Below are 123,405 nucleotides of genomic sequence, written 5' to 3' on the forward strand. Positions count from 1 at the left end.
CTGCAGCTTTCCCATAGGAGAAAAATGCCATTTAAGCACCAGCCTGCAACAACTGATCAGATCTCCAGCTACTCTGCAGCAGTTGAGATATCTGTGGGGTGGCTCTAATTGCTAAAGGAGCAAATAAAAACTCCTTTATTACTTTCACCATTCAGCCTATTACAGCTCCGTGCAATGTGTTATGAAATTACTGCTGGTAACAGAAAAGCCAGCACATTAGTGACTGAGTCATTTAATAATCTTCCCTCTTGACAAGTAGTTGGCAGCCTGACAAGGAGAAGAAAGAAAGATTGCAGAAGAAAATTGTGCACATGCGAAGTAAAAAGTAAACTCTTCTTTTGAGATTTAAACATGAAAGCAGCAGCAGAGGAGCTGCCGGGCAAGGGCAAGCCATTTGAGTCAGGTCCTGGGTCTAATTAACCAAGTGGTAGGGCATAGTCAGTCACAGCGTTTGTACACGTGGTGGTCATTAACTGAATCTGGTGACTGGTTAAATGAACACATTTGGGTTAGGGAAATACAGCAATCAACTGCTGTACATTTTAAGCAATTGCTGTATGAACAGCAGAGCCCCGGGAGTTGCAGAGCAATGACCCGTAACCTCACCTCTGATGGGGAGGTTGGAGCTGCTTTGCAGTTTAAATATGCAACAGCATATCAATGAGAGTTTCTGTTCCTTGCTCTTAGAAGACCAGTGGTGAAGAAAAACAATTTGTCCTGCAGTTCAACTTCAGCTTAAACTGTAACCCTGGAGGCACAGCTTTGTCTGATGTCCCTGCTTCACTCCTGCGCGCTTCCTTTACGCTTGTCCCAGGATGAGCACTGAGACGGTTTGTAGCGCAGACTGGGGCAGCACATTGGTTAAACAAGGACCGCCAGAAATGCTGCCGAGAAGAGCAAAGATCTCCTAAGGTTACAGCATGGCATCCTTTGCCTTGTATGCGTGAGCCCACGGCTTTATCCTGCTCAGTGTGCTTTGTGCCCTGGCAGCATTTAATAACTGGGTGACACTCAGCCTGGGCATTCAGCGGGGGGCACTACGAAAAGCTTTTTCGGACCTCCTCATCCCTACCTGCTGCTCTACAGCCCCTTCTTGCTATCCCACTGGTGCAGGGACTGGGGCAGGCAGTCACCGTCCGAGGCTGTGCAGGCAGCAGCTCCTGGCAGCAGTCAGTGCTTCCACCTTCCCCGTGCCCAGGATCTCGATGCGCCTGCATCCCAACACCAAACATCACTGCTTCCAAGGTGCATGGGCAAGCTAGAGCTGCTGTAAAGCAGAGCATGTCCCAGGACAACAGCTTGGAGAAAGGTTTGGGATGACACATCAGCATCCACAACACTCAAGACTGCAGGTTGTTGCAGGAGGAAGGATGCAGACTGTGAGGAGAGAGGAACAGAGCGTGAAGATGCAGCAAGAGATAACCTATAGCAAGCTGTCGGTAACCATGCCACTTCACGTGCACCCGGCAGAGGGGTCGTAGCCTTTGAATGGGCAACGGGGTGCTGCCCCTGCTTACTGCACTGCTCCCTGAACCTGTTGGGATGCGACCATCTGGGGTGCCTTGTCCCCAGGGTCTGCCCCATGGGCCCAGCCTGTCCAGATCACTCGCTACAAGGGATGCATGCCCACGTCCTGTGCCCAGACATGGTGACTTTGCTAAGGGACTTGCAAGCTCTCCAGACAGAGTCAGGGTAGAGCCCCTTCTCCCACTGCTCCCAGTTCAACTGCCCTAATCTCATCCCTTTTCCTAAGCTTGCTCAGTTGTGGGGCAAGGACTTGTGTCTATCTTGTCTTGAAGTGCCAGTCATCCTCCAGCCTGGTCTCTGTTGGCCATGGAAGAGGTGGTACACCTCCTGGAAATTTTGGCACACCTGGGGTACCTGAAGCTGCCACTTCTGCTGGATTTTTTGTTCCTGGCTCATGGACTAGGGACTCTTCTTTGGTCATATGAACCAAACTTTGTCAGCTTTGATGCCACATCTCCCCAGTTGCTGCATTTTTCCAGGCATTGCTTCTATAACTCTTCCAAAAATTCAGCAATTTTTCTGCTCCCTGCCACCGGGGGGGTCAAAGCTTTTGCCCAGCAGCTGTGTGATATACAACTGTGCGTTACACACCTTTGACAACCAGCCACCTTTCAGCCTCTCAGATGGACTGTGCATTATTGTTCTTCTGCAGTGGCTCCAGCTGAATAAAGAGCTCGTTTTCTTGGTTAGGAGCATAAGAAAAATGGAAAGTCACATTAAAGACCCACCTCTGCCAGGAAACCGCTCCCTGAAGCAGGCAGTGGAAGAACCACAGTGCAAGGCCCGTGCAGTGGTGGCAGCAGTACCTGTGGCCCTGCCAGGGGCTGCACACTCACTCCTTTGGCTGTTGCACACTCACTCCTTCAGCTGTTGCATCAGTCCCCAGAGCACACCAGCATGTGGCTATGACCTTGCAGGAGTGTGTCATGGTCCCCATCTGGCAGGCGCAGCCTCTCTGCAGGCCAGCACTGCAGCTCTCATCATTTCCTTGTATTCCAGGTGGATACACTTTCCCAGGTGGAGAAAGGGACTTTGTGGGGAAACATTTTCACTTTTTCCATCCTGGTGTGCCGGTGGCCCTCACCTGCAGCCCACCGTTTCTCCCCAGTATGCTCACCTCCCTGTTTGCATCCCTCCAGAGACCCATCTCTCTTCTCCTCTGGGCACCCTCTCACCCTCTCCATACTCCCTGCTCCTAGGTCATGACTTGACACAAGCCATACTAAAAAACACTGAGCTGATGCACAGCAACCAGGCTTTGGTGGCCCTGGGCATCCCAACGCAGTGGGCCACCCCTGCTCTCCTGGGGCCCTGTTTTATGGTCCAGCTGGGCTAGCTGGTGATCAGCTCACACCAGAGTGAGTTTGTTGCAGCCCCTGAGACGCTGCCTGGTACCCCCACAGCAGAAACAACAGAGCTTTCACTGCACTCTTCCCACAGCCTCCCTTCCTAATGTGGGTCTCCCTCTCAAAAACCACAATGGGAGGAAAGGGCTCTAAGAAGAGAAGGTGCCTTGCACTGTGTCCACTTTAAATGGATGTGTTGTGTGCACACCAGATAATTTCTTTGGCTCTACCCCAAATGGAGAGTTTCACTGTGACTTTTGACAATCTTTCAGCAAGGTCTCAAAGTCCAATGAAGCAGCCGTCTGAAAAGCCATGGGTAGTTGAGCTCCAAGGCCAGAGACTGCTTTTCAGGCTCATGTTCCTGGTCCTTGGTACATAGCTGCTTTGAATGAGCAAACTCCACAGAAAAGATGAAATTTGAGGATCTCTTGCTGGAAATTGGGGGCTTTGGCAGATTCCAGATTTTGATTCTGTTTATCCTCTGCCTCCCAAGAATCAACCTTCCCATGCATTTCCTGCTACACAATTTTCTTGCTGCTACCCCTTCTCATCACTGTGCGATTCCACACCAAGAGGCATTTGTGAACCTCACTGTGGAGGAAGTTCTGCTCATCAGCATGCCCCGGGAGCCAGACGGCACTTTCAGGTCCTGTGAGATGTTCTCACAGCCTCAGTTTCACCTGCTGCTCAACTCTTCTCTGCAACCAGAAAACAACTCCATCATCCAGCACTGCCAGCACGGATGGGTCTATGACCACTCGCAGTTCACCTCCACCATTGCCACCCAGGTAACCCCTGATCTGTGATACAGCTGAAAATGAAATTAGCTCAGTGCTTTGAGAAGCAGGTGGAGAGGTGCTCACTGGGTGCACAGAATCAGAGGGGAACCTTCACATTTTAACTGGTGGAAATGACTTGTTTAGAGAAGATTTCCTGGAATGGGGAAGCTCTCTGAAGCTCAGAGTTAGAAGCCAAGATTATTTTTGATGATGATGATGATGATGATGATGATGAGCATCTTGCTCTAGATTGATAGTTAGAAGCTAACATATTTTGTTATAAGCATCTTAATTTCTCCAGGTGATTGAGAGATTGGGGGTCAGGAGGGAGACACGCATACAGGATTCTCTCTGCTCAGGCCACATGGCATTTGCACGGCATTACACCCTGTCAGGATTTCATATGAGCCCAAGACTCGCTTGCTTGATTTTCCAAACACTTTGTAACTTCTATTCCCTTGGCCGCCTCTCCTCACTGATCTCTGGCTTCCCCCTCTTCTCCCCAAGATGGTGCTGCCTCTCTTGTCTTACCACCAGTGTCCCTGGCTGTCAAGGCCAACGTGGTCTCCAAGGGCCTCCCACTGAGATGCAGCATGCTGCCCAACCATGACCTTGAGCCTGCCCAAGGTCCCTGCCCATCAAATATTAACCACCCACCATCTGAAATGCTTTGCTCAGGTGACAGGGATACCTCTGGGTGTTAATGCTTTACCTGCAGGCTGTAATGTTCCTTCCTTGAAAAGTGGCCCAAATCACAGGAGGTCTTAGGGAAGGGAACAGTTTGGTCAGATGAAAGGGGCATGGTTGGCTTGGCAATGGTAGTGCTGTCCCAGTGAGCCAAGTCTTAACCTAGAGCTGGTGCCTCCTCCCCACCACCCAACCACTCGGGGTTTTGCAGGGACGGAGGTGAGGGTCAGGTGCACACCAGGTCTGTACCTGATTTCTGCACTGTTTCAGGGAGAAAGGTGCAAATCACCTCCGGTGGGAAAAGGCAGGGGAGGTCTCTGCGGCTCCGACGCTGAGCATTGAGCCTCGTCACGCTGCACCCACAATGCAGTCACCTTGGGACATGTTCCAGGGGCCAGGGCTCTCCCTGGACTCCTTTGCTCTTGCAGCAAGAAAGGTTTCTTAAGGTCTGGCTGGCTTTGTCAGAGAGGCTGCGAGGTTGGGTTGATGACTAAATTAGGTTTTAAATATAGAACATAAACTCTGCAGCTTGGCCACAGCACTCTGTAATGATTAGCGACATTTGCACCTCCAAGAAAGCAAAATTATGTTCATTAACTCAATTAGGAAGAATGTCTAGACCAACTTCTCAGTGAGAAATCAGTAAGTTAGCATCAGGAGCAAGTATTTGGTCTGACTCCCCCTCTGCCCACATCCTCTCTGCATGGACAACTTCAAACTTCATGGTCACAGCAACAGCAACTGGATACCAACACGACATTCCCTAATGAAGGCTGAGGCATGTCCTACAGCTCTCTGCAGTGTGGCACCCTGCGAATGCCCACCTCACCAGGGCAGTCCCAGGAGCATGATGCACGCACCTGGGCAGGCTGAGACCAGCTATCGCAGCCATCAGGAGAGGAAAGAGGGGAACTCTCCATGATGAGTGGTACCCAGAAAAGCTTTCTGGTGCTCACCAAGTGCCCACAGAGAGGCTGTCACACAGGGGATAGATAACTGGGAGGCCTCTGAGTTTTGCAAGATGCAGCTTTGCATTTTTCAGGACTCCAGCGCTGTCCTACGAGCAGTTTAGTGCAGGATTCTCCCCCTCAGTCAGATTCAGATGATATAAATTGAAAAACACAATGGCTGACCACCGGCGGGAAGGGGTGTGAAAAGGAAACACTGAACTGGGCACCAAGTGTCATTTTGGCCCTGTGTTTCAGTGGGACCTCGTGTGCGAGCAGCGCGGACTGAACCAGGTGACTGCAACCTTCTTCTTCATTGGCGTTACGATGGGGGCCGTGGTATTCGGATACCTTTCAGACAGGTTTGACCCCTTTCAGGCTGTTCCCCCAGGGCTTCAGTTTCATGATGAGAACTTGACAAACCTGTGACCTGCAAAAGGCAATCAGAGGGGCAGAGAAAGGAGAAAACACAATCGTAAAGGGAGAATCCAGCCTCTCACATGAAAATTGCATTAAAGTCGTACTGGGAAGCAATGCAGGGGCTAAATGCTCTGTGGATCAGCCATCAGTTAGCAGCCCACCAGAGAAGCAGCTCTGGCTTTGCGTTAGGAGTAAGATGCAAGTTATATGGAAATTTGTTAAAGACAGCCAAGTGAGGGGCTCATAACAAATGCATGCCATAGCAGGAAAAAAAAAAAGAGCCTCCATAAAGCAAAAACTGACTGTCATTACTAGAGAAGCAAGGTAAAGGAGGTTCATATAAGCAGGGAGGCATTCCTCCAGGAAGAGCTGAGGCAGTGAGGAAAACAGGAACAAATCTGCTCTCTCTGGTTAAATGTTACAATGTGACAATGTAAAACTGAAAAAAAAATTGAATAGTAACCTAGAAAGGGCATCAATAAGAAATTAAATATTTTTGTAAACAGCAGAACCAGGAAACCTACCAGGGAATACATAGTGCAGGCATGGAATCAGGGAGTGCTATTCACTGTATGCTGTTCATTATTTAATGTCTGAGATTCCTGTGCAGGAAACTGCTTCGTGATGTCCTTCCTCTGGGAGCAAATGTGCATTAGTGTACGGCAGGCTACAAAATCACCGCAGAGCAGAGGGGAACCAGCTTCACAGTACAAAGCACACAGAGACTTAGTGCTGAAGTGGGGAATTTTTACATCCATATCTTTGCATATGAGTATATCGGTATGCTTTGACAAGGACCCAAGACACCTGGCTGATCTTCAAACTGTGTGTCTTGGCTTTGTACCTAAACCAGTTTTATAGTACAGTTGGAGGGAAAGAAATTCAGAATCAGGAAAAGAAGCAGAACAAAATAAAGCAGAGGAGAAGGTCTCTGCTAGAGAAAAATGAAGAATAATTTGCTTTTCAAATGGATTGTGAGGGGGAAGAGCCAGTAGAAGATCAAGGTGTAAAAGGCGCATTTGGAAATAAAAAGGCTGTAGTGTGGGACATAAAGGAGTTTACGCTCACCGTGAGAGAACGTGTAGGGGCAGGTGTTGGAGCTGGAGCTTTGAGATAAGCTGGTAGAAGGCATGGAGAAATACACCAGGTGAATGCCAGTAAACTGCCAGGAGCAGGCAGTGGGCATCCTAGAGCCCTGCAGGACCTTTGGGATGAAAAAACCTGGGACACTCGGCATTGTGTGACTTCCAGAGCTGGGAAGGTATCATGTGTCAAACCAGTTTTAAACTAGTTTCCAAGAAAGATCTCAGGAACTACATGCCAGGCAGCCTGACATCTATCTGTACCAGGCAAATTAGTAGAAACTGTTCTGAAAGATTGAGTCAGTGCCCACATGGGTGGACATGACAGACTAGTGAAGAATCAGCAAGGTTTTTGCAAAAGATTCACACCTTACAAACGTACTAGATTTCTTTGAATGCACTAACAGGTATGTGAAAAGGGAAGATACCATCTATATGGATTTCAAGAAGTTTACCAAAGGCTCCTAAAGAAACTGAGCTGCCCTAGGATAAAAAGGAACATCTCTGCATGACTAAATAAATAATTGATTAAAAGCCAGGAAGGAGAAGGGAGACCTAAGTGTTCATTTGTGACAATGGAGGGAGACCTGTGCTTGGATTTGTGTGCTTTTCAGCACATTTATCAATTACCTGGAAAAGGAGTGGGGAGGTGATGCTGAGTGACCAGGCTGGTGGAGATGAGACCTGAGTGTGGAGAACTACAGAAGGAGCTTAAAGAATTTGTGACTGGATGGGAGCATCAGAGGACAAAATTTCAGGGCAGATTTATCTAAAATAAAGACAGAAACAATTCTAACTTCTCATTTAAAATTGAGGCCTCTGAGCTGACCATAGCTGCTGAGCAGCAAGACTTTGTGGTTATCACAGACAGTTCAAGGCAAACATCCACTCAGCAATGAGTAGTGGCTAGGCAAGCAAATGGAAGATTAAGAATCATTAGGAAAGGAATATAAAATTAAAGAGAATATCACTGTGCAGTAACATGTAAATGCATGGTGGCCCCACATCTTGAAGACTGTGTGAAGTTTTGATTTCCCTCCACCCTCCTTCCCCATCTCAAAAGGATGCAGAAGAAACAGAGAAAATTCAGAGAAGCCAAGAAAAAAGACCAGGTTATGGCTTGACTTCAAACTGTCCAGACCAGGACCCTTGAGTCTGCTGAAGTGGCAGCTAAGGAGAGTTTGACATCCGGCTGTGCCTTCATGGGCAGCCTGGAGCAGAGCTGGCCGTGCGCTGCCCTCCTGAGCTCCCTGGCCATGGGGCCACCAGTCACCTCCGGAAAGGCTTGCAGCCCCGCTAATCGCAGCGGGGGCAGCGCACCCACTACGTTTGCAGTAAATCGTGCAGATCTGTTAAACCTCAGATGTCGTGCCCCCCAATCTCCCCTAAAGACCCCTTAAAAGCTGACGTCCTGTTAGCAACCTTCCTTTTCTCTAACGGGGGAGAGGTCCCACTTCTCTGTGCTAGCAGCAATGCAGAGATTTCATCTCTAGTGCTCCAGGGTGAAAACCATCTGGTCCTGGCATTTTGCTACAGTTCAGGTTCGGTTTGTCCTAAGCCTCTACAGACATTTGGATTTGCAAACATCTCCACTGACAAATTTTACCCTGGTAAATCCTCCAACAACATTCACTGTGAACATATATATGAAAAAACCCCAAACCCAACATATATATATATATAGTTTCTGTTATTGTCTGCTCTTTTTCAAACACTCCTTTTGTACCTTGTCCTTGTGCTGAATTGGCTGTGCGATGCTTTGGCAGGCTTCCAGTCTGAGATATTTATGAAAATGGCTTTTTTATTAATTTTTATGCTAGTGCAGTTTGGTGCTTTTATTATATTTTCCACATTTAATCTTTCAGAGGTTGTGCTTTCCTACCTCTTCCTTTGAAGACAATTTTAACAGCATTATTTCTAGCAACCCTCCTGTAGCCCGCAATTCAATCCTGCCAGCTTGCCTCTGGTTTCCCTAGCAGGTGGCATGCATTTGCTGAGAGAGTCTAGTAATGGGTCCATAAATAGCTGCCTTGCACCCTGCAGGGAATCTTATGGGTTTAGATCCTTCTTACTGTATTTTCAAGAAAAATCTTCCTTTAAAAAATTGTATCTTCTTTCTCAGGCAGTTACGCTATTAGAAACCGGATCCAGCTCTGGTGTGTTTCTCAGTGTTTGCTGCTCCGACCCAGGGGCATTATGATGACTTTTGCAAACTGGCTCTGCTTAAATTTCAAAGCAGATCCAGCAAACTGCCTGGGCCCAAGCCACAAGTTGTTTTTTCTCCAGTAGATTCATTAACTAACTACTTCATGAAGTCATTTATGATAATTTTTAAGAATGTTATTGTGGCACTATGTCCCGGCACATCACTTTTTTTCCCCTGGAGCAATTGTTCTTTCCACCATACTTCTCAGGTGGCCACTAAGAGAGCCCTAATGCCAGAATCAGACCAGTCCCTATGGACTGAATGTTACCTGTTGACAGGGTTATTTTACTACTCCAGTTTGAACCTAAGCTTTCATCACATGCAGTGCTGATGTTTGTCAGAAGACTGAGGCCTTGTGCTCCATTTTGAGTTTTAGATTTTCATAGGTTCTGTGGAAATACACACACACACATTTCTCTCTTTGTGTGTATACATGTGCATCTGTGTGTACATGATTTTCTGTATTTCTCCACACTCTCCACACTGGACCCTCCACCAAGGGTAAGATGGTCCTACAACTTCCAAAACCTTCGGGGAACGACCTCCTAGCAGATTCCTATTAGACCCCTTAGGACATTAGGGCTATTTGCACATGTGGGCTGACAATTGGATTCCTTTCATTTTCTTTTGGGATCTTTGTTTTCCTTCCAAGGATCGGGGTGAAAGTGTCATGATTCTCCTCCTCGAGAGCGGTGGCAGTGGCTGGTCCTGAGTGAGCCACGGGAGGAGGACATGTTGAGCCATGCAGCATGGGATTTCAAGCTGACGTCACTGCTTTCGATGACGGTGTTGAACAGGGGAGACTGATATATTGTTTGATCAGCGCTGCTCTTTCCATTGGAGAGCCTCGTGCCCGATGCCCATGGCGCAGGCTGGCCCTCTGCATGGGATTGCACCCTGTGGCACCGGCTGTAGCCAGAGCTGTTTCCTCCTCCCTGGGGTGTTGCATCTGGCAATCTTTGCAAAGCTGGAAATATTTTCATTTTCCTTCTCGAGTCTCTGCTTTGCCCCATTTCAAACCCTACTCCTGGGACAGGAGCCTGTGCTCACGGCAGGTTTGGACGGAAAGCCATGCTCCTGCTGTCGCTGGTGTGCTCTGTCATATTTGGGATGCTGAGCACTGCCTCCGTCTCCTACAGCATGCTGGCTATCACGCGGACCCTCACCGGGGTGGCCCTGAGCGGCACCTCCCTTATTACATTGCCTTTGGGTAAGTACGTGGGGGTTTGTGGGCGCCCGGTTGTACAGGGGGACTTCGGACAGGCAGCGGGTAGGTAGGGACTTGTCTACCAGAGAAGAGCTAGCAGGAACAGGAATTTGGAAATCATTATGTGTGCAATTTCACTACAGGCAGCCAAAAGAACATCCCTTTTGGGAGGATCCAAGAATTATAATTTTCTGTTAGTCTAATTAATGCTTTAACAGCCTGCTCAAAATATAACAACCACCTATTAGCGCCTCTGTTGCACCATTAGCACCTGCAATCCGTGCTACCCACTTCCTGCTAAGGATCATCAGTAGTTCAATAAAAGCCATAGACCAAAGTATCTGCCCCTTTCCTCTGATACCGAGTTCTCACCTTCAAAAACACTGTTAACACAATTCATCAGCCTTGTCCTGTGCTCAGCAGGAGGAGGACACCGTATCATTCATGGGGTGTTTCTACCTCCCCAGTCTTGAGTTTGCTCACAGTTTTCCTACGTTCCCAATCTGTATTTTTAGAAAGAGTGGGGGAAGTAACCACAAAAAAAGTCATACAGAGCTAGGCAAAACTGAAGCTGAAGAATTTAGGTAATTATACAATAAAACCAAGCTCCAAACTTCAGGGTACGCAACAGAGCGCTCAATAGTAGATACAGTTGAGACATACTAGACAAGACTCATTGTACTCAAGAGAAAGTTAAAGGTGCAGAAAAAATTTCCAGGATTTTTGCAGATACAGCCAAAATCAAGCTAAAATGGCTTCAATATTGGAAAAGTCCACACAAGACCTGACAAATCCCAAGGCCTGCTATGTTTATTTTTATTGTTATAAAGGTTGATACCTGTAAGGCAAAGTAGAGCTTGGGAGGGACATTTCTGATTGTTAGTGGTTATAGCAAGATGTCCAGATCTTTGGGGAAAAAATGGCTTTTAGTTCACACACATAAACAAGGAGACCACCATCTATTCTGGCTTTACATGTGCATTAGTATCTGCCTCAGGTAGATTCCACAGGAATGCAACCCATCTTAATACATTTCTTTCATCTGGAATAATGAGTGGGCAGAGAAACAGGAAACTGTGCAGGCAAGATGGTTGGGGAAAAAATTATCTGTTTGATGAAGACCATTTGAATGCTATTGAATGGGATAAAAAAAATACCACCTAAGGTGGTTTTAGCACTGTTTCTTACTATATGTCCAGTATTTCTTCTTTTTTAAGGCTTTATTTTAGTTGCTTACAGCTTTGCAAGATGTTAAGCATTGTGGATGAACATTTTAAATGTGCCAGATGTCGGCGAAACAGTGGAACTGTCCTGGAGGAGAAGACCAGGAGAGTCTGTTAACTGCCCTTGCTAAAAACCCCTGCAGACCCCTTCCTGGAGAAGTCCTGTGTGCCCCAGCTGAACGCTGCTCCCCTCTTGCAGGGATGGAGTGGGTGGACATACAGCACCGCACCTTCTCCGGGATCCTGAGTAGCATCTTCTGGAGCATCGGGAACATGCTGCTGGCCATGGTAGCATACTTGGTGCGGGAATGGCACTGGCTATTAGTAGCCGTAACAGGACCTTGTCTTCTGAGCGCTGCCTGCCTGTGGTGAGTGCCGGATGGCCGGTGGGGACGGGGGCGGGATGTGATTTGCCTCCTCTGCTCTGTGAGCATGGCAAATGTTGGAATGCTGATCCTAGGGTTGGGTCCAGCAAACTAGAGAGGGGCAGGACTCGTCTGTGTCCTGCACTTGGACTGCCCAGGCGTGGCACCTCTTGAAAACCGGAGTGGCCTGGGTTTCATCTCTCCTCATCTCTGGCAAGGTCAAGGTCGCACCATGGCTTTGGGGACCAGGAGGAGGCAGGACTGGGGCTGAGGCCAGGCATTTGGGGGACAGGTTGCAGCCCAGTGGAGGAGGACTTGGTGGTAAAAGCACTGTCGGACGTGGCTCTGAGCAAGCAAAGAGATCCCAATAAAGGGAGGCAGGGCCAGGCCAGATCCCTGGTAGACTCAAGATAAATAATTTATCTGTCCCCACCTCACTGGGGAGGACACCTCTGGTACCAATTTTTCCATATGAGCCAATGACACCAGCAGGCTAGGTCAGGTGAATTTATCTCTGCACTTCCCATGGCCTTTCTCAGCTGTGTAACCATCCTGATGGGTCAAACACACCTGCTTCCTGTGGGCTATTTCCCTCCTGTAGCCTTATTTAAGAAATACCTGACATCTCTTAATCCTTAAAATGGGAGTTGGTTCATTTAATCAAAGAAACTAGTTTTCCTCCTCCTTTTTTCATGTAGTAACACAGACTAGAACACAGGGCTGATTCACTGATACTGTGACTGTAATGTGAAGTGTATTGGATCAATTTATTCGATGCTCTAGAGCAGTTCTTTAAATAAGCAGCTCCATTTCCTGGCTGGACAAAAGTCCTGTGTTGAAATAAGCCAGCAGGTATTCCCACAACTGCCCCACTGAAAACATTCAGAAATGGGGTTCTGGGTCTCCTCCACCTTAGAGCAGTTGTTTAGTTCCTCTTGGACATTGGTGTGGTGCTGGACCACACTGCAGGAATCACAGACATGTCTCTCGGGGGGATGGGGAGCTCCAGCTGGAAACCATGCAGAATAAGCTCTGTTAGACACACAGGCCCCAAAATTATATGCATAACCACTCAGCAGAAAGAGCGATCTCAAATGCTAAAGTGCCTTTCAGCTGCCATCAAAGAGGCTTCTAGAGACTATGGTTTGCTTGCTTACTATGTCTGGCTGTCAGCATGAAGCAGTAGATTAAATAGCTGCACAGATCTACCAGAAAAATCTCAAATAATACATATGAAAAATGGGATATAAACTGATGCTGTTGTTAATCAATGGCTCGAAAAAGATGTATGGTTTTGCTGGTGATAAGGGTTTTCTGGCAAAAAGTAACATCTGATATTTCACTGATCAAGTCCAACACAACTAAAATATGTGTTCTGCTGACTTTTTTAGTTTGAGTTGGTTTGCTCTTTCTCTAGGACAACCAGCCATAAAAAAAAATTGAGTCCTGGGAAGTGCTGAAATTCACAGATACATTTGGACCCACCCTTTTCATGATAGTTGATTTTCTTTTTCTTCTTATGTTAATGCCTTTTATGGAGATTAGTTCTCCAACAAATTATACTGTAGTCTGATCAAAATTCAAGCACCCAAGAGGTCAGTGATTGTTGGATAATTAAAAGTCCCTGAAGTATGGAATCAAAATCTAATTTAGCACACTCTGTAGATATTGTTGATACAATATCAGAACTCAGTTGAGACAACCAAAAGACATGATATTTTACTCTGGAGATGGTGGCAATGAGTGCAAAATGCTATCTTTCGCTCTTCATATTTCCCAAGGTGCACTGAGTTATAAGCTTCTGGGAAAGAGTTGAAAACTTTCCAGAAGACTAGTTCTGCAAATGTTTTTGCTCTACACATCCTTTTCAGCTACTGCTTCAATAGTGACAACAGTTGTTCATTAGTTTTTTTGTAACCTGATTTAGGGCATATTAATCACCAACAGCTTACAGGGAACTGGTCTAGGACCGCTCCAATGGGAGACTCCAGAGAGAGAGAGAGATTTTTGACAACTGTGTGACCTCACACCCACGTACTTCTTCAAGGTTGTAAGTCTTCCCACTGACTGCACAGGATGCTCAGCTGAAAGTCTCCATGAGAACAGCAGATTCTGTTTTCCACCTCTCTCAGGGGACAGATTTGGGTAGCGGGAGGTAGGTGTTGGCTGCTCTAGCAGGATGTAGCCACTGTGGGGTGTTTCCAACATCTTCTTGGCCCTGACCGCTATGCGGACCCACAAAACACCATGTACCCTCCAGGCCAGATGGGCTGCAGGGTGGCCTGGGAAGCTCCAGGCCAAAGAGGGTCACGTAGCCACGAATTGCAACCAGATGCAAGATTGGAGAGAAGGCCAAGAAGAGGGACTTGCAGATGCTAGTTTATGATGAGTGCTGGATCTTTTTCTGGAACAGACAGAAAAATAAAAGTCACAGGACTCCCACCCTACACAGGTCTGCTAAGCAGACCTCTCATAGTTGCTAATTGCTGTACAGCAGTACAGCATTCCTTGTCACTCAATGACTAGCACAGATACTTCACTGGGGGCCGCTGCTGCAATGAATTAGACCCCAGTTGACTGTCTTGTTCAGGAGGCTTTGATTATTGCGAAAAACAAATAATTTTAGCAATTAACAAAGCAAGTGTAGAGCCCACTATATCCTTTCTACATAGTAATCTTTTATATCCCACAATTTCAAAGTCTAAAAAGTCCCAAAAAGCATGAATCTGTAAATATAAACTCTCTGGGGACGATTTTAATTGATAAGAGTTTGAAACTTCATCCAGCTCAGAAAATTCAAGCTTTGATCAAAGATCACATGATAAAAATTTTGGCCAGACATACTTGAATTAGCAGACTGTAGTCCTTTAAGGGTAGAACAGCATCTATGTGTAACAAGGGTGTCCCATTACTCTTGTTCTCATGCACCACAGTTGCTATTTTTAGCTGAGGTTGAAGTCTCATAGAGAAGACCCCCCCCACTTCGGTCATGGCCGTGTGTGGGGTGGTAAACATGGAGCCAGCAGGAACACTGTCTTCTCTCCTCGCATCAGGTGGGTCCCAGAGTCTGCCTGGTGGCTCATAGCCAATGGCAAAGTGAAACAAGCTCACAGGCATCTGCTTAGATGTGCCAGAATGAACGGAAGGAAAGACTCTGCTGTCTCACCAGAGGTGAGAAACTGAAGATCCAGACACATGTTCTTCCTCTCCCGTTTTCTTTCTCTCTCTCTATTTTACTTCTATTTGATACCTGAAGCAATGCTCAGCCTGCAGTGTGATCTGTGGGGCACTGTGGTCCACAGGGCGCCGAGCTCCATTTTGGTCTGGAAAACAGCTACATCCACTCCTAAAGATGAAGCAGCAGCTCAGCTCCCATAAGGTCAGAAATTCCCTTCATTAGGTGGAGTCTTTCCATTCATTATTGCCACGACAAGAAGCCTCAATGCACTGGACGTGGGACTAAATACACAGCGAGAGAGAAGCACAGCCTGAAAAAATAAGGCAGAGGCATCCCTCCCATAACAGAGAGGAGAGAGTGCAGGTGCCTGAACTATTTGTGCAGCTTAGGGTTTGCCGCCTTGGTTGCCATAGTGTTTGCCAAGTGTTGGTACAGTGCTAGCAGAAAGCAGACGCACATTAATAGCATGTAGTTAGCATATTTTCTCTCATACTGCACTTGAGATACTGCATATAGTGTTATCCAAAAATGTAAAGGCTAGTCCACCTCAGGCTGCGTTTGGCCTACATGTGAAACTGGAATATTGTCAGCCATAGTGCCCCAGCAGTGAATGTGGGTCTAAAGGACATTTGGCATCACCAACTTTTTCCCCTGGCTCTGCTCTCAAGTCAGTCATGGCTCTGCCAGCAGTTTTAAAGGAATGTGGCAAGGGTGAGGCATTGGGCAAAGTAGGCACGTACCCACTGGTTTGAATCCATTTTTGCTTGACCCCAGAGCTGTAAAGGACGGAGTGAAGATGCTCAGCTACATGACTAAACAAATAAAGGGGAAGGAGAACCTTAAAAAACAGGCACCTATTTTCAACTCCAAAGCTCAAGGTATGAGGCTGATCTGGAGATCTTCACCTTGTGCTGAGTTCTCTCTTAAAAAATGTATTTTTGCATTCAGATTCACAAATGTTGAGACCTTGGTCCATGATGCTTACTTCAGGACACACTGGTGACTCCAGGGGATGGTGATAAGCTCAAGTGATGTCCCAGCTCTAAGGAGGACTCAAGGGCCAGGCAGAAGCTGGTCTCCCCTTTGGAGAGACGCCAGAGCATAGTCAGTGCTCACGACAACCCTCACAGCCAGGCTTGGATGGCTGCACGTCTGTCACTTCTGACTAATTTGGTCCGCATGATTTGCCTCGACCTTCTCAAGAGCAACAAAGCTCATCTGTGAAATCCAGTGGGTACGGAAGTTTGTGGTTCATTAAACATCAATCTTTCCTTTAATGTCCTTTCCTCTCCTTTAATGATAGGAAACCCCTGCCTTCTCTGTGTGCATCCAGTGCTCCTGCATCCACACTGCTGTCTTATCCTGGCCAGCATGCCATTTTTAAAAAGCAGTTTCTTAATATCCATTGAAGAGGTGATTAGCCCTTTTGGTTTACAATAGAAACATGTTGTTTAATCATGTGAGAAATTATGAATTTACTGGTTGTGGCAGACAGGAGTTGAGCATCACTCTTCCTTGCCTTTAATCAAGCCAGTAGCTCTGATTAAATACATAAAAATAACAAGTTATAACCTCTTTCATTCATCCTTGGCTGATGACTGTATTTCAGAGTGCAATGTTTCACCAGGGAGGGCATGGGCTTGCACCCTCACTCCTAGGGTTAGGAAATGTAGTTCCCCCCGATCACGGCCTGGCACCATGTCACACCCTACCATGACCAGTGGACCATGAAAAAAGAAAGGCTTTTACAGTTGTGACACCTTGCTGGATTCATGAGGTTTATAGGGACATATTCGCTTTTTCTTGTCTCTATCCAAACACACAGGCAACACAGAACTGCCTAGTTCTAGTTTGCCTAATTGACTTGACCGTGCATCAATGTGTTTTGATGGCTTATTAAGGTAACAACTGATTTTCCTTAGTTCAGAAGACTGAACTTTGAAAAACGTACAGTCTCTGGATAATTGCACAGCACGTTAGTGACGTACTCACAGGTTTGATAGCATTGTCCTATAGAACTGATTAAGGAATTTCCCAGTGTGAAATTCTTTTTTCAGTATGAAAAGCTTTGTCACTCATCCAAAAACTGCAAAGAATAGTATGCAATTAAAAATAAAATTTTACCTCTTCCCTAGTGAAACATGCTGTTACTTGTAGCTATCCTCTTCCCTTTCCTAATGCTTTCTTTCATTTTATACAATTCTTTTAACCAGAGATCTCTCTGGGCTGGGATTTCTCTCTTATTATTTATTTCCGCAAGTGCCCAGCATCCATAACTGTTCAGCACCCTCTTAATTGTAGGTGACGCTGTAGGTCTGCAGATTCCCTCACCCTCCTCCCTCCCCAGCCATCACTGAATTATGTGCTTTTTAAGTTTCTTGGGGTTCTTGTTGCTCAGGCTCTGATGGTTGTCCTTCCACATGCCAAAAAATCTGGCTAACAATACATACTGGAACATGTTTTCCATGTTAATGTCTTATGTTACCCATTTTAATAGCAAATCATGCAACAGAGAGCACAGACTGCCATCAGGGTAACTTGAATCTAGTATGGAAATTCTTAGCATTGCAGAAATAGTCTGTGATCAGTGCTGTGATTCATCCTATGCATTTGGATTAAAAGACTCAAAATTTGTCTGTGAAAAAGGTTAAAAAAGGGGGGGAGGGATGGGTAAAAGTTTTGAAAAAGGACTTACTTGCCACACTGCAGTATTAACAAAAGTTACCAAATCCAGAGATGGGTGTACAGAAATAAAAGAAAAACATGGGTTCAGCAAACCACTAGGTAAAGTGGGAAAGGATCATTGAGGTGCTAAACAGACAGACACCCTGTCTGGTTCAGAAAGTCCCTGAATGGCTGGAGGTGGTAACACTTCTAGGGGAATATCTCTACACGCTTGCCCGGCTCTTCTGTAGGCTCCAGTGCAGGATGCTGTTGGAGACAAGGCACTGGAGAAGATGATCCTTTGGTCCAAGATCCTGCAGGCCCTCTTCATCCATCTAAGTTGTAGGTTGCCTATGCGGCTCTGTGGCAGGGATTAAGTATTTATGCAAAATCTTTGGCCGAGGCTTTGCTCTCTCTGAAGAGGATATTGATTTGAGAATACATGTAACTAGTTCACTAGATTCTCTCCTCAAGGTTTCCTGTGATTCATAACCTAATCAATTTTAACTGTCTGACCCTGCATTTGCCAATGATTTTTGGACATGGTGAAGCAAGGCTGTCCTGAGAGGAATTCATCTCCCAGCGTTAGGTGTCCACATCATCACTGTCTGCAGTCTCCTTTACAATCTAATGAATAGCTGATGGAGGCTAGCATGCAATTCTTCTGATCAAATGCGGTTGTTTGCTCTAGGATACAATGACTCCATCACCTCCACCGGAGATCTCCATTAACTACACAGTGAGCCTATGGCAACTAGCTTAGGTATAGCTGCATTGCAGACCTCTTGCATCTCAGCCAGTGAGCAGAACTTACCAACTCTCCTGGTACTTACCCCTCAATCAATTGCTACAAGACTTTGTGAATAAGCACTCTCTTCTTCCTTATGGGCAGGGCTCACTTCTCAGTGCCTGACTTTGTTATATATTCCGTATTTATATAAACTGATGTATAAATAATCACACTGCATACGAACGAGAATAAAGCACGCAGCTCACTCTTAGCTCCTGTCTGGGACCTGACACAACGGCAGGCAACCACGTGGGGAAGACGTGGAACTGGCCCACGCTGCTGTTGCTAACACCGTGACCTGCCATTTATCTGCAACCCTTTCTGGCACATGGGCTATGTAGGTATGAGGGAAGATGGGGCCATGGGAAGAAAAAGAAAAATGTAGGCAATCTACAAAGTTGTAGGAAGACGTGCCTCTGACAACATACGCCCAGAGAGTTGTTCTGCAATGGAATTGTATGGAAAATCCAAGGTGGAGCTGGAGCTGGGAAGGGCAAAAACCCCAGCCTGTCTAGAGTTTCACATCTGGATCCTAAAATAGCAGCTGAGCTATTTCCTTCTTTTCACCTCTCCCAGGCCCTCAGAAGGATGGCAACAGACAAAAAGCCAGGAGAGAGTTACTCCTACATCAGCTTGTTCAGGACACCAGTCCTACAGAAGATCTCTCTGTGTTCTGGGGCTGTGTGGTAAGCAGTGCCACTTCACACTGGGGACTTGTCCTGCAGTTCCCCAGCTGGATTTCCCTAATCCCCATCTCCACACACTCCATGCAGGTTTGGTGTCGCCTTCTCTTACTACGGCATGAGCATGAACCTAACTGGCTTTGGGCTCAACATGTATCTCTCACAGTTTGTCTTTGGCATCATTGAGATTCCAGCCAAGATGATCGTGTATGTGCTGGTGAATCAAATTGGATGACGGCAGAGCCAGGCGTGGGCACTCATCCTGACCGGGCTATGCATAGGAGCCAATGTCATCATTCCCAAGTGTGAGACGCTCTTCTGCTATGTGCAGTACTTGCTAAAGGGGAGGTTTGCATTCTGTGCAGTGCTAGAGAAGGAGAACCTTCCATAGACCTTGTCCACAAGCAATTCTGTATAGAAATGTCCTCCACTTAAAGGGCACCTGTGGGACAAGGTTGCTAATGTGGATAGCCCTAATACCTGGTGGCAACAGATGGTGTCTGGTCACTGCGAAGTAGGTAGTAAGGGTCCAGTGACGGCAAGGTGGAGTGCCTATCTTTAGTATAGACATTGTCCAATGGGAAATGTCATGGCCTATCCTTTCATCAGGTCATCTCCTACTTGGGCTAATAGTTACCAAACTTACTGATCCAGACTTTGGAGACAGCAGCTCCATGGCTGCGAAGCTCCGTATTTTGTCCGTAGGATCACTGAACCTTCTTCCTTCTTGTACATGAGGCCACAAGAAGCTTCTTCCTAGAGGTTGCTCTTTGACCATTGTCATAAATGTCTTTTCTTTCCTCCTAGCCTTCACCTCCTTGCGCTCTGTAGTGGCCATTATGGGCAAAGGTTTCTCAGAAGCTGCATTCACTACCGTCTTCTTGTACACCTCTGAGCTGTACCCCACCGTACTGAGGTAAGAGATGCCACTCACCTGAGTGCACAGCCAGAGTCTCAGTGGGATGTCGCCCTTGGGTCTTTGACATCGGCACTGTAGGACCGATGCCTTGCCTCCAGAAGCAGCAGGTTCTAGGGATTGCATATAGTCACAAGAAAAGGGGAGAAAGCCACCCTTTTTTTTACCTGGGTTATGTGTAGTTAGGTTGTGTTGACAGGGAGATGTATCGAAAGGTGAGTAGTATTCTGTATGGGAAGATTTTCGAACTCCATAAGGCATCTGAGCTTAGTAAAGTCTTAGTTCCCTGTGATAATCTGCCAATAACTGTTAAAAGACCCCGAAAACAATCATTTGAAATACCAAATTTTATAAGGGACACATACTTCCACATGTTTGACAGCGTTCTGGACATTAGATGATATTAAAGCAGGGATTAACTAGCCTTTCAGGAGGAAAAAGAGAGCTTATTTGAAATATCTGGGTAATGGTGACATAAAACCAGATTTAGCATCAGCATAGTTTGGGATACAGCTGAGAATGGTGGAGGGAATCACCTCACTGGTTTCTTTGTGAAAACCCTCATGGATCCCAGCAGGCCACGTGGCTTACTTCCCCTCTGCCGCTCCCTGCCCAGAGCACCCTTCTCTGCCGCTTGGTCCTTTAACCTTCCCTGCTCTGTTGCATGCGGGGAATGACGCATATCTAAACTGAAGTGGGCACACTGATCTGCTGCTTGTCTCCTCAGATCAGTTTTTATTTTCACGTGCTCAAAGACATTGACAGGTAAAAAAAACGTTGGTTCCTTCTGCAGTACTTATTCTGCATATGCGGAAGCAGGTCCTGGGATCCTTGTTGTCAGTGTGAAATGCCACCCATCCCCTGAAAATTAATAAGTGGAATAGGTCCCAGGTCTTATTTCAGGTCTCCTCTCCAAATTCTCCTGGGTTTATAGCTACAGCAGGACCAGAGGTGCTCACGGGTATCTCTAGTGCATGCCACTTGCCTAGAAGTACCAGGGAGAAGGAGGGACTTGGGCTTGCTGTCAGCAGATCGGAGGAGGACTTACTGGGGATTGGTAGAAAACACACTCAGGGTTTTAGACATTTAAAGTGGAAACAGCTTTAGAATAAATACTTTTAGTGTGGAACTGCGGCTTCTTTCTCATAATAGACATAAACCCATCTCTCACAGCAGCTACGATTACTCTAAGGGAAATATTATCATTGTAGGAAGATACAAAGAAAGGAAAAAATGAAACCAACCCAGAAAAAAAAAAACAGCAGAGGAAAAACCCGGGGGGAAAAAAGCCTCAGCGCTTACAGAAAAATAGGGGGAAGGGGCAGAGGGTCTGCACTTTTTCCCAAGGTCTGATATGAAAGAAGTACCCATCTCCTTCTCGTGGTGGTATGCACCACCACGGTGCCCTACCTTTCCAGGCAGAATGGGATGGGGTACACCTCCTTCGTGGCACGCCTCGGCGGGGCTTTGGCCCCACTTGTGTTTCTGCTGGATGAGGTGTGGAGGTGTCTGCCCGAGGTGACGTACTGTGGTGTGGCAGGGTGCTGCGGCTCGGTGGCCTTTCTGCTCCCGGAGACCCTCAACGTGCGCCTGCCCGAGGGCATCGAGGACATCGAGAAGGCACAGTGAGTCAGCGCCATCCTGCCGGGCACATGGACCTGCTGAGAGGCGGGGAACGTCCCTCTCTGCCGCCTGGACTTCCCCATCTGTGGGCAGCAGCGGGATGAAGGGAGAGCCGGGTGGGGACCAGGGCTGTCAGGCTTCCTGCTCTCTGTCCATCAGCCCCAAGGTGCCTCCTTTTCTCACAGGGTGAAAGGGCCACCACAAATCAGCGCTCCCGAGGGCATGCCGCTACAGTCTCTGCTGAAGTGAGGGACTCCGTGGGACAGCCATGACACAGGACTGCAAAACCGAGCCGTGTTCTGACCTGTCAATAAAAGAGCCTTTACTGTCCACCTAGTCTCTGTCTGCAGGGAAGTGGGGCTGAGGACACGGGAGGAAGGAGGTGGATCACGAAACCAGCTGGAGGGAGCTCTAACCCACTCTGTAGTGTGGCCAGGAGCAGAGGTCTAACAGAGCGTGGAAATAAGCTCTTCCAGTCTTTAGCCCTGTTGGACCAGCAGCAGCCTTCCAGAAACTACAATCCATTGGTTTACACACCACAAGGAACGCAACGCGGCAATAAAAAATACTGAGCGTGAATCGTACAAAACCAAATAATCTGAAATAAATCTAACTGGATGATGGATAAACCGTAAACTGTAGCTACCAGTATTTTGTGAATTTAAAAACAGTCTGGACAGTCTAGTGTGCATGCAATAAGTATCCTTTAAGCTAAAAAAAAAAAAAACCCAAACAACCCAAACCCACCTTGCTACAGGAACTTTTGCATGGAATATTGAATAATTCATTATTGGACTTCATTCTGCTTACTGGTGTAACACATTGACCTTAAATTTACAGAATGCCTTTGCCTCCTGCACTTACTTCTGCAAAAAACAGAGATGAGCCACCAAATCATCCATAAATTTGGAACCTTGATACACAGTACTTCCCACGATTGGGAAGAGGGAATGGCCTCTGAGTCCCAGGCAGACCGTGCTTCCCTGGGCTGTGAGGTGTTTGAAGCTATCCTGGGAGGGTAAAAACGCAGGATGCGGCTGGACGGATGGAGAGACCGATGCAATCCCAGGTCGGAGAGCGCCTCCTATAGAAATAAGCTGCCTGGCAAAATTTCGTCACATCACCTTTTTGCTTTAAGGCAACAAAAGGAAAGCAAACTCCTCAGAACCACCCCAAGGCTGAGACACTTTTGTGTATTATTTCTGTCTTAAAGATTGGGTCAAATAACCCGCCAAATCCCTGGGAAAAGAGCATCTCCCAGTGCGCTGCCTTGGGTTCATCAGTGGCAGACCAGAGCCAATGATCAGCTAGCTGCAACATGCTAACGTTAATAACAGAGCATAATGTACCTTCAGAAGTGCCATGTGCAGAGCACTTGTTTGGGCGCCTTTTCAGGGTGTTCCCCTACCCACGGCACATACGTGGTGGAGATACCCCAAGGTGCTTGTGTCAAAGAGTAGAAATTAATAGAAATTTCTTGGTTTGGACAAGCTTGGTATCTCTCACTAGTTCACATTTAGTCATTGCAGGAGTTTTCACATCTTCTCTATATGCCTGCAAGTATAATAAGTTGTATTTGCAATGCTGTCATCAGTTTCTGACCTGGGAGTACAGCCTCACCATATTTTGGCTATCCTGCTGGCTGCCACTGAAGAGCTAGAAAGGACGTTTTTCCTTTGCCGTCAGAGGAGCCTGAGCGAGCTAACGCTGCAGCGCTTTCTGCTGAGCCATCCAGAACAGGGGGCAAGACAAGCTGTGAAATTCACTTTGTCACAACCTGGCAAGCACCAGTCCAGGAAAACTTTCAAAAAAGGAAGTAAAATTTCACTCCAGAGCAGCAGAAAGGTGAGATTTAATGTCCTGATTTCTTCCCCATCTCTTTAGTCTTGTCACAAGGACAACGGATGGGGGTCTCAAATTAATGGGCTTGAGGGCTGCCAGTTTCCATTCCCACTCTGCCCACACAGGAGCGTACCCACAGGCTTTTCCTCACAGACTAAAAATTACCATGTCTCACTTCTACATGGTGAGGTTAAGACAATATTGCTTTAAAACCCTTTTCTTTTTTTGTGGGGAGGTATTTTAAGCTCTGATTGCTCCTGTTTTGTCTTCAGGAAAAAACTTTTAGCTTCAAAAAGACTAACTTCAGTATCCCAAGTTTCATCCCAGTAACAGATAGAAAACCAAATAGTGCCCCATTTTAACAACTTCCACTTTGGCATTCTGTCAAAGTTGATAAAAAAATATTTATTTTCATTTATTTTTCATTTGAATGTTATCATCCATTTGGCCTATAGTTAAGTGTTCTGTATTTTCCTTAGACTATTAATAAAATTGGTGTTTTATTATACCAGCTTAGAAATACTCCATAATTCTTCCAAGGTGAAAAAGCAATTCATTAAAAACTTTTTGGAAAAGCATTTTATTAAAAACATTTTGAAAAATTTAGCAGGAGAAAATGACATAGCCAATTTTTAAATTAAATTTTTTCTGTGCATGAATCACACACCACCTTGTGCTGTCAAAGAAGAAAAGGCAGTAACATCAGAGTGCAGGTCATGACCGGTCTACCACACGTCTGAGTTTCCTTCAGCAAAATGTTCTTGGTTTGTTGGAAATACATTGTTATTTATAGCAACCAACTTGAGTATTCAATGCTGATATCATTTCTCATACAGCGTCTGTAGGAAAAACAGGACATTACACAACTCAAGAACTCAGTCTTCATTACTGATAGGTTTGTTAAGACAAATTTGATGGCATGGGGGGTTGGGGTGGATCTGATGTCCAGGTTCTGTATTTGAGATGTCTTTGGTCTGCTGCTAACTTGCTTACGAAGAGGACAGAAGTGACGGTCACAAACAAAAAGACCTTTTCACAAACAGAAAAACCAAACTAGGTAACAATGCATGAGAAGAATGTATCTTTAGGAAAACTAAAAGACACCAAGAAGAACATAGTTTGAAGAGGTGAATAGGTTCAGAAGAGGAGAAGGCCTGTTGGCTCCCCAGTCCCTGTGTCGCGTAGCTGGAGGCACTGCATCGCCCCCGGACAAGGACAACCCAGGTCCGAGGGGGCAGAGCGGAGGAGGCAACCGGGCCCTTTCCTCCCTTGCAGCCCTTCAGCACCGCTTTACCGCTCTGGTTTATCAACATCCTCCTTGAACTGGACGCAGGACCTAGACGCAGTCTGGCGAGCTCCGAGCTGGGGGAACAGCCCCTGCCACCTCCCCCGGCCGCGCCCATTCGCAGGACCCTCTCCCCGCTGCGAGGGCTCGGGGCTGTGCCCGCCGGGCCCCCAGGGCCTTCCTGGCAGGGCCCCTCCAGCTCCAGCCTCCGCCACTGCTGACTTCCCCCTTCACCCTGCATTTCAGGGCGTTCCTGTCGTCTCCAGCCTGCCTGGGTCCCGCCGCATGGCTGCCTGCCCTCGGCACGCTGCCCGACCGCCCCAGGCCTCAGGGGCCCGTGCCTGCGCGGGTGTGCAAGGCCAGGGCCTGGCCAGGCCAGAGCGGGCGTCGGCCCGGGCCCGTGCCTCCGCTGGCGACCCCAAGGCCGGAGTCCCGCCAGCACCGCAAGGCTGCGGGGCCCACAACGACACCGACCCCCGCCCGTGCCCGCGGCCGGTGCCAGCAGCGGGAGCGGGGCTGCAGCCTCGGGGCGTGTGCGCAGGGGCACCGGCACCCAGCGGCTGCTGCCGGGGGGGGGGGGGGGGGGGGGGGGGGGCTGTGCGGGCGGCGCACCCCCACGGGGGGGGCAGCGAGGGGAGCGGGGTGGGCGGCGGCGCCGCTTGTGCAGAGCCTGTACGGGACCGCGCGGCCCGTCCTGCCCGCCTGACCGCAACCAGTGGCCGGAGGCAGAGCGGGGAGCAGCGGGGACGGGGCGGGGCGGGGCGGGGCAGCCGCTCCCCGCCGGCCGCGGCCTCGCCTGGAGACGTGGGAAGGCGCAGTAACCCCGCCCGCCTGGCAGCCCCATGATGTCACTGCCTTGCGAGCACGGGGGGGAGGAGGGCGGTTCTGCTTCCGGGTCAGCCCCCCCCCCCCCCCCCCGGCCCGGGCAGGCTCGGCGGGCGGTGCGCGGGGGCGGCGGCCCCGGCCATGAGGAGCCGGGCCGGACGCCGGTGGCCGCGCAGGGCCCTGCCTGGGCTGCGGCGGGGCCCCATGGGCCTGGGGTAACCCTCGGGCCGCCGGGGGTAGGGTGGCGCGTCCCCCCTCCCCGCCGCCATGTACACCTTCGTGGTGCGGGACGAGGGCAGCAGCGTGTACGCCGAGGTGAGCCGGCTGCTGCTGGCCAGCGGGCAGTGGCGGCGCCTCCGGAGGGACAACCCCCGCTTCAACCTGATGCTGGGCGAGAGGAACCGGCTCCCCTTCGGCAGGCTGGGTAAGGGTCTCCCCCCACCGGCAGCAGGGCCGGACGCCGCCCACCCCCGTACACCTCCCGGGTCCCGGGCCGCGGCTGTGCCCTTCCCGCCTCGGTGAGCCTACCGCGCCCCCCGCCGCAGGGTGGGGTCCCCGCGGCTCGTCGCAGCCTCCCGTCACCCCTGCGGACACGGGGGCTGCGGCAGGGCGTGCCCGTCAGAGTCCCCGGCGGTTTGGGGAGGGAGGGACGGGACACCTGCCGCCGGCAGCCACAGCTGACCGTGTGCTGGGCTCCCTGCCGCAGGCACCCGGCGGCCGCCCCGGCCTGCCTCGCCCGGAACAAAGGGTGGGGGCCGGGGGGCTCCGTGCAGCTGCTTCCCTGCCCCCGGCAGGGCTCTCTGCAGAAACCGGCCTGGCGACAGGCTGTCCCTGCCGGGGCTGCTGCCGCCAGCCAGGGCTCAAAGGACCCCCCTCCCAAGCTCCCAGAGGGTGGTTTCACTGGTGCACCCCCTCCCCCAAAACACCTAGCCTGGGGACTCCCCTCTTACTGTCACAGACCCTCAGGGTCCCAGCAGCCCCCACCTCCCGGCATGCCTGCCTTGTCCTGCAGCAACGTTTTCACCATTGCAGGGGCCTTCAGTCACTCAGCGTGGGTTTGTGGGGAACGTGGCGGTGCCGGTGGCTTCCCCTGCCCGGTGCAGGGCGGGGACGTTGTGGTGCTGAGCTTATGTGTTATGGGGGTGTCTCTGCAGTTTGGGACAGTTGGGGGAGCAGGTCTGAGCCAGGCACGCCCAAGCACTCGCTCCAGAGCCCATGCTGGTGGGGATGTGCCTCTGCAGGGGCTTGGTGGGAGCGACAGCACGTCTGCTCCCTGCTTGGAGCAGGGTGAGGGTTATTCCAGAGGCTCTGTGTGTGTGTGCGTAGGGCCAGGCCACCCTCCCACCACCACCACTTTTTCTCTGCTGTCTGACTGCCTCTGTCACGCTGCCAGTGCGCAGGGCCCCAGGAGCTTCCCTGTGCAGGCTTGTCCCCTGCCTGGCATGCATCCTGCCTGTCCCGTGGCAGACAGGGCTGTCAGCACAGCCACCCCAGCCCTCCACCCCGCCGGATCGGGAAGACCCCAAGAGCAGGGAGGGAGAGTGCCATGCACGGCCTGCGAGTGGGGAGAGCCAAGCAGGTATTGGCAGCGTTGTGGGGCACGGCGAGGAGTAGAGATGCACCGTCATTGCCCACGGCTGAGGGTGAACTGACAGGAGCTGCAAGGCTGGTGGGTCTTTGTGCACAGTGCCAGCTGCTGTGCTGCTTCTGTCAGCAGGCCTGTCAGCAGGTTTGGGATGAGGACACTGCAAAGCCCAGCAGAGCAGTGTGTTTCACTCCTGTGGTCCCCCATGTCTGCGTCTGACGGTTGGCAGGACCCTCCTGGCCTCCCTCCCTGCCTGCCCTTGGCCCTGGTTTCTTCCTTCCTGGGGCAGTTGTGCAGCACTGCTTGTGGCTGCAGAAACGTCAGAGCAGGAGGAGCCCCTCACCCCAGCAGCTCTGGGGCAGGACAGCTTTTGCAGCCCCTTTCTCACAGTTGAGACCCAGCACTGACTGCTCTTTCAAATTTGCAAGTCACCAGCTCCAGCACCTCTTCCCTCGTCTCTACGTTCGTGTTTGAGTGGAAAGTTTCCATCACATGGCGATGCCATCTGGTCACCTCCCAGCCTTGGGGTGCCTGCAGCAGGCAGGGAAGCACTGAGAGAGGCTTAAGCAGTGAGGATGCTCATGCGTGCTGTAGCCAGGCACAGCAAGCAGACCTGGGCTTTAATGTGGCCAGCAGGCAGGGCCTGTGAGCATCGGGCTTCGTTGCAGAACGAGCGTGGCTCCTTGATGTGAGTGGGCCTGCACAGCACGTTCAGCCATGGTGGGCGTGTGACCACCTCTTACTAACCCCTTCCATCCTCAAAAAGGGCCCTGGGGTGATGGAGGGGCTTCAGTGAGCCCTTCAGCATGTGTTGCCATGGGATGCCCGAAAATTCAAACCATTTCTCACAGCCAAGACACATCTATGACCTGTGGAGAGGGACTGTGCTTTGGCACTGGCTTCTTTAATCCATCCTCCTGTAGCAGGAGCTGGTTGCCTGAAATCAGTAGATTCAGACCAAAAATAACATGGTTATTTTGGTACATCTTCCAAAAAGCTGTATCTTCTCTGGTATGTCTTCCTAAAGCTCTCCTCCTGAGCAACTGTTGCATCAAAACTGGCTTATTTTGGTTTTCCTAAAGGCTCCACTCAGTGGAAGCAGATGTTAATTCAGGGAACCATAGAGATTTGTGTTACTTGAGATAGATCATTTGATGTGGGAGAGGGGTAGAAGTGGGGACTCCCAGCATGTACCACTGCTCCTGTCCAGCTGCAGGGACTTCTGTTGCTCTCACCGATACCCCAGTTCTTGGGGGATCATTCCCTTAAGCTGTAAGTGTCTGTGTCTAATGGAAAAGCAGTTTGTGCTAAGGGAAGGGAAAAGAGGAAGAGGCTGCAGAGGCCTCATGGAGCAGAGGATGCTGGACCACGCCCTGCTGACCGTGGGAGGATCGCCAGTTTGCTCCGTGCCCTGGCAGCTTTTTAACACCGCTAAATGCATGGTGCAGACCTCACGTGCTTGAGAACCCATTCCCCTTCCCGCCTTGTGGTCCCTCCTTGCTGACCGCCAGACTCCACATCACAGCCCGCTGTTCCATGGAGATGCTCAGGAAACCAATGAGGATGTGCCTCCCAGCAGGTCAGAGTAATCCAACAGCTGTGGTTTCAAAGCAGGTTTCAGCCGCTTTGGTCCTTCTCCTTTCACCAGCCTCATTCCTCTGTCACTGGTGACAGGGTGGACTGACCACTGTGGGGCAGAGCCCACCCAGAGTGGTGGGATCTTCCTTCTGGAGCTTGATTCCTCCACAAATCAAGCAAAATCAATAAACTGGAAACAGAAGGAAATTTGACATTTTTAACTAATTTCTTTTAGTCAATTAGTGCCTGGCAGTGCTGGCTACGCATTAAAGTGCCTGAAGTTACAGATCTTTTCTGGAAGATGATTTTCAGCTATCTTGTATTTAAAGATTTGTGAATAAAGTAGTGACCCAGGTCAGGGCCATGACTTTGGAGTTGAAATAGATATTTACTCTCTGTGATCTCACAGAGAGTGAATATCTCACCTGGCCTTTAAGGTACTGTTTGCTCCAGGCCTTTTTCCCCAGACAGAAACCAAGGAGGATAACTAAAATTCTGAATCCTTTTTCAGGGTCTAAATCACTCCCTGAAGCTTTTTTTTTTTTTTTTTTTGAAAGAGAAGGTGAAGATGGAAGCAACTGCTGTGCTTGGGGGATCCCCCTGGTCCTAGGTCATTTCAAACCAGAGCAGTTTTCCATCGTGTCTTCCCTATCAGTGCTCTTGTCAGTTGTTGTTGCCAGTGCCCCAGGTATTATTGCCTCAGGTATCACTCACCTCTTGCGCATCCATGATCGGCCGCACTGGTGGTGCAGGAGAGACTGCTTGGTGTCACCCAGATTTGCGTTACCCTTTGGACAACTGCTGCCATCCTGTCCCCCCACAGAGAGCTTCCAGCTGAGCACAAGTGTTCCTGTAGCATGAGAAGGTGAAGGAAGGCAGGCTGTGGTGTGAAGTCCAGTAGTGGTAAGGAGGTACCCATCTATTTGACACTCTTTTTGGCACTTGGGAGGCCACAGCTGGATACTGGGACCTGTTTGGGGCTTTCCAGTACAAGAAAGGCATAGGCCCCTGCTGGAGTCACTCCAGGGTGTCATCAGGATAGTTAGGGGGACGCAGGATGGCAGTCATGCGTCGGGACAAGGACTTGTAGAAGCAGTAGGATCTTCATCCTTAGAGCTACTCAGACTTTGACCGAACAAGAGGTTGGAGCAGAGACCCCCAGCGATCCGAGAGGGCTTGCTGCACGCTGCTAGAGGGAAGCAAGACTCCAAATCTCTTAACGTTTTCCCGTGTGATACCACGTCCGACAGGGAATCCCACTGTATGTGGCAAAGAAACAAGGCCCTTTCCTGAGCTGTGATCTTTGTATCATGGTGCGCTTCCCTGCATCCTCCTGATGCGTTCGAGTAACTGAAATATTGGCTTTTAAAATCTGCCGCCAGCAAGTGGAGAACATTTTTGGGTGGTGCTGCCAGTTCCTGGTGTGAATTAGGAAATTATTATTTTCCTTTGGAAAATGGAAGTGTCAGATTCAAAACAGACTTGGGTGAATGCATGGGTTTTCATAACTAAAAGAGAGAAACCAACCATAGGAGCCAGTACCAGCCTAAAGCCTGTTTCTGTGATGCAGGGCAAGGAAATGGCCTCCTTTCTCTTCTCTACTGCACAGGTGCTTTGCACCAAGCAGATGTTTTTCCTTCATTAATCGAGAAGTCTGTCTGACCTCTTTGTTTCCCCTTTTTAGGCCATGAACCTGGACTTGTGCAGCTGGTGAATTACTACAGGGGAGCAGACAAGCTGTGCCGCAAAGCGTCTCTGGTGAAGTAAGAAATTCACTGAAATGTTACGTGGGATTGGCAGAAATTTTTCTTCTAACCGTGTTGGAGTGTTGAATCTGTTCAGAAGGTGTTTCCCAGAACAGCTGCCCTGGGAGTGTCCTAGCTTGTGCTGTCTTCAGACTCCTATGCTGGTCTCTGGAGCTATCTGTGTGCACAAAGACCTCTTTGTAACTGCAGGGGAAATGCTGTTTCCACTGAATTGCATCTACTTGAAACCATAGAGTGTATTGAATCAGATTAGAGCCAAATCAAAAGGGAAAAAAAAACCCAACAAACATATCTGGTCTTTTTCCTTGTAGACATTTAATTAAAACCTACTCCTTTTATTCTCTGTTTCATACAGAGATGAGACACTAATATGCCTTTAACTAATCAGATTTGTTGGTCAAACAAATGCTTGGAGACATCTCCAGGAAGAGCTCTGGGAGTTATTTCTGCATGACCAGCCATGCTAGGGTCTCCTGAGGAAATGCGGATGAGCTTTCATTGTAGATAACCCTCGTCCCTGTGCAAACTCTGCGGCCATTTGGGCATCTTCGTGTCAGAGCTCTTGGTCTCCTTCAAGCATTAGATTCCACGTTAGTGCCTGTGCTGCCTCTCGCTGATGCAGTCCTGCAGACTCTGTGTGCTGATCCAAGGAGGCCTCTCCTTCCCCTTGCTTGCTTTACAGCAGTGATGGTGTTTTGTCAGGAACTAGCAGAGTAGTTTTTAAACAAGTGCTCATGGCGCTCCCCAGCTGGCTTTCTCTGTGGCCCATGGTCTAGAGGTGGTGCTGACACCTGTCTGTGTCTCCTGAAGCTTCACTGACCTTTCTAACTGTGGGGTCAACTGTGCATCTAGCTGCTTGTGGACCCAGGGCACCGCAAAGGACGTTCCTCAGGGCTCCCTGGGTATCGCTGACTGACGCCTCAACAGAGAGGCACAAATGCACAGAGAGGGTCAGCAAGTCATGAGCTCTTGGCCATGAGCAAAGCACAGAGCGAGTGTTCAGATAGGCAGGCAGCTCCCTTGACTCTGAAAGAAAACAGTCCTGGTCACTGCTAACAGGAGTTTGCAGGTATCTCTAGATGTTACTGGTAGGAGGGATGTGCCAAAGAGATTGCAGACTGTGTGGTGCAAGGGGACCCTAGGCACCTTGGGACATGAAACATGCAGCTGTGTCCTTGCTTTCAGTGGGTTCCCAGTGGTCTTTGCCCGCAACTGGGACACCCAATCAGATCTCTGTGGTGATGAGATCAAGAACAAAGCACCAGCACAGAGAGCATCACTACTCTGGCTTCCCTTTTGCCTGTCGTGATCATAGCACCCTTCCTGCCCCATTCCGTGTTAGCAAAGGCACCTCTTCAGTTTCCTTGCGCAGAGATGATGCGAGGAATGCACTGCAAGCTCTAGTTATGTGGAAAATCTCTACTGATTGTTTCACGGTATCCATAGTATCTACAAAATGTTTAATAAAAGCGTGCAGGTCTGGTTCAAAGAGCAGTGCTTGGCTGCAAGTTGGGGTTGCCATGATATCTTTTGGAAAACTCTAATTTCAAGGGTCTAAGGAAAACATAACAATTTAGCACAGACTATCTGTTAGCTGCTGTTCATCACCAAGTGAAAGAGCCCAGTTAATGATGATTTTTACTTATTAAATTTTGTCCATGTAGGTGGGGGCACTCTGGAGGTTAACAGCCTGTCTCTCTTCACCCAGGCTAATCAAGACAAGCCCTGAACTATCGGAGTCCTGCACATGGTTCCCCGAGTCGTATGTGATTTACCCAACAAACTTGAAGACCCCTGTGGCTCCAGCACAGAATGGAATTCGCCATCTCATAAACAACACACGGACAGATGAGCGGGAAGTCTTCTTGGCAGCTTACAACAGGCGGCGGGAAGGCAAAGAAGGCAATGTGTGGATCGCCAAGTCCTCAGCTGGTGCCAAAGGTTCATTCCCCAGCAAAATGATCCACCTTCTCGTTTTTCCTTACTCTTTCCTTGATCAGTGGAGTCCCAGGGTTTGGCTGAGCCTGACTCATATCTAGCCTGTCTATGCAGGGTTTCACCTACCAACTCCATGCCAATCAAGCCAGCACAGGCTCTCCTGTGTCTGCTTGGTGGCATGGGGCTCCTGACAGGCACTGTAGCATGCACATGCTACCTAGGACGTGGATGGCAGTGAAAGGACCTCCACTTTTCTACACATGCGCCTCAAAATACAGGAAAGCTTGCTGCAGGGAGAAGACAGCAGGGACCAGCAGGCAAGGGGAATGTGGAGAGCAGGAGATAACAGGGAGCAGAACAGAATATGGGGAGGAGAGCAGCTTTCAAGGGCCAGAAGCCTGGCTCTCTATCCTGCAGCTAAGCCTGGTTTCACCTGGGCAGAAATAGCGCTGCTTGTCTTTAAGCCGAACCCAGACGCCTGGTGCCAGTGGCCTCCCCGTGATCACACTGGGAGCCTGGCTGAGCAGCCACAAGCTCAGTGCATCGAAATTACACCCAAGCCTCAGGGGATGGTACCAGAGCACAGACAAGCAGTGCAATGTCTCTGTGTCCCTGTAATTTGAATAAGGCAGGAGATACCTAAGTGATAACGTGTCCTTCCTTGTTCCAGGGTTGTTGCATCGCTCACTCTACAGAAATAGTGAGCTATTAGATGAGATAGATAGCTGGACATAGCTATAGATGTAATGCTGTGGTAACTACATGTCGTCTGTCAGTTACAGCAGTGTCACGGACATGTTATCAGAATGGCTTTGCGAAAGCTTAACTTGCCATGTGTGCAGGCCCAGGCAGCAGAGCCCAGCGTGAGGAGGGGCCTGGCCTTTTCAAAGGGAACAAGCCCACATGTATTACTCATATTTGCAGAGCCACTTTTGATGCAGTCTTACAAAAATCACCCAAGAATGCAAAAGCCAGAGGTGGCTGCAGGGAAGCTGCATGATAAAACTGTCCTTCATGCTGGCTTCCTTCACTGCTCTGCTTTCTTGGCTGTGTTGCCAAGAAGCATCAGAAGAGTATGCTTATTTTCATCAGAGAGGAAGGGGAGATGAATCCCTTCGTTATGCCAGGGAGGGAATGTGTTTCTGTGTAGTGTAACTGGCAAAGAATCAATCCGGGCGATTGAAAAGGCCATTGCTGTGGTTTGCTGCAGGGTGGGGAGGTTTAAACTCTCCACGTGCTTTATTCAAGTGTGATCCCATCTTTTCGGCATTAAAGCAGAGTAACCTTTCGTGTTCATCAGCGTGCTGCAGAACTCAAGCTGGGAATTAAAGTGGAAAGCAGAGCCTCATGTTAATCTTCTAGAGGGAAGTTTAAAATGTCTGGGGATTACTTCTGGTGAAAAAGCAAGCTTGTCGACATTAATTGCCAAGGCACATCCAGCTCAGTCACAGCACCTTACTCGGGACAGGTCTAGTGGAAGCTTGGTTGGTCCATCAGTAAAAGGAAAATTAAAGCTTTAGGATACTCTGACTTAAAAGTTGAGAGATTTCTCAACTGTGGCTAGAGGTTGTGATGTCTTCCTTGAGAAGGGACAGCTGCCCCACATAAGCTGCTTTGCTGCCTCACTGGGTTGCTGACTAGGTGCGCAGTTAAGCTAACCCTCCCCCCTTGATTCACCGTCTGTGCAGTGCAGAACGGGTGCCTGCCGATCTTCCCGCCACAGCAGCTTTGCTGGCGTACAAAGATGATGTTTCCCTCCTTCCCCCAGTGCGCAGCCTGTGGTCGTACCAATGCAAGCTTCTGCCCGGCTCTGCTGTGATCAGGGGTCTAAAAATCTTGCCCCCTGCATAAAACAAGGGTGAGAAAAATAGTTTGATGAAAGGATTTCCTTTTGGTAGAGGACACTAGGACGGGTAGGGGTCAGTAGGGCCGGGAATGCAAAGCACGGAGCAGTGAAAGTACCCGCAGGGCTGTGTCGACAGCGACCTTCAGAAGTCACAGCTAGGAGCATTTTCCATGGGATGATCCTGTCAAACCCCGCCTGTGCTCCAAACTGGTGTTCTCTCCTGATGCCCCTTGAAGAGCGTTTGTTTCTTTTTCACTTGCTATTTCCTCCAAAGCACTCAGCACAAAATTAAGACTTAAGTTGTCAGCTTTAGTCCAAAAAGTTAACTAAATGCCTGAAGACTGGAAATAGTGCCAGGGAAGCGTTAGATAATTTTACCTGAGCTGGTTTATCCCTCATGTGGCACTGTGCCATCCCTTTATCAAATCCCAGAGGGGATGTGTTCTCTCTTCATTGCTCTGCAACAGTGGTTTCCTATCTGGACTCTTGCAAGAAATGAACAGTGACAGCTTCAGCCAAAATGTGGCAGTATTTAAACAGCACATCTAACCTTTTTAATGAAGAGCTTCCACAGCAGGGGAAAACACTGAGTACATGGATGAACATTTTGAAATAGGTCTTTTCCTAATTCAGCAATGACTTTAACAGTAACTTAAATGAACTCAGCAAGCAAGGCAGCACTGTGTGCGTGTGCGACTGCCTCTGGCTGCCAGAGAAGCCAGGCAGGGAGAGAAAGTCTGAGTCTAGGATAAACCACAAACATCCCTCCCCAAAGAAAATTAAAAGAAAAAAAGGAAAATCTCATAAATTAACTGCCAAAGGCCCTGTTCTTCAAACTGCTGAAAAACAGGGGAAAATGAAAAAAAAATTCCACAAGTGCTGAATATATGCACCAGCATTCCCCACACCTGTGCCAAGCCCAGCTGAAAAAAAAAAATACTGGAAAAGGAAAGAAACCCCCCCCCCCAACCAAGCAGCTGCTTCGCTGCTTGCTAAAGTCCCTGTCTGCTGCGCATCCACTCGCACCTACCCCCCCAGCAGGCCATGCCATCTCGGCAGGGAGATCTCGCCGCAGATTCTCTGCCTGACACTGAGGAAACATGACATCACTTGGGCACCAACCAGCCCCTGGGCCATGGGTTCTTGCATGTCTCATGGCTTTTTGGCCAAATGATCCATGGTCCACTTGGGCCCTGGAAAAGCTCCAGGGTCCTCTGCCTAATTTTATCTTTGTCTTTCTGTGCCAGGGGAAGGGATCATGATTTCTTCAGAGGCTGCAGAGCTCCTGGACTTCATCGATGAGCAGGGACAAGTGCATGTGATTCAGAAATACCTGGAGAAGCCTCTGCTTTTAGAGCCAGGGCATCGCAAGTTTGACATCAGGTAACCTTTTCTGCTTTTGTACTAGTACTGGTTCTCATTTTCATGCTGTTTCTTTTTAAGTCACTGAGACTAGAGTTTGTTCTCTCGCCCCCCAGGAGCTGGGTTCTCGTGGATCATCAATATAATATCTACCTCTACAGAGAGGGTGTCCTGCGGACCTCTTCCGAACCATATAACAGTGCTAATTTCCAGGACAAAACCTGCCACTTGACCAATCACTGCATTCAGAAGGAATATTCCAAAAACTACGGGCGGTATGAGGAAGGGAACGAAATGTTCTTCGAGGAGTTCAACCAGTATTTGATGGATGCCCTGAACACAACGCTTGAGAACAGCATCTTACTGCAAATCAAACACATAATAAGGTATCTGGCTGCCTGTTGCATGGGGGAGCATAACTCTTCAGTGACAGGGAACGTGTATGGACACAGCTGGGGAAGTAGACAGACTGACAAGGGAATGCTTTCAATTGCATAAATTTAAGATAAAGCCATAAACACCTCAATGTCTTTGCTCAATGAAAAGAGACCTCCCTAGGTGCTGTTCTCTCAAAGGTACGTGTCAAGGTGGCTGCATTTTGCCAGCTGTGGCTGCAGAAGGATGGAGTGAGGTCACTTGGTAAGGGAAGAGGGTAGGTCGGAATACAGGATTGGGAGAGGTTGAGGTTAAAATTAAGGTTTGAGGTGTCAGAGGGGAAGTGAATCCGAACTCAAGTCTGTAGGATCTCACTGCTTCTCCTACAATCAGCAGCACATCTCATTGGCATAGGTCATCTTACTTGGTCCACACAGAGCCGGCTACCTTCTGGGCACAGAAAGTGCCTGGAGAAAGAGCTCCGAGATCAGGGTGCCACAGAGGATCCAGGTCTTGACAAAGTGATCCTTCATGACGGAATTTACTTTGCAAGTACTCCATTGGTGTTAGGCGAGAAAGACATGACACGATCTTTGAGAGACTCAGAGGCAAATGAGCTCTCGATGGCAGTTCCTTGGGGACCCGATGCAGCCTGCTGTGGCTCTGCCTTCTGCTCCTGGCTCTGATCGCACATCATGTGTTTCAGCATGCCTAAGCCAGTCGTGAGGGTTGATGCTGCTCTCCAGCTCTTTGGGAGTGAAGTCAGGGATGTCCCTGGATGTGTTCTGATGGTTGCATGATCTCATTCGCAGAGACCTGGTTACTGTGACATGTGTTGGGTAGAGCTTGTAATTCAAGGCAGTGCCAGGGCAGCAGGGGACCCCTCCACTTAACTGTGCTATGCACATGCCCTCAGAAGCTGCAGTGCGACAGATGTGTCTGCAGTGCTTTTAATCTTGGGTTGCTGGTTTTCCCTTCACAGAAGCTGCCTTATGTGTATAGAGCCTGCAATCAGCACGAAGCATCTGCACTACCAGAGCTTCCAGCTCTTCGGCTTTGACTTCATGGTGGATGAGGAGCTGAAGGTCTGGCTGATAGAAGTCAACGGGGCCCCGGCGTGTGCCCAGTGAGTAATCGGTTTCTGTAATACCCTTGCAACGCCACCATTCGCACGCCTCACCCAAAACATGCCTATGTCCCAGCACCAAGTGCAAAAAGGGGAAAGAAAGGGAATGGCAGGGGGATTTTCCAGGCTAACCCATGCAAGTGCCAGTTGATTTAAGTTCGTTGCTCCTGTCTCTGTGTTTGGTATCCCCCAGCTTCTTTCCCATGTGAGATGGGGCACTAACATCAGTTTTTGGATATAACTTGGGTCGTTTTTATTGACACTGTTGGGTTGAAGTTATGTTGCAGAATCAACGCTTTGGGGGTCAGGTCGTTTCTCAGTCTCTCCTGTGGAGACACTGGTGGCTGGTCTTCACCTGAACACATGATAAATAAGTAGCATTAAGGGCAGCAGCTGGAACTGAGTGACAGAATTTGCAGGCAGCAGGATCTCAGAGCACACTGTGGATGCTGCAGACATTGGATCAAAGGCTCCACCAGCCACAGGGAGGCTGGGACAGACAAACAGCCGTGCCCATGAGCATCTCTGCATCGGCACAGCGGGAGGTGCTGTATTATGTGATTGGCGCAGCCACGGCAGACAAGAAATCTTTGCTAAATGGGCATCTGTATCATATACAAGCCCAGCAAAACAGCACGCTGTACATCACTACATTAGACTTTGATTAGATTAGATGTAGATTAAATTAGATGTAGATTAAATTAGATTAGATAATCACTAACAGTAGACAAAAAATACAGGTCAAGCCTACCAGACAGCCTGTTCAGCAGCCTTTTCAGGGCTTGGGGAGCTTTCTGTGTCCAGAAAAAAAACAACAAAACAGTCATCTACACAGACCTGCGCTGTTCACCACATGTACCACAATGCAATAATGCCTTGCGCCTCCTTGCGTTGCTGTATGGGTAGAATTTGGCTGTTGCTGGGTGGATTTGGGATGCAGCAATGCCCTGTTTGCTTTGTGCCTCTATGGGCACCTGAAAGCCATTGAAAGCAGCTGAGGTAGGCTTTGGCTATTTGTGGCTTCTCCTCTTCAGGGTTATTCTAGCTTACAGCACCCATATCACACAGATCCCATTTAAGAGACAAAAAATTGCTGCTGAAAGCAGTAGCATTCCCAGGAGCTGAAAACGCATCTTACTGTCATGTAGTCCCAAAGGCACAGAGTGAGAGACATTGTTAATCCTGGTAAAGACAGCTTTGGTACTAAAAATGCCCCAGATGTCAGCATGTTCGGGGAGGTTGCGCGTGTATTTCCTTCAGCAGAAAGCGAAGCTATTGTTAACCCATTTCTCAAAGACCTTGTCTCTCTTCTCCCTAACGCTGCTCTGTGTGAGCTGTGCCATGGTGAAACACATCCCACGCTTCCAGAGGGTCCTGGCGAAGTCTCTGTGCCTGGTCATGAGCTGATGTGCACAGCTGCACCCCAGTGCAGCGTTTCATCACACTGTGAATGCATCGGGGCAGTCCCTGTGGGGCGCATCCCCACACAAATGGGGTCTGGTGTGATAATCACGCTCCCTGAGCGGGAAGGCCGGTACAGGGGGTGTTCGGCTGTTGCCTGCTCCCATGCTCCTTGCAGTGACTCAAGTCTGGGCCTGAGGCTGTCAGACTCTGCTCAGGAGCCTGTTCTGACAGTAAACTTAGATAATGGCTCTTGTGGTCCCATCTGCCAGAGAGCAATATTGGGAATCGGAGCGCCTCTCCTATGAAGACAGGCTGAGAGAGTTGGGGTTGTTCAGCCTGCAGAAAGAAGGCTCCAGGGAGACCTTGTAGCAGCCTTCCAGTACCTGAAGGGGCCTACAGGAAAGATGGTGAGGGACTGTTCATCAGGAAGTGTAGTGACAGGACAAGGGGTAATGGGTTTAAGCTGAAGGAGGGTCGATTTAGATTAGATGTTAGGGAGAAATTCTTTACTGTGAGGGTGGTGAGGCACTGGAACAGGTTGTCCAGAGAAGTTGTGGAGGCCCCATCCCTGGAAGTGTTCAAGGCCAGGTTGGATGGGGCTTTGGGCAACGTGGTCTAGTGGAGGGTGTCCCTGCCCATGGCAGGGGGGTTGGAACTAGATGATCTTTGAGGTCCCTTCCAACCCAAACCATTCTGTGATTCTATGGTTTTGTGATTCTGTGAGTGGGAGCACTGTTGAAAAAGACAGCGGTTGCTTGGGTAGACAGGGAGGAGATGGAAGAGATGCTACCCTCCTCCCATTTGCCACCCTGGAGCTACCTGTAGTGGGAGCAGGATCTTGTAGATCCTGATGGGAAAATGCATGTCTATGTAAAAATCGGTCAGGGGCCTGCTGCTTTGTCTTGCCTGGGCATCTGATTCTCGCTCTCTCTCGTCTCTTAGGAAGCTGTATGCAGAGCTCTGCCAAGGAATTGTGGATGTAGCCATCTCTAGTGTTTTCCCCCTCAACGACACTGGGCAGAAGACGAACCAGTCATCATCAATCTTTATCAAGCTGTGACGGCGACAGAAATGCCTCTGCTGTGCACAGGGAAGGAGTGCACCCATCGGGTCAGCACAGTTCGATGGCTTATCTCAGTATCATGCCAAAAAGTGATAGAGACAGGCTGCTGCTTTTCTGGGAAATCATGGGAGAAAACAACAAAACAGGCATCTACACAGAGCTGCGATGAGCCAGAGCTGCTCACATAACTCTGCCTGCATTCACCAAAATCCACTTTAGAAACAGCTCGTGTGACTTTGATACCTGAAACAAATCTCTCTGGGAGAACAACAGAATAACCTTAAAATGAAACCCCAACAGGGATACTATAGTACTGTATTAGCTCCTCCTTTTCTATAGAGATAACATTGGGTTTTTTAAGGGAATTGAATGAAGAGAATGATGATCTTCTGGGACGTCATGGCTGGGAAGTTCTCCTCCCACTGTGTTTCTTCTTTCCTCACCTACTGTGTCATTAGTGCCTTAGCTCAGCTCCAAATAGGTGACTCCTTTCCTTTGTTCCTGCTCTGTTACGCAGAAAGGAGCAAGCTCTCTTGCATCGCAGGATGCTGGAAACCAGGAACAACAAGAATTCAGTTTCCTTCGGTCATTTTCCAAGCTGGTTGGCCGAACACCCAGGCAACAGCTGGCAAAAGGGTGCTGAACTGTAGGTGGTGAATTAACCCAAGAAAGGAAGGCAATTTTGTTTATTTATAGCTATCCCTTTTCCTAATGAGATTTGAATTGGTGTCCATCCCACTCTGATGCAGTTGGATTCTGTTTAAAAGAGGTAGAGAGACCCCCTTGGGGCTCTCCAGCAGGCTGTATGATTTCTAACATCACTTTTGTGCTAAGAGGGTTTCAGATAGCAGAAACCCGATCTCCTCAGTTTCTTCTGAGATGCTGCAGTGAATTTAGGCTCTTCTCTCAGCTTTCACCTTCTTCATGCCTTTGTGGCGTGAATCTGAAACCGTTCAACCCAAATAATTTTTACCCTGTTTGATCCAGCCAATTTTATTCTCCTCCATTTGACAAATACTGCAGTTTTCTGCCCTGTACACAATCCACAGCTCGGTCTCAGCTGGGGGGGGGGGGGGGGTGGAAAGTGGATGAGGTTTTGTAGACCAGGAGAGAGATTCCTCGTGTGTAGGTTTGCCACACAGCTGGGAAGGCAGGTGTTTGGTGGGGAGGGGAGATTAAATTCCTTAAGGTCCCCGAATTTCAGAGCTAACATCTACTTTGAGTATAACCTAAATCCCTGGTGTGTTGCCCGCCCTGGGAAGTGTTTCTGTGTTGTCAGTGTGAGCCTAGCACATCCCTCCTAAGCTAGAGCTCTTTGCAGAGCGCAGCAGCACTTGTGACAGCAGCGGGCTTTGTGGGGGGTGTTCGGGGCTGTGTTCTGCTGCCTCTGGCATGGAGAGATGTTGGCACCAAGACAAACTGGTTCCTGTTACTCAAAACAAACAAGCAAGAAGAGGTTGTGGAGGTTACAAGCCTGTGGCTACCTGTGTGTAATGGGAAGTGAGTCAAGCAGTGGGATTTCTGCCTCCCTCAGAAGATCCTGGCACTTTGGCATATTCATCTCTGCTCGTGCTCGAGATTTCAGAGGTCCTCGCACCAGCAGACGATCCCGGCACCTTTCTGTAGGCAGGACCACAGTGCCCGGGCCTCCTTAGAGTGATGCGTTTTGATCATGCTGCCACAGGATGGACGTTCATTGCAATGTGCTATGAGTCTGCAAGCGGCACCATTTCACGTGGGGCCACTCGGATCCAGTGCTTGACAGAACCCCGTGGAAGTAGGGCAGAGAGGCACATCCCAAAGATTTGTGCGGGTACCTCTGAAGTTGTCAGCGCCCCAAAACGCGGCGTGGATCCACATCCTCAGGGTTGCGGTGGACGCAGGGTACGGTGGTGCACGCTGAGAAGTGACAGGGAGCACGAGCTGTGTGAAAATGGGGCTGTGGCTTTGTTCCCCTGCACTGCAAGTGCTGGTGGGTGGCTTTGCTTCCAGCGAGACCCTGCTTGGCAGGTCTGCTCTCTGTTTTTGGGCCTCGTGGGTTTTCAGGAGAGGGACAGCAAATGCATCGGTTTGTGAGACGGGAAGCTGGGTGACAAGCCGGGAGAGGGTATGGGGGAAGGACAGGTTGGGATTTTAACCTTACGATAGTGCATAGGGGTCAAAATTTTACTGCAGGCCAGGTAAAGCGCAGGTTGTAACGGTTGTTACTCAACTTGCAATGTTGACCACATCTGTATTGGTATTTTCACATGTTGGCTCATGTAAGCTTAGAAATTACACCTTTTTGCCCAGCAAAGGGAAATCTAACAGCAATCGCTTTGGTCCAGGATGCGCCTGAGGTGGCAGAGGAGATGTCAGGCTCTTGCAAGCTCTAGGGCAGACAAGAGCAGAGCATGAAGCGAGAAGAGAAAATTTTCCCCATTGTAACAAAATGAGAAATGCTTGTTTTCTGGGGTGCTAGACCCATCCTTCTTTTCCCCTCAAAAGGGAAATGAAAAACGAAATCGCTCCCTTACTGCACAGCAATGTGAGGTTCCTGTCGACGCAGTGGGATAAGGGCAAGGAGGCCGCAGGCAAAAGCAGCGGCCCCCCTGCAGCAGCAGGTCCTGCCAAGAGGACCACTGACCCAGGAGCCCTGCCTAACTCCTGCCTCTTACCCCTTTTTCACCCTAGATTGATTTGTCGCATGTCAGCAGCTGCTGTTTTTCCTGCTCAGCTGAAAGTGGGGCTTTGACTTCATGGTGGAGCCGTGACCGCGGGTGCTGCGGCTATTCGTACTCTGCCTTTTCAGCTGGGCTTTGGGGAGAGAGTGATGCAGGGAGCTGTGAGCATTGGCTTGTTTGCTGAATTTTTCCTAAATAAGCAGCAGCCTCTGGAGTGAAACAGCAGGTATGGCGTGTATTTACCGCCTGCTCCCACAGTGCTCCCCAAGGTAAAGCCCAGGACGTAGATGATGAAGGACAGAGACCTAAGGTCTTGCCCAAAATATTAGCTCCGAGGTGGAGTAGAGGACGCACGTGTGACTGAGGCCTGAGCATTGCAGCCGTGTGTGCACCTTGCAGGCGATGCTCACAAGCCCTTGTGAGACTTTCGTTCGCTTCTTTTTTTTTTTAGGAATGCACAACAATAAATGTTTTCTAGCTTATTTCAGCTAAAAGGTCAACAGAAAAAGTCATACTCTCTCCCAAGCTTTCACAAAGGATAGTGCTGTGTTTCCAGAAGGAACCAACCATATTGCAGAACGTCTCTACTCCTAGTTGTATCCCTCCATGAAGGATTCTAGGCCCAGGCGCTCGGGCTGTGTTCTCCAGCAGGGTCCGGTCCCGCTGGGCTCTGGGTTTCAGGTAACTCATGTACTTGTCTCATGCCAGTCCAGTCGTGATCACTGTGCGACAGCTACTGTGCAGCCCACGGAAAACATCGGAGAAGTCTAAGAAAGGCTCAAAGCCACTTCATCGAGGAGGCCCGGCTTCCTAGCCCTGCTGTGACCAGCGCCCCTCGGGACTGCTCGCATGTCCCTGCTCCCACCAGTTCTTCCTCTCCACCTGCAGCTCTCCCCCAGGAGAGCAGTGCTGAGTTGCACGTAGGTCTGTTAGCCGCGTCTCGTTGCTGGTGTCTGCTGCGGCAGCCCTCGGAAAACCCTGGCGTTGAGAGGGCAGTGGGGCATATCCAGCGCGGCCGGGCTTCGGTCGTGTCCCCGGCTGCTCTCACGTCAGCATGTGCGTGTGGGCCGGCAGGCACCTGAGCTCCCCATCTTTGGTGACTCCATCCATCTCCCCGAAACCATCATTAAAACATGCCAACCCCCAGCCGGTGGTGTTTCCTTGGGCAGTGGGGCCCCGGGGTGCCAGCGCTTCCAGGAAACTGTCCTGTGGGTGCCTGTGGTCAGTGCCCCCCCACTTGCCAGGCGGGACCCCAGCAGCTGGCCCAGCCCTTTGGCAGAGGGTTCTTCACCTTGGGGTGACAAATGGCAGGAGGGGCGCTGGGCTGTCCCGCACTGGTGGGAGCTGAACGGCGGGGGGAGGGTCTTTGGGGGTACAGGAGTGTGGAGGTGGCAGGGAGCGATGTGGGGTGCGGGGTGGCAAAGCTTCCCCACCACTGCAGCTGGGACCCTGGGACGGATGGGGCAGGGGGCACTGGGGGACATGGGTGCAGATGGCTGGGGACACGGTGCTGGGAGTACCGGCGGGGGGAGCACAGCGATGGGGGACGTGGGTGGGTGTGGTTGTGGGGCACAGGGTGGGGACAGGGTCGGGGGAACGTGGCTGTGGGGGGCAGCGATGGGGGAACACGGGTGGGTGTGGCTGTGGGGCACATGGTAGGGGGCCGGAACGGGGGGACGCGGGGGGGGGGGGGGTGGTGGCTGTGGGGCACAGGGTGGGGTTGGGGGGCGCGGGGGGGGGGGGTGGCGGCTGTGGGGCAGAAGCGCGTGAGCTGCCCCGAGACGCAGGGAAGCGGCGCGCGGGCGGCGGATGGATGGCCGTGCGCCGCCGCGCTCCTCGCACGCGGCGGTGGGTGCCGCAGCGCCCCCCGGCGGCGCCCTGGCGGCGAGCCCTGCACGCGGTCCGGCGCCGCGTGCCCCCGCCCTCGCCGTTTCCCGTGAGGCGGCGCGAGGCGGCGGCGCGGGACCGGCATGGCGGGGCGCGGAGGGGACCCCCACCGGCTGCGGCCGCCGCGGCGCAGCGGGGCCCGGCGCGACCTGACCGGCGCCCACATCGAGTCCTTCAACTACGCCGTCAGCGAGGGCGTCTACCGCGCCGTGCAGGTCTGGGGGGGGGCGCGGGCGGGGGGCGCCGGGCCGGGCCGGGCCGGGCCCTCCCGGCGCGCTTCATCCGGTGCCGTTGCAGGATCTGTCCCCGCTGGAGTTCGCGCTGAAGGACAACCGGGTGCTGCTGGTGGTGGCCGGGGTGTCCATCGCCCCCCCCGCCGTGCCGGCGGGGACGGTCTGCCAGGAGAGGAGGGTGTTCCCCGCCGAGTGCCGCGGCCTGCGCAGCACCTACCGCGGCAGGATCGCCGTAAGTGTCCGGTTGCCGCCGCCCGGTGGGGTCCTGCCCGCCGGACACGCGTGTCCTGCTCACGCGGGGTACCCCCACGCCGCCGCTGTGGCGGGGAGCAAAGCCGGCCGAGCCCTTCACGCGTTTCCGTGTGCTTTGCTTTAGTTCGAGTCCCCTTCCCGGTGTCACCTGCCGCGGGGGGGTGTGGGGTGTTCTGAGAGCTCTGTCCCGCGTGGAGTCTCGGGGGTTGCTGAAGTATGAGCTCACGGCGCAAACGTCACTTAAACCGAGCTCGTGGCAGGCCCGGTCTCGCCGCCCGCCCTGGCAGCGGTGCCCTGGGCTGTGGGCTCAGCCGGCCGGCTCGGAGCCCCGCCGGAGGACAGCCGTGACAGCCCCCGCGCCTCGGGAGCCCGGAGTTACAAATCCCTCTTGTTCGCGTCCCGTGTTCGTCGTCTCTCTGAATCGCTCCGACGCTTGCCTGGAGGAGAGCCGTCCTCAGCAAATGTTTTCCTTTGCGCTGTGACAGGATTGCACAGCTCTGGCTGGTTTTTATTAAACTGTGTAATTGTGCCTGAGCTGGACGTTTGCACGAGGCACCTGGTGCGAGGGAATGCTTACTTGCAACTTCAGCTTTTGCTTTTTTTTTTTTTTTTTTCTTTTTCCAAAGCATTACAACCAACAGTGATAAAAGTGACTGTAAGTGCAGTATCTTAACGTGAAAGTGGGGCAGTCGCAGATTGTTCCCAGTGACTTTCAGATTTTCCTGAGCTAGCGATGCTTTTATTCTTCATACCCAAATTATTTCCCGTCTTTTTTCCAATGGTTGGTTGTTTAATTATTTTTCTGAACCCATATAAATGTTTGGAACGGTTGGAACAAAAATATTTTGCTGTGTCTTGTGTGAGAAGGTATTGCCTTGTGCTTGGATGGCTGGGTTGGTCTCTCCTGCTCCCAGCCCTGGCATAGCGGGAAGCAGTGTGTAATCATTCCCTGTTTCCACCCTGCTGCCCTTAATTAACCGCGTCCCCCTCCCTTGGATTCTCCGTGCGGTTCTCGCTTCCCCAAGGTGAGACGTGAGCCCCGCTCTGCTGAGCAGCTGCTCCCGCAGGAGTCGGCTTTACACCTTTAGTCCTGGCCTAAGCTGGAGACCAGAACTGCGCAGAGGTCTCAGTGCTGCACTGTGGATTTAGAGGGGTGTAGGAACATGTCCCTTCTCTTACCTAGTAATTCCTGAGACTCAATTTACTCTTTTAACTGTTTCCAGGTGTTGAACTAGGTGTTTTTGTATTGCAGTGCTGGTGTTTCTTTCCTCTTTTAAAGCCTGTCATTCTGCATATAAAGTCAGAACTGTTTGCTCCCGTGGAGCGTTTTGTCACCTTGTTTCTTACAGTGGAGGGGTCCTTCTGCAGACCCACTGCCAGATCTTGTTACTGTAAATAAATCGTTTTCTTTCACACACGTTTTTCTGTCTCGCTTTTCAGATTGCTCAGTTCAGATTGTTAAGTGAAGATTAAGTTGTTAAGTAAATCAGTTCAGATTAAGTGAACAAGTCTTATGAAAGGTCTCTGCAGGCTTGTAGGGTGGATGTCCTTCCATTAAGCAGTTTCTGGTTTCTTCTACTTTTTCTTTTAATTGTTTGTTAACTTCTGGGGTTTCCTTTCACATCCTGTGGCTGCCTTTTTATTTAGGCTGCTTTGTCGAAGGGTCTGAAAGGCCAAGACTGCATCAGCTTTGTTCGCTCTACTAGCTGCTGCTTTACCCTGTTCTAGGCTTGTGTGATTTTCTGCCCTAAACCCACGTTGACTTGTTTTCCACGGAGTAATCTTCATGCACGTATCTAATGGTTCTGCTTTTTATGTTCGTTATTACCATTTCACAGCGATAGAACTTTGTTGAACAGATGGTGGTTATATTAAGTGTATAGTTAATCTAGCAGGAAAGATTTAAAAGGGCAACTTAATTTGCTCACTGTTTGCCTTGTGTCGTTGCAGGCTGACATCAGCTGGTCAGTGAATGGCATGCCACAAGGGACTATTAAACAGCCCCTGGGGTATATTCCAATCATGGTGAAGTCCAAGTTGTGCAACCTCTATAATCTTTCTCCACAAGAGCTCATGCAGCACCATGAGGAGGAAGAGGTAACGGGGATTTTGTGGATCAGGATAATTTGCATTTTGCCTGAGCAGTATCTCAGGCCACCTTCTCTTTACAGAACTTGAGCGTTTATATTTTATTTCAAGTTTGGCTTGTTATTTTCTCTGAATGTTCCATACAGCATTTTGAAAAATATGCAATCACAGCTGTCCTTGAATACAGGGATCTGTTCGGTGCCAATACCTACAGTTCCAGTATATGACTTCTGAACTGCTAACCAGCTGCTGAGGCCACGTAGCTGTGAGCGGGCCTCTGAGGAGACAAAGATTTGGAGAACGGGCATTGAAAGCGACATTTTCATTCTCCGTTGTCTTCTGCAGCTTTTTCTTCATCTTCCCAGTAGCATGTCAGCTGTGGGGAATTTAATACAGAATTATTTAGTGCCGTATTTTGCGCTCACAGAAAGAGTGAGCAAACTGTGAAAGAAAATCTACAATGACGTACTCCTGCTGCCCCTCTAGCATGCCACTTGTACCTTCGTTCATAGCATTATTTGCTACCAATAAGCTTTTTGTGTAATGGCATACTGTTTGAGGTTCTGTATATTTATCAGTGTTAAGCTTGTATGTGACCAGACAGAGGTTTTCTGTACTGAAGATCCCTCTAGTTTATAAACTCAAAATGAGAACTTCAGACTGTTTATTAAAAAAAAAATAGTTAATGTCAGCTCTTTCAAACCATTCAGTTGACCACACAGGTTTTTGGCTTTTTGCCTTTTTTTTTCTTTTTTCCTTTAAATTGTAGAACCCTTTCCTTGCACCGTATGCTACGTTTAGACTTAATAGTTGATGGCAAGGAGTGCAGCCTTTCCAAATGCAGGGCTGAAGCATACGTCTTGCAGTGTGTTTCATAGGTAAAACATCAAATGTTTGTTAATGTATAATACAGACGTTTTTGTCTTCTCTTTACACTGCTGGATTATGAATTTCAAAGCACATCAAAATTCTTCTTCTTCTGCCAGGAAATGGGAGGCTACTTTATAATCAATGGCTTAGAAAAAGTTATTAGGATGCTGATCATGCCTAGGCGAAATTTCCCACTTGCAATGACCAGACACAAATGGAAAAACAGAGGCCCTGGTTTCACAGAGTACGGTAAGCTGAACAGGTTTCCTGCAGCATTCTGCTTGTGACTACTTGAGGACAAACAGGAGTGACCATCTGTAGCTGATGTTTGGTGCAGCTCTTGTATAATATTTGTATTTTTTACTATGTATGAAAATACAGGGTGAGCACCACTGCAAGGGTAGAAGCAGTAGGCAGGTGCTGGTTTTGTTGAGGCCGTCAGAGCCACCCAAGCGAGCAAGGAGAGCTTATTCCTCGAGTACCTGTAACCTGTCGTTACGTGGAGGGTGTAACTAAAACCCTACCTTCGGTAGAAGGCAATGTAAACGCTGGACTTGTTTCATTTAATTTGTTTATCCATACTTGGAGATGGCAGATTTAATTTGCACAGAGCAGATTAACTAGATTCTGTCCCATACCTTTGTTGTGTATACTCAGTAAAACAAGTTTAAAACTTTATTAAACCGGAAATGTTACAGTTTTACAGGTGTTAGCAGCTGCAGGACCATGGTGCTTGAGCGCACACACTCCCAATTCCACGTTAATTAATTTTGAGGCACTGCAGATTTAAATGGTCCCATTTGGTTTAGTTTTCTTTGTCCTGCAGTGGATAGCATGGGACAGGACCAGGAAACACTGCTTCAGCGGTACCACCTGAACACAGAGATGCGAGAACTTGACCCAGAGTGCAATTAGGAAGAGTACCTGTGCGTTACTGTATCTCGGAACCTAAGGCTACAGACAGAATAGTGGAGGCTTGGGGCTTTCCTTTTCTTAAAAACCGTATGCATCTTCCAAGCCTCTGAGCAAGCATGCCGGCTGTCCTGAGACATTCGCCCGCTAAGAACTGAATTGAGCTGATGTATTTATTTGAAATGATACTTATTTAAGACTGATGCTGAAACTAGTGGTCTGCCCTGTGTTCTCAGCCATGAAGCACCAAAGTTTCTCTCCCGAGTCGTCTTGCGCCCGCTCGGATGCGTCGCAGCAATGCAGCCAGTTTGTTTTGTACGACTCACGTTGGCCTTTGCTTGTGTTGGGTTTTGCAGGAGTAGTGATGCACTGCGTTAAGGATGAGCACACTGCAATCAACATGAATCTTCACTACTTGGAAAATGGTTGTGTCATGGTGAATTTCATTTTTCAGAAAGAGTTGTTCTTCCTTCCCTTGGGATTTGCGCTGAAGGTAAACAACTAATGCTTACGCTTTTATTTAAGTAATGAGAAGCAGCTAATTCCATGTTAAGTATTTTCCATCATCCTTCCTATATTGGCCAAAGAACTATAGTCCAAGAAGAGCCTATGCCTGTAATGCAACACTGGGCTGCAGCAGAGGAAGTGTGTGCAGGATTGAGAGAGGAAAGTTACACAAGAGTTTCACGGCTTTTTGCTAACGAATGCCCTGGGTGAATAGCTCTTGGAGTGTGTAGGAGTTTGCCACCTAATGTGAAAGATCTCAGGAATCTTTGAAGACAGAGTGACAACTGAGCGTTCAGTCAGTGAACAACATTAACCATTAAAGTCAGGTTGTCCCATCTAAAAGTAAACCAGTGAACTGGCTTTTCTCTTTTTTTAAGGAGAAAAATAAAATGCTGCTTGTGATTGGAACTGGAAGCGATGAAGATCTGGAAGGAGCTATTTGAGCACATTTCATGGCTGTAAACTGTTCTTTGGAGAGCAGGCCAAAGTTTTACTTGAGACAAGACTTTTAAAATTCTCCTCCAAAAGCATGCTTTCTCTAGTAGCAGAGCCAGAGTACTTCAGCTGCATATTTTAACTGCAGCAGCTAAGTGTTAGAGGAAATCAGAGACCTGTGGTACTACGTGATGGAAGCGTCATGTAAATTGGCCTCAGTGAATTTGTATCTTCTTCTTTCAACCTGCTGTATTCACGTCACTGTTGCATAGTGCATTTCACTTTTCCTTCAATGCTTTGCCTCAGTTTTTGTTTCAACAAAGTAGTTACCAAAAGTAGCTGATTCCTTTGCATATTAAAACAACAAGTAATTGTACTGACTTTCTGGTAGCTCATGAGATCTCAGGATAAGCAGGTATTGTTGTCTTAAGTTCGAATTCTTCCATAAGCAGTGTCTCTCTGTGGGTTTGCATCCCCCATGCATCAATCCAGTTCGGTTCTGCACTGGTTTCCCACAGCCCGTCCAGGTCCCTCTGGGCAAACTGCTGCTACTGCGGCCCCGCTGCGCTTCTGTTCTGGCTCTAATTCTGGTTTCTTCTTACTGTATGATCATCCTGCTGCTTTCCTCTGTTGGACAAGAGGCAGCACGTGCTCTGGCTGCTTCCAAAGTGTATATATCATGATTACTGAGCAGCAGAACTGAGCTTACATTGCCCCCTCTCGTGAAGAAATCTGCCTTGGTGTCTTTTTCATGCAGCCTTCAATTTTTCCTGAAGTTTTTGAAGCCTATTTAAATGTCATGTGCCTTAAAGATGAGGCACATTTGTTGATAAATACAGAAGTTTTTGGTAGACAACATATTTGCTTAACCTTGAGGTAATGAAACAGCTAGGAAACCATTATAACATCAACAACTAGGAACGGGACTTGAGTATGAGCTTTAGTATATGAAGTGCTGAGACTAAAGTTAATTCATTCTAACAGCCTTCATCTAAAGTAAATTGCCTTTTGATTTGCATGAGAATGAGTAGCAGCTTGAGACAATGGTGAATTAAATTCATGTTTGTAAGTGAGCTCATTCTGTAAAGGTATTAGTAAATCTTACCTAAACAAGAGAAGCCTGTTAGTTTAGATGGTTCAAGTTTGTTTTGGTTTTTTCCAAGGGTCTCACTGGATTGGGGGAGTTCTTGTGACCATCATCGGGGAACAACTGTCCTCTGCATTACTTTCTTAGCACCTCAACCCCACTTTATTTTTCAGTTTGTGCAGTGGAAGGGTGTTTCCAGAGGACTGGAAACCTAAATCAGTGGGGTGCCCTAGTTCTTTTGCTGTGTTTTACGGATAGATGTTGCTGTGACTGTTTTTTTTCTGATCTGATACACTTCTGTCTTTCAGGCACTAGTTGATTTCCCAGACTACCAGATTTTTGAAGAGTTGGTCAAAGGAAAGGAAGGTGACACCTTTTATGTGAACTGCGTTACTGAGATGATGAGGGCGGTAGTGGATGCAGGCTGTTTTACACAGCAAAACGTCCTCGAATACCTGGGAAAGAGCTTCAGAGTAAAACTTAACCTTCCTGAGTGGTACAGCAATGAACAGGCTGCAGACTTCATTTTGAAGTATGTACATATGCATGCAGGAGTGTGTGGTTCAGTGTAGTTGTATTGAAATGATAGGCAGATATAAGAGTACTCTGCCATGTTACATCACGCTTTGTTATGGTTTTCACATGCATTTATAAAATGATAGCCAGTGGTCAGTTTTTTGTGGGACTCCAGGGTATTATGATAATCCGTACTTGTGGTGTTCAGAAATATGTATTTCGATAGATTGACACAAGTATCCCCAAAAAGGTTTCAGGAGAGGGTATCTGTTGTTATTTAGATGCGATTTTTCTGATGTATTTGATGAAAAACAGAAAGACTAAGGTAAGAAAGAGAAGGTTAAAGCTAGGTCTGTAATTGCCCAAGGCTCTATTTGTTGAACAAAAATACTGCAATTTGTGGTGCTTTATCAGTTTCACACAGTCATTTGCAACTATGATAAGAATTACATTTTTCTTTTTAAATGGTAGAAATTAGGTGCTTTAAAGTCTTGCTTATTTCATGGAAAAAGTCAGAAAGGAATGGAAGAGCTGGATTTGAGACTGTCAGCATGACAGGCATTCAAGTAAATAATATCTTTTTCTGGTAAAGTAGGTGTTTGCCCTTTGAGAGGCCTTTTTTTAGCACATGAAAAGGCTTATTTGGGATGCCCGGTCCTTGAGTACTTGTAAATAGGGGGTGGTCAGGTGGGTGGCTGGGACACAAAGGCAGTCTGCAGCCCCTCAGAGGGGCACTTATAAGTCCATAGACCAGCTGGAAGCACAGAACTTTGTACTGAGAAATGTGAGTAGGTAATTGCAGGAAAGTTGGAATTACTCTGATTTTTCTTATTTCTCAATATTCTGGTGCATGGTTCATTGTTCTGGTTTGGTTTTTCCCTCCTCTGATACATTCTGTGCACCTTATTTGCCTCAGCTGAGGAGATAGAAGAGGAGGAATAGTAAAACAATAATTGGGATTCTACCCTGTATATGGGAGAGCTGGAACAGTAACCTCTCTGGGCAGAACCTGCAGAGGGCAATGTTGAGCAGAAGTGAAAAGCTGAAAAAAATCCTTCAGTGCTCAAGTATCTTGGGCACTACTAGTTTCCAGCTCGGATTTGGGGTGGGGTGTATGTAAGTGGATATGTGCATGTATATGGTTGGAGTCATAGCTGCCATAAAATAACACGCAAACCTTAGCAGTTGACTGGTCTTAACTCAAATAACTGTTTCCATAAACTGTAGGCTGTCATGGTTTAACCTTGACGGCAGCTAACGCAACCACACAGCCGTTCGCTCGCTTCCCCCTGCCAGGGGGGTGGGGGAGAGAATCAAAAAGGAGAAAGTAAGACTTGTGGGTTGAGATAAAGACAGTTTAATAGGACAGGGAAGGAATAATGATGATGATAAAAGAACATACAAAACAAGTGACGAACAGCACAATTTCTCACCACCTGAAGGTGATACTCAGCTAGTTCCTGAGCTGCCCCCACCTCCCAGCCCACCCTCAGTTATATACAGAACATGACATCATATGGTATGGAATATCCCTTTGGCCAGTTTGGGTCAGCTGTCCGGCTGTGTCCCTACCCAACTTATTGTGTACCCCCAGCCTACTTGCTAGTGGGGCAGTGTGAGAAGCTGAAAAGTCCTTGACTGCTTGGCAACAACTAAAAACATCAGTGTGTTATCAACGTTATTCTCATCCTAAATCCAAAACACAGCACTAACCAGCTGCTAGGGAGAAAATTAACTCTATCCCTGCCAAAACCAGGACACATAAGGACATCTAGCGTGGGAGTGTGTACAATCAATCTTTCTCAAGGTTCACCTTCATTTAATCAGCCAAGTATATCCTTCACAAAAGTAGGCCCTTAAAAAGACAAACTGGTCATTTTTCAGCTCAGTCTCTGAGGTGGTTTTTTTACTATTATTTCTTGGAATTTTCATACAGTACTAAGGGCAACTGGAAAAGCTTGTGCCTTCTTAGGCTTTTTAGCCAAAAAAAAAAAAAAAAAGGTGTCCAACTATTTAGGAAAAACTTGAAGAACATCTAGCATGAAGAGATGGTGTTAGCTGTGCTCCTCCTTTCTCTTCCTCCAGCAAGTGTATCTGCATACACCTGACAAATAGAACCGAAAAGTTCTACCTGCTCTGCATGATGACTCGGAAGCTGTATGCTTTTGCCAAAGGGGAGTGCATGGAGGATAACCCGGACAGTCTGATGAATCACGAAGTGCTTACCCCAGGACAGCTTTTCCTTATGTTCTTAAAGGTAAGGCCTGAAGGGGTTTTGAATCGCCATACTTCTGTTGTTTCAATTGATAGAGGAGTGGTGAAGATCTGCCTTGTGGTGGTTTCACATGGCAAATGTGCAAGAAAATAACTGCTTCCCTCCCCCTTCCCCATGAATGTGATGATTTATGATGATGTCATTGCTCTCCCATCTTTAAATACTCTTACAGATCAGGAAGTTGATAGCATGCTTCTGACTTCGGCAGTTAATTTATTGCTGGTGATGTAAAATTGCAGTTTCCTAATCTATTCCAGTTCAATATGAATTCAGCTTATTTCTAGGGATTCCTCATTTTAGGATGCCAGGAGGAAAGTATTCCTGTTCTTGACTATCCCATGAAATCATTGTGTAATAGTAGTTCCCATCCCCAAGTAAAGATCCTTCCCTGAGTTACTGGATAACTCTTTTTTTTTAAACCTTTCTTTTCCATTTTAGCCAAAATTTTCTTTAGTATTGTTTTTTTAGAAAGACTACTAAAACCTAAACCTCTCTACTACTTGAATGGTTTCATTGAGTTTAGAAATAAAATAACAAGTGAGCTCTGTGAGGCATTTTAGTGCTACACTGCCACCAGGAACCAGAAGATGTTGCTTTCCTGCCTGGCTGTGTCAGATCAGCAGGGGAGTAAGTTAACAGCCCCTTTTTTGAATGCAAAGATCCTAAATAGGCAAGAGTATAGACACAGTGCAGCTTTATACAGTGGATTTTTCCTAAGAGTCCAAGGCGTTGTTGGGTATGTTATGTCCTTTTCCCTGTTTTTATGTAGTATCTAAGATCACAGCAGTGATAAAATTACAGTTAAAATGAAAATCCAGTCCACTATCTCAGATTATCTCAGCAACATTTAAATACTGTGTGTCCATGGCCTTCAAGTGTTGGTCTCTAAACTTACTTTGTAATGTGATTTTATTTCGTCACTGTATTTAGCAGAGGGATTATTCTTGTGGTCAGAATATAGGCACAATCTGCTTTGGGTTTTGTTTGTCCTTTATGAAATTCTGTTATTGTATGTCATTTGCCAGACTCATCACTGGTTTGGGTGGAAGTGATTACTAAGCTGTCAGATGGGTGTTTTCCTTGCAGGTCTGTGTTGGCGTGGTACCATCAGCGTTTTGATAAAATGAAGTCAGTGTGGGAAATATGGCTGGAAAACTGTCAGTTCACTAAAAGTTGTCCATCCTCCTGATCTCAGAGGATTCCTGTAGCACATGCAACTGATGGGAAGTTCTAATTTGAGCCTCTATTCTCCTGTTTTAAATTTAAATCTCTCACTTTTAAACCATAGGAGAGGCTTGAAAGCTGGTTGCAATCCGTTAAGTTTGTTTTGGAGAAAAGAACAGAAAAAGCAGATATCAACATAAATGCAGACAGCTTGGTGAAGGCATTCAGCCTGGCAACGGACTTTACCAAGCCGTTTGAATATCTTCTTGCGACTGGTAACCTGCGATCCAAAACCGGTAAATAAATCTTCATGTTTAAGAAGCCTTTTTTTTCCCTGCTAAACAGAATGAGAAACGACATAAAACAGAGCTGTTAACTGAAAACAACTGCTTGTGTGCAGACATTGTACACTGTAGCTGAATTAATGCACATGGTTTGAGGAAGGGGACAGTTGAGGAACAAGGCAAGATTTCTCCTCAAGCATAGACTTTATGCATGGTATAAAACAGGTTAGTTATTAGAGCAAAGCCCAGATACCCAGATAAATAGCGGAAACTAAATTTAGCGTTGTCTAGAAGAGCAACCGTATTTTGATTTGTTTTCCAAAAGATTATTTCTTCTTATTTGCAGTGTAAGACAGAGAGGGGGCATTTGTTTATCAGGACTGCCCCATGTGAGCTTAAATGATGAGAAACTGCCTTGCTAACATATTTAATTCAAATTTACCTGGTGCTTCACTGCAGTGTCTAGTGTGATGATACTGTAATGGAATGCCCACTAGAAAATGAAACGAGTTTGGAAAGCCAAAGAATTTCAGTAAAAAGTACCAGCTGCAAATCCTCAAGTCATTTCACTGGGAATGACTTTCACATGTTTCCAAAAGGAGTTGGATTTTAAGCAATAGCTTGGAATTTAAAAGTTTCTAGGCCTCTTACATGTTACTGAGTTGCCTGTGCGCAGGCAACAGTACATGTGCCTTCTGGTGTTGGGATCCCATGTGAGCATCTTTAGGGCTTGTCAGTGAAAAATATGAAACTGCCTTGTAACTTCATACTTTATTTGTTAAAGCTGGATCACGTCCTGACATAAATGTCAATTTTGTTCCCAAGGCCTGGGCATGTTGCAGGACAGCGGTCTGTGTGTGGTGGGAGACAAGCTGAATTTCATCCGTTACCTGTCCCACTTCCGCTGCATACACAGAGGGGCAGCATTTTCCCAGATGAGAACTACAACCGTCCGCAAGCTCCTGCCCGAGTCCTGGGGGTTCCTGTGCCCTGTGGACACCCCAGATGGAGAACCCTGTGGTCTGATGAACCACATGACAGTTCTGTGTGAAATAGTGACGGAGATGGTGCCTGTGACCGACATCCCGCCTTTGTTATGTTCCCTAGGTATGTTTTATTGGCTTGATCATTTAATGGAGCAGCCTTCCTTTTTTACCCTTCTGCCCTGCAAACCCATATCTGGGAAAGGCTCTCCAGATGCCATCACTGTACATTGTTAACTTGAGAAGGTGAAATCAAGGTAAACCTGTACTTACTGTGCTTCTGCTCAGTGGTAAGTAGCACATTGCTTACCCAGGCACGTCGACCTTTTGGAGAGTGTAAAGTCCAATGTAAATGTCTCTTAGCTGTGTGCTGTAAAGATACTTGCTTAAGCACAAGGAATTGCACAGCACAAGCTCTGAGAGATTGGACCTGGCAGTGATCGTCTAATGCTGCTGGTGACTTGAGTTAAACTGCAGCTCACTTGCGATTACCACAATAACAGCAGTCCCTATTTCAATCAGAAGAACAGGGAGAGGAACACCATTCTTAGTTGTGCACATTCTATATGTTCCATTAAGTAACCCACAGCTTTTCCCTGTATGTCTGAATTTTTTGATGTCTCAGAAAGCTTTTCGGTGTGGATTGAGGCTTCCTGCAGAAGTAACGTCTCTGTTTTGTTTGCTTTTTTGGCTGTTCTGTCTACCAACCCCCTCTTCTCACAGGTGTCACCCCCATCAATGCGACCCCAAGCAAGCCTTACGCGGAGTGTTACAGAGTTGTGTTGGACGGCTCTGTGGTGGGCTGGGTAGAGTGGGAGCTGGCTCCTGAGATTGCAGAAACCCTCCGCCGTTTCAAGGTTGGCTTGTTTAAAATGTTTCTTAGCTAAACATCCTCAATATGCAGTGGTCAAAAATAGGCATGTTTGGAACTTTTTTTTTAAATTTCCATTTAATTTGTTTTAATCTGAACAAATAAGTTCTCTTTGGCTGTACGTTGGTATTGGAGTGGGGTTTTTTGTTTTCATTGTTTATATGTGTATACGTGGTCTGTTAGTTTATGAAGACGTCATTTCTAGCAGAACTTTTTTTCTTGAAAAAGGTAGGATAGAGATATTCTGTCCTTTTTCTTGGTGGAGATTTTTCTAAAAGTAATTTTTAAATCTTTTCTCCACCATTTTATATTAGCAGCTACCCCTGTGGTTGGCATTTTCATTGTGTAGCCTGTTGGATGCAGCTCAACTAAACCATTCTTGGTTCGTGTTTCTAAATCGGTATTTCTTTGCACCAACAGATAACGCAAGAGAAAAGATTTCCTGCACGGGCAGAAGTGGTCCTTATCCCAATGACAGGAAAACCCAGTCTGTATCCTGGGTTGTTCATTTTTACTACCCCTTGCCGGATGGTGCGGCCTGTCAGAAACCTGTTCTATGGAAGGAATGAATGGATTGGTACTCTGGAACAGGTGGGGTTTGCATATTTCCTGTATAAAGTGCTGGCTCTTACAGAGGTACCCGGCTCAAAACCAATATTTTGGAAAATATTTGCAAAAGGAGCTGAGGATGGGACATAGGGAGCTTGTGTTGAAGAGCTAGAATAGGTAGTAAAAGGGTTTTCTCACCTCCTGCTAATTGATTTTGGGTAAATGTCTCGGACGGACCGTAAGGATCTTTTTGAGATACTGAAATCTGCTCTCGGTGTTACCTTAGTGAAGCTTTTGAGGTGAAGGATTGCTATCTTGTGTGTACTGTCTCATCTTGTGTTACATCATGTTCTCCAAATTGCCAGACAAGCAGTGGATTAAGGAGGACGTGTTACTGCAGTTGTGTATTTCCAGACTTGCTTTCCTTGCAGTTGGTCTGTGATTGTGATGGGTGGTTCAACAGCTGTCTTGGTATGTTTTCTTGCCTGCTACTACACTAAGGTGCAGACAACAACCACAGCTAAAACTGAAATGGCTAGAAAGGCATTGGAGGCAGCTTTGCTTTGCTTCCTTCCCTTTGCAAGAAGGACACAAATGAGCATTGTCCAATTTGGTACTTGCAGATCTTCATGAACGTGGCCTCGCTGGAGTCCGAGGTGGTGCCCGGAGTGACGACTCACCAGGAGCTCTTCCCTCACAGCATTCTGAGCGTGGTGGCCAACCTCATCCCCTTCTCCGACCACAACCAAAGTCCACGAAACATGTACCAGTGCCAGATGGGTAAGTGCTGTAGGACCTAATGCTGTGAGTCCCTGGGCGGGGGGAGGGGGGGGAATCTCTTGCATGTCTATTCCAGTTTGTCTTCCTGTATTCCCAAATAACAGCTCTTCCCAGCCGTTGTTTCAACATTGAAGTTGATTAACGGCCTTTATTATTTTTTTTTCATGGCAAAGCAAATGAAGCTAAGTTTATCAAGTTATCATCCTGGCTGCCTTCCAGTGGGCAGTTCTAGGTTTTTGCACTCGTTGCCTTCCTTACGCCTTTACTAAGTTTTGTATTTGATGTTGTTGATCATATAGACAAGTTGAAGGGCACAGCACCAGCTGTTTGGTGGTGGGTAATGTCCGACAACTGTGCTGCCAACAGTCCTCTCATCCTCGCAGCCGGCAGAGGTTAACCTCAGTCGTTGGCGTGAGGTTTCCCCGCCACCTGTTTTCAGTGAGCGACTGCTGCCTCCGCACTGCAGCTGTTGAGAGGATGCTTGCGAGGCGTCTGCTGCACGAAAGTAATGCAGCTCCGTGGCAACAGGATGGGTTTTTTTTCTGACAACTATTTGACAGAGATTTAAATTGATTGATTTGGTTGTCTGAAAGAAGTTGGGATAGGGTACGTAGTGGGGTTTCAGTCAGCCGAGGTGCAAGTGATGTGCAAAAAGCTTATTTTTAAAATAGAGAAGGCTAAGAGAAAGTGTGTGGATAGGGACTTCAAGAGAGCAGGTCTCATTACCTTGATAGCATCTCTAGCATATTGCATTTCTGACAATACTATCAGAAAGACATCTTTAAAATGCTACCACTTTTTCGTACTTTTCTGAAAGTACCAATGTGACTATGTTCAAAACTTGTTTTCCTTGCCAATATATTTATACTGCAGAAGCAAATGCTTTTTGGCCTGGAAATATGTAAGGCATGCCTCACTATGGGAAACTGTGGGAAGAGGAGGGGAAAAAAAACCCCAAACAAACAAAAAAGCCCAAAAAACCCAACCAAACAAAACCAGAAACCAGCACGCCAACCTTATTGGAGATTTTGAAATTGCAGAATTGACACAAAATTACAAATAGTCCTTATGAAATGCTATGACAAGAATCGAGTGTTGTGGTTTGCAGAAACTTTTATAGCTGGACTTAGGGCCATTATTAAATTCCAAGGGGTTTAAGATTGATAATCCCTCTAAACTGTCAGTATTTCCAGCTTTCTTCTTAAGACACATGGAGGATGAAACATAGATTAACTCTGAAATGATCCTGAATAAATCCAACTTTCATTCTAGGAAAGCAAACCATGGGGTTTCCAGTTTATAACTACAAGGACCGCTCGGATAACAAGCTGTACCACCTCCACACTCCCCAGAGCCCTCTGGTGCGGCCCAGCATGTATGACTATTATGGTATAGACAGCTATCCGATCGGCACCAATTCAATTGTGGCTGTCATCTCCTACAGCGGCTATGACATGGAAGATGCAATGGTAAGCCACCAAGAGGAGAAATCTTGCTGGCCTGTAGAAGAATTGGATGTGGGGGACTGGGAAGAAGGGTGGTACCTAGCTGAGAAGAGCCTTTTTTCTGCTTCTGCTAGTCCACAGCCACTGTTAGGGCAGATATAGGAGCATGGCGGTTAAGCGTTGTTACTGCAGGTAATGCTGGAGGTACTGAACGCAGAGCAAAGCTCCCTTGTGCAAGGCAGTGAGCTTCCAGCATTGAAAAATACTGAGGTTACAGAAGGTTTGGGCCTTTTGGAACAGTGACTTTGTTTAGGAAGGCAATGTTAGAAAGGAGTGGAAATGCTTTCGTTGTTGAAGTTACTAGCAAGTCTTTAACAGGCCTTTGTTTCTTCTTCTTAGATTGTGAACAAGTCTTCCTGGCAGAGAGGCTTTGCCTATGGAAGTGTTATCAAGGTGGAGAGCATTGACCTTTCCCTGAAAGCAAGCAGGGCAGGCGATAATTTAGTATTTGGCATCAGGCCTGGTGATCCAAATGTGACGGAGAAGTTGGATGCCGATGGACTGCCTTTTGTTGGCTCTATCCTACAGCCCGGGGACCCCTTCTACAGCTTCATGAACCTCAGCACAGGGGAGACCTTCACTGTCTACTATCGGTAAGTTCAGCTTGTCCCTCCTGGCTGTGGTCTGAGAGCAGTTGGCCCTGACGAGCTGCAGTATCTTTTCCTCCAGGTGTTCCCTTTTCTCCTTGTGTCATAGTGTCCATGTCTTGACAGAGAGAGCATGAAGTTCATGTTGTAGGTGACTCCTATGCATGTGTCACGGCTTTTATGTAAGCCAATGTGTGCTGCAGAGCCTAACTTATCCCAGGAGGAGAATCTGGGGCTGGTAAAAAGAAAGAGCTTGCAGAAATGTTTTGGGGTCTCCCAAGGACTGTTCCTCTGCCCATCCCCTGCAGTTGTTTTCTGTAGCTTTTTGTTAATTGACTCACCTAAGGTATTCTGTCTAAAAAAAACCCAAAGAAATGCCAAACAGAAAACCAAAACAAAGTGCCTGGTCTCAGAGGCTTGCCAGAAAACCTTGTAAGCAAAGTTGTTACAGGATTAGGGGTTCAAAGAGCAATTTTATTAACACTGAAGCTTCCAAACCGCTAGAATGTTAAAATATGTCAACTACACTCCTCCCTCCCCCTGGAATATTTTGGGGATAAGTTTCTTAAGATTTTTGAACTCCAGTTGGAAGAGAGAAGGCTGCTGAGGCTTTCATTAAAATCTTCTTTGTTCTTTCCAGAAAGCGAAGCAAAAAGCATTGGCAAAACCTGATATATTTAAAAGCATCCTGCGTTCCTGGTGGTCCGTATGACCTCAGGCCTTACCTGTGTCTCTGTACAGCATTGGTAGAGTGAGGATAATGCTGTGTAGTTATTCAGGTTGTGAAGGCGCATTGGTTTGAGAAGCACTTTGGTAATACAGTAACTACTGGGAAAGCTGTTGTTTGTTACTCTCTAACAGGTGGTGCCTCAGCTGCACTGGGGAGACTGCTGTGGATTCATAGAGTTAGTCATCCTGGTCACAGAGCAGGGCTGAGAAATTCAGCACGTGGTAGCGGGGATCTGTTAGCTCAGCACTTGTAGAGCCCTTTGGCGCTCCTGCTCCCCAGGTCTCATGCAAGCCCCGCCTTAGTTCAGGTTCCTTACCCAGAGCGCCATTTTACCTCTGTAACATTCAGCTTATGTTCATTCTTGGTCCAAATCAGGAAATTATTTAGGTTCTGATAGAGCAATGAGGTTGCCAGCTCTTGGTTCACCCCAGAGACTCAGGGCCCTTAAGAGGGAGTTCTCCCTGCTGTCCTTAAGCGCTACGTACACTGCTAGATCTTATGTGTGGCTTGGAAGAGGAGGAGGACAGAGGCTTTTGACTTCAAAAGTTTGAACAAACTTGGAAGAGGCTTACGAAGCACAGGGGTTTTTTTTTGTTGGGATTCTTTTGTGTGCATGGCCTGGTTGCATTTGAACACAGAAAAATAACAGCTTTGAAACAGAAGCTAAACTTAGGTACAGTCCTTCAGCAAACACTGTGTTCATTAGGACTTCAAAGGAAAGAAGAAAAGTAACCTTGTCTTAACATGGGACAAAGTGTATTTATTCCTTAGCTGTTGTCTCCAAATCGAGTGGAGAGTTTGAGCTGAGAGCTCTAACAGCAGTTATGCCTGCAGCAGGCACCTAGCACGTGGAACACCAGGCTGAGGGTTCACCTGGAGCAGCAGCACACCCCTGACCAAGGAACTTGTTGGCAAAGCCCTCTCAGCTCACACTGTGCCTTCCCCTTCTGCTCTGAACTTCCCTCTGCTTTCCACTGAACCTGCTTCTTTATTTTGGTATCCCACCAAGATGGTGCGAAGTTATTGGGGCTAGGGAGAGGGACTGCTGCCTTAATGCAGAACAAATGGCACTGGGGTGCAGTTTGTCAGATAAAGCGTGATAAACATGAACCAGGTTTAAATGATCTTTATTTTATATCATGAGTGGCACGTTACCTGATCACCTGACAGTTGTAGCTGTGCTTCTAGGATTAGAAAAGGCAAATGAATGGCACTTGTGTGATGCTGCCATATTGCTTCCTTGCCCTAGTTCCTATGCAGTCTGACTTCCCTCACTACTGAGTAGTACTTCTCAAGAACAGTGCTGTTCTCCAGCTGTCCCAAGGCATTTTATGAATCTTACAAAGTGGTTTGGGTTTTTTTCCTTCATTTCCCTTTCAAAGCTAAAAATCATTAGCACACCTGACACCTTCGCTGTGGTTGTGTTTGCACCTACACAGGAATAAGGAAGTTGGCATTGTAGACAATGTCAGGTTATGCAGTAATGACCGTGGCACTGGGAAATTCAAGAAGGCTTGCATCACTGTGAGGGTGCCTCGAAATCCAACTGTCGGAGATAAATTTGCCAGCCGTCATGGACAGAAAGGTATCCTGAGCCAGCTGTGGCCTGTTGAGGATATGCCATTCACGGAGAATGGAATGGTTCCAGACATCCTCTTCAACCCTCACGGCTTTCCCTCCCGAATGACCATCGGGATGTTAATTGAGAGCATGGCGGGGAAGTCGGCAGCACTGCACGGCGTCTCCTACGATGCCACTCCCTTCACCTTCACAGAGAAGAACTCCGCTTTGAAATACTTCGGTGAGACTTTAGTGAGTGCGGGTTATAACTTCTTTGGGACGGAAAAGATGTACAGTGGCATCAGTGGCCTGGAGCTGGAGGCGGATATCTTCGTGGGAGTGGTGTACTATCAGCGCCTGCGCCACATGGTCTCAGACAAGTTCCAGGTGAGGACAACGGGGCCCCGAGATGCTGTCACCAACCAGCCCGTCAAGGGGAGGAATGTGGAAGGTGGGATTCGCTTTGGCGAGATGGAGCGTGACGCTTTGCTGGCTCATGGAACGTCTTTCTTGCTGCAAGACCGCCTGTTCAACTGCTCCGACGGCTCTGTAGCCTATGTCTGCATGAGCTGCGGCAGCATGACGTCTCCTGTGCTGGAGAAACCACCGCACTCCTCCTCTGTGACAAGCAACAGGAGGTACTCCTGCTCTGTCTGCAGCGAGGTAGACACCATCGAGGTTGTCCCAGTGCCCCACGTCTTCCGTTACTTTGTGGCAGAGCTGGCAGCCATGAACATAAAAACAAAGCTCAATGTGGAGTAGCTCTGTCCTCGGGCACGGCAATGCTGCTAGGAGGGAAGGAAACACGTGTCGGTCCTGCCTTTGCCCCACGCGGGTTTCAAGTGTTAAGTCAGTTCTCGGGGTTCTTCAAATGTTTGCAAGATTAATTTGATGTTTTGTATTGAGATGGGGTGGTCGCCGAGCTGTATGGCGAGGAAATGCGGGTCTGTTGAAGTTCGTTTGCACCTCCTAAAGGATCACTCACTAGCTATTGAGATGTGGCACATGGAAATCAAGCGATATCACTGCTCCCACCAGGCTGCTGGGTTGAGAGCCATGGGGGTTCTTGGTTCTCTGAATGCTGGTTGCAGCCGCGAAGATGAAGAGGTCATAAAACAGCATGAAGTGAATGCTGGAAATGACAAAAAAAGAGATTTATGTTGGTTTTGAAGAAAAATCCTTGCAGAACGTATGCCTTAATGATGGGTACGTGTTAAAGTGATTGGACATCTTTTGTTTTGCTTTATTTCAATACGTACGCCTTGAAACCCACAAAGAAGGCGGCACAAAGTTCTGCCGTGCGAAGCTGCAGCCTTGACCGTAACAGACCAAGGTGGCCGAGCCGGGCCTGGCCTGGGAGCGTTTGGTGTTGCCGAGCCTGGTGCCTGTCCCGGTGAGCACGGCGGGGGTAGGGGCTCGCTGTCTGCCCCTGGCTGAAGAGGCAGCAAGCGGCAGGTGACCCTGGATCTCACCGCTCGTGCGGTGCTGTAACGCCGTGGGACCGGGCCGGCCGTGTCCCGGCAGCAGCAGCAGCAGCCGCCGCCCCGGTGGAGGCCAGCCCCGTCCGGTACTCCCGCCTCTTCCGTCCCCCCGCCCGCTGCCGGGGAAGCCGGGCGGGTGCCGCGGCCTTACCCTTCCTGTTAAAGAGTTCTTTCGTACGTTTCTACAGCACCTGTCTTCAGCGCCGCGCTGGGGCCGGGGGGGCTCCCCGGGGCAGGGCAGGGCAGGCCGGGGCTTAGGGCCCGGCGGGGCCGGAGCGGTTCTCCCAGGGCTTGGTGGGCGGCGGCAGGCGGGAGGCGGTGGGGGTGTCTCCCGTGGGCGAGGCGTGTGCCCGCCGCACGCCCGGCAGTTCCCGCCCGCTCCGCACCAGCTGCAGCACCTCGGCGAAGGAGGGGGCGGGCGGCGGCGGCGCGGCCGGGGCCGGGGCCCGCTCCATGGCGCGGCCGGGGCGGGGCGGTACCACCGGGAGCGCGGGGTGCGATGGGCTGTACCACGGAGGTGGGGGGGGGGTGGGCGGTACCTCCGCTGCTGGCGGGGGAGGCGGGGGACCGCGGTGTCACCGCTGGGGCGGGGCGAGGCGAGTGGGAGCCGCCGCGCTGGAGCCAGGCCCGTCCCCGCAGCCCCCGGGGCCGCCCCACCGGGACGGCAGGTGATGGGCGACAGTTGGGGGCTGAGCCCTCGGCAGCCCCGTGGACTGCGGCTGCCATGGAGGTGCCCTGGGTGCTGCTGGCCGCTGCTCTGCTCCCGCTCCTGCCCCGTGAGTATCCCCGGGAGGGACGAGGCCGGGGGACGGCTCCGGGGGTGGGGGGGAACGGGAGATCCGGGTGACACCCAGCCTGGGTGCAAAGGCAGAGCGTGGCTGGGCTGGCAGCCGCAGCAGGTGGGACACGGCGCCCCTAATCCCTGTCCCCCGCAGCTGGCAGAGCTGCCGGGCCGCTGCCCACCCTGGCCCCACCGCTGAGCATGGTGGTGGCCGGGCAGCGGCGGCGGCTGGTGGTCTGTGTGGTGAGCGACCTGGCCCCCGACTCTGGCCACACCGTCTGGATCTCCGGTGGGAACAGCAGCGCCCTGCAGTCCTTTGCCTATGGGGCCTCCCCGGAGGATGGTGGCACCGTCTGCACCATTTCCCTCCTCCCCGAAGACCCCCCGGCCGAGGAGGCTCTCGCCTGCCATGTGGGACCCAACAGGACATCCCCGACCCACAGCTCCAGCCCCATCCGCATCACGGGTACGGTCCCGCCGCTGCCCGGACCAGTGCCCCCCCCGAGGGCTCTGGGGCCGGCAGGGAGCAGGTGCGAGGCCCCACGGGCTGACATTGCCGCCCCAACCGGCAGGCGCAGGAAGGGGTTTGCGGCCCTGCCACACACCTGGTGCTGGGCCACCGCCGCTTCCCCAGCTGCTCTCTCATCCCACAGGCAACGAGGAGGCAGCGGAGCTGTGTCCTGGCAGCACGGCCGGTGAGTCTCTGGGCCCTGCCGCGGCGGGAACGTCAAGTTGCCGGGGAGGAAACCCGGCTGGGCTCCTGGCAGGGATCCGGCTGGGGCTGCACGGTCGTCCGGGTGGACCCGACTGGACCCAGACCCGGCGTTGTGGGGCTGGGAAAGAGGGGACAAAGCTCCATCTGGGTGGGGAGGGTGGGAAGGTGAGTCAGAGCCAGCCCTTGGGGACAGCACAAGGGTGACGCGAGGTGCCTTAGGGACACGTGAAGGTGACAAAAGCCCACGACGTGCCCAGGGAGTCTCTTGGGCCTCAAGTCTTGCAGATGCCCCCCCCCGACCTGGCCCCACTGCAGCCCCAGAGGGCACGTGGGGGCAGCGGGGTGCCCGTGGCGGGTGTCACCCCATCCCCTCCATTGCAGTGCCGCCGGCCCCCGCCTCGGCAGCCCTGCTCGTGGCCGTCCGGGTGGTGCTGCTGAAGGTCGCGCTCTCCAACGCCCTCCTCACCTCCATCCTCCTCGCCCAGAGCTGAGGGCCGGGGGGAGGCCCACCCCCGAGGGGTAAGTCCTGGGGGCACGGGAGGCGCCCAAAAGAGTCTGGAGGGTGGAAGGAGACCTCCCCGAGTGCTGGAGGGAGGGAGAGACCCGGTGCTGTTTGGAGGGTGCAGGGCAGGAAGAGAGAGGGGCTGCCCTGTTGTGTGGGTGGGGGTGACCCAGAATTACCTGGGGGGCAGGAGAGGGCCCCGAATTGGCCAGGGGGCGGGAGGGGGCCCAGGTTACCTGGGGGTCAGGGCAGGGTCCCACGTCTCCAGGGGCAGAGAGGGGCCTCGGGGGGGGACGGGATCGGACGGGCGCACACACGCACACCCCCCACCGGACCGGGGCCACGTGCGCGCCCGCCGTTACCCACGTGGGGCTCAGCGGGACGACCCGGAGGCGATTTCACGGCGGCTCAGGAGGCCGCCGGGTCGCTCGGATTGGCCGACGGCGGGCGGACGGGGATTGGCCGGGCGGGCCACGCGCGCCGCTGGGATTGGCCGGCGCCGCGCGGTTGCTATGGTTACCCGGCGGGGCGGGCGGGGCGCTCCCGGAAGCGCGGCCCCGGAAGCGGAGCCATGGCGGCGGCGGCGGCGGCAGCGCTGCTGCTGCTGCTGGCGGCGCTGGCGGGAGGCGACGACTCGGACTGGGTGCGGCTGCCCAGCAAGTGCGAGGGTAAGCGGGGCCGGGGGTGGGCCGGAGGGGCCCCACCGGAGCGCCTGGGCCCGGCTTAGCCGGGCGAATCTACGGTGATCGGCCCCCGCCCGCTGGCTGCTCGGGCCGGGGCTTACTGGTGCGCAGGCTGCGCCCCTGCGGGCTGCCCCTCTGCCCGCCCCCCGCAGCTCCTCCGCCGGCGGAGGAGGAGAGGGGGGAGCGCAGGGGCGCTGTGCAGTGCCCGCTGCTGCTGCGTGCCCGGGTGGGAGCGGTGCCCGGCGGTGCCCCCGCGGCCGAGCGGAGCCTCCCGCGGCCTGTCCCTGCTGTCGGCTGCCTCCTGTCCCTCTCTGGAGCAGAGGGTTAGGGGCGCCCTGGCAGTCGCTGCTTATTCCAGTAGGCACCGGCTGCCCGGTGGTTCGTGGCCTGGGCTGGTTGTCTCTGCTGCTCGCAGTTCGGCCTCGGTGGTGCTTGTTCCCTCAAGAGCCCCCTGATTCACAAGCAATCGAAGGCTTCACAGGCCATCCAGGGCAGGTCACAACGGACCTTTGCTGTCTGCCGTGGTTTCCTGTGTCTTTGCTGTGCAGGGACACATGGAGCTTGACAGCAAGGAGAAATCGAAGAAATGAAACTCTGGAGCTCTTTGCAGAGCTTTCCCAGCTGGGGAAGCAGCTCTGGAGATGCCAATGTCCCAGCTGTGCTGTGGCACCCATGTAACCTCAGAGAAGCATCACAGCGAGCCCTGACCATGCACTGCTCCTCTTCCTGCCCAGGCTCGGAACCCGTGTCAGCATGCAGCAATAGCCGCGGGCAGCATCTGGATAACTGGGCCCAGCAGTGAGTGCTCCTGGCATGCGTGGGGATGCTGCAGCAGGTGTGGTGTGGAGAGGGACATCCTCGAGGCCTGAATCCAGAGGGGCCGCAGGAAGGAACAGTCGTCCCACCTGAGAAATGGCTGTGGTCACCTCCAGCCCCTGGCGCCAGCAGGGAAAGGAAAGCGCAGGAGGTGCACGCAGGGCTTCTCGACACATGCACAGCAGCCCTGGAGAAGCCACCTCGCTCTCTTCCTGCCTGCAGCACATCTCTCTGCTCACGTCATTGCCTGGGAGAAGATGCGGTGGCTCATTGCTGTCGGACCATTCCTGCTGGGGCTTGGCGCTTCTCCCAAAGTGGGGACTGAAGAAGAGGTGACTCCACAGCACAGGACAAAGCTTTCTCCAGCCTCCCGGGACCCTGGCTTTGGGGGAGGAAGGGCCACACTGTGCCTGGCTTCCGCTCCTCCACATTTCCACTTGTAAAACCCCTGAGATATTTCTCTTCTGCTGCTCTCTGTTTTTATAGCTCTGCCAGACTCTTTGTTAGAGAAGAAATAAAGCTTTTGTTCCTTTTTTTTTTCTTCTTAGTTTTCTGAAAGAAAACAAGTGCTGTGTTGTAAAGCTGTTGGTGCTGTGGTCTCTGCTGCAGGCAGTGCCCCGCGCAGTGCTGCTGGAGCTGACAGCCCCTCTTGTCCCACCACCCCGCTCGCTGAGCTCTGCTGGCTGCTTGGTCCCCAACGCAGCCCGCGTGTCCCCAGGGCGCTGGGGGAACTATTACCAGGTGGGATGTGCTGGTGTCATGAGGAGAAGCTGTGACCCATGCTGGGGCTCGCCTTGTGAAAAGACCCCAGAAGGAAGGGAGCGGCTTGTGGCTCAGAGACAGGCTTCAGTGGCTGCAAAACCTGCAGGCAGAACTGGTGCCATCTGCCTTCCCAGCTGTGCCGTAGGAGCTGGCTGCGTGGATGCACTCACACCAAAGCATTGATTCAGGTGTTCCTGCTTCAAGGGATCTCCAGGGGCATCAGTTGAGCTGTTCCTGGTTATTTCTTTGAATGGCCAAGGTGTCTGTTTTCTGCTCGCAGCGGCTCTAGCACATCCGACTCCTCGTGCTCGTTTCTGCTGCTGTCCCGTCCCCAGGTGCTGTGTCGAAACCCCCTGACCCACGTGTGCTTTCCTTCCCGCAGTGTGCAAGTACGTTGCGGTAGAGCTGAAATCCGCTTTTGAGGAGACCGGCAAGACCAAGGAGGTGATTGACACCAAGTACGGCTTCCTGGATGGGAAGGGCTCTGCCGTCAAGTACACGCAGTCGTAAGTGAGAGCGGGACGGGTCATCTGCCGCCTTTGCTGCCTGCGGTCTGCAGAGCCGGGGGCCTCGGGAGCCCCGGGACCCTCTGAGAAAGCTGAGCTGTGCCCAGGCTGGCAGGGTGGGCAGGGCAGCCAGGGGGGTGACCCTCCTGCCTGGGAGAGCCCGGGAGCTGCAGAGCGCTCCCCCATCGCACTGGCTGGGCTGAGGCTTGCCCTGTGCCCTGGCTGTTCCTGGGGGGGCCGTGCTGAGCCCGAGCCCTCCCTCCTTTCCGTGCAGGGACATACGGTTAATCGAGGTGACGGAGAACATCTGCAAGCGGTTGCTGGATTACAACCTGCACAAAGAGAGGAGTGGCAGTAACAGATTCGCAAAGGTGAGGGCTGTCCATCCTCCAGTCCCCTGCTCCCCAGCGTCCCTTGCCTGCCCCTGCACTGCTGGGGCGCTGAACCAGGGTTTGTTCTTCCCATCCCCTGCCAGTGCCCAGCAGGCGAGGCTGCCCCCCAAGTCAGGTGTGGGGTGCTCTCCGTGGGGGGCACAGAAGGAGCATGGGGCTGATGCCAAGCCCGTGTCTTCCTGTTATTTTGGGGAGTGGGTTTGCAGAGGGGGATTTGCTGCAGCTTGAACTCCCTCCTGGTAACGCTGATACCCTGGGGACCCTGATTTTGGTTGATTTGCGCGTACCTGCATCCCTGGGTGCTGGGAGGGGAGAGCGGGAGCCTGGCGGCAGGAGCACCGCTTCACCGGGCAGCACTGCTCCCCCAGGGCATGTCGGAGACGTTCGAGACCTTGCACAACCTGGTGCACAAGGGCGTCAAGGTGGTGATGGACATCCCCTACGAGCTGTGGAACGAGACCTCCGCTGAGGTGGCTGACCTCAAAAAGCAGGTACTCGGCCTGGTGGGATTGGCGCTGGGTGGCCACCGTGGCCTTGTGGGCTGGAGCACAGAGGGAGAGAGGGTCTGGGGGTGCACTGCCAGGAAGTGGGGTGTTGGCAGCACCTGCTGCCCTGGTCCTGTGCCGCGTGGCTGGAGCGAGGCTTCTCTCCGCTCTAGTGCGACGTGCTGGTGGAGGAGTACGAAGACGTGATTGAGGACTGGTACAGGCACCACCAGACGGAGGATCTCTCTCAGTTTCTCTGCGCTGATCACGTGCTAAAAGGGAAGGACACAAGTAAGTCCTGGCTGCTCCCCAGGGCAGGGTGGGCACGCTGGGGAGGGCACGGGGACGCACCCCCCCCCGGGCACGGGGAGCCCCACTTCTCCTTCAGGGCTCCCTCTGCCCCTCTCTTCACCAGGCTGCCTGGCAGAGAAGTGGACTGGCAAGAAGGGTGACTTGGCAAGCGTGGGGGAGAAGCAGAGCAAGAAGAAGAGTGGGAAGAAGAAGAAGAAAGTCCAGAAGGATGACAGCGAGGGAGCTGCCAGCCTCCCAGCTGCAGGGGAGGCTGTGGAGGAGAACGGGGTCCAGGGGGAGGCTCCGCTCACCCACAGCCCAGCCGATGAGCTGTAGGGGTGCAGCCCCAGTCCCTGGGGCCACCTGCTCTGGGGTCTCATCCCCCCACGTCCTGCGGGTACCAAAGGAGAAGGGACTTGTGTCGCGGCGGGAGCGACCGCAGAGAGGCTGGAGGGCCTGGACCAGACGTGCCAGCCTGGGCGCGATCCTGCGAGCAGGGGGCTGGCGTGGAGCCGCTGCCCCAGCCCTGCTGGGGCTCCAGCTGCGGGAGGGCGCCGTGCTGCCCGGGGCCGGCTCCTCCTCCTGCCCACGCTGCCCGCGCCCGGCCAGGACTGTAAATAAAGACGTTTTCCTCAGAGCCGCCGCCGCTGCCGGCCCTGCTTCCCTCCGCGCTGCCGGGGCAGGCGCAGCTTCTGCTGCGGGCGGGGGTTCCCCTGCTCCCCAGCCCGGCCCGGCCCGGGCAGGCCGATGCGGAGCTGCCGCTCCGGGCCCCGCGTCCGGGCCCCGCCCCCTCTCGGCCCCGCCCCGCGGTCGAGCGAAAGGTAGGGGCGGGGGCGCGGCGGGAGGAGGCGGAGGGAGCGGGGATTGGCGGGGGCGGAGGCGGCGGGGATTGGCGGGGCGGCGGGGGCGGGGGCAGGGGGCGGAGCAGGGGCGGCGGGGGCGCGGCGCAGTGGGGCCGGAGCGCGGCCGGGGCCGGGGCCGTGTCGGCGGGATGGTGGACAGCGTGTACCGGACGCGGTCGCTGGGGGTGGCGGCGGAGGGGCTGCCGGACCAGTACGCGGACGGGCGAGCGGCCCGCGTGTGGCAGCTGTACATCGGGGACACGCGGGGCCGCACGGCCGAGTACCGCAGCTGGCTCCTGGCGCTGCTCCGCCAGCACCGCTGCCGCTCCGTCCTCGACGTGGCCTGCGGCACCGGGTGAGGCACCGCGCCCCGCGCCCGCCCGCCTCCCCGGTTCTTCCCCCCCCCCCCCCCCCACCTCCGGGGCTGCCCTGGGCCGCGCTGTCCCCGGCGGTCCCCAGCGCCACCCCCCCCCTCCCCCCAGCCCCTCAGCTGCCCCCGGCCCCGCTGACAGCCGTGTCCCCAGGGTGGACTCCATCATGCTGCTCGAGGAGGGCTTCCAGGTGACCAGCGTCGACGCCAGCGACAAGATGCTCAAGTACGCGCTGAAGGAGCGCTGGGAGCGGCGCAAGGAGGAGCCCTTCGACCGATGGGGTGCGGGGGCCGCGGGGGCCGGGAGGGGCGTGCAGACACCAACAGCCCACCCCAGCTCTGGGGGCCTCTGCCTGAGCCCCTTCGGCGGCTCCCCTGGCTCTCGGGTGGGGCCGACAGGCCCCTCGCAGTGCTCAGGCCCCCAGCATGGGTGCTGCTGGCCAGATCGCCAGGCTGCAGGGATGAGCAGGGACCTGCCGGCACCGGCTGCTCGACAAGCCCAGGCCGTGTCCCTCGCCTGCCTGCTGGCCCCAGGCCGGATCCAGCACCTGCAGGGGCCAAGGAAGGGCTGGGTGATGCTGGGGTGAGGGTCCTGCAGGCAGGGGAGGCTGTTGGGTAGGTGGCGTGTCCCTGCCCTTATACGCTCCCCTCTGCTGCAGTCATCGAGGAGGCCAACTGGCTTACGCTGGAGAAGGACCTAGAGAAGCCAGGGGATGGGTTTGATGCGGTCATCTGCCTGGGCAACTCCTTCGCACACCTGCCTGACTTCAAAGGTGAGCTGGGGGGGGGGGGGGGCGCGGAACGGGACACGGGGACCAGGCCCATGCACATGTGCATAGCATCTCCCAGCAGGCTGAGAGTGTGCCCTAACTCATGCCATAAGTGGGGCAGTGGATTACACACAGTGGTGTTGCTGTGTCATGGCATGTCTCCAGGGAGGCTGAGACTGTGCCCCAGTTCATGACGTGAGTGGGGCTACTGGATCCCACGGTGGTGGAGGAATCTGCGTGCATCTATGTCACATCTCTGGCAAGGCTGGAGACACACCCAGACTTGTGCCAGAAGCGGGGTGGTGGGTTCCCCACGTGGCGTGCTCTGCCCCAGTGAGGCTAAGAACGTGCCTGAGCTCATACCATGGGTTGGGCTGTGGGTTCTCCAAGCTGAGACTGGGGGATGGGGGCAGGCATGTGTGCGTATGGATGAGATGGGGCCCCGAGGGCTGTGCCACGGGGTGCAGCCAGTGCCTGGGGACACCATGGTTTCCTCTCCAGGGGACCAGAGTGACCACAAGCTGGCCCTGAGGAACATCGCCAGCATGGTGCGGCCTGGGGGCGTCCTGGTCATCGACCACCGCAACTATGATCACATCCTGGCCACGGGCTGCGCCCCGCCTGGCAAGAACATCTACTACAAGGTGGGTGGCTGGCAGACCCTGCCCCATCCCACTCCCCTCTGCCCCAACCCCAGCCTCCTGGCCCTGAGGGGGCCAGATGGGGCAGGGAGCAGGACCGTGCACAGGCTGGGGGCCACCACATCCCCACAGGACACCGATGTCCTCCTGTGGTCCCCAGAGTGACTTGACCAAGGACATCACCACCTCAGTGCTGCTGGTAAACAACAAGGCGCACATGGTGACCCTGGACTACACGGTGCAGGTCCCCCCCACCGAGGCAGGGGCAGCCCCAGAGCTGAGGTGAGAGGAGCCACTGGGGTGGCTCCTGGCATGTGGGGGGGGATGGCTGGCGCCATGCCCCGCTGGCCCCCCCCCCCCCCCCCCACCATCATTTCCTTCTTGCAGCAAGTTTCGGCTCTCATACTACCCACACCGGCTGGAGGCCTTCACAGCCCTGCTGAAAGGTGCCTTCCAGGGGAAGTGCCAGCACAGCGTCCTGGGTGACTTCCAGCCTTACACGCCGGGGCAGGCCCACGTCCCCTGCTACTTCATCCACGTCGTGAAGAAGACTGCCTGAGGGAACCACGAAGACAGGACTGTGGTGGCTGAGAGCTATGAGCGGCTCTGGGGACAAGCAAGGGACATCTCTGAGAGCTGCCTGGGAGCCCCCCTCCCCTTAATTAAGAGCACTCGTGAGAGCTACCAGAGCCTGTGGTCCGTGTGTCCATGTATCCATCTATGGGGACGGGGGCGAGGGGGATGGCCACAGCCACCTCAGGACTTCCAGAGAAGGAAGTGTTTATCCTGAGGGGGAGCATGGTGTGGGTGCAGGCACAGATTCCCCTGCCCAGCCCCCAGCTGCAGGTGCCGGTCATGGCTGTGGTGTGGGGTTTGGGGCTCCCCTTGAGGCAAGGGTGGGCTGGCTACTGGGTGGTTGCACGTCCCTGCCAAGCCTGCTGCAGCACCGCTCACAGCAGCATACCGCAACCTGTTTTCGCCCTTGCCGCTTCCCAACTAGGCGCTGACCCCTTTTCTTGACACCCCTCTGCCCTACCCAGGGGTACCCACTCCCCTGCCATGGCTCCCAGGGTGGGGAGGCTCCGCACACCCGCACCAGCACTTTCGCTGTGGTTGCAGCTCCCGCCTTGCCTGCCCTGGGGAAGAGGTGGTGGCCAGATCCAGCAGCGCACTGTGGTCAGGGACAGCGCTGTCTCAACACGTTCAGGTGCCAGAGCAACAGGGCTGGAGGCACGCGCACGGAATGCCTGCAGCTGCTGGAGAACCAGCCCTGGGGGGGGGAAGCTGGTCCTCGACCATGGCATGGCTCAGTGACGTGACCACCAGCAGTCTTGGTGCAGGCAGCGGTGGGGTGAAGCCTGGCAGCAACACCCCTTGGGCTGGGGCACGTACAGGTCCCTGGCTTAATGTGGGGCTGCCCATGAGCCAGAGGAGCAGCTGCAGGGACCTGGCAGAGGTAGAGGCAGCTGCCGGCCAGCTGGCTGCCACACACGGCTCCAGGGGGGATTTATGTGGCCCCTTGGCAAAGGCCTGGAAGCAGGGCACACGCAGTTGTGCAGCAGGTGCTGGGAGGCTGCAGAGGGAGGTGAGACAGGACTGCAGGGGACCTGAGCCAACTCACACTCAGCACAGGTTGGTGCAGACAGGGAAGCTGTGGGCTGCTCCAGCCAAGGGTTGAATATTTCCAAGGCTGGAGCCCTCTCTCTCCCTGTGACAAGTTTTTCCTAGTATCCAGTGGGAATTTCCCTCACTGCCACTTGCTCCCCTTTGCCGTTACCCAGCACCTTGAGGAAGAACTGGGCTGAGCAAACCCCACTCCCTCGGCCTCCCCCCATCCGCCACGGGCTCCAGCCACTCTGGCACCCTTTGCTGGACAAGGTGGCCCCAGCCCCGTTCACAGGTGTGCCCCCCCCCCCGCCACTTGCAGGGCATTGGTTTCTCTGCAGCACCCGGCCCACCCAGGGGCTCACAGGGACCTTCCCGAGCCCACAGCCACCACCAGAAAGCAAAGACCTCAGGCCAGGCAGCAAATACCTAGTGCCAAAAACCTGTATTTATTCAGAGAGACCACATCAAGCCCAGGCCAGCTGCAGCAGCAGTGCCCTGTGTCCTGCTGCCCTCCAGCCAGCACCCCTCAATGGGGGCTGACCCCCAACTGCCTCCAGCTTCCCTCTTGCTGCCAAACCGGGTGCAGTTTGGGCCTTGCTCCCCCAGCAATGCTCTGTTACCCATGGAGACACTCCTACATTGCCCACAACAGTGAGACTTGGCTTCCTCCCCCTGGGGAAGTCACCCCTGTGTGCTCCCGGCAGCCACAAAGAGCTCCCTGAGATGTGAGGAACTGTTACAGAACCCAAGCTCGAAAGACAAGGACCCAGGAGACATCAGAGAAGAGCAGGTGGGTGCCTGTTCGTGCCTGTTCTCTCACACCCCTTAACACATCATTAATGCGCTGCTGAGCATTAGCAGGCAGCAAACTTCTGCTGGATGAGTCTGTACCTGAGCAGTTCCTGCTCAGAGACCGATGGCTGCAACCTCGCAGCAGCCTGCAGGAAGTCTTCCATGGTCAGGATCAGAGCAGAGCTCTCAGTATCCAGCCCTGTGTGAGGGAGAGAACAGGAAAAGGCTGAGAGCCAAGTGCAGGGGCAGCTGGCAAGATCCAACAGCCCCCTCTCCAGCCACCAGAGACTGGAAGGAAAACCTGTGTCTCTCTCCTTCCCCCTGGGGGCCAAGCACTGGAGATGAAGATGATCTCATCTGCAGAAACTGCCTGCCTGCCAGTAACCTGGAGCCCAGCATTGAGACACGGTCCCAAAGCCGTCGAGGCTCTTCTCACAAAGCCCCGTCACCAGTAGTGGTGACTCTCCTCTCTGCCCCAACACGTGGCACAGGTATGGGCTGAGCTCCTACCTTCCTCAATCCACTCCACCTTGCGTTTGACAGCACACATCATGGCATCCGAGCACAGGGCGTAGATGTCTGCTCCTGTCAGCTGAGCTGGGCATTTTTCTAAGATGGTGGTGAGATTCACGGAAGGATCCAGTTTAAACCTGCCAAAAGAGAAAACTGCAGGTGTAAAAGCCACAGAAAAAACAGACCAGGAGAGACACGGCAGCTAGCGTGACTAGGCAGGAAGAATCGGAGGCCCCATGTTTAGCTGCTTCTGGACTGTGCTCTGCATGCTCCAAAAAAATCAAAGGGGTTGGTTGGTTGGTTTGTTTTTTCAATGCAGTCAATTCTCTTTGAAACATTCCCGCACCAAGGTCCTCTCTCCTGCTAAGTAGGATCAAAGGCAACTTTGAGTTCTCGCTCAGAGAAATTAAGTGCTCTGCATACCTGGGAACAGCCTACAGCCAGGGCTGGATAAGAACACGTTTAATTACAGACAGTACAAACCACTGTAACACCAAACTGTCCCATCAGAGCCATGCTGCAGACAGCGAGCCTCCTTCAGCGTGAACAGCAGCACGATGCTGGAGGGCACGACTGCCAAGCTACATGGTGTGAAAAGATGCTCGCAGCCAGCCCACGCTCTCGCCTCTCCTGCTAGCTTATCGTCAAAGGCAGCAGCGATCACAGCTATCCATGACAGAAAGTCCCTGCAGAGGCAGATTCACAGCTGCTCACCCAGCTGTGGTGGGTGGTACGTCTGCACCTGAATTGCAGGGCTTGCTTTTCTCCCTCCAGAAATGCTCTTGGGAGCTCAGAGCAGCTGGGGAAGTAGCCAAACCCTGCTGCTCAGTGATCCCATACAACCTGTGTTCGAAAAGACACACAGAGCACAGGCTGAACACCCCTTGGCATTGCAGGAGAGGCAGTGAGACGAACAGAGCTGCCTTCACCCTTGGACCTGCAAACAGCAGGAGATGTGCTAGGGGAACTCTTGCAGGAAACAAATGGGAGCTTCCTGCCATGTTGGTGCGCTGCAGTCTCACCACACTGTTAGGATCTGGCTGAGCTCCTCAAGAAGAGCTTGTGGGCATGGTGACTGGAGAACTCCACCAACCTCTCCATGGGGACAGCCAGCTGAGCTGCTCCCATCTTGTAGGAAAACCAGCCCCAGTTCTGCTCCTGGAAGTCACCCCATCCACCTTCCCTACCTGCTGGCTGTGGGTCAGTGACTCAGGTGCTCCCCAGGGCTCAGACAGGCAGCCAAGCTGGAGCACACTATGCATCAACCCCAGGAAGGCTGCGAACCCTTGGAAGGCTGCTGCGAGAGCACAGGGTCACTCACTTCCTGGTGACGGCGCTCAGCACCTGCAGCTGTGACTCCCGGTCTTCGTTTATGCCCACATAGACCAGCTTGTCAAACCTGTCAGCAGAGACAAGAGTCAGTTAAGAACAGGCCAAGACAAACCTGCCACCGGTGCTCACCTCTGTGCACCAGAAACTGAAGGGCAGCCCTGGGGCAGCTTCTTTTGCTGCCAAGTTCATGGATGATACAAAGCTTGGGGGGCAAGCAGGCAATGTGCTGGAGGGCAGGGCTGCTCTTCAGAGGGACTGGGGTAGGCTGGAGAAACGGGCTGACAGGAACCACATGAGGTCCAACAAGAGCAGATACAAAGCCCTGCCCCTGGATGGGCAAGCCACAGGCTCTGCAGAAGAGGCCCTGGGGGACGAATTCCTCCTGCCAGTTTGGTCCTCACTGCCCTGCTCTGCTGCTGGGGCAACAACTGGAGATGGGGGGATAACAAGCAGCGCTGTCTTGTGCTGCCACTACAGCCATAGGCACTGGCCTCCTCTTGGCTTCCTGTCTTCCCTACAAGCCAGGGCCAGGGGGCTTCAGGGACAGTCTCTGTGGGGGGCTACGTGGTGGGGACACAGTCCAGCTCATCACTGCCTGAGGAGCTCCGGGGAACCACTCTGGAGCGAGGCAGCATAGGATGTGATGTACCTGCCTGGCCGGAGCAGAGCTGGGTCCAGGAGGTCAGGCCTGTTTGTAGCTCCAATGACAAACACCTCTCCAGTGGAATGAAGGCCATCAAGCTCAGCCAGGAGCTGCGAGACAACTCTGCAAGGAGCAAGAGAGGACGCTCACAACTTGGCAAGTCACCCACTGTCACCCTCAGCCACCAAACGAAAAGAGGAATAAGCAAGGCCACTGGCAGGTGCATATCTTGGACTTCAGCTTGTATTTCCCTTCCCTGAAGAGCTGTGACACAGCCAACCAGACTTCTCCTTTTGAGCGCAGCCAGTGAGCATGTGGGATCATTGCAAAGTGAGTGCAAACCCCTGGTACCAAGACAGTCCTTCAGGTTTGTGCTCAGCTCTGAACCCTTCCAGGATGGCCACATGTGCTTATACTTCCTATCAGCATTGGCAACAGAGACCAAACACAGGCATGGCTATGGGTCAGAACCCCTCATGGATGGAAGATTGGATGGAGATACCAGCTTAGCAGAAGAGTTCTGGGGGAAATAACCCTGTTCCTGGGTATCTCCAAGCTGTATACACTTTCCTTCTACCAGAGGCAGCTGACAGGTTTCCCACAGCAGGGAAACAGCAGCTAATAGGAGGAGAGCACGGCAGGGGTGTGAGGGATGACCTTGGGGAGGCCAAAGGGAGCAGCTGGCAGCCACAGAAGCAGCTGGAGGAGACTCTGTCTTAACCAAATGTTTGCATAACAAGCTTGGGCAATCGGGAACCTGTGGCAATGCAAACAGCAGTACTAGTGTCCAGAGAGAGGAGACAGGCCACACAGAGGTGCTGAAGGGAGCAGGGAGGGAAAAAGTAGAGAGGGTTGGGATGGACTCTGCCTCGCAGGGCAATCCTGTGCCTCCCCACTGCTGAAGCAGGCATGCTGCTTTCCCAAGGATGCATGATGCTCACTCACCTGTCCATGACGCCCCCTGAATCTCCACTCCGCCCACGACTGGGGGCCAGGGAATCCAGTTCATCAAAGAAGATAATGCAGGGAGCAGCAGCCCTGGCTCTGGCAAACACTGGGAGGAGACAGCACAAAAGGTAAGAAAGACCTGGAGGAGCAGACAACAGCAACAGGCCCTGCTACATCACCAGCAGGGAAGAGCTGTGGATGGAAACCAGCTGCCCACTGCCTCATCACCACCAACTGCTCCTGCCTGAGGGGCTCAGTAGGAGCAGGGACAGGCAGCACCCAGCACAATGGGCCCCGAGGCTCAGCTGTGTCTCTGAGGGGCTGCTGTCCCATCAGAAACACCAGGGACAAGAGCGACAGGAGCAGAGAGAGCAGGAGGTGAAGCTGCAGCGAAGAAGGGAACAGACTGGGTGCAGGAGACAGTTGGGTTTGTGTCCTTGCTGGCAGCTGCGGGTGGGAGTTGAGAAGAGGGGTTTAAGCACGATGTCCTTCCCTCCAGCACCACAAAAAAGCCCTGTCTTCCCACACGCAGGAGCAGGATGCATCTGCTCACCGTTACGCACGTTCTCTTCGCTTTGCCCAACGTACATGTTGATGAGCTCTGGCCCTTTCACGCTGTGGGGCAGGGAGAAGAGGGAGACAGTTAGAACATGCCCATCCACTGCCAGGAGAGTCAGTCCCATTGCACGACCCCCCACTCTTCACCTAAGGAATGTCATGGTGCACGTGGTTGCCACAGCTTTTGCCAGCAAGGTCTTCCCTGTCCCTGGAGGCCCGTACAGCAGCAGACCAGAGCGGCACAGACCCAGCGACAGCAGCTCTGGGTGCTCCAGGGGCAACTGGATAGTGTCTAGGATCTCCTTCTTCACCTCCTGGAGCCCACCAACATCCTGCCAGGACACGGAGGGGATCTGCCAAGAGAGGGAGGGTCCCTGTCAGCACTTCTTCCTGAGCTCCAAGCAGGCCTCCAGTGGGGTACTAGTCATCAGCCCCTTGTGCCACCAGCTGTGTCTGGCTATGCAGGAAGTCAGCCCCGCACTGCACCGCCCAGCCATCCCTGCTGTGGGATCCTCCAGCATCCACATTTCACCTCTCCCGAGCCTTCCAATGGGGAAAACAAACTGCATGTGCCCCCAAGCAAGCTGTGCTCGCAGGGTGCCGCCTTGTCTCCAATCCTCTGTTGCACCTTGTATCACCTGTCAGCAAAAATACCCCAGGGAAAGTATCTGCCAGGGTCGCCTGCAGCTCTGTGCGGAGAGAGCCCTGCACAGACAGCCCTTGGGACACATGAGGGAAGGTAAAAATAAGAAAGAAAAAGAAACCCAGACCTAGCAATTATTAGCCACTTGTGTTCAGGGCACCCTGTCCCCGCAGGTGAGCCTATGCAAAGGCTTCACGCCACAGCAACAAAACCTGGGCTAATAGGAACCTCTGTCATGCGAAGGAGGATGTGAGGGATGGACATCCTGGAGGACACTGTACAGAAAACTAGCTGCTCTTGAAAGGGGGGATGCAAGAACAAAGTCCACAGATGCTTACAAGAAATAGATAGGGATGGGGTCAATGGCAAACACGCAAGGGATCATTGCGAAGAGAAGAAAGAGCAAACTTGAGAGGGGTGAGCCATGCCACTTTCGTTATTTTATGCTGAGCAAAACAGTCTTGGAGGATGCTGCTGCTCTGCTCACAGCTTTAGAAATAGCAGGAATGCCACAGTCTGCATGACAGATCCTCCTGAGAGTCAGAGCTGCTCTCCTAGGAACATGCAGAGAAAGTAAAGCCCCAAAACACTTCCTCCCAGCTGCTGGCTGGCTGGGGAACAGGTGCCAGCACATACAGGGAGTTTAAAAATACACTAGAGTAAAATTCTTTCCCCCTCAGCCAATTTGGCTTTGCTACTCAAGATGTTATCTCATGCTATTTCTCCAGCTGTCCAGCAAGTCCACCAGGAAAATCAGGTCAGACAAGATAAGGATTTCCAGAAAAAAAAAAATAAATCTTTTAAAGCAAAAGGTCACAGGCTGTCCTTCAGTGCCCATGAATGGAAGAGTTGCCCTCTCCTTTGCACTCTTGCTTGCAGTGCCTCGCTAGAAAAAGCTCTACAGACATCAGCACAGGAGCTGGAAAACTGCAGCAAGGTTGTTTTCAGGGCAGAACATTGCAAGTCTAGGGCATGTTGCAGACACTGCTAGCAAGGTTTGGCATTAGTTCTCTCTAGGAGGCTCAAGCTGTAACTGCAAACAAATGTGTGACTAACCAAAAAATGCAAGCAGGGAACTGAAAGTTATGTACATTGAGAGTATCCAGGTCTGCTAATGGGCTTTCTGAACTGCAGCCAATCACGAAGAAATTGATAAAGGATTGTAAAATACAAACAAAATTAGCTGCCATTCACACAGCTCACTGCCGAGCATGCTCTACGGTTATTATTTGTCTTCTAGCGAACTTGGCAAACACACCTCAAAGCAGGGCTCATTTCAGTCTCTAGTAAATGTATGAATGAATGAAGTCCCAGAGTAGTTCCTGGATGATGACACCAGCAAGGTGTCATACTGCTAGGGCACAACTGCAAGTGGGCAGTTGGGGAAGGCGCCAGAATAACTGCTCCAAGGCCAGTGTTTCCTGTCCTGTGCTGAGCTCGGTCATTCACACTGAACGGCATGGAGAAGAGGCTCCAATCACTTCATTTGTTCTACCACTTTACCCAGCAAAATCACCCCAAATGCTGTCTCCCTGGGTGCTGAGCTGCCAGCGGCAGATCACGCCCCTCCAGAGAAACTGACTCTGCTGGTTTTCTCTGACACCCCACGTCCCTTTCCCTGAAGAACCCCCAGGTCTCCAAACTGCCTGGCTGTCAGAAAAGCCCATGCAAGCTCAAGCACCGTCCAAGGACAGGGACGAAGTATAAGGCTTCTCACACATGTGGGGAAACTCCCTCACCTGCTTGTGCCCCAGCCTCTCTGTTCCCATACGCCAGGTGGCTGGAGAGACCTCAACAAGGCAGCCAGCCTGCAGTTGCCTTTGCCTCTTGAAAAGCTCAGCTACACAGCTGGCACCCCTATGGCACTACCAATTGAGCCATCTCCAATTAGAGTGGCAAGGGCTTCTCTGACCAAGTTCAAAGCCAAGAGGGTGAAAAGCACTCATGGGGGAAAGCCCACCGTGGGACTGTTTCCCATGCAAGGCTGGGGGATCCAGCAGGAAGTGATATGCAAGAGCACAGCCCCGTCTGGAAAGGTCTGCGAGATGCATTTCAAGCCATACAGCTCTAGAGAACCAAGCCCCGCTCCTCTGCCCCAGCATCCTACCTTCGGGGCTCCCACCGCCTGTGAATGGGCATCGTGCAGCTGGTCCAGTGCAACACTGAAATCCTCCTCAAGCACTGGGAATCCAGCAGTGCAGAAATCTCTCTCCACTTCCTCGCTCAGTCCACCTGGAAAACTGGCAAGGAAAGAGAAGGGAAGAACTCAGGCTTTGCCCCACTCCTGGCATTACTGGGCTGGCTGCAGCCCCACCCTACCCCCCCACCCCCCCCCCTCCTGCCCTGTTGCCTGTGCTACCTCAGGGCCTGGATGCGGGTACAAGCAGCTCGGCTGCTGTGCGACAACAAGGCACAGAAATCTCCCAGCACAAAACCCTGTGAATGCGGAAACAAACAGCATCAGTTCAGTCCCTGACCGTGGCTCCAGCTAGACCATAAAAGGTGTATGGGGAAAAATTCCTTGCAGGACTGTTCTTTGATCTTCTGTGCCCTGGTTAAAGGCTCTAGCTTCTTTTTTTTTTTTTTTTCCCCCTCTATTGGCTCCATCTTCTAGCATCAGCCAACACCTCTGCAAAAGGTGTGCAGTCCTTAGGCACTAGAAATCTGCAGTTAAAGCTGATGTTTGAGGACCAGGGTTAACCACCGAAGAAGTTGACTGGGCTGTGGGAATTGCCCCTTCTCCACTGCCAGGTAGGGGAGCTTGGCCCAGCACTCCCGGCCTGCCCATCTCCACATGCTGCTGTGGTTTCACTCACTGCAGTCCTGCGGGCCAGCTTGGATAGGCTCACTTCTTTGCCCAGGGGCAGACTGGCAGTCAGCATGCTCAACATCGACCTCCTCTGCTCTTCTGAAGGGGCTTTGATTTTCACCTCGTGAAGGAAAGCAGTCTGCACGTCTGTAGGAACATCCTGGGGCTTGCAGGTTGTGCCAATCACCAGGACAGGGTGGCTGTTGATAAAAGGGGGACAGTACATGGTCTCAGCTCTATGGATGCTTCCCTCTCACACTGCCATCACCCATGCCAAGTCGCTCTCCAGTGGCTAGCCTTTCCTCTGAGAAATGCACACATACTGGCCACGGTGTCTAGCAGCCACTCTCCTCCAGCTTGCCCTGGAACTGCTTTGTGAGCTCTGCCTCCAAGTCAAGGCCATTTAAATGGTATCTTATTTCTTCACTTGATCTCTCCCTCCCTGTGCCCTGGTACTTGTCATCAGCCTCAAGACTTTCCCAGGGTCCAGCTCCCTTCCAGGCTCCCTGCGACCCTTTGCATGCCTCACAGCCAACACACCAGGTTTGCTCAGAAACCAGCTTCAGACAGCAAAGCTTCCCGATTCCCTCTGACACTAAGCTGGAAGAACAAGGGCCCTTTGAAGTAAACAAAGCGAGCCTGGGATAAACAAAGTGAGTCTGGGAGAGACTCCACTGGATTAAAAATAAAACAGGGCATGCTAGCAATCAGTCACCTTGATGTAACGGTGACTGTTGCCCTAGGAATGGCAGAAGCAAACAATCACCTCAGATACCCACAGCAAACATGCAGGGTCCGTACCTCAGTGCTGGGTCTCTGTCCATAAGCAGCTGTCTCAGAGTAGCGATGACCCTGGCGTCCTCTCCTAGCCTGTCCCGGTCTCTGCCAAGCACCTCGATGTCTTTCAGCAGGAGCACACACGGATGATACTGCTGGGCCTGGGCGAAGGCCATCTGTACTTTCTCCTCTGTGGCTCCACTGGTGTCACTGCACAAACTAACGCAATCGACCTGTGAGACAGACCACACAACACACAGTCTGCAGCAGTTGCAACATGGAGAGCTGGGGGACCCATGACAACGTTCACTTCCATAAAGCTTTCCACTGGCAATTCACAGTCGAAAGATCTAAGTGGATGTTTCCCAGAGATATAAAATAGACACATTCAGGACATATTCAAAATAGATTCATTCAGGACTCCCTGGCATGGAAAAATGGCTGTTTCTTGCTTCCTTGCAGGAGGTGAGAGGGGTAGGAGAGTCTTGCCTGAAAGAGGTGAGGCCAAGGAACCGGAGGAGCCAATACAGTGGATGTCACGGCTCAGCAACTTAAGCTGGAAGGGATGGGAAAGCCGTGAAAGAGGCCAAGACAGGGAGAACAAGGTGCCTCAGAGGAACAGTGCAAAGAGCAGAGTGGGAGGCTCAGAAAACTGTTCAACCCAGAGCCACACAGGCTCAAACTGGAAGAGGAAGGTAGAAGATAAGGGGGGGGAAAAAAAAAAAAGTTAGAGGTGGATAGTGGCCCAGACACTGTTTACACAGCAAACACATGATGAAATCATCCAAAAGGGAGAGGTGCCGGGTAAGCCTTGAACAGCAGCTTGAATGCCGCTGGAAACAGGTAGTGCTGCCTCCTGGTGCTGCGAGGTTGCTCGGGGAGACCCAAACCATCTCTGGGATTCCCTGGGCCTCATCCTCAAAAAGGGTAGCTTGGAGCAGGGAGAACGTCACAGCCTCAAGAGCTGACATAAAGGGTAAGAATGGGGACACAGAGCAGAGGAACTCCTGTGCTCCGTGTGCTATAGACAAAAACAGGAGTTAGGGTTGTGGCAGGCACAGCCAAACGGCAGCAATATCTGTATGCAAGTACAGAAGGGCAGAAAGGACAAAAAAACTGCTGATCATCAAGTGGTGGAGATTACAGTGTGGAAGAATTACTGTGTCCTGGTAGGAGAGCAGGCAGAAGAGTCAGAGGAAAGGAAGAGAAGGTGGAATGGTAATGTAAGCACTGCAGTAAGTGAGGAAAGGAGGGGAGAGTGTAAAAGCTGGGATAGGAGAATAAGATGGACAGGAAATACTTCTGGCTTCAATAGTAAGAGTGTTAGTCTTTAAAGCAGCACAAAAGGCCAAAATCAGAGCTGTAGCCTTGCAGATCACAGAACCTGAGGCCACATGCCAGGACATGGCAGTGCTGCAGTGCTCCCAAACACATCCTATACATGGATCTGAAGGTACTGTGAAGTCTCTGCAATCTTGTGCTAGATCCCAAGAGCTATAGCACATCTGCAGAAGAGTAAGAGCTCAGCACCACTAAGGATCACATCCAGAAGATGAACTGCACAGCAGATGGCCAAGGCTGTATCTGCCTCCCCACTGACCCACTGTTACGGCTTTACTTGGATAGAAAAGAACAGTTAAAGAGTATAATGTCAACTCAACAAGACCCAACATCTAAGTAGAAGAACCAATCCCAAACATCCAAAATGCTTAGCATGTGTTCTGTGAGTTTACTCTAAAAATACCCACAAAAAAAGGAGCAAGCCTATGTTTTCCTGCCACAAAAAGGAACCTTCCAGCTCTCTTCTTTCCATCTTTCTTCTCTTCCAAGTCCTTTCAGTTTCAGAAACTCTCCTAGAAAAGTCACCATGTGACTTCCAATCCCCTCATTTTTGCAAATGTAACTCTACAGATTCAAGGAGGTGAAAGCATTTGCGGCATACACCCAGACCACCAGAGTGAACAAAAGAGGTGTGCAGAAGAGGTGTGTGTTAAAAATACTATTTTTAACAAGTCAGTGAAGACTGCCTTGGTGCCCAGAACCTCCAATGCTGGAGAGAGACAGAGGCTAGACCTCATTTTGGCCCTGAAGCTTATCCGGTACAGCCACAGCTGTAAGAACATATGAATGGCTGCATTGGCTCAGGCCAAGAGTCCATTTAGCCCACTATTTTGTCTCCAAGCAGGACCACAAGTGGCTGCTTAAGAAAAATAAGATCGGGGTAAGCACATATAACCCTCTCCCCTCAATACTCTTCCAGGCACCTACCATTCCCACCGAAAGGGATTTTCCCAGTCAGATGTGGTTTCATAACAGTAGATTTCTCTTCCAAATACTCTTACCTACACAAAAAACAATCTCCTTTAGCTAGACCCCTGATTTTCCCCAGTGTCATCCTCTGAATTTTTCCAGTTCAGCTTTATACTTTTGTGGTGAGGAGACCAGAACTGCGCACAATATTTAAGCTGTGGCAAGACACGGATCTGCACAACAGCAGCACCTACTCTCGAGTTTGTTTCCTAAAATATGATCTGATTTTTGACATATACGGAGAACAGAGCCCAAGTTTTCATGGAGCCGTTGACATAAAACCAAATTCTTGATACTGACTGGTAACAGTCAGCTTGAAACCTATAGTTTTCCATGTAAGACCAACTACGGTGAATTTTACCTGCCATTTCACTGCTCAGTGACTTAGTCTCATTAAAGCTCTCCTCTAGCCCAAGGACAGTCTGCCCTTTTCTCTTACGTTTAACAACTTAGCAACAAACCATCACATCACCGTTCACACCACTTCCCAGGTAATTTCTGAGCTCCCAGTGCAGATGCCTGCAGAGCTCTGCTGCTGATTATGAAGACTCACCAACTACTCCCACTCCATTCCCAACCTTTAGCCAGCACTTTATCCATGCCAGGACCTTCATTCACATCCCACTGCCACTCAGTTTCCCAAAAAGCCTTTTTTAAAACCCACATTACCTTCTCCACATGCGCGGTAACACCTTCAGGTAACTTCCTTAAGGTTTATAGCACAGCTCGTCTACAGGCCGTGAGATTTAGAACCAGATCTCACACACATGCCGTGTTCAAACCGAGTGCTGCATTTCTTTTCTAGGCTTCCCACCCAGCTAGAGATCTCAGCACCATCTCTGCCTCATTTTCCAACATGCTTTTTGCCCAGCCTATGTGGGGACAATTGCAAATACCCAATGCCACTGCAATTCCTGCCCTCATCACTTCTCCGATTTCTCTCAGTATATTTTAGTTCCTGCCACCCTTTAGGGGTATCAACTCAATGCCCTATCCAACGATAGGAAGTTAGTCTGCTGAAATACAACTGTGGTTTGCAGTATCTGTAAATTACATCAGACTGACAGCAATAATAGCAAGAGTCAGTAAAGAAAGGTACAAATGCACCCCCTGGGCCAAGAGATCTCTAAATTCCTGATTCCGGAGCACTGGAGGGTAGACGTCAGAGGAAACATCTCTTCATGTTTATGCTGTCTTCCTGAGCGTCTGTTACTGGCCAGTTTCAGACATGGGCCAAGGGGCTAGAGAGACCTTTAGGCTGATCCAGATGGTTGCTCTGAGGTTCTGCACACCAGCAGTCATAATCCATGCCAGAGAGAGCTGCTAAGCTCAGCATAGACTCCTTTTGTCTGCAGGTACGCACGGGTGGGTTCATGTCAGAGCTGCAGCAGGGGTGTTGCTACGGCTAACTCAAAGAACATTTCCCTAATTCTTTTCATGTTGTAAATCCACCAGTCAACTGACTGCAGGAGGTATTACCTTGAAGAGGTGGAGGTTGAGGCAGCTACACACAGCTCTGACAGCCATCAGTTTCCCACTGCCACTTGGCCCTGAGAGGAGAACGCTGCCGGCCCTGCTCAGTGCACTTGCCCTGTAACAGAGAGGCAGTTCTCCAAGTGACCCAGGAGCAGGGTCCCAGCTCTCCCGGGACTTGCTAGAAGGAATTCTAACTCACCAACTGTTCAGGTGAGGCCGAAGAGCATCACAGAGCTGCTTCACAACATCAGAAAGTCCAGCAGGAGACAAACTGCTCCAGAACTCATGGCTGTTATAGGCTGGGGCAGATGGGACAGCACTGTTTGTTGAACCCACCTGTGAGGAAGGGAAAGCAGCATTCTGTGGAACATCGCCTGGGAAAAGACAGGTACCAAGTGACAAAGTCTGTCCTGAAATGCCATTTTTCAATGGCAGGAGACACAAGCCTCCACAGGCACCTTTGTCAGTGCAACCTCAGCCTCAGATCTCCTGTACGCCCTCCCTGCTCTCCACTGACATCTTACCAGATAGAGGGAGGTGTTCTGGGTGTCCACCAGGTAACCCTCAGACTGTTCGCCTTCCACCATGCCTAAAATCTTCCTCACTTTGAAGTAAAGCTCTGGCCACCTAAGGGAAAAACCAAGCAGTCTAAATTGCTGAGTCAAGATCCTGAAGGCAGGAACAATATAGCTGTCAACAAGAAGACAGCTGAAAGGCACAGGTAAGCAGAGATACTCTTGCCCTCTCCCAGGGCCCACATGGATCCTTTATGGACCCCGCTGTGCCGTCTGGCCAGACAGACCAACAAGACTGTCAATAGTTACAGCTTCTGCTGGTGGCTTCAGTCCACAAGTACAGCTGTACTAACCTTATTCCATCTACCTAAGAGCTCAAGACATTCTCTCTTCTGCCATCGCTTCCTTCACTACAACTCTGCAGAGATTCACCTGCAGCGTATAAAACCTTAGGGCACAGAGTCCTCCAGGCTGCAGACTGGGACTCACCCAAAAACCATGACAGCCTACAAGCATCCTGCCCTGGACACCTCGCAGGAGAAATGCTTCTTCCTACTGGACGGATTAAGGGATCTGCAGAGGTTTCCTCCAGGATTTTCTCCACCCTCTGAACAGCCGTACCACTTGCACTATAAAAACAGTTCCAAGCTCTTTAGGTCCCATGAACTCTGCTGTCTTCTCTGGCTTGCCACATGGCTAATATATGTCCACAAATGTAAGACTTGTGCCTCCTACAGTCCTGCCTCCCCCTGAGAAACAGCCTAGAAAAGACTCATCGTAGCAGTGCTATAAAACTATTACATTTTAAAAAACATAGCAGAGCTGAGCAGCGTTGCAACACGTTGCTGGTACATCCTGCATGAATGATTCCAGGCAATTCTTCACATCGCATGCCTTGGTTATCTGTGGCAGTTCCCCCAGTGACAGCTGAAGCATCGGTATTAACACCAGCCAAATCCCGCTGCAAGCACCCCTGCTCTGATACAAAAGTGACTTCCTCTCATTTCCAGAACTGTTTCAAAACCATAGGAGCAAAATCAAGGAAGGCAGAATTGGTGGCCAAAGTTATTCCAGCATGAACTGTAAGAGCTTATATTCACACTTTGTTGTTTGTCACATGCTGACAAGCCCAACTTCCACTTTGCTGTCCCCAGGCCACCCCTTCCTCCTCTTCATTCTTTTTCCCCATCAGTTTTTTTTTTTCTCTCTTTTCCCTTTCTTCCCTCCATGACTATTTGAGTGAGCTAAGGGAGGCCTCCCTCTTAGCTACAGCCCTCCATAATCCAATAAAAACATTTCCCTCTTCCCCCTAAAATAAGAGGCAGATAAACTCTAAACTCCAGGGACAGATCAGAATGGAATCAACTGTCTTGTTTCAAGAGAGTCAACAGTGAAAAAGTATCTTTTTTCTTGCAGTATCCATGTAATAGAGCCATAGTTTGTTGCCGCCTACCTTAGGAATTTGTCTGCATTTACTTCTAAAAACTCAGCAAATCCGAAGGTTGGAACACATAGGATGTCTCCCTTCTGGACAAGCCTACAAAAAAACCAGGGAGTGTCACCGGTGAAAGAGAGTAAATCCTTCTGGTCGTGTGTCCTCCCTGCCCAACACCACATGTGTTTTGTACAGAAAAGAATGCAGGTATTCTCACCAACTCACCCCTTGCCTGTAAATAAAACTATAAATAGCCACTTAAGGATTTAGCATGGACTAGATGCGAGAAGGCACATCCAGACTACTAAGGGGAACCTTCTGGGAATGGTGTAGAAGATGAATGCCATTAAAGAGTGTTTCTTCCAGACAAAATAGCCTCCCTATCCCTGGAACAGCTGAGTAGAATCCCAACAACAAAAAGCCTTGACAGCCAAATGAAAGAGGCTCGGGGGCAGGTGTCATAAGAGAATATGGCAACACATCCAGTTTCCCGATTACTCAACTTCACTCAAAGCTGAAAACTGCCCCTGAATGGAGGTTTGTGGGCAGCACTTGGGAGCCCTCGGCATTGTAGATCCCAAGGAAGGAGACTTGAAGATGACTTCCAAAGGGCAGGGTAAGAGGTGTCGCGTGCAAGTGAAGCACACTCACGAGGAGAAGGCGGTACAAAGCAGATATTCTGAAACTACTCAGTGTCTGCATTAGGGCGTTGATTATGCACATCAGCAGTGCGTATCTGATCTGGGTGCCACAAACAGAGCAGGGGTGCGTCTCACGAATACACCCCGCTAACAGCGACGCGCGTCCTCAGCGCACAGCTCACCGCGGCGTTTCAAAGTGCTTGTAGAGGATGCGGTCGTAGCCTCCCCGGGCGCTGTAGGCCGGCGAGCAGACGATCTCTAGGTGCAGCTCCTTGGCGAAGGGGGGCACGGACAGCACGGACCGGCTGCCTTTCCCATCCGCGGCGCCGGATCTTTCGTACCTCTGCAGAGGGGAAAGGGCGCACCGTGAGACCCCGCCGCCGCCACCCCGGGCCCAGAGGCCTTCGCGTCCCCCCGGGGGTGCCCGGCCCCGGCTCACCCTCAGGCAGAGGTGTGCGGCGGCGACGGGGTCGCAGCCGAGGTTGAAGGCCAGGGCGGGGGCCAGCAGGGCGGCGCCGTCGGCCGGGCCGCGGCGGGCGGCCCGCGGGTACTCCCAGGGCGGCGGCCGGGCCAGCAGCGCCGCCAGGTGCTCGCGGGCCGCCCCCTCGGCGCCCACCCGCACCCACTCCCCCTGGAAGAGCCCCAGCGCCAGCAGCCCGCGCCGGCTCACCCACACCTCCGCCCCGCCGCCGCCCGCCCCGCCGGCGGGGGCCGCCCGCAGCCGCGGCGCCACCGACCCCCCGGGCCCGGCGGCGGCGGCGAAGCGGGAGACGAGGGGCGGCGCGGCGGGGCGCCGGCAGGGGGCGCCGCCGGCCGCGGGCTCGCGCGGCGTAGGGGGCGGCGGGGGGGCGAGGGCGGTGCGCGTGCCGTTGCCCAGCAACCCCTGGAGCGCCGGCCGCGCCTCCAGCACCAGCGGGCCCGGCCCCGGGCCCGGGCCCGGCAGCGCCTCGCCCCGCCGCACCAGCACCGCGCCGCCCGCCGGCCGCCCCGCCCGCCCCGCCGCCCCCAGCAACACCCAGGCCAGCGCCGGCGGGCGGCGCACAGGCCACACGGCCACCCGCCGGCCGGCCGCCAGCCCCAGCCGCCGCAGCAGGGCCCCGCGCAGCCACAGCTCCGCGCCCCGCCGGCCCCCCGCCTCCAGCGCCACTGCGCTCAGCAGCACGGCCTGCGCCCCGCCGCGCCCCGCCGGCCGCACCGCCAGCACCAGCCCCCCGCCCCGCCCGCGCAGCGCCGCGCACAGCGGCGGCGGCACCAGCAGCAGCGCGGTGGCCGGCGCCAGCTCCGCCGGCGGGGCGTCCAGCGGCCGCAGCACCGCTACCGCCATAGAGCCGCGGGGCAGAGCGGGCGGACCGGCCTCGCCACCATAGAGCCGCGCGGCTAGAGTGGGCGCGGCGCGCAGGCGCGGGGCGGCCCGCCGGGCCTCCCCACGCTCCTCCAAGGCCATAGAGCGGCGGTGCAGAGCGGCCCTGTGGGGTTGGGGGCGATAGAGCGGGCGCCGAGCGGCTGCTTTCCCTCAGCAGCGCCCCGGCTCGGCCCCGCTTCGGGCGGCGCTGGCGGCAGCGGCACCTCCGGGCCGCGCCGCGCCTCCCCCCGCTGCCGCGGCACCGAGAGTCAGCGGCACCTCGCCTGGCGGCTGAGGCCACTTCACCTCAGGGCCGGGCCTCCGCGAGGCCTCGCTCCCCGGCCCAGCCGCGGCACAGAGCGGCCCGGTGGCACCGGCCCCGTCTTCCTCAGGCTGCAGCGGGACCGCAACCAGAGGCTGCGGAAGGTGGGAAAGAGGGTGAAAGAGGCCACTAGCAGAACATGGAATAAGCGGGAAATGGCACGCACCCAGAGCAGAACAGGTTGCCCTCACCAGTGCCAACCTGGTGAGATTTTGCAGGCTGAATACATGCACCTGGTTCATAAGAATGCGCTTGTATTGATGTGAGTGCTGAAGTAACCTTGGGAAGGAGCAGTCTGGAGGAAGTCATAGTCTCTGATCAGTGCCTATGCCCTCTACCAGAACCCAGCTTGCTCTGGGGAAGGGGCTGCTCATTGTACCAAGTGCCTTTTGGTGATCCAAGAAGCGAGTAAAGAAAAACAAATGCCCATAGGATTCTTTAATTCTGCATCCAGACACCCCCGTGTGTTGCCCCACAGGTTGACAGGGGTCTGTTGGACTAAGGGGAAGGAGTGAGGCTTCTCGTTACCTGTAGAACTCCAACCAGCCTTCTCTGTTCCTAGGCTGCTCGCTGTGTCATTGCCCAGCTCCACATGAGGGAGCACTTACAAAACTTTGATACTCACTTCCTAACCTCCCAGCGTGAAAATCGGATCGGCCGAGACAAAATGCCAGTTAGAAATGAGTATTATTAAGCTGTACAGACATGGCACCATGACGATGCTTCTGCAAAAGCAGCCCTGCAGCCTTGTCTGTTCTGGCCTGCTCTGCCATCACCAGGACACCCCCACCACCTAGACGAGCATGCCTGACAGTCAGCCTCCAATCCCATAAAAGCCAAGAGATGTGCCAAAATAATCTCATTTTTCTCCCTTTCCTCATCCCTTCTTCCATGATGGGTTTAGCAGATCGCTTAAGTCCCCAGCCAGCGCTGTACGCAAGGCACCGCAAAGAGATGTGGATGTGCCGGGGTGGCAGCCCAGATGAACTGAAGCGAGGCTGCGGCAGCACTGGCTGCTAAACAGTGGCTTTGACGTTACTGACTCCTCTTGCCCGAGCCGCATCGAAGGGATCTCCCGCCTGAGCCAACCCAGCTGTTGTGGCTGAGGGACAGAGGGAGGCTCCAGCCAGCCAGGCCCTGCTGGGTCTTGCACAGGCAACCCCGCTGCAGCAGCAGCAATGTGTGCAAGTGGCAGCCATTACCATAAGTCAGGATTTCTTCTGTTGCGCTGTCGTGACCGGCCCTGGCCTGAACCAGCACTGGCAGGAGCCATGGCTGGGTTTGGCTACCACTGATCTCAGGGTGGATCAAATCTGAAGCAATGACAAGAAGAATGTGCTGCCCTACTCCTACTGCCACTACAACCACTGTGACATATGGAGGACAGCAAGCACTTCCCTGGCAGGCTTAGCGCAGGCAGCGAAGAGGCGAGTGGCTGTCCCTGCTCCGAGGATTGCCCCACCAGACCCTGCCACCAGCTCCTGGAGCCTTGGGCAGCTGCTGTCATCCACCAGCACCAACCTTCACTTGGCCTGCCCTGGGCTCTCGCCCAGTGAGTGGAGCAGTAAGAGCACCTCTGAGCCGCAGCATACCGGACTGCACCCCACAGTTACTTCCTGACACACGAAAAGTGCTTCAGGCCAGCAGCCCTCCCCATGACTCCCCCTTCACAGCGTGAGGCGAGAGCTGGGAACCCACCAGGCCCTACCTGGAGAGTTGTCTACACCCTGCATGAGGCCGGGGCTGTGGTGTTTCCCCTTGTAGCAGTTGTGGCGGTGACGTGCTTGCTCTCACAGCACTGCACCCAGCGCAAGGCGAAGAGCCAGGCCATCTGCACGCAGGCAGGGCAAAAAAAATTCTTGCAGGCATCCAGTGCCAGCATGGCACGGCCCAAATAAAAGGTTTGCAGATGCTGCTCAGGCAGGATTAGGCCTCCAATGTGCTAAGTCTCGGCTCTCGGCAAGCCTAATTGCTGCTGCAGTAAGCCCTGGCTGGTCCTTCCCTGAACCGTGCTCCCCACAAGCCCCCCCCGTCAAACATTTTTTTTTGCTGCAAAGCTTGTATTTGCCATGCATATGTTCCCCCCCCCCGCCCAGCAGGGCCTGGCTGAGCAGAGGAGGGGAAAGGCAGGGAATCTGCAGATGCCACTTTTATTGCTCTGCTCTTCCCAGCCAGCATCCCACCGCTCTTCGCCTGCGCAGCACAGCCCGCGGCTGCCGGTGTGCAATGAGCAGAGGTGGGGACAGGTGACAGTATCGTTACATGGCTGAACACCCCCTGAGCTGTATTAGGAAACTTTCCAAACTGGAATTACTCAGATTTTAATAAACCTTTTGATAATTTTCCGTTATGTTTTGGCCAGCAGATGAAACTGGAGGTGTTCCAGGAGAGCTGTCGCGGCATGTGGATGGGCCAGTTCGGCCCAGACATGAGATGAGGACTTGTCACAGCCAGGAGTCAGGCAGTTGGATGGCCACAGTGCCCTTGTGCCTCGCTGAGGGTGCTTGTGTGGTTGGGACCACGCAGCTGCTCTGTGTGCCTCCCCAGGAGGCAGAGGTGCTCCCAGCGGTATCTCCCAGAGATGTGGGGGACACAGGGCCCAACTCTGCACCCTCCAAAGCAGCAGGATCAGCAGGAGAAGGAGAGCACTGCACAGAGACTCGAGAGGCAGAGCACCTTTCCTGCCGTCAGGGCAGGAGACATTTCAGTGAAGAACCTCACACTTGAGCTGTATCAAGAAGGATTTTTCAACAACCCATGGGAGAATGGAACAACTTTTTCCCCATGACTTCCTCAGGAACTGGCTGAGTGCTCCATTTCGGACCATCTCCTAACCCATCAGCCACAGTTTGGCTCTCCAACAGGCACAAATCACTCACCTTCTGGCATGTGGAGGCCACTGGACGAGACCTCAGCTCTGGGGAGACACACGAGAACTTTGCTTTGCCCCTTTGGAACAACTACGCTGCCCCAGCGGAGCTCTCCAGCCCAGTTTAGGCACGAGTCTGCAGAGGATCTGCTCAAAGCTGGCAACTACCACAAGATGTGCCAAAGGAAGGTACAAATTGCAATGCAGAGCATGAAAACCAAACACACACCACAATTTTATTTATGGATGTGTAATAAATAAATGGTGGACAAAACAGGAAGAGCCACATTCAAAAATCCAGATCACTAAAGTGCTTTTAGACATAAATATAGGACGACCAAGAAACAGCTCTGACATTAACACTTTTTACAGACAATTACAAAATATCTTTTTATGTCAATTCACAAAATTGTTTAATTGCTCTGGGGTACTATGGCTTGGTTTTCAAAAAGGTCTGTTCTGTTATGCATAGTATGGCAGATAACATTCAAGAGTGTACAAAATCATTGCATAAACAAAAATGTCTTTACCCCCTTCTCCCAAATGTGAGTTAAGGAAGCTACACAGTGTAAATCCAGTGATAAGGCTGCATTGGCAGGCCAGATCCTCAGGAGGTATAAACTGGCGCGCCTGTCAGGCTACACCAGCTTGAGGATGAACCCCACCGTGTTTAAAAACCCTGCTGCTCCTTGAGGTGGAAGAATTGTGTGTTCAAAGCGGAGGGACTTGCCACGCAGGCGCTGGGCAGGGGTGCAAGTGCTTAGAGAAGGCGTCTGTAAACTCCTGCGCCATCTTTGCGCCCGCGTGTTTGAGAAGGGAGCTACTCCCATTGCATTGCTGTTCTTTGTGCTCCTGGCTGGCTGGGGAAGCATTCACAGCCCAGAGGGGAAGGGCGGCTCTTCCCCAGCAATGGCCCGTGCTGACCACAATGCGGTCTTGTTTTTGCACTGCTCTTGGCCGCACTGGGGCACCTCTCCCTCCCTCCACCCTGGCTCTGCTGAGAAGTGAACACCTTAAAAGTGAGGGGACAAGGGGATGCATGTGCCCAGTTTTAAAATGCCCTGAATTCAGATAAAAGTTCAATTATTTAAGAAAAAAAATATATATCAATAAATATTATTATTATTATCTCGCCAGGAAGCTGGTGAGGTCTGGCCTCCTCTGGGGCAGCCCAAGCTCAGTGGTCCCTGTCCTTCTGCTCCGTGGGGGTGTCCCCGTTGATGCACTGCCTCAGTATGCCCCTCTTCTCGTGCTTGGCTGTCCTGGAGAGGTCGATGGCTGTGTCCTCCGAATCTTTTGAAGGGCCAAGCTTGTTGGAGCCCCTCTGGGAACTGGCCTGTTTCCCTTTGAGTTCCTCCTCCTCCTGCTCCGCTTGCCAGCCATCTGCCAGCTTCTCTTGGCTCTCCGCCTTCCTGCTCACCTCCATGGACTTCTTGTGCATGCCTTGCAGAGGGGAGAGAAAGCAAAGCCAAGGGCGTTGGTTGCTTATTTCTGCCCAGGAGTGCTCAGCATCACCTCCTGCCCTCCTGCTGCTTCCTCCAGCTCTCGCTTGCATGCCGGGGAAGACTCAGGCTACCCGGAGCCCTGCCACCTGCTCTCTGCAGCCCGACAGGATGGCTTGCGGCAGAATTGGTCTGCACCTCCCCTGCAGCGGGGAAGACTTACAGGGAGAGGGGTGCTGTGACGGCCCATCCCACCCTGGATTTTGAGTGCCACCTCAGTGTAGGACCGTGTAGGAGCAGAAGGTAGCTCCGAGGCAGTGTTAACATTATCATCAGTTTTGAGGGGAGGGTGATGATTTCCTAGACGCCCTGCAACTCCCACGCTGGCTGCTAGCGCTAGGAAGCAGTACCTAACCGAGTGCAGGCACCTGTCTGACATGGCAGTTAAAGGTTTTCCCTTTCCCAGCGGTTCTTTGCAAGGAGGGAGCGGAAAAGCCAGGGCACTTGGCAGCCTGCATACAGCTCATGGCCGAGGCCCCGTTCTTTTCTGGGGAAAGGCGAGGACAGCCATATGAAAGAGGAAGGGCCGTTCGCTCTGCACCTGCCCCCCAACACCCCCAGCCCCAAGCTCCCGCTTACCCAGCAGCCATGGGGCGCAGGATCCCACCAGCCCGCTCTTGGCGGAGTTGATGATGGACTCGGGCAGAGGGATGGAGTGCCTCACCATGGCCCCGTAGAGGCCGTACTCGGCCATCACGCTGCTCCGGCCCCAGCACTTCTCCCGCTTCCGCCATTTGGCTCTTCGGTTCTGAAACCAAACCTTCAGGGGTAACAGCCAGGAGAGCACGGAGGGGTGGGATTGGGGAGGAGACGGCCCCCGCGGCCGGTCGTACAGGGCCCGTCGAGCACGGTGGAGCATGCATCCAGGGCAAAGGGGCAGCCGCGGGGGTGCGTGGAGGGGTTTGGGTATGCAAGCGCAGGGTGCAGACGCGCAGGTGGCAGCAGGAGGGCGGCCAGCGCGGTGCGTGGGGAGGGAGTTGAGGAAGGGCACACATGTGGATGTCAGTGAGAGAGGGGAGGAAGGGGGGGAGAGGGAGCACACGTTACACGAGGCTGATCGTGACACAGGAGGGTGTTCCCAGCCAAAGTCACCCTACGCTCCACCTGCCTGCAGGGCCCCTCTGCTGCCTCCGCACAGAGCACCAACCTCTCCAGAAAAAGGGGTCCCTAACGCAGTGACCGATGATGACAGAGAGTGCTCAGGTCCCTCTCCCCACCCCTGTCCTACGTTTGAAGGCTCAAGGGGGGGTTAGGTACAACCTGGCTGCTGCCCAGACCACCACCCTGTTCTTAAGCCATGAGCTGCTCTGCAGTGGGGCAGGATCAGGCCCTAAAATACCATGTGTCCCTTCAAGGGACAAGCTAGTGGGACACAGCTTAGCCCAGCAGCTCCTGAATCACGCTCAGCTCCTGCCTGACCCGGGTCTCCGGAGGACAGAGCCGAGCTGCTGGCAGTGAGCAGCTGTTGGGGCCAGCTCAGTCCTCCGGTTCTGCATTTTCATTTGGAGCCTGTTCATTGCCGGGGGGGCAGAAGCTGAGCCGCTCCCCCCAGGCGCCCTGCAGCATTTCAGTGCCACCACCTCCCCACTGCCTGCACTTACTGGCCATAGAGCAGAAGAGACAATCGGGCGCAAGCAGCCCCCGATTTCCCGGGGGGAGAGGACCGTCGCGGCCACCTACCTGTATCCTGTCCTCCGGCAGCTCCGTCTTCACGGCCAGCATCTCCCGGGCATAGACGTCGGGGTAGTGAGCTTCGTTGAAAGCCTTCTCCAGCTCCTCCAGCTGGTGAGCTGTGAACACCGTCCTGCTCAGAGGAGAGAGCATCCTGTGACACGGCCCAGACCCTGACGGCAAGCAGCGGGGCTGGCAGCCCCCTCCCCTGAAAATCCTCCGCCCCACCCCCAGCCGCAGCCCTTCTCTTTCTTTGCTCCCTTGGCGACATCCACCGCCCCAGCCCGGGGACCAGAGGGACAGCGGGAGGCGGGTGGCAGCAGCGAGGAGGTGAGAACGGGGACAGCCCCGCTCTCGGCTCTACCTGTGCCGGCGTTTCTTCCTCTTGATCTGGGAGGTGGGCATCTTCAGGTCGCTGGCGTCCCCAGACAGGCTGTCCTCATCTGGCAGCAGCATGCGGGAGGGGGAGAGTCACGTTCCCGCGGGGAGCAGGGGGACCAAACCCAGCTCCCAAAACGCGGCTCCAGCTGCCCGCGAGGAGCGGGCCCGGGGCCGGGGTCCCCTCCCACAGCAACCGGCGGCATCGCCGCCGCGCCCGAACCCGGAGCACCGCACCGGTGATGCCATCCCGGGGCAGGGGGTCGGAGCCCACCCTTGCCGGGGGGGGGGGGGGGTTCGGAGGGGCGGCAGCCCGGCGGGACGGGGAGCGCGGGGCCGATCCCGGCCCGGCGGGAGGATGCTCGCCGCCGCCTCCGCGTGTGCTCGGGGCCGCAGGTGCGAGGCAGCCCCGGCAGCGGCTCCGGCCGGGGGTCCCCGTGCGCGGGTGAGCGGCTTCCCCCCCCGCCCCGCCCCCGGCCCCGGCCCCGCTCACCGGAGATGTTCTCCTTGTGGCGGCGGGCGGCGGGCGGCGGCCCCGGGGGCGGGCGGGGGCCGCGGGCGGGCAGCAGCGGCAGCGGGGCGGGCAGCAGGCACGGGGCGCCCGGCCCCCCCAGGCCGCACAGCAGCCCCAGCCCCAGCCCCAGCGCTCCGCCGCCCTCGTAGCCACCGGCGGCCGCAGCGGGGGGCGGGCCGGGGGGCGGCTGCAGCTCGGCCTCTAGCCCCAGCAGGTCGGTGATGGCGAAGCCCTTGGCCCGCAGCCCCGCTCCGCCCGGCCGCGCCGCCGCCCCGGGTGCCACCGGTACGGGCACCGCCACCGGCCCCGCCGCCGCCGCGCGTCCCCCCGACGGCTCCGACCGGCCCGGCATCGCCGCCGCCGCCTGGCCCGGCCCGGAGCGGCCACCGCCGCCCGCCGCCCTTTTTATCGTCCCGCCGCCGGCCCCGGCTCCAATCACACCCCGGGCCGGCGGGGGGGGCGCTCCCAATCCCCGGATTAACGGCCCCTGGCCCCCCCCTCCGCCGCACCGGCCCTGCGCCCCTCCCCCGGCTCCCCCGGCCACCGCCCCCGGCCCCCCCCCCGCCCCCTCCCGCCGTCCCTCCCTCCGCTCCCCTCGGCCTCCGCCCCTCGGTCCTCCCATCCCCTCGCCGGGTCCCTGCGGTCCCCCAAAGTCCCCCACACACCCAGCACCCCCTCACACCCCCACCCCCACCCCCGGTCCCGGCCACCCAGCTCCCCCGTAAACTCCCCTCACATCCCTGCGAGTTCCCTCCCTGGGTCTTCTCCCAGGACCCCCCCGCTATGTCACCATGTCCCCTCTTCCAGGGCCCTGCAGTGCCCTCCCCAGGACCCCTCCCCAGGACCCCCATTCCCACCCCGTGGCCCTTCAGCCCCACATCACATGTGGGGCATCCCACCGGGCCGCTGTCCCTCCGCTCAGCACCCCGGGGACGAGGATGGCTGGGGGCTGTGGGGCAGGACCCTCCCTGACCCCAGGTGTCCTGCCACAGGGGACGGTGCCACCTCGGGGTGCCTGGCCTCCGTGCTCCCTTTTGCTCCCAGATTCTTGCACCTGGGCTGCAATATTTTCCCCCCTTCCCTTCATCTGTTGATGGAAACGATTTACAACCGGCTTACACGGGCCGCCTGATCTGGGCCTTCGCTGGACGGTCAGATTAACCGAGGGTCCTTCTGATAAAGATAATTACAAGGGGACTCCGCATTAACTTTGCATTATTAAAGAAAGACCCAAATCTCCCCTCGCAAGCTGTTCCCGGGATTAGCAGAACAATAACTTTCATTTAGGATAATTGCCGTGGCCGGCGCTGGGGGCTGGCGGGGGGGACCCTCTGGGCCATCACGCTTTGCACCAAGAAAGGCAAACGGGTGCGAGGGGAGTGGGAGGCGTGGGGGTCACACTCCCAAAGCCACTGAGCATTTGGGGGTCCCCATGTGCTCGGGATGCAGGGATGCTCGGGGCATCCCCAACCAGGGGACTGGGCACCCCAGGGTCCCCTTGGGCACCTTCGCTTCTCCAGAGTGATTTTGCCGTAGTTTTGCTGGAATTGGAGACTTTCACTGCTAGGCAGGGAGGATCTGCCACAGTAATTAGAAGTCATAATCCGGCCACCACCCACAACAAATTTCCTGTCCGAGCAGATATTAGTGGATAAAACCCTAATTTTTGACGTTGTCCCAGAATCAGCTTGATTTCAGCAGTTTACGTTCAGGCTGAGCTGTTGGGAGAGATGATGAAGCCTTAAATATGCATATGGCCTAGGCATTTGGAAAGTTTGGGGATAAAGCGCGTATAATTGCTCCTAATCAGTTTATGAAACATAAAAGCTCAAACCCAAGAGAAAGCCGATAGATGCAGAAATGGAAATAGCGATTAAATCTCCCCGCGCTGGCGAGGTGGCCTGGATACAGTGCTGCCGCCCGGGGCGGAGGGCAGCCGTGGTGGTGCTGCGGGGGACGGGGGATGCGCCCATTCCTGGGACAAGGCTGTGGGACAGGGCAGGGGGGGGCATGTCTGCTGCCACCGCCGGCTCCCCTGGCTGTGGTGGAGAGGGGCATCTCCACGGGTCCTTTGGACAATAAATCAGTTAAAGGGTATCTTGATATATGCTCATCAGATAGGATTAGCTGGGATTAGACTAATCAGTAAATGTTTCTCTGCTCATTATTTTCCAGGGAAGATTTTCAGCTGATTCTCCGACGCCAAAAGATTATTAATCGCTTAAAGAGCAGAACATCAAACATCGCCCCTTGCTCTAATTTCCCTGGGGTTCCTCCTCCTTCCTGTGGGCAGGGCGCCTGCGCCAGCCGGCCCGGCAGCCCTGGGGTGCCCCAGCACCCAGCCCCTCCATGAGGGCTCTGGCCAGGGCGGACGGAGGCCGCAGCACCCCAGCCTCAGTGCAGACCCATGTCCCAGGCGTGGGTGTTGCCCGCAGCCCATGCTGAGCACCCCCATCCCCTGTGCCCTGCTCCCCGCTGGACTTTGCAGGACTGGGGGCACAGCAAAGTGGGACAGTCCCGGAGGTGTCCCCTCCTCCCCGCGGCTCCAGTGCCACGTCAGGCACCCACCGTCCCCTGCAGCACCCTATGGGATGGCACCATCAGGGCACATGGGATGGGATGGGTTACTGGGGCTGGCCCCTTCAGACACCGGGGACAAGCCTTGCAAGTCCTTGGGGAATTACAGATACATGCAACATTTTGGCCGACCCTCCTCAGCTGATGCTGGATCCCGAGCCAGTGGCTGATGGGGTTTTGGGGGCCCTGTCTTTGCAGGGATATGAACCTTGGGGAAACCCCAGAAGGATGTGCACTTGCCGTGCCACCACCTGCTGTAGCGATGAGGAGGGGGTAGCAAGGAGAAGGTATTGAAGGGCCTGGTTTAGGGGATTAGTAATGGGATAAGACAGCTTTCACCTCCCTGGTTTAGATATGAATCAGGTCAATAATAAAGGACCATCTGACAGTTTCAGGCAGCTCGGGATGGAAGAGACACCCGTGCTCCAGGCTGGACAGAGAACCCCTCTCCGAAAGCCCGGCTCCTGCCACACACCCACCCGTTGGACCTGCACTGGCAGTCACAGCCCGGTGCTCCCCGCCAGCTCTGTGCCTCGCACCCACGTCAGCTCCGGTGCGGGAGTGAGGTTGGAGCCTGCTCCCCAGGGATGATGTCGAAGTCACAGCCCTCGGATGCCTGCTCTGCATGGCAAGCTCAGCCGGCTGGCTGGTGGCCATGGTGGAACTTGCATGGGTGTAAGGTGGCCCAGGAGTGGAGCGCGGCGGGGCGAGCAGCCAGCCGATGGCGACACAGGCAATTTGGCAAGGGTGGGAGCCTGGCAGGAAGGTCCCTGCCTTAGTAAGCATGGCAGAAAGAAAACAGCTTTTCTTCCACCTCCTCCATGTCCTGCTGGGAGCACGGGGAAGCAGTGGCTGTTGTGAAAATGTTGCCTCTGACACGGATGAAAAGGAACCGAGAAACAGCCCATCGCTAGGGAGAAGGCAGCAAAGAGGGGGGCATCGCAGTGAGGTACGTCCATGTTTCGCAAGGTTAAATCCCTACCTCTGAGTTACAGGTGGGCTTCCTCCTTGCGATGCAGGCGATGGGACTTCTCCCAGGCTGCAGCCAGGGCTGAGTGGAAGGTTACATGTGTGCTCCTGGCCGGTTAGGGGGAGATATATGTAACGGCCATATATCCTCCATTTTGGGGTGATGGATTTGCAGGGGCAGGCAGCATGGCCAGGTTAAACGAATGGGGAAATCTGTGCTCCCAGCATCGCCAGGCTGCGGAAAGCGCTTCATTTCTAGCTTGTGTTTACGAGGGTGAAGCGAAGGTTTGCAGGGAGAGCGCAGCCACAGCTGGCCATGCACGCCACCTGCTCAGCGCTGTAGCATCGCCAGCCAAGCTTATGACAAGTGCATTGGAAGCCCTCATTCGGCACCAGAGGGGGGGGTCCCCTTTCCATGTCCCACTCCGCATGCCCCAGAGACATCCCTACTAATTCCTCTGCACAGATTTCTGTCTTAAGGCATTTATTTGCCTTTGATTAAAACCAGAAGAGCAGTCACGGTTTAAGTGGAGTTTAAGAGCAAACCATGTGCCGATGCACAGGGCTCTCACATCTGGAGTGTCGCAGATTTAATCAAACTGCTGGGAAGTGCCACACGCAGACAGCTGTCACAGCAGCCTGGAGCCCATCTTCTAATTAATTCCTAGCCAAACACAGGGCAAACAAATGACCATCAAGGTGCTGCACCTATGACTGCGACTGGAGGCGTGACTGGCAATCAGTGAGCAAGCGAAGGTCACCCCATGTATGTCCAGGAGCTACAGGTGATGTAGCCCATGGAAAGCCCTGTCCCTGCTCCTAGGGATGAGACTGGGGCAAGTCCCAGAGGTGTAGACCTTTGGGTGATATACGGGAACATGAGGGACAGGACGTTCAGGAAACACGCAGGCGGAGCAGGCACAATGGCCGTAGCTCTGATTTCTGGCTGCTCCTTCAGCTGGTGCTGTTTGCTCCCACTCCACTTTGCCCTTGTTTTCCAGTCCCATTTACCCGCCCATCTCCATCCCCGTGGGCAACCCCCTCCTGTCCTATACAGGGTGTGTGAGCCGGCACACAGCCCTCCCTGGGGATGCTCTGCCCGGCAGAGCTGGTACCCCAGGCCCTGCGCTTGCCATAGGTCCTGGGCAAACTCCGCTGGCTTCCGCAGCCTTCCGCAAAATCCGGGCAATGGCAAACCAGGGCAGGTCCGGACTCGGTTCTCCTTGGTGCTCATTCACAGCTCATTAAAGCTAATTGAAATGACTACCGGAGCTGGGTCTGTGTGGGTGCTTGGAAGTCCTGGGCACGCAGCACAGCTAGGCTGGGAATATCCAACTGTGAGGAACCCCAAACTAGCCGATGGACTGTCCACTCCAATTAGCCCCACAAAGGAGCTATTATTCCTCCGCACTATGCTTGTCCGATTACTTTACCTTATTATTTTTTGATCATTCCTCCAAAATGTGCTAATTAAACAGAAATCATCAAGTCAATTAGAGAAACACTCATTAAAGCAGAAAAGAAAAGAAAATATCAGCAGAAGAAAAACGGCTGTGAGGCTCCCAAGCACACACAATAGCTGCCACATTCATTAAATCAGCATCTCCCAAAAGAGGGGTAGACATTGTCCCACTCTGGTACGCGCCCTGGAAATGAAACTTCCCAAGCGATGGAGTCAGATTTCTCTTTTTTTTTTTTTTTTTTTTTTTTAATGGAAAAACAGCATTTCACAACCACCTCAGGTTTCTCTTACATTTGGGAGAGCAGAGAAGTTTTTAGTCCTGTGAAGGTCTCAACCCAAGGACAATGAAACCCCTTGGAAGATTTTTACTGACCTTAGTGGGTTTTGAACTGAACCTAGATTCTTAACTTCCAGACTGGAAGATTGTTAGCCAGTTTCTTCATTCAATGTTTGGCCTTCAGTCAGATAATGGCATGATGTGAAAATAAGTTAAAGCCCTGCAAGGGCTTTCAGAGTATCTCCACTGACATCCACAGTTTTAGCATTTGCCATTTAGATACAGAGGTTTGGGTCAGTGCACTGTGCTTTAGCCTGGAGGACGTCAGCAGCGATGGGCAGCTGCGCAGTGCACTGCGTGGAACGGGCAGGGGGAAGGGAAGGGACCTGCCCACGGCCAGGCAGCAGGACAGGGGCAGAGTGAGGAGCCAAATCTTGCTGGCGTCTTATCCAGGTACCATGGGCATTGCTGCTGCCCTGTGCTTGCTCTGGGCGTAGCATCCTAAAATAGCCCCATCTGTGGCAGAACTGGCTGCTCCTCTGGTGACTTGAAGGTTGATTTTTTTCCCTACCTTGCTTCTTCCCCACCTCACAGCCTTCTTTCCATCCCAGACACCTCTACCCACTCCTCCAAGCCACCCCTCTCTTTCTCCTAGTGCCTGCCCAGTGCTCATCATCACAACATCTGAACCTCTCTGCATTTTCTTCTTTCTGCTGCCTCCCATGGCTTTCCCAGCTCAGCAGCACGATGAGCCCCCAGGCAGCACCTTCTCCACGTTCATACCCAGCACTTCGCCAAGAAGAAGCCTCCCAGAACAAATGCATCCCTTCCCACCTCCCTGCCCTGCCCTGCAGCAAGCTGGGGGCAAGAGGCTGGCCCCGCAGACACAGGGAAACCCGGGAAAACGCATGAAATTTCAGTATTCCTCATGTATCTCCGTTGGGGGTAGAGAAAGGGGATTTCACTTTATTCTGCCCCCAAAGTGGTGGAGAGTCCAGCTCAGCTCTGGGTGAAGGTGTTGCCCAGCCTTTGCATTTCCAAACCAGTTCAGCCATGCCTAATCGTAGGCGCTATGCTATGAGACCTGACAGAATTACTTCTCCTTTAATTAATCTCCACGTTTGCTCTCTGAGTGCTGTGCCATATGGTATTGATTTTTCAGCTCGGTATGACAGCACTTGCCATGAAAGAAGCTAACCTAATTAAAGCAGGGGACACCACGCACACAGGCGGCTACTCTCACTCTTCCCTTTAATACCGCTTTCTAGATCGGCTCTCCTGAATGCAAACAGGTGCTGAAATGCGGCACCTCTGCTTGAAGGTGAATTCAAAGGTTTCGGCTGTGCAAAGAGGTCTGGGTCCCTTTCTCAGCACCAGCCTGGGCTTGCAACGCAGCTCTGGGTCTGTCGCGACAAGCGATACCCCAGGCTTTCCCAGCTCTCTCCTCTGCAGCTGAGTGGGGAGATGGCAGAAGGGCCAGGAGATTTTGGAGCATGGCTTCCCAACACCAAGCAATGTCTCCATTTCTTTTCAGACAGAGCAGATAATTCATTAATGAATTTCACAGCCCTCCCCATTCAGGACTGGACTCCCAAGAGACATAAACTAGGATCTTTCTTTAGCTAAAGAGAGACTGACGTGTGGCTGTCTCACAGAGCCTGCCTGGCGTTATACAGCAAATGACCCTTTACCAAAGCAACCTGGTCTTAGATGGACCATCTAAAGGACCTATAGAAATAACAGAAAAATAACACCAAATGTATCCCCATGCATAGATCCTTCTTCTCGTATGAGTAGAGGCTTATGTGCTTGGCCATCTCACCTTTGCAGGCAAACACATTTTTTGGTGTTAGAAACACAGATATAAGAGGTGGGGTTCCCGTAGCTCACTTCACCCATTTTACTTGACCCTGCAAGGAAAGCTCTTCACACCCAGCTTCCCTCCAGGCTATTGGGGACATATTCTCTCAGCTCTGACACTGCATTCTGCAATTTTTGGATGCAGAAAGAGCAGCTTTCAACGTGCACAGACTTCCCCCTGCCTGCTTGTCCTGCCATAGCTCAGCCCTGCTCTCACCAATGTCACCCCTGAGCCATCTCTTTCTCTTCTTTTCTCTTCAGCTCCTTCATTGGCAGCACCTAGTTGTAAAATGCACAAAACTTTCCTGTGGGATAAGTTTTACCTATAATAAAGGACAGATTTTAGCACGAAGGGCTTTCCAGCTTTCCTACCAGCTCCTGGTCTTTGCTTTGACACAATTCCTCCAACATAGTCAAGGTGGATCTTGATGCCAAAAGGGAACATATTGTCCAAAATGAACAGACTGAATGTTGCCGACAATGAACAGTTACTCAATCACCTCAAATAAGGACTTATAATATTGGTATTGTCACAGTCTGGGTAAAAAGGAGGAGTAAAAGCATTAAGAGGAAGAAATAAACCTCTCCCTTTTGGGATCGTTGTCTGCAGTCTTCCCTTTTGGCTTGAGGTTTCGCTGGATTTTGAAGGTAGAATAAACATATTTTCTTCCTATTTGGAAATGGCAGCAAAGGCTCTTGTTTCCTGTTGCTCGGTACCTAGAAAGGTTCCAGTTTTACTGGAGGAGAGGTGCCTGCTTATCAGTTTCCTTCAGCATCCCCCCGCGCACCCTCCTGTGCGGCACCTGCAGTGCTCAGCCAGCCAAAGCACCCTCCAGCCCGCGGGGAGCTGAACGCGTGGCGCGGCGGCAGACACCCTGGGGAATACCCTTCCCTCTGCTCTCGTCCCGGGCAGGTAACCTCTGCGCCAGCCCCATTCTGGGGTGCTCGGTGCCCCGGCCCTGCAGAGCATCTCTAGGGGTGGACACAGCCCCCCTGGGATGGGACCCACCGCTGACAGTGTCCTACGCCACTTTGCCTTACTTTTGGTGGCCATCCCGGCACCATAACAGTCTGGAGCGCATGCGAGCGGGTTACCTGTGTCATCTCTCGTAGCTGGGAGCCCATGGCCTATCCTTCCCTCTCTTTTTAAGTGAGTTTCTTTAGCTCACGAAGGGAGATGTAATGAAGAGCCCCGTGGCCCCGCGCAGCAGCTGAGTGTTCATTTGTTTGGCAAAAGAGATGCTCGGGCTGGGGCAACCCCTGAGAGCGCCAGCATGAGCTGTGTGGCAGGCTGCAGGGCAGCCATCCCCAAGGACAACCTGAGAAAAGAGGCAATTAGCCAGCCCCTCACCAGCACAGCGGGAGCGGTTCAAGGGGAAAGAAAAGCCGAGCCCTGGTGGTAATGACATTTTTCCACATGGGTAAATGCATTGATCTGTGACAAACAATACCAGGCTGTGCCTCTGCCCGTAGTGCAGAGGAGGAGGGACGGGAGAGCTTCCCCATGCAAGATGTTAAGGCAGAAGTTTCCCAGCTCCCCTGCAAGAAGCTGGACCTATGTGGAGGATGGGGCCCTAAGGATGTGCCTCCAGCCCCTGCTGGAGGGAGGTCTTGCAAGACCACAGACCAGGTCTTGCCCAGGGACAGGCTTCCCAGCGGGTGCCACGAGCTCCTCCTTAAAGGCGACTGCAATGCAGGTAAGCCTCACACATGATCCCATCCCGCGTCCTCAGAAAGCCCTGCAGAGCAGCAAAGCAGGGTACAAGCTTAGTAACAGAGCTACCCTGGGGTAAAACACCTATTCTTTGAGACAATTAAATCTGCTTCTGTCCCCAATACCCTAACTCATCACTGTAGCCAAAAACAGCTGAGTGACCAGATAAAATACCACTGTTCAGACAGAAGTGGCGGGATGTCCCAGGAGCGTCACGCACCCTATGGACATCGTGCATGTCTGAGAAGAAACATATAGGAGTGTATTATTAGTGTCTTGTCATCGAGTGGACAAAGTGGTTTAGGAGAGCACAGGGCAAGGCACGCATCCTGCCCGAAGAGCTTAACTTCTAAGCTTTAATCAGAAGAATTAGGGCTTTACTTTGGCTCTAATTTAATCAGAAGGAATAGCGGAGGTGGTCGTGCCATTTCGTGGGCAGGGTGCTATCTGCTCGGGGCATTCCCTCCTGCCCTGCGCTCCCCAGGCAGCATCCCGAGTGACCAGGGTCCGAACGCCGGTGACAGGCACTGTCCCAATGTCCCGATGTCCACAGCTCAGCTCTGAGCACCTTGGGCAGGACAGAAGCCCTCTCAGCTCTGGGGGAGCTGCCCAGGCTGGCTTTCCTCTCCCACTGCAGGCTTAGGTCTAGGTGGGCCCCCACAGGGGTGTCCGAGGTGTCAGCTACCCAGAAACATGTGCGTGCATCCGATGCTGCTCCAGCAGGCCTCCTACGTTTCTGCTCACTCAGCACTCTCCTTTGGGCCAGAGCCATCAGGAAACGGCCCCTGATGGTCGTTTTATTGCCAGCTGGACTGTAGCCTGAGACCTGGTTTAGCCCAGCTTCCAGCACCCGTGCAGTCGCGTGGCTGTGCTGTGGGCGTAGCAGAATTGGACCAGGTCTCCCAGCAGCAATAATGAGCATAAAGGAAGGAGATTTCTTCCCTTCATGGCAGGCCTCTCCAAGCATGGCACGGGGGGCTGCAGATGCCTTGGCAGGCCAGGACCTGTGCAGGGGGAAAGGACCCGGGGCTAAATCCAGGGCAGGCATCGCTCTTCCCCGCCCCGACTCAGCACCTGCCTCATCTATCACATCATCATGGGATCGCTTTTCCTTCCTTTTTAGCTGCAAAATGTCACTTTGGGGAGTGACGTTTCACCTGGCAAGCTCCAATTCAAGGCAAAGAGGCCCAAACTGTGACTGGTTAAAGCAAACCACCTCATTCTTCTGATGTGAGCTGCAACAGTCGGAGGGCTTTGGTCACTCACCTCTTTCCACCCTCTTTTTTTAACAGTCTTTTCTGCTCGCTTTTGCACAGGAGCATGTGCAGCCCACTGCAAAGCCGGACCCCAGCTGCTGTGGGCATGGTGCCATCCCGCCACTCACCTCCCTGGCCAGAGCAAATTCCTGATCATGGCAGCAGGCAAACGCCAGGCACACGCACTGGATGTGACCCTCATCCCAGGGGCTCTCCCTCCTCCTTGCTGTGTTTCCAGCCCACAGGAGTGGCTCGGATCTTCTTGAGCAAAATCTAATCAGGCCTGTGTAAAAAAACAGAGGGGGAAAGAAAAGCCCCGATCATATTTTTAAATAACACCAAAAAGCTGTAAGTATTTGGTCGGCCTCCTTATTCTTACTGCCTGGGATCAGCCCGATTATTCAGGGATTCATTTTTATTTCTGAGTTTTATTTTTTCTCATTTAACAGCTGCACATTAATAAAAACTCCATTTATTGGAGGATTTGGCTGGGATTGCTATAATAAAATAGAAGGATTTGTGCTGGGCACTAAAAGAACTCTCTGCAAAAAGTAGTGTTTTTCCAGTGATTAGGAGCGCCGGAACATATTGTTTTGCTGTGTAGCCCCGTCACTGCCGAGGACGGTGACAGATGTCTTGTGTTAATGTTGAATGATTAAATGCCATTTCTGAAGCCACTCCCTAGCTGTGTAGCACGGTGCTGCTTCACCCACACAATCTGCCTTCAATCTGTTCCCTTCACTGAGAGCATCCCGCCTTGCTGACTGTCAAGAAGCCACCATCACAACCCGGGCTGCACGCTGCGCCCCAGGGCCAGCCTACGTCCAGCCAGTGTCTGGACATCAGCTTTTCAGTCAGCCTGTAAGGACCAGACTGATCGTCATTGTGACTCAAAGACAGAGGACGTGGCCAGTGGAAGCAGAGAGACGAGTGCAGCTCTTGGGACTCTCATTCTGTCATGGTGTCCTTCACCCACACCGCTTGTGAGGGCAGGTTTGGTGGGAAACATGGGGCCAGCCCACAACGTCACTATTTCCAGCTTTGCCCACTGCTCCGCTAAAAGAGGTGAAATATCCCTGCATGCTTGCCTCTCTTCTGTCCATAGGCCACTGCTTGTGTCTGCAGGGTCTTCCTTGATCTCATTTTTAACCATTGCCTTTGAGCAGGGCAAAGAACATCCTGATCATGGGTGTCTACACAGCCATGTCCAGCTGCACCTGGGGCTCCATAAGCCCTCTAGCACTGGCTTCCTTGCTTCCCAGTGCCCCCAACCCATCTCCTTTCACTCCCTTGTTCTGCTAAACCATCACAGCCCACAAACCACATCCTGCTCTGCCCAAAACCAGGTAGGTAACTCAGCTCTGGGAACAAAGAGCCTCTGCCCAGGAGGAGAAGATGGGCAGGCTAGCAGCCAGGTGGAAATGGTGGCTCACTGCTGTCCACCTGAAATTTAGAAAACAGCGATGCTCCTCTTTCAAAAGCCTGCTCTAGCCTGGGCAAACACACACAGAGATACTCAGAGAGATGCACGCGTGCGCACACACACACAGATCCTTGATCAGAACATCTGTATCCTCTGGAAGTATGTTGTCTTCGCAAAACCATTATCTGTTTGGCATCTGTTGCAATGACCTACTCCAGCACCAAGTCGCGCGCACACCACTTCTGACCCACACGTGCACACGCGACATCTGAGTTCCAATGCAGCACAGAGGACAAATAAGGTTGTTTCCCCAAATAGAGCTGATGTGGTGGGCAGAAGGGAGGAGCCGGCTGGAGAAAATCTGTCCGTTCACATGCATTCACACATGTCATTACAAGTCCTGTCACTCAAGGAGAAAACATGGTAGAGGGCGCTTTGGCAAGCTGGGAGGTGTGGAAAGATGTTAAGGAGGGGGATGCCCCCTTGGGAAGCCAAGACGAGGTGGTGTGACCACACTCGTTCATGCCATCCGCACAGCACCCTTCTGCCTGCCTCCGTTCCCTCTGTCCACCCCTCTCCATGCACCCTGTGGATTTGGGAGCTATGTCCCCATCACCCCAGGACCAAGTGCCAACAAAGACGTCAGCCCCCGGGCTGCAGCGATCTGGCTGTGCAAGGTGGCTCTTCCACAAAGCGTGAGGAAGCAGGAGGGCAAGGTGGTGCCAAACAGCAAGAGGCCCAAATTGACTTATTTCTACCACCTCTCCTTTAAAAAAATACAAAACCTGCTGTCACTCGCTAATCCATCAGCCTGACAGGTCAAGTAAAAGCAGGTTGCCCACTCGCTTTCACTTCTCCCCCAACTTAATCTCTGTGCTAAATTACAAGTTGATAATGGGTTCCCATTAATTATTGATTTTCCAGATAATACTTGTTAAAGTAGAATTAACGCTATTGTTTCTGAACAAATACTGCCCAAATACTGTGTTTAGTGGGCTTGTAATCAGCTTTACCCACTTCTCCTCTAATCTGATTGAAACAGATTTCCTACCAAATCTTTTTTATCATTTTGTTGATATTAAAAGGTCACATATTTATGTCTACCCAAAAGTTTAATTTAAGTTACTGCAATTGATTATCATTACGTGTTTGTGCGCAAACACCAGAGTGCTGATGGACGCAACTTTAATTTAGACTGGGAACGAAGAAGCAGAGAGAAAACTGAAGAAGTATGCTTGCTATGGCGTTCAGCGAGTAATGTTAGGCATTGTACATTCTAGCTTATTTTCCCAAGCCCTATATTACGATTCTGTTCATCATAATGCCTTTTGACCCGCTGCATTTACTCCATCATAATTATCCTTTAATACTCTTATAAATGAACTTTTAGCTTATCTTCCGTTAATTCTCAGAACAAGCGAAGCACACACGTAACAAACAAAGCCATCTAAATAAAGTGTTTAACCCTTTTGGTGGCTTTCCCCGATTATTCAAAGGCGGGTCATGTGCTTAAGAGGTAGGTGGCTTAATTACACTTCCTCTCACGAGGTGCAGAGCGTGTGATGGCATTTCAGCCCCTCTTCAAGCCAAGGCCCGTCAAACATCTCTCTGAAAAGCAACAGCAATGAATCAAAACGAAAGCAAAACTAGCTGGCAAAAGTATCACAGATCAGCCTAGGATTTCTCCAGTGTTGGGTGGCCACCCAAGCCAAATGGCACACAGGACCTGAGATGAGCTAGTCAGAAAGGGAAGGTGGAGGCGACTTGTCTCAAGCACTTAAGAGGCTTCGATTTGACCAGCTCAGCCACAAGCTCTCAGTGAGCCTCTGGACAACTCAGCTCTCTAGGACACGGAGGGAGTACCCCTGCCAGGTCTGTCCTGCGTACTTGCACCTTGGAGCAGAGACCATCATTCACAACACAGCCACCAAGAAGCTCACAGTACTAAAAACTATATTGTGTTCCACCTTGTTTCTCCTCCGTGGCCACGCACAAGCTATGGTAGGAAATGGGTTGTTCCATTTACTGTTTCCGAGTTTGGCACATAATCACATCTCAGCTATGGTCTCAACAAAGGTTTCTATAAATACAAGTGTTCCAGGAATACGATATTTGGGGAGCACAAAGACCAGCACTGGTTTGCAGCTGTAGCTGGGTGCAGGCAAGACCCTGCAGACTGGACTGGAGACACCATCTGCCAGCAGAGTCCTCCTTGTCCTTCATAACCCAAAGAGGGACGAGAGTCTCCGACACTCCCAGCGCCTTGGACACCTGCCACTGACCCGGCATGTCAGACTCTCTCAAACTCTTCTGCAGATGGCAAAGCTGCAGCCCATCTCCACTGTGACCTCATTTTCCTGATCCACCTTGCGACAAGTGCGAGGTAGCTGGCACTGGTCAGCGCCTGCCTCCTGAGGCGGGGGGCAGGTGCCCGGGCACCCACTGCCCAGAAGGCCCTGCTGCCCCTGCATTTCTGAATGTCCCAGATGGGGACAAGATCAGTAAAGGATCTGTGGCACAATGAGGGGTCACCTCCTCTACAGAAGATGCCTGCTGCTGCCAGCGATGCAATCACAGCTCCTCTTGCCACGGTCACTCCAGTCTCCTTGCTGTGATTTATTATTAGCGTGACAAGCAAAGCAAGAGAAGGTCCCTTTCTCAGAGAGCTTGCTAAACCTGGACATACAAGGGCAGAGAAATGCAGCATTATTTTCCCCGAAGGAGCTGTGACACAGAGGTGTCACAGACCAGATCCAGCTTTAGCTGCCCGGGGCTCAGACTTCAGGTGTCTATGGGGCAACCCTGCAAACCTTAAACACCTTCTCAGCAGCTGGCCAGTGGTCAGCCCGAGCGGCTGCACGTTTTCCTGGGACACATGGCAATGAGATGCCGCTGGCAGTGTGAGGAACGGAGATGGGTGGTTACTTCAACCACCAGGCCGTTGGCCTGAAACGACTCCACATACAGCAGGCACTCATCTGCTTCAGTATTTCCTTCCCCACACGCACCCTGCATCTGCCTGTTCCAAAGGCAAATTGCTTTCATTTTCCATCAGTTCTTGGGAGAGTATCTCACCTGCATCATTCAGAGGTAGCTAGAGGACAACTCATTAGAGACAATTATTAAGATCCTCTTTTATAGACTAGGTAAACTCTGCAACTTGCCAGTGAAAATCAAACAGATTTTCATGGAAATTTGGTGACATTCAGTGAAAAGCTATTAGCGTGCATAATGAGAAAATACCTAATTCTCCCAAAGAAGGTTTTATGCCCATAAGTGCATCTACAATAACCTGGAAGGGTTAGATTATGGCTAGTAATGCCACGCAGACCTCTAAAGGAGATTAACTCAGGAGTTTTCTTATTAAAGGTGTATTGTTCATGAGTCTAACAACTCCGCTACGGTGATAGATACTAAAAAGTACCAAGAGAGGTTAACAGTCCTGAGTGGCTCTGTGAGATAACTTGCCCATGTTGGTGCACGTTCCAATAAAAAAGGATCTCAATAAATGACAAATGAAACAGTCGACCTCTTTGGTCCCCAGCCCATCTTATTTGCTCTCTAGTATTATTCGCCCTCACAAAATCCTGTTATAGTCTTTTTCCTGGTTTTGCCAGCAAGATGATGATTCTTTCAAACTCACGGGGCTGGATCCTCAGCTGCTGTGGACTGACCCAGCTTTGTCAGCTAATGGGACTATCTTAACTTACATCCGCTGGGAAGCTGTTTGCTTCCCTGCTTCACGTGGCACAGGCTCACAAAGATTATCAGTTAGCTTTAAGACTATCCCGTTTTTATTGTAAAGAAATCACCCTGAAAGCATTTTTCCCCATTCAGTTTTTAAGAATCCAATCCTCTACTGTAGCTTAAGGACAAACAATTTCACGATTACCACCAGCAGAGCTAAGGCCAACTTGAGAGATTTTTATTTATTTCCTGATAACATAATCCATATTCCACAGAATTTGCCATGTGAAATATACTCCTGTGTAATACCAAAGTGTTAATGGTACAGAGTAAAACCACAAGCTGGTTTGAAATGCAGAGATTTTTAAGGAAAAGATATGAAATCACATAATGCAGCTCCATAATCGTTTGACAATAAATGATCCTTTTATCCGATTATTATTTCAGTTGCATGTCTTTAATAAAATGCCGTAGTTACCCATTCCCCAAAGCATTTGGACCACAGTTATGACCAAACACCGGTGGCCTGTACCAGGAAAGCTGGGTTCTGGTCCTTCATTACCCCATGCACAGCCTGAGCTCCTTAAATCTGAGGACCATCAACAGGACGAGGCATAGGATCACATCATTAATTGCTTTAAACTGCAGTAGCTCCACTGGAATGATTGCACCAAGGGATACCAACTGGCACGCAGGAAATGGAGAGAACTGACACAGAAATATAAAAAAGAATTTAAAGCATTGAAAAAGACCGTGACTAATACAGTCAAAGACAGTAAGAAGAAAGTCTCTACATTTACCAAGAGCAAACGTATCTCCTGCTTGTTAGCTAGCTTTGCTACAATACACTGCTTGTTAAGCTGCCATTCACAGTTCAGAATAATTTTATTTTAGTTAATAAACTTTTGCAGTTTTAAACAAGGAAAGAAGCAGTGGTCACATCTCTCGGTGATAGCTGCAGGAAACTACCAGCTCCTTAACTTTCCAAGGGGAAATTCTCCAACACTTAGACAACTTAATATATAAAGAATTTTGGAGACCTAACACAGCACAAGGAAATCCTGCTTTTTTGTGGTTTCAGAAAAGAGAAATGATCCTTTTCTATCAGATTAGAAGTTGGCTCAAAGAATGTAAGCATGTTGATAAAATAATACTGTGGCTTCTCAAAGGAATTTGATTTCATTTTGCTTTGAAAAGAAACGAGTGTTATACAATATTGGCTGTGCCCATATTGACCAGTTTTCAATCTATTTAACTGCTAAATCCTCAAATCAACACCAGCCTTTTCTCAGCCCAGTAGAGTTTGGTTAACCACCGGGCTGCAAAGAAACATTAAATGTTACTGGGCTTCTGTCACATTTGCAGAGGATTCAAAAATGAGCACTAAATAGCACAGGGTCAGGTCAGATATGCAGACAAATTTAACCACCTGCAGAAATACATTATTGTTTTCAAAAAAAGCTACAGCCAAAGGCTACATCTCCATGGAAAAAGATGGTGACTGGAGACAGTCCTTTGGGATAGTGCCTAAAATAGCTGAAGAAAAGGTTGAATAAAATGCCGTGATTGGAACACATTCTCTCTCTGAAGTGAGACGAATTTGGATAAGAAAGAAGGGACATATTTTTCACCATGGATTCCCTAATGTTAGCTACAGCAGCCAAAAAAAAAAAAAAAAAAGGTTGTTCTTAATTGTGTCAACTATGAACATGGCTCTTTATGTCATGTGTACATGGAGTACAGTAAAATTATTCACCCCCAGAAAAGATATTGTCAGAAACTAGGGCATAAAGATATGATGCAGAGATAGATTTTTTTAGTTTTGCTTTGTTTTGTTGTTGTTTTTTGTCCCCCCTTGGGGGCTGAGCAACAGGGGATTTACAGGGATGTAGAGGGGGATTTTCCATAGGTAACTCACCTAATCAGAGTGCAAGAAAATACATGTTGAATTTCTGGAAGAGAAGGTCAGGAAAGAGACAACTTCTTTTGTCTTCACAAATTCTGCAATTGGAAAGGAAGAGTCCTTGCATTTTGCCTTCCAAATAGTCTAGTGGGAAAAAAAATAAAAATAGTAGTCCTACAAAATTGCAAAAGCAGGATGGGAATCATACTGCCTTGGTCATCCCTTGCTGGCCTCACTCAGCAAGATACCAGCTGTTTGGGAAAACACTTGGGATGCTTTGCTGCTGACTACAGACCAGTTACGCCGATTCATGACATGGGTCTGATTTTCACATGTGCCCCACTCTACCCAATTCCCACTGAAAGCTGCGAACACTGCAGGACCCCATAAAATCAGGCACCGTGTATCTGTACAGCAATGCCTGTGGGCTTTTTATGTATTTTTCTTGTAATAAACAGGCAACGACAAATGCAGCGAAAGAAGATGTGCCAGAGCAGAGTTATGTGTCAAAGAATAAGCCACCAGAGCCAGGCTGGACAGGAGCAAAGTGGCTGACCTAGTGCAAATGCACAGACCTTCATTACAGTTAGCCACTGTGCCAAAAAATTCAAGAGCAAATTCTTGTTATAACAGTATTTTTCAAAGTCTTTACAGCTGGCAAAGATACTTGCAGAGCAGTAAGTTTTCTTTCTTTACCCCAATCAACTACTTGAAGTTAACGATAGTGCTACAGAGCATTTACAACAGCAGCTTCTGAGATTTCCCAGAAGAAATGCAGATGTCCATGTAGCACATTCATGCCTCCTGACCACAACTTGCTTTTTCATAACTTTTTGCAGCCCTGGCAGTAGCCCCTGGACTGCCAAGGGTCTGGACATTTGGCTGAAATCCAGAGGTTCAGAAGGTGATGACATAGCAGGAGCTGAATAGTTATATTAGGAGCTGCAAGGCATGCAAGGTAAGCAGCTGAGCTAAAACCCAGCTCAGGAGGGCCCTTCTCCTTCCTCGTAATGGTGGAGAAACATCAGCAGGTTCAAAGCTGGATCACTGAACCCTTAGACACCTGCAAAGATTATCAAAGGTGGTAAGAGCACAAACTCTTTCTTTGGCATGTACAGATTATTGAAATGTCTGACCAAATTGCCCAAGTACGACAGACAGAGCCACACCTCATCTATATTTTTCTTCTGCTGATGAGGTACCAGTGATTAGTGGTTTGGGTTTTTGAACTGGAGAACTAAATGCGGTGTGAAAGCTGAGCAGCACTGTCTGTTCAGTTACACTCCCTTCCTTCCAACATGACTCTCCAGCAGTTCCAGCAAATTCAGACCAGAATAATAGTGATGTTGTTAAATCAGGCTGAATACATTGGTGGCTCTGGTGTTTCTTTGGCTGCTGAAATCCCAACATGGGATTTCTCCAGAAATGAAGGAGCAGTTCAGTTACAGGATTGGAGTCACATCTCCAAGCACAGAGCATGTGCACCAGCAATGGCACTACAAGCTAACAGCTGTCATAGATTTTCTCTCATCAGAAAAAAAAAAAAAAGCTATAAAATCAGGAAAAAACTTTGCACAACGCATTCCACCATGACACCAGCATCAACCCAGAGGCTTAGAAACACACAGAGACAACATCCTGGGAACCGCTCTTGTCCTCCCAGGAATCCCACCCATTGCCTGTCCTCTCCAAGGAAGAGGCGAGAACTCTGTGTGTGTGTGTGGCAAGAAAGGCGTTTGTCCAAATTACCTTATTTATTCATGGGCCTTTCTTAATAGTAATGATAAGAATAATAAATCCTGTGGGAGCAATGTAACTAATTCATGTGCGGATGTGCAAATGGGCAATTTGCAAACTAATTGCCCACACACAATATGCTGTGCAGACAGGTTGCCCGAACACTGGCTCTCCGTACTTTTTGTACGTGGCGGCTGCCTGGTAAGAGGCGGTTGAAATGCTTTCTGGGCAGACAATGGGCTTGCTCAAGTGTGCAACTATTTCGGAGGGAAGCTATCCCGCCCACCCCGGGTGGCAAAGGTTTGTTCTGCCTCCGTCCAGCTGCTGTGTCTTGCCAGAAAAATACAGGGGCCATGTGCAGGACAAAACAGTTTTGCCTTATTGCCTCCGCAGGCTCGGAAGGACGCAGAGAATATCAGCAGCATATGGGCCTCGGGGGATTTCAGCCATTTAACAAACATTATATGCTCCATAACAAAACAACAATATTTCGGTACTTAGATCAACCAAATAACTAAATTAAATTCCCTAGACAGTGAGGGCTGGTATGCTAATTGGCTTGCCTTGTGGATTTTCTATGTGGCTCCCCAAGAAACAGATTGGCCCATTTTTCAGGCAACTGATTGTTAATTGGAGTAATGAATAGCAGGCTGGAGGGGCTGATCACTTTGCTTGGTAAATTCAAGCCCCCATTATTCACGAGGACAAGGTAGAGGTGAAGTGGTTTTCATGGGAGGTGGGCAGACGGGCTGGTGCCAGGTTGACCCAAAAGCATTTTTCTTTCCCTTGATGCTGGGAACACAAAGGAAGGTTTAGTACCTGATTCCTCCATCCCTCTGGGATGCTGTACTCTTCAAACAGCTGAATCGCCTGCGAGAAGGGCTTCTCCCATTAACTGTAGGCCAGCCGGTTCCTTTATTGAGCAGGCCTCTGCAGATCTGCTGCTCTGGCTCTGTGGTCCCTAACACAGGCAACCTCAACTGCCTCTGGGCCAGTCCTTGGTTTTGCTACGCTTTGCGTTCCTGGTAGCTCTGATGGGCTGGACAGAAGGGCTTGAGGGGTAGGAGCAGGGTGATGCAGCCAGGACAGCAAGACATAGCTCTGAGGCTTCTCCCTTCATCATCCCAGCTCCTGCATCCTCAGCTGGCCACACAGTCGCTGCTCCTTCCCCACCAGTGGTGACTCCCTCACCAGCAGTGGTTCTGGTTCCCCAGTATCTCAGCTTCCCAAGTTGGTTAGAGGAACACAACTGGGGTGTGGGGAAGGTGAAGCTTGGGGTCTTGTCACAGAATCACAGAATGGTTTGGGTTGGAAGGGACCTCAAAGATCACCTAGTTCCAACCCCCCTGCTTTTTGATCTTGAAGACCCAGCCCTCAAGCCTGCACTGGCAAGGATGAAGGCTGTTACCTTGTTTCCCACCCCACTCTCTCCAATGCCTGGCTTTGATTTCAAATAGTGTGAAAATGCTGAGCCCTTTCTGTTCCCGTAAGCTTTGCTGTAAGCCAAGCTCTCAGCTTCTCTCTGGGGCTGAGCAGCCCCTCTTCAGACCAGGCTCTGTGGTAGCCCACAGGACACCTGCATGCTCTTCTGAGCAAGCATCCTCGCAACTGCTTTCTGCACTGAGACATGAGGTAACAACTGCCTGAAAACCATGACCACACTATTCACCAAAGACTATACTCAGAAAATTTTAGAAATGGGTCCCTTTAGGGTATTTCAAGTACTATTCTGCAACTGATGAGCTTTTCAGTTCATTAGCTGAACCAAAAGTAGCTTTTCTAAATTCACAGTTACCCTACCAAAATATCTTAACTTGTTAATACATGACCCTCCCAGACAACCAGATTTATACATTCTACTAAAATGTAGAAATTGTTTCAGTTGCTTATTCTCCAACAAATCCAGTTTCAGTTTCATGCTGAGCACGAAGATGGCTTAAACCAGCACACAGATACCGAATGTCAAAAGTCACTTCTGAAAATCTCACTTACGGCATTATTTTTCTGCATCACGATATCAAAGTAAACTGAGCTCATCAGAGACTAAGATTACATTTGGCACAAGGGGGCTTATTTTCATAAACTGTGTTAGAAGACAGATAGGTGACCCCATTTACTGAGGAAAAAATTGTGGGAAAAGAGAAGACACTCTATATTCAAAAGCAATTAATGATTTTTGGTGTCTGCACTTCTGGGTGCCCAAAGTGGGTGCTCCAAAAGACCCAGTCCTCAAAGGGCAGGGAGACTGGTTTTGGAAAAAAGTAATCTTAAAGTGCCTCAGGTTGAAAAGCAGATTTCCTACATTTGCTTCTCTGAGCTGATCACAACTATTCATCCAGGCACTTCTGCATTCACCCTGGCATACAAGTACTTTATAACCAACAGTGAATTTATCACTGGGGCACTAGAAAATATGTTCATTTTATAGGAACTAAACCACTGAAAATTGGTTTGCTTCTTCAAGGAAGCTTAGAAATATGGAGGAACAGTCCTGCAGCTTCTGAGGCATAAATGATTGAAGGCTCACAACAGGTTGCCCCTAATATATATTTGTCAATAGTTGGTGCAAGACATGAAAAAACTGAGAACACTTCTTTTCTTTCAAAGGTGCCCAATGATTATGTCACACACAAAACTTTAGGCACCCCCTAACAAATGAGAGGTTCACAGTGTTTCAGAGTGGAAAAGTGACTTTCTGGATCATTCTCCCTTTTGAGACTCTAAGCATTCATTATCAATGTACAGGGTCAGGCAGGAACACACGGAGAACTGGGAGCAGTGAACTCCTCCTCAAGAGGCACTGGGACAGCAAAGCCCCAAAAACGGCTCTCGGGGCACGAGAAGCGACATTCAGCAAAGAAAACAATACTGCACTGGGATCTGATGCAGATGGGCATAGTCCTCTGGATACAATGCCACATTTTTGAAGGTGTCCTAAATTAAAGTTAAGGTTTGTTTCCGATGTGTTCCTCTACAGCTTCTGAGATAAATACAAGAACGGCACCTGTGAACAGCTATTTATATCTCCCTCCGTAAAGCTGACGTGAAAGTTTCATAGAGTGAAACCCACAGACCTGTGCCTCAGACCTCAGTGGCTTCAGCTCCTCTTGTTGCCCAAGGAAGGCAGTGTAAGAGAAGGCTGTGCTGCCTCAGACAGCACTGTCACATTGAAATGGGCCTCTAGAGGTAGTTTTTGCTCTTTAATCTGACCCAGTCACATTTTTTGTGTACAATGAAGAAAGATGTGCTAGTTACTCTTCAGGTCAGATTTAATTTTAAGATTAGATACCTTGGGTTATATACATAGAGGGGAGTTGGCAGCCAGCTTTATTTCCATATTTCCATTTCTAAACATATCGAGCAATAGAATATTAACAATACTAAGGAAAGACAGACATTTGCAGTTTTCTGTTCCTCATAATTTTAAATTGCTTCTAACATGCTTCATATAATAGTAATTGAAAATCTCATAAGACACACAGAGAAAATTTGTCATGAAACTAAACACTGTGAAAACAAGTAATCACGTGAAGATGCATATCATTGCACAAACCCACAACTACTGTCTATAGTCAGCAGTCTGGCATTTTTAAGAGGTCTTTGTTAATGACCTGGAAGACGGGATGCAATGTACTCTCAGCAAGTTTGCACTCTGCAGCAGGCTGGAGGGGAGGGCTGCTCTTCAGAGGGGCCTGGACAGGCAGGAGAAGTTGGCTGACAGGGGCCGCACAAGGTCCAGCAAAGGCACATGCGAAGTCCTGCCCCAGGGCAGACAGAAATCCCCACGCAAAGGGACAGACTGGGGGCTAGCTCCATGGAAAAGCCCCCAGGGGTCAAGCTGACCAGGATCAGCAGGATGTCCTTGCAGCAAAGGCGGCCAAACCATGCCCTGGGCTGTGTTAGCAAAAAGGGGAGCCAGCAGTAGAGGAGAGAGACCCTACCTCTCCATTCAGCACCTGTTTGTTCAACCTGGAGAAGGGAAAGCAATTGGGGAGAGCTTCTTGCTATCTACCTAAAGAAGACAGAGCCAGGGTCTTCCCAGAGATCTTCAGTGACAGCACAAGAAGCAATGGGTGCAAATTGGAACGTGGCAAGTTCTTATTAGATGTCAGGAAACAAATTTCACCTTTGGGTGGTTCAGTCCTGGGACAGGGCCTAGAAAGTCTCCATCCTTGGAGATACTAAAAACTCAACTGGACAAGGCTTTGAGCAACCCATTCAAACTTCAAATTTGGCCCTAGTTTATGTACGAGACTCAAGAGGTCAGTTTGAAGCTAAATTATTCTAGGTTTCAAATATCATGCCCCAAATGTTTTTTTAAAACCAGAACACTTTTACCAAAAGCTGCTTTTTTGAACCTTAACATCATACATCATACGGTAATAGCTCTCAAAAGCTCTATAGAAGAGGTTGGGAGCAATTTTCTGCAGGGGAAGCAGAATGATAAGGTGAGAAAGGACTTTCTTCTCACTCAGAATATTCACAGTTGACTCCAAGATGATGATTTTTATGACAAGATCATAAAAACCTTTATTAACAAAAGCCTGGTCAAGCCACAGTCTGTCTATTCAGCTAGACAAACTTGTGTCACTTGACAACCAGTTGAGCTAACAAATAATATACATATTTGAACAAACGTTTTGCCCACATACTCACTGGTACAACATCCGTTTTCGACTGTCTGGAAACCCATCCCTAACATGAGACAGGGGGAACAATTCCTGAAATCGTGAACAGTTAAAAATGGTAGCAATTTGGTTTTGCTTTATTCATCCTCCCCATCCATTTTTTCTTCAAAACAAGCTTCTTGAAGGAATTACGGATAATATTGAACACAGTGCTATATGACAGCCCACAGATGGATGCATTTCTAATGAATTTAGAGAAGTTAAAAATGCACTCATAGCAGACATGAAAAAAATCTGGGGAATTCTCCTTAATTAGATTACACTCTGCGCACCCTGTCTGTATGAATGAGGACACAGCAGTGGAAACCGCCTGATGGCGTTGTTAATACAACTGCTAGGGTTTGTAGTAGTGGACATCTGTTTTAAAGCTGTGATCCAAATCAGACCCTAGAGGCCAATCAGTCAGGCTTTGGACTTTGGTCTAAAACATAAAAAGCAAAATTCATACTTGCTGGGAGCAGGTACAATTCCATTAAACTCCAAAGTATTACTGCTCACCACATTTCAAAGTCAGCCTAGATTTCAGACAGTTCCTACAGTCTGCAAGTGAGGCACAAGTGCAAGGAAAAATAAATCCATTAATTATAAAATGTTCAAATATCAGCAGGGTGTAGTAATGCTGTTTCCCAGCCTAGAAATGTGTCTCAATAGAGTGACTGAAGTGCAAAGCACACTCAGCTCCTATTCACTGCCCTACAAGTCAAGGGCTTGAAAATGTTGCTGTATTTTCTTCCTCATGCTTAATTTTCTTGCATACAGATATGCACAGGGATGTACCCCCTTGCCTAGAAGACTGTTTTTTCTCTGAAAGCAGAATCAATTCACGTTTTATTGCAATAATCCAAGGCACAGGTCAAAAATGAAGGGGGCAGAGGGGGAAAATCTGGAAATGATCCTTCCATACGTCACTGCAGACAACAGGCATGCACCTCCATACAAACAAATAACTGCTAAGCCATCCCCATTCATGTTTCTAATTAGTGCAACCTATTTAACAAATAGACACATAATATAGGTCAATTATGTAGGTCATGATAAATTTGTGAAGAACTTCAGCCTGTAGAGCACCAAAAAGGCCACATTGAGGCAGCATTTTCAAAGTTACAGCTCATTTCTGCACATGGCTTACAAAGAGCAGTGAGGAACAGCAGAGACCCACTTGGCTTTTCTGTTTTGTGGTACTACAGCCACAACCACTAATGAAAACATCACTGACACCCTCTGGGAGAAACTCTCTGCGATATGATCACAGAACATGGTGGAGCCCATCCAGCATTTATTCTAGACAAATCCAATACAAAGCCACTATGATCATCTATTACACCCTACTATAGAGCAAGAGCAAAATATACTTACTTGGCCCGATTCTAGCATGCTTCAGAGTTTGAATTTATTGCCACACAATACCTTTAGCTCAAGAAAAAAATTCTGGAAGACAAAAGGACATATTACATAAGATCACAGAAATCACTGAAGCATCATTAGAAAAGCAAAGACTGAGCTAGAAAAACAAAGCAGTCAGTGGAGGCCCTACATATGAATATGGCAAAAGCATGTTTTGAGCATGATTTCCTCAGAACACCAGGCTTATGTGATTGTTCTTCCCACCTGCTGCCCCTCCAAAACTTTTGAACCAGTTACTAGTTTCAGCCACCATTGCCAGAAACGTAGATGTCTCAAAGATGTTTAATTTCTATGAGTTTGTCAAAAACTGGTGGCAATCTAGAGGACACGGAGAAATACCTCAGTTATGCCTTCTCCATAGGAAAAGAAATGGCAACTCAGTATTTCTGTAATATGTTTGACCACAGCCCTCTGACCAGGGATGGGTGCAGCACTGG

At 51.5% G+C, this 123,405-nt stretch overlaps 7 protein-coding genes across 9 annotated transcripts; 5 read left to right on the forward strand and 2 right to left on the reverse strand.

The window, feature by feature from the left end:
• The first annotated feature begins 3,183 nt into the window (after positions 1-3,183).
• Positions 3,184-22,274, forward strand: SLC22A7 (solute carrier family 22 member 7). The gene is given in 10 exon segments (XM_010301419.2): positions 3,184-3,661; positions 5,545-5,648; positions 10,050-10,204; positions 11,624-11,792; positions 14,843-14,960; positions 18,998-19,107; positions 19,195-19,409; positions 19,912-20,020; positions 21,439-21,645; positions 21,829-22,274. Coding segments are annotated over 10 exon segments (1,629 nt in total). The 5' UTR covers positions 3,184-3,283; the 3' UTR covers positions 21,893-22,274.
• Positions 22,275-25,659: 3,385 nt separating this feature from the next.
• On the forward strand, positions 25,660-43,447 carry TTL (tubulin tyrosine ligase). The gene is made up of 7 exons (XM_075749518.1): positions 25,660-26,019; positions 30,443-30,521; positions 32,233-32,465; positions 35,556-35,691; positions 35,787-36,056; positions 37,028-37,171; positions 39,518-43,447. The coding sequence occupies exons 1-7, from the start codon at positions 25,863-25,865 to the stop codon at positions 39,633-39,635; spliced, it is 1,137 nt and encodes a 378-aa protein (XP_075605633.1). The 5' UTR covers positions 25,660-25,862; the 3' UTR covers positions 39,636-43,447.
• A 772-nt stretch (positions 43,448-44,219) lies between these two features.
• POLR1B (RNA polymerase I subunit B) lies at positions 44,220-63,652 on the forward strand. Its single transcript, XM_075749519.1, has 15 exons — positions 44,220-44,403; positions 44,486-44,653; positions 46,624-46,770; positions 47,748-47,880; positions 48,900-49,036; positions 50,881-51,104; positions 53,174-53,345; positions 54,652-54,823; positions 55,637-55,918; positions 56,518-56,651; positions 57,086-57,256; positions 57,838-57,994; positions 59,267-59,463; positions 59,839-60,092; positions 62,256-63,652. Exons 1-15 carry the CDS (start codon positions 44,272-44,274, stop codon positions 63,136-63,138), a joined length of 3,363 nt encoding a protein of 1,120 aa, XP_075605634.1. The 5' UTR covers positions 44,220-44,271; the 3' UTR covers positions 63,139-63,652.
• An 862-nt stretch (positions 63,653-64,514) lies between these two features.
• Positions 64,515-70,427, forward strand: CNPY3 (canopy FGF signaling regulator 3). Its single transcript, XM_075749521.1, has 9 exons — positions 64,515-64,633; positions 64,793-65,333; positions 65,735-65,872; positions 66,351-66,523; positions 68,499-68,622; positions 68,897-68,993; positions 69,383-69,505; positions 69,673-69,790; positions 69,915-70,427. Exons 1-9 carry the CDS (start codon positions 64,582-64,584, stop codon positions 70,124-70,126), a joined length of 1,578 nt encoding a protein of 525 aa, XP_075605636.1. The 5' UTR covers positions 64,515-64,581; the 3' UTR covers positions 70,127-70,427.
• A 219-nt stretch (positions 70,428-70,646) lies between these two features.
• GNMT (glycine N-methyltransferase) lies at positions 70,647-73,102 on the forward strand. Its single transcript, XM_075749520.1, has 6 exons — positions 70,647-70,987; positions 71,157-71,284; positions 71,662-71,775; positions 72,274-72,416; positions 72,574-72,695; positions 72,801-73,102. Exons 1-6 carry the CDS (start codon positions 70,782-70,784, stop codon positions 72,970-72,972), a joined length of 885 nt encoding a protein of 294 aa, XP_075605635.1. The 5' UTR covers positions 70,647-70,781; the 3' UTR covers positions 72,973-73,102.
• Positions 73,103-74,444: 1,342 nt separating this feature from the next.
• On the reverse strand, positions 74,445-90,801 carry PEX6 (peroxisomal biogenesis factor 6). Of its 3 annotated transcripts, none has more exons than XM_075749523.1 (17): positions 89,853-90,800; positions 89,596-89,756; positions 88,791-88,874; positions 87,347-87,449; positions 87,022-87,158; positions 86,826-86,937; positions 83,061-83,269; positions 82,267-82,459; positions 81,810-81,886; positions 81,558-81,690; positions 78,955-79,160; positions 78,803-78,864; positions 78,247-78,355; positions 77,308-77,424; positions 76,648-76,725; positions 75,324-75,463; positions 74,445-75,012 (listed from the first exon to the last, which is right to left on the reverse strand). In XM_075749523.1, exons 1-17 carry the CDS (start codon positions 90,735-90,737, stop codon positions 74,876-74,878), a joined length of 2,943 nt encoding a protein of 980 aa, XP_075605638.1. In that variant the 5' UTR covers positions 90,738-90,800; the 3' UTR covers positions 74,445-74,875. The 3 variants fall into 3 exon arrangements, 2 of the variants coding, with proteins under 2 accessions (XP_075605638.1, XP_075605637.1); XM_075749522.1 differs by having other exon boundaries at positions 78,247-78,388; XR_012834759.1 differs by lacking the exon at positions 78,247-78,355 and having other exon boundaries at positions 89,853-90,801.
• A 4,322-nt stretch (positions 90,802-95,123) lies between these two features.
• On the reverse strand, positions 95,124-98,363 carry VSX1 (visual system homeobox 1). The gene is made up of 5 exons (XM_075750099.1): positions 97,991-98,363; positions 97,484-97,562; positions 97,129-97,252; positions 96,028-96,208; positions 95,124-95,389 (listed from the first exon to the last, which is right to left on the reverse strand). Exons 1-5 carry the CDS (start codon positions 98,361-98,363, stop codon positions 95,124-95,126), a joined length of 1,023 nt encoding a protein of 340 aa, XP_075606214.1.
• Positions 98,364-123,405: the final 25,042 nt, after the last annotated feature.

Source organism: Balearica regulorum, chromosome 3 (genome assembly GCF_011004875.1).
Source record: "Balearica regulorum gibbericeps isolate bBalReg1 chromosome 3, bBalReg1.pri, whole genome shotgun sequence".
NCBI classification, from domain to species: Eukaryota; Metazoa; Chordata; class Aves; order Gruiformes; family Gruidae; genus Balearica; species Balearica regulorum.

Excerpts from the sequence above, each read along its gene's own strand:
- TTL (XM_075749518.1), top strand. The coding sequence starts at position 25,863 with ATGTACACCTTCGTGGTGCGGGACGAGGGCAGCAGCGTGTACGCCGAG. Across the intron at positions 32,466-35,555 it reads GTCCTCAGCTGGTGCCAAAG|GGGAAGGGATCATGATTTCT; the intron begins GTTCATTCCCCA and ends TTTCTGTGCCAG. Across the intron at positions 37,172-39,517 it reads GGGGCCCCGGCGTGTGCCCA|GAAGCTGTATGCAGAGCTCT; the intron begins GTGAGTAATCGG and ends CTCGTCTCTTAG.
- POLR1B (XM_075749519.1), top strand. The coding sequence starts at position 44,272 with ATGGCGGGGCGCGGAGGGGACCCCCACCGGCTGCGGCCGCCGCGGCGC. Across the intron at positions 53,346-54,651 it reads TTTTCCTTATGTTCTTAAAG|GAGAGGCTTGAAAGCTGGTT; the intron begins GTAAGGCCTGAA and ends TTTAAACCATAG. Across the intron at positions 57,257-57,837 it reads GGATTGGTACTCTGGAACAG|ATCTTCATGAACGTGGCCTC; the intron begins GTGGGGTTTGCA and ends TGGTACTTGCAG.
- CNPY3 (XM_075749521.1), top strand. The coding sequence starts at position 64,582 with ATGGAGGTGCCCTGGGTGCTGCTGGCCGCTGCTCTGCTCCCGCTCCTG. Across the intron at positions 65,334-65,734 it reads GTGTCCTGGCAGCACGGCCG|TGCCGCCGGCCCCCGCCTCG; the intron begins GTGAGTCTCTGG and ends CCTCCATTGCAG. Across the intron at positions 68,623-68,896 it reads GCCGTCAAGTACACGCAGTC|GGACATACGGTTAATCGAGG; the intron begins GTAAGTGAGAGC and ends CTTTCCGTGCAG.
- GNMT (XM_075749520.1), top strand. The coding sequence starts at position 70,782 with ATGGTGGACAGCGTGTACCGGACGCGGTCGCTGGGGGTGGCGGCGGAG. Across the intron at positions 70,988-71,156 it reads GACGTGGCCTGCGGCACCGG|GGTGGACTCCATCATGCTGC; the intron begins GTGAGGCACCGC and ends CCGTGTCCCCAG. Across the intron at positions 72,696-72,800 it reads GGGGCAGCCCCAGAGCTGAG|CAAGTTTCGGCTCTCATACT; the intron begins GTGAGAGGAGCC and ends TCCTTCTTGCAG.
- PEX6 (XM_075749522.1), bottom strand. The coding sequence starts at position 90,737 with ATGGCGGTAGCGGTGCTGCGGCCGCTGGACGCCCCGCCGGCGGAGCTG. Across the intron at positions 86,938-87,021 it reads CGGCCTCACCTGAACAGTTG|GGCAAGTGCACTGAGCAGGG; the intron begins GTGAGTTAGAAT and ends TCTCTGTTACAG. Across the intron at positions 79,161-81,557 it reads AGGCGGTGGGAGCCCCGAAG|ATCCCCTCCGTGTCCTGGCA; the intron begins GTAGGATGCTGG and ends CTCTCTTGGCAG.
- VSX1 (XM_075750099.1), bottom strand. The coding sequence starts at position 98,363 with ATGCCGGGCCGGTCGGAGCCGTCGGGGGGACGCGCGGCGGCGGCGGGG. Across the intron at positions 97,253-97,483 it reads AGGAAGAAACGCCGGCACAG|GACGGTGTTCACAGCTCACC; the intron begins GTAGAGCCGAGA and ends TCCTCTGAGCAG. Across the intron at positions 95,390-96,027 it reads CTGCGCCCCATGGCTGCTGG|GCATGCACAAGAAGTCCATG; the intron begins GTAAGCGGGAGC and ends CCCCTCTGCAAG.